This window comes from Prionailurus viverrinus, chromosome A2 (genome assembly GCF_022837055.1).
Source record: "Prionailurus viverrinus isolate Anna chromosome A2, UM_Priviv_1.0, whole genome shotgun sequence".
In the NCBI taxonomy this organism is placed as follows: domain Eukaryota; kingdom Metazoa; phylum Chordata; class Mammalia; order Carnivora; family Felidae; genus Prionailurus; species Prionailurus viverrinus.
Genome location: NC_062562.1, coordinates 74,561,361 through 74,705,539, shown reverse-complemented (window position 1 = coordinate 74,705,539; position 144,179 = coordinate 74,561,361). Strand labels below are relative to the sequence as shown.

Genomic DNA, 144,179 nt, shown 5'->3' with positions numbered 1-144,179 from the left:
ATCTGTATGCTTTAATGACATGTCATTTTCTGTCTTATATTAGGGTTTTCTGATGTTCATCATTTATTTTCCCTACTAAACTATAAACCCTTTGCTGACAAGAAGCTTGAAGTCAAGTCAGAGAGATATGTTGTGATCCATGGTTGAATTATCTTTGTATTCACAACTTGGCTTGGTGTTTGGCTCTTAGTATTCAGACAATGATTTCATGAATGAGTCAATCAATCTCAAAAGTGCTATATGAAACCTACCAGCTTCAAGAGAATAATTACTAAGTGAACATGTGGAAAATGTGAAGTAAAAGGTCTGTTCCTTTCTATACATGGGGCTTGTATTAGTCAGAGTTCTCCAGAGAAACAGAACCAATAAGAAACATATATAGAGAAAGAGATGTAAGAAGAGATTTATTGGGGGCGCCTGGGTGGCTCAGTCGGTTAAGCACCGACTTCATCACGGGTCATGATCTCACGGTTTGTGGGTTCGAGCCCCACATCAGGCTCTGTGCTGACAGCTTGGAGCCTGGAGCCTGCTTCTGATTCTGTGTCTCCCTCTCTCTGCCCCTCCCCTGCTCATGCTCTGTCTCTCTCTATCTCTCAAAAATAAATAAACATTAAAAAAAATTTTAAAGAAGAGATTTATTGTAGGAATTGGCTTCCTTGACCATGCAGACCAAGATGTCACATGACTAGGAGAGTGGGGAATGTAATTCAGTTCAGGCCCAAAGGGAGTATCAGGGGAACAATGGCATAAGTCACAGTCTGAGTTCAAAAGCTCAGGAGTACCAATATCTGAAGGAAGGAGAATGAAAATCTTAGCTCAAGCAGGAAGAAAATTTACCTTTGCTCTGCCTTTTCATTTTATTTAGGCCCTCAGTGGTTTGGGTGATGCTTATCCACAGTGATGAGGGGAATTCTCATTAATCAGTCTACTGATTCAAAATCTCATCTCTTCTTGGGGAGTCTGAGTGGCTCAGTCAGTTGAGCACCTGACTCTTGATTTCAGCTCAGGCCATGATCCCAGGGTTGTGGGATCAAGACCCATGTCAGGCTCTGCACTGACAGCACAGAGCCTGCTTGGGATTCTCTGTCTCCCCCAATCCCTCTGCCCCTCCTGTGCTCACTCTCTCTCCCAAAATAAATAAATAAACATTTTTTAAAAAATCTCATTTCTCCTGAGATACCCTCACAGACACATCCAAAAATAGTGTTTTACCAGCTACATGGTATCCCTTAGCCCAATCAAGTTGACAATAAAATTAATCATTACAGGACTCATGGGGAAATCAAACCTGTTTGTACTTACCACCCAATTCATTTTTGCCCGGAATCCTGGTTTACAGGATCAAAGAAACTGGAATCTGAATCAACCCACAAAGATTAAAAGAAATCACTGAGGCCTTTCCTCCTGGCAAGATGGCTATTGCTTTTCTGTCATTTGCTCCTAAACCTCAAAAGCTTCAGGCCATGCCAAATTCTAAGAGCAATTATGAAGTGCTTTTTTGAACCTGCAGACCACAAACCAATTTGTGTGGTTAAACATGTCCATCAGATAATGGACATCTCCAATGTCCATTATCTGATGATTTGGGAAGAAGTGAAAACTGTCTCACCAATCTTTGGTGATTCATGCTTTCCAAAAGAAGTGACAAAAAAAAAAATGTACACACTTTCAAACAATGAAATGTGGCAAATTCCACGACACCTATCATCCCTGAAGGCTGAACATGATCCCTTTCTCTCTCCATATGGAGAACTATCACAGCTACAGGGAAATGCTCTCCCTCTAGACTCAACAGCTGATGAGACGCCCTGAAGAAGAGAAACACTAAACAAACCAAAAGGAAGACCTAAACACCGATCTACATTAAGCTGACTCCACTAAATAAATGGTGAGACTTATCTGCTATACTTCACTAGGCAGGAAGATGCTTCCATTTTATTACTGTAGTAAATTCAAAGCAGAAAGCAACATATATTGACACTTCAATCAAGAAGGCTCAGATAAATATACACGCACACACATACAAGCACACACTCTTACATGCATGTTCCCTGCCCAGCCCACTCAGCTCTGTATGTTGAAAGCTTTATGAAAGAAAGCCTGGAGGATATCCAAGATTGCTAACAAGATTCAAAGGGATGGAATTTTACAAATCCTTATAAAAGAACGGGGAGCCCTTGTCAATGAGAATTTTTTTTTTTTTTAATTTTTTTTTCAACATTTATTTATTTTTGGGACAGAGAGACAGAGCACGAACGGGGGAGGGACAGAGAGAGAGGGAGACACAGAATCGGAAACAGGCTCCAGGCTCTGAGCCATCAGGCCAGAGCCCGACGCGGGGCTCGAACTCACGGACCGCGAGATCGTGACCTGGCTGAAGTCGGACGCTTAACCGACTGCGCCACCCAGGCGCCCCTCAATGAGAATTTGAAATATGTTCTTCTGCTCTTCTGGCTGTACAGAAGAAAAAGAGTCATAAACAACTTGCCAAGAATATACGTTCCCACAGAACACATCACCCTCAAACTAAGTGCTCGCTGTCCTTTCTTCTTTAAGCACTAGGAATCAGTGACGTTACTGGGATAATACAGACCTGCCTGGCACCTTCAATCACTTGGCAAATTATAAAACAGGACTATGTCACTTCAGCTACTGAAATAAGGAGGCAGACCGACATTACCAAATAAGCATGTGCAGTACAGGGGTGTAAGAAATGGGACAATATTTCAAGTGCTGGAAAGTGACAAATTTTATGTTGAGCCACATCCACTGCAGGGCCGCATACGGTATCTCTTCAAGGTGTAGGTATTGCATGAAGGTAAACTGTGCTGGGCATGTTTGTAAAGTATTTATATTCCATCAGCTTTCTTGCCAGAGGAAATAGTGGTTCTTTGTACATTATGCCAGATGAATTTTATAATAGAAGCCACAGCCTATTTCCAAGTAAATTATTAAATCATCAGCTTTTTAATGAAATGGAATTGTCTGCACTGATATTCCAGATAAAATTGTCTGTACTGGTTTTTGGGGGGCACCGAGGTGGCTCAGTCAGTTAAGCATCCCAATTTCGGCTCAGGTCAAGATCTCACAGTTCATGGGTTCAAGTCCCACATCAGGTTCTGTGCTGACAGTTCGGAGCCTGGAGCCTGCTTCTGATTCTGTGTCTCCCTCTCTCTCTGCCCTTCCCCTGCTCATGCTCTTTCTCTGTCTCTCAAAAATGAATTAAATAAATAAAATTAAAAATTAAAAAAAGATGTTCTTTTGTAGAACATGACTGTCACAGGACAGAAGAATTAACTCAACCATTTGCTGCAGAAGACTGTGGAAAGGTAGGCAAATCAGTATTTATTGAGCAAAATGCCAGGCACTAAGTAGGCACTTGCCATGTGACTTCACTAAATCCTAATATCAACCTATAAGAAAAGAACAATTATTCCCATATCAGAGATGAGAAAATTCAAAGAAGCTAGATAACTTGCCCAGAAACACAATGCTAAGTGGCAGAAATAAGATTTGAAAAATCTAGGTCTTACCAAAACCTAAGCTCATTCAAATGCAATGTGCTAAATCCCAACCTGGACAAAGTTGGCCTAGATAATCTTGCCCTGGCTTTTCAAGCCAAAATTAAATATAAGTAAGCCACCTGTAGTAAGCCACCTGTCAACCAATATATACTAATGCCCAAATATTTTGGGTAACTGGTGGCATGCACTGTACTACATTTCATGCATATAGACTAAATGTCCTAATATAATTGCTGTTAGCAAAACAGAAGACTCTCTAGTCACAAATATGGTCAAAACAATTTTTTAAAAGGAGTTGAGTAGAATGGGAAGCTAAGGGTCATCTAATCCATGCTTCCATTTATTGATTCAACAAAGATTCGTTGAGTCCCTAAGACCATGTACTTCTCTAGTCACTGGGGATACAGCAGTAAATAAACCACATAGCATTTCTATTCTCATAGATCTTACACGTTAATGGTGAATACAGGTAATAAATAATATTTTTACCATGGAGAAACCTGGAAAACACTACCTTAACCATATGCCAAAGGTTAACATCACCAATAATGTCATATGGATATCATTTATGCCCTGATATGATGTGATAAAAAAGGCATTTCACCCCTGTGGTACTCTTTCAAAAACAAAAACAAAAACACCTAACTGTAATCTAATTAAGAGAAAAACATTAAGCAAACTTGTATTGGGGACATTCTACTTGATTTCTAGCCAGTACTCCACAGGGCTATCGAGGTTATGAGAAACAAGTAGATTTACACACAAATGGAAACTAAACAACATACTCCTGAACGACCAGTGGGTCAAAGAAGAAATCAAAAAGGAAATTAAAACATATCTCTAAACTAATGAAAATGAAAACACAATATACCAAAACCTATGAGATGCTGCAAAAGCAGTTCTTAGAAGGAAGTCTATAGCAATAAATGCATATATTAAAAAAAGAAAGATCTCAAATAAGCAACCCAACTTTACACTCAAGGAGCTAGAAAAGGAAAAACCTAAGCCCACAGTTAGCAGAAGGAAGGAAATAACAAAAATCAGAGCAGAAACTCTCTGCTTAGAGATTAGAAAAATAGAAGAGATCAACAAAACTAAGAGATGGGGTTTTTTTGGAAAGGGTAAACAAAATTGACAAAACTTTAGCTAGCTAAGAAAAAAAGAGACAATACTTGAACAAATAAAACCGGAAATGGAAGAGATGTGCAACTGATGCCACAGAAATACATAGGATCATGAAAGACTACTATGAACAATTATATGCCAATAAATCTAATAAATGGGTAAGTTCCTACAAATACACACTTAATCAAGACTGAATCATGAAGAGAGGTGCCTGGGTGGCTCAGTCAGTTAAGCATCCAACTCTTGATTTCAGCTCAGGTCATGATCTCACTGTTCATGGGTTTGAGACCTGTGTCTACAGTGTAGAACCTGCTTGGGATTCTCTGTCTCCCTCTTTCTCTCTGCTTCTCTCTGGCTCGCTCTATCTCTCTCTCAAAAATAAGTAAATAAACATTTTTTAAAAGACTGAATCATGAAGAAATGAAAAATCTAAATAATTAATGAGTAAGGACATTGAATCAGTAATCAAAAACCTCCCAACACAGAAAAGCACAGGACCCAGTGGTTTCACGGGCGAATTCTACCAAACGGTTAAAGAAGAATTAATACCAATCCTTTTCAAAAAAATCCTTTTCCAAAAAATTGGAGAGGGGGTATCTCTCTCCAGATCATTTTACAAAGTCAGCATTATCCTAATACCAAAGCCAGATAAGGACGCTATGAGAAAAGAAAATTGTTGACCAATATCTTTGATGAATATATATGCAAAAACTCTCAAAAAATATTAACAAAACTGAATTCAACAGCACACTAAAAGGATTATAGGCCATGATCAAGTGAGATTTATCTCTGGATGCAAGGATGGATGATCATATGCAAATCAGTAAATGTGACACATTAATAGAATGAAAAATAAAGATCATATAATCATCTCAATAGATGCAGAGAAAGCATTTGACAAAATACAACAATTTTCATGATAAAAAAAAAAACCCTCCACAAATTAGATATAGAAGGAACACACTCAACACAATAAAGGCTGTATACAACAAACTCACAGCCAACATTATACTCAACAGTGAAAAGTACAAAGCTTTTCCTCTAAGATCAAGAAAAAGACAAGGGTGCCCACTATCACCACTCTTTTTCAACACAGTACTAGAAGTCCTAGCTACAACAATCAGGCAAAATAAAGAAATTAAAGGCATTCAAATTGTAAAGGAAGAAGTAAAACTGTCTTTATTTGCAGATGATATATTCTTGTATAGAGAAAATCCTAAAGATGCAACAAAAAAACTATTAGAAATAATTAACAAATTAAGTAAAGTTGCAGGATATAAAATCAACATACAGAAATCAGTTGCATTTCTATGCACCATGAAATACCTGAAAAAGAAATAAAGAAAACAATCCCATTCATAATATCATCAAAAACAATAAAATACTTAGGAATAAATTTAAATTCATTTATTTATAAATAAGTTTATAAATAAATTTAAATTAAATTTAAATAAATTATAAATAAATTTATAGATAAATAAATTTAAAGGTCTGTACAGTCAAAACTATAAGATTTTGATATGTGAAATTGAAGACAAACAAATAGAAAGACATCCCATGTTCATGTATCAGAAATTCATATTGTTAAAATGTCCATACTACCCAAAACCATCCATAGGTTCAAGGCAACCACTATCAAAATTCCAATGACACTTTTCACAAAAATTTTTAAAAATCCTGAAATTTCCACGGAACTACAAAAGTCCTCAAATAGTCAACAATCATGAGAAAGAACAAAGCTGGAGGCATTACACTTCTTGATTTCAAACTATATTACAAAACTATAGTAATCAAAATAGTATGTTACTGGCATAAAAATAGACAAATAGACCAGTGGAAGAGAATAGAGAGCCCAGAAATAAACTCCTGTATCTATGGTCAACTAATATTTGACAAGAGATCCAATAACACTGAACAGAAAAAGAATAATCTTTTCAATAAATGGTGTTGGAAAACCTAGATAACCACATGCAGAAAAATGAAATTGGACCCCTAGCTCACACCACTCACAAAAACTAATTTGAGTTGCAGGATTAAATACTGCAACATAAGATCTGAAACTATGAAGCTCCTAGGGGAAAGCATGAGGGAAAATCTCTACACTGGCCTTGGCAATGATTTTTTTAGATATAAAACTGAAAGCACAAGCAACAAAAGCAAAACAAATAGTAGGCCTACATCCAACTAAAAAGCTTCTACACTGGAAAAGAAACAACAAACAAAATGAAAAGGCAATTTATGGAATAGGAGAAAATACTTGCAACCCATATATCTGACAGGGGTTAATATCCAGAATATGTTAAAAAATGCATACAACTCTATAATAAAAACACAATCTGACTTTAAAAATGGACAGAGGAACTGAATAGACATTTTTCCAAAGATGACATACAGATGGCCAATATGTACATAAAAAGATACTCAACATCACTAACCATCAGAGAAATGCAAACCAAAACCATAATAAGGTTATCATCTCATTCCTGTTAGAATTGTTATCATCAAAAAGGCAAGAGATAACAAATGTTGGCTAGGATGTGGAGAGAAGGAAACCCTTGTGCACTGTCAGTGAGAATGAAAATTGGTTGGGGCGCCTGGGTGGCTCAGTCGGTTAGGCGTCTGACTTCTCAGGTCATGATCTCGCGGTCCGTGAGGTCAAGCCCCGCGTCAGGCTCTGTGCTGACCGCTCAGAGCCTGGAGCCTGTTTCAGATTCTGTGTCTCCCTCTCTCTCTGACCCTCCCCTGTTCATGCTCTGTCTCTCTCTGTCTCAAAAATAAATAAACGTTAAAAAAAAATAAAGAAGAAAAAGAAAATTGGTTCAGCCACTGTAGAAAACAGCATAGAGATTCCTCAAAAACTTAAAAATAGAACTACAAAAGAATCTGCAATCCCACCTCTAAGTATATATACAAATAAAAGGAAAGCAGGATATCAAATATATATCTACATTCCCATGTTTACTGTAGTATTATACACAATAGCCAAGATACGAAAACAACCTAAGTATCCATCAATGGATGAATGAATAAAGAAGATATGAATATACATATATATATTCACATATATATGTATATTTATATATGTGAACCTTAAGAGCATTATGCTAAGTGAAATAAGTCAGAGAAAGATAAATACTGTATGATATCATTTATATGTGGAATCTAAAAACTCTAAACTTGTAGAAACACAGAGTAGAGTGGTGGTTACCAGGGGTTGTGAGTGGGGGGAAGGGAGGGAGGAGATGTTGGCCGAAGGGTATAAAATTGCAGTTAAAAGATAAATAATTTCTGGAAATCTAACGCACAATATTAGCAAAGAGAATCAATAAAAATACTCCTAGAAGTACTATGCAATTATAGCACGGTTGCAGAATACACGGTTAATATACAAAAGTCAATCACTTTCTTATATACCAGCAATGAACAATTGTAAATTAAAATACAAATTATGGTAATGTAAATTACCATTTACATTAACACCCAAAAAATGAAATGCTTAGGTATAAATCTAACAAAATATGTATATGAAATATACAAAGAAAACTACAAAACTCTAATCAAAGATATCAAAGAACAAAATAAATGGAGAGATATTCCATTTATGAATTAATTAAAATGAGTAATTGAAACAGGATGGTACTGTCATAAAAGTAGATACATGGATCAATGGAATAGAACAGAAAACCCAGAAATAAACCCACAATTATATGGTCCATTAAGTTTGACAAAGGAGGAATGAATATACAATGGGAAAAAGACAGTCTCTTCAACAAATGGTGTTGGGAAAACTGGACAGCCATATGCAAAGAATGAAACTGGACCACTTTCTTATACCATACACAAAAATAAACTGAAAATGGGTTAAAGACCTAAATTTGACCTGAAACCATAAAAATGCTTGAAGATAGCATAGGCAGTAAGCAGTATCCTCTCTGACGTTGGCCATACCAACATTTTTCTGGATATGTCTCCTGAGGTAAGGGTAACAAAAGCAAAAATAAGTTATAGGAACTACATCAAAATAAAAAGTTTCTGCACAGCAAAGGAAACAATCAATAAAGCTAAAAAGCAACCTACAGAATGGGAGAAGATATTTGCAAAAGCATATATGTGCATATCCCATGAAGGGTTAGTATCCAAAATACATAAAGAACTGATACAACTCAATAACCTCCCCAAAATGAATAATCATTTACAAGTGGGCAGAAGACATGAATAGACATTTCTCTAAAGAAGACATACATATAGCCAACAGACACATGAAAAGATGTTCAACATCATTCATCATCAGGGACATGCAAATTAAAACTACAATGAGATATCACCTCACACTATCAGAATAGCTAGAATTAACAAAACAAAACAAAACAAGTGTTGGCAAGGATGTGGAGGAAAAGTAACCCTCTAGTTCTGTGGGTGGGAATACAGATTGGTGCAGCCACTGTGGAAAACTTTCTCAAAAAGTTAAAAATAGAAATACCCTATGATCCAGTAATCACACTACTAGGTATTTACCCCCAAAATAAAAAAAAAAAAATTCAAATGGGTACATGCACCTCTAGGTTTATTAAGTCATTATTTACAATAGCAAAACGACATAAGCAGCCCAAGTGTCCATCAACAGAAGAATGGATAAAGAGGTGAGATAGATAAATATAGATATATAGATACACATATACATATACATATAACATATGTGTATATGTTATATATATATATGTATGTATGTATTATATGTATTCATTATACATATAATGAAATATTATTGAGCCATAAAAAGGAATGAAATCTTGCCATTTGCAACAATACAGATAGAGCTAGAGACCATAATGCTCTGTCAGTCAGAGAAAGACAAATACTATATGATCTCATTCATATGTGGACTTTAAGAAACAAAACAAATGAGCAAAGGAATAAAAAGACAGACAAACCAAGAAACAAGACTTTTAACTACAGAGAACAAACTGATGATTACCAGAGGAGAGATGGGTGGGGGGATGAAGGAAATAGGGGATGGGGAATAAAGAGTACATTTATCATGATGAAAAAGAAAAAGAAAAAGAAAATAGAAAAAAAGAAAATTCTGTTTCAAAGTTACAATCTGATAATATATTTGATTAGTATTGTGAATGATAGTTAATAAATTTGGATTAAATGTAACAAATATCTGAATCAAAAAAGGAAGAAACAAGGAAAATTGTCATATAATTCATGTAACTATTCCTTAAAATCAAACTTTCCAACTCAATGACCTCTTAATAGAGTTATTATTAAATGTTTTCCTTAATTTTGCACTAAAAAAAAAAAAAGACTTACCATAAAGGTACAGTAATCAAGACAGTGTAGTATTGGTAAAAGAATAGACAAATAGGTCAATGGAACAAAATATAGAGCCCAAAAATAGACCCATAGAAATATTGTCAGGGCACCTGGGTGGCTCAGTTAAGCATCTGACTTTGGCTCATGTCATGATCTCACAGTTCATGGGTTCAAGCCCCATGTCAGGCTCTGTGCTGACAGCTCAGAGCCTGGAGCCTGCTTCAGATTCTGTGTCCCCTTCTCTCTCTGCCCCTCCCCTGCTAGTGCTTGGTCTCTCTCTGTCTCTCAAAAATAAATTAACATTTAAAAAAAAAGAAATACAGTCAACTGATCTTAGACAAAGGAGCAAAAGCTATATAATAAAAAAATATAGTCTTTTCAACAAATGGTGCTGAAACAACTGGACATCCACATGGGGAAAAAAAAGGAATCTAAAAACAAATCTTAGGCCCTTTACTAAAATTAACTTAAAATACATTGCAGACATAAATATAAAATGCAAAACTATAAGAAGACAACATGCAGGAAAGACTATATGACCCTGGGAACAGTGATGACTTCTTAGAAATAACACAAAAGCATGACCCCATAAACAAAATAGTTGACAAGCTAGATTTTATTAAAATTAAAAACTTCTGCTCTATGAAAGAGAAATTAAGAAAATAATCTCATTTACAATTACACCAAAAATAATAAGCTACCTGAGAATAAACCTAACCAAAGAGACAAAAGACCTGTACTGTAAATATAAAACACTGATCAAAGAAATCGAAGATGACACAAAGAAATGGAAAGACATTCCATGCTCGTGGATTGGAAGAATAAATATTGTTACAATGTCTGTACTACCCAAAGCAATCTACACATTTAATGTTATCCCTATCAAAATGCCAACAGCGTTTTTCACAGAACTAGGACAAACAATCCTAAAGTTTGTATAGAACCACAAAGGACCCTGAATAGCTAAACCAATCTTGAAAAGGAAAGCTGGAGGCATCTCAATTCTAAAGCTGCAGTAATCAAAACAGTATGGTACTGGCACAAAAATAGACAGTTAGATCAACAGAGCAATATTGGAAACCCAGAAATAAACCCACAGTTACATGGACAATTAATCTTCAACAAAGCAGGAAACAATATCCAATGGAAAAAAGATAGTCTCTTCAACAAACGATGTTGGGAAAACTGGACAGTGACATGCAAAAGAATGAATCTGGACCACTTACTTACACAAAAATAAATTCAAACCATAAAAATCCTTGAAGAGAACACAGGCAGTAATTTCTCTGACTTGGCCATAGCAATTTCATTCTAGATATGTCTCCTGAGGCAAGGATAACAAAAGCAAAAGTAAACTGTTGGGACTACATCAAAATAAAAAGCTTCTGCATACTTAAGGAAAGAATCAACAAAACTAAAAGGCAACCTACAGAATGGGAGAAGATATTTGCTAATGACATATCTGATAAAAGGTTAGTATCCAAAATATATGAAGAACTTATAAAACTCAACACCCAAAAAACAAATAATCCAATTAAAAATGGGCAGAAGACATAAATAGACATTTCTTCAAAGAAGACACCTAACAGACACATGAAAAGATGCTCATCATCACTTATCATCAGGGAAATACAAGTCAAAACTACAATGAGATACCACCTCACACCTGTCAGAATGGCTAAAATCAACAACCACCCGTCTTGGTGAGGATGTGGAGGAAAAGGAACACTTGTGCACTGTTGGTGGAGGTGCAAACTAGTGCGGCCATTCTAGAAAACAGTATGGAGTTTCCTCAAAAAGTTAAAAATAGAACTACCTTATGATCCAGCAATCACACTACTGGGTATTTACCCAAAGAATAAAAGAACACTAATTCATGCACCCCTATGTACATTGCAGCATTATTTATAATAGCCAAGATACGGAAGCAGCCCAAATGTCCATCAATTGATGAACAAAAGAAGTATATATATACTCGGTCATAAAAAAGAATGAAATCTTGCCATTCGCAACGAGACGGATGGAGTTACAGAGTATAACGCTAAGCGAAATGAGTCAGTCAGAGGAAGACAAATACCATATGATCTCACTCCTATGTGGAATTCGAGAAACAAAACAAGCAAAGGGGAAAAATAAGACTCTTAATTATAGAGAACAAACTGATAGTTACCAGAGGGGAGGGAGTAAGGGGTTAGGTTAAATAGGTGACAGGGATTAAGGAGTGCACTTGTGATGAGCACAGGGTGCAGTATGGAAGTGTTGAATCACTGTATTATATATCTGAAACTAACACTGAATGTTAACTAACTGGAATTAAAATTAAAACATAAAAAAATTATACATTAAAAAAAACTTCTACTCTGAGAAAGATACTGTCAAGACAATGAGAAGATAAGCCACAGACTGGGAGAGAATATTTGCAAAAGACACATCTGTTAAAGGACTGTTATTCAAAATATACAAAGAACTCTTAAACCCAACAGTAAGAAAACATATTACCTGATTTTTAAAATGGGCGAAGACCTGAATAGACACCATACCAAAGAAGAAATATACAAATGGCAAATATGCATGCAAAAAGACGTTCCACATTGTCATCAAAGAAGTGCAAATTGAAACAACAATGAGAAATCACTGTACATCTATTAGAATGACAAAAATCCAAAGCACTGACAACACCAAATGCTGGCAAGGATATGGAGCAACAGGAACTCTCATTCATTGCTGGTGGGAATTCAAAATGATTCAGCCACTTTGGAAGACTGACGGCTTCTCATGAAATTAAATATACTCTTTCCATATGATCCGGCTATCATGCTCCTTGATTTGCCCAAATGATTAAAAACCTATTTCTACACAAAACCTGCATGCAGGTGTTTATAGCAGCTTTATTCATAATAGTCAAAAACTGGAAGCAACCAAGATGTCTTTCAGCAAGTGAATGAGTAAATAAACCCTGGTACATCCAGGCAATGGAATATTGTTCAGTGCTCAAAAGAAATGAACCACAAAGCCATGAAAGGACATGGAGGAAACTAAGTGAAAGAGGCCACTCTGAAAAGGCTATATATATAGATTCCAATTTTATGACATTCTGGAAAAGACTCACATACAGAGATAGTAAACAGACCAGTAGAGAGAGAGGAAGGGATGAACAGGTAGAACACAGATAAATTGTATGAAACTACCCTGTATGTTATTGTATCATAGTGGATGCTCGTCATACATTTGTCCAAATTCATATAATGTGCAACACCAAGAGTGAACCCCAAAGTAAAATATGGATTCTGGGTGATAATGCATTCATGTAGATTCATCAGTTATAACAAACATACCACTACAGCTCAGAAGGTTGATAGTGGAGGTGCTGGGGGGGGGGGGGTGGTGTGCAGGAGCTATACAGGAATTTTCTGTACCTCTGCTCAATTTTGGTGTGAACTTAAAACTACTCTAAGAAATAAAGCTTATTGGGGCACCTTGGTGGCTCAGTCAATTCAATGTCGAACTTCGGTTCAGGTCACGATCTTAGTGTTCCTGAAATGGAGCCTGCATCTGGCTCTGCGCTAACAGTGCAGAGGCTCCTTCAGATTCTCCCTCTCCCTTTCTCTCTGCCCCTCCCCTGCTTGTACACATGCTCTCTCTCTCCCTCAAAATAAATAAACTTAAAAAAAAAAAAACCCTGCTATTACCATTCATCTATAAGTGTTTGTGTAGACATATGCTTTAATTTCTATTGCATAAGCATCTAGGAGTGAAATGCCTGGGTTATGTGATAGTTTTTTAAAAGCTGCCAAACTGTTTCACTAAGTGGCTGTAAAATTTTATAGCACTTCACATCATTCAGGAACATTCAAGACTTCCAGTTCCTTCACAGTCTCACCAGCACTTTGTATGTTAAGTGTTGTAAATATTAGCCATTCTAATAAGGTGGTGTCTTACTGTGATTTTTATTTGCATTTCCCAAGTGACTAATGATGCTGAGCATCTTTTCATTTGTATATCTTCTTTGGTTAAGTGTTTGTTCTAATCTTCTGTACTGCATGTTTTCATAATGGCCAGCAAAAGTTGAGGCACAAGGTCATATCAAAAGGAAAAGTTTTCACCTCTTTTCTCTCCCCTCCCATGCTCTTAAAAATTAAATCTTTTTGTAAGAAGCTGCTCGGGCTTTTTTAATAATATTTTATTTTTAGAGTAGTTTTAGGTTCACACCAAAATTGAGCAGCAGGTACACAGATTTCCAATATGGCTCCTGCCAGCCCCCACCTCTACTACTGTCAACATCCTGAATTACAGTGGTCCATTTTTTTATTTTAATTCCAGTTAGTTAACATACAGTGTTATATCAGTTTCAGGTGTACCATATAGTGATTCAACAATTCCATGCATCACCCTGTGCTCATCACAACATGTGCATTCCTTAAACCCCCATCACCTATTTAACCCATCCCCCCAATTCCCTCCCCTCTGGTAACCATCATTTGTTCTCTTAAATTAAGAGTCTGGGGGCACCTGGGTGGCTCAGTCAATTAAACATCTGACTCTTGATTTTGGTTCAGGTCATGATGTCACCGGACGCTCATCCGACTCTGCTCCCAGTTACTTTTTTATCATAGTCATCTAGTGGGTATTTTGTGGTATCTCACTGTGGTTTGGATCACAGCATTTGTTTTTTAGTGGTATCTAAGAATGGCACATTTTACAATTTTATGGATGAGAAAAATACAGCATAAGAAAGTGAAGTCCAAGGCCATATAGTTAAAAAGTGTAAGAGCTGATCTTTCCTGGCCCTAGGCACCATAACACCAGAACCCATACTTTTTTTAACCAACTGGACTTTAATTATATAATAAATAACTGTACAAGTGAATATAACTTTAAATGACATTCCACAAAATATTTTTGATGTCCTAACTTGTATGAAGCAGTTTGTAATCTTACATTTGTACATGCTTCGACTTAACACACTTTTAAAACTTTTCTCCCTGTCTCCATTTTCATTCTGCTAGTCATCTGGAAATGATATTGTTTAGTATAAACTTTATGGCTGAACTTGGTTGCAAGGTATAAACACTAATGTTATATCATTATTGGAGACACCATGCTCTCCAAACACTGATGATGTGTTTTATTCTTTAAGTGAAATGTATGCAATAAAAGACTGTCTTCAAAACTGACCTTTAATCTCCTGTTTTATTTAGAAGTGTTATCTATTTTTTTTAGTTTCATTCTTCCCCATTGTTAATCTTTTTAACTGAAATATAATTATCATGGCATAAAACTCACCCCTAAATCTTAGCGGTTTAACAAATTAAAGTTCACTTCCCCTATACACGGAGTCTACTATAGGTCCAACGGTTCTCTAGGGAAGCTCCCTCCCTCTCCACCACCTTGATCCATCAGCACGAATGATTGCTGCATCAGGGGAAGAAAGAGCTGCAGCTCAGGCAGGAGCTTACACAGCTTAAGTTGGGGGGTGAAGAGTATCATTGCCACTTACTAGTTATGTTTGGCTCCCACCTGTGTGCCAACAATTTAGGAAGTGTAGTATTGTGGGTAACCAGAAATGGAAGAAAAAGCAAGCAATAGTGAGTATTAGCAGTATCTTTGGTATTTCCTATGGGGAGCAGTTTCTAATTCATTCCAAATGCAGTCTTTCCACTCACATCAAAGGGGATGGAAAGTGAGAATCCTCTAGGCAAACCCACTGAACAGAGGCAGAGCCTTCACATAATTGTTCACTCCCAGGTGTACGCACAGGGAACTGGCTCAAGAGATCACCCCTAGGGAATGTGATCCCACTGAGACCGGGGTCTTAATAGGCTATGTGGCCCCCACAGGCCAGGTGTCGCTTAGGTACAGGGCGATGCAGCCTCACTCGCCCAGTAGCCATATCTGATGGAAAACTGGAATCACGGATGCTGCCTCTGCTAGGCCCCTCCAAAAAAGAAAGGAAACCACAAGTAAGGAAGAGAAGACCAAGGTGGGATGAAGGCAAGAAGGTGAACCCCATCTGTCTCTGTCCCAGTACCTATCACAGTGCCTACCACGCTAATTGCCTCAGTAATTATTGCATTAAATGTGTGGCACAGCGTGGAGAAAACAATTATTAATAACCAAACCTGACTGGAATCACTGCCAATCTTTCCCTGCTGAACTTTTTCTGTATTTCTGTGCCTAAAAATCCCCAGAGATGTTTATTTGGATCCAAAAAGGTCAGACCTAGTTGCTTTTACCTCTTGCGAACACCCCTTGAAGCCAGAGGTCCCTGCTACCACCACCACCCTGTCTTCCTCTGATGCTTCTCCTTAAAATCAGAAACTGTTTGACAGCCTATAGAATCTCCTCAATCCTATTGTTTCCAAGGAGTTGCTCCCTCATCCTCTGAACCCCATTACCCTCAACTCTGCCTCTCATGAAAGGAGAAAATAAAGCTCTCTTCCATATGGCTTAGACTTCTACTACATAGCCTAAGTGAATAAATGTTTATGGGCTAAATATCACTGTTAAAACTCAGATCATATCACAACATATATACATACATATATAGGACATGTGTATCTCAGATCATATCAAAACACACACACACACACACACACAGGGTATGCGTCAGTATGTTGCACATATACAAGACATATCTATTCAGGGGACAAGCTTATAATAAAGTGATCCAAAAGTTAAAACTAACAGGTAATGAAATACACACAAATACAATTAAAAAGGAAACAGGGATGACAATGTTATCATCAGATATATAAGACTCAGAAAATATATCACTCAAAAGTCATCACTGGGATGAAAAAGACAAATGTCAGAGAAAGACAAATATACGATTTCATTCATATGTGGAATTTAAGATACAAAACAGATGAACATAAGGGAAGGGGAGCAAAAATAATATAAAAACACAGAGGGAGACAAACCATAAGAGATTCTTAAATACAGAGAACAAACTAAGGGTTGCTGGTACGGTGTTGAGTGGGGGGAAGGGCTAAAGGGGTGAGGGGCATTAAGGAGGAAATGTGTTGGGATGGGCGCTGGGTGTTACATATAAGTGATGAATCACTAAATTCTATTCCTGAAATTATTATTATACTATATATTAACTAACTTGGATTTAAATTGAAATAAAAGGAAGAAAGAAAGAAAGAAAGAAAGAAAGAAAGAAAGAAAAACATTTATTAATGAAAGACACATTGCAAAGGGAAAAAAAAGTCATCACTGGGAAACCTGAAGACCTCAAAACCTGAAGACCTCAAAGAGGTAAGTTAAAACTAGAAACACAAGTATGGACAAGACTAAGAAGCATAAAGTTCACTGTGCATGCTCAAATCAATTAGATATATAGACTTTAGAATAAATGACTGTTAAAAACATGGTTATAAAATTGAAAGTAAAACCGGGGCACCTGGGTGGCTCAGTTGGTTAAGCATCCGACTTTGGCTCAGGTCATGATCTCATAGTCCGTGAGCTTGAGCCCCGCATCAGGCTCTGTGCTGACAGCTCAGAGCCTGGAGCCTGCTTCAGATTCCGTGTCTCCCTCTCTATCTGCTCCTCCCTTGCTCATGCTCTGTCTCTCTCAAAAATAAATAAACATTAAAAAAAAATTTTTTTAATTGAAAGTAAAACTTTAAAAATCCATGAAAAGTGATTTTTTTTATCATAACTTTCTGTATCTCCCCTAGCCTGCTCTACCTGTAACAACCCAATCTCAGTAAATTCTTGTTTAATCTGGATTTACAGACAAGTTTATTACTACCTAATTACAACTGGAACATGTAATTTCTTAGAGTAAAATATTTGAAGAATTTTTAATGAAATTTCATTCATTCATTTAATAAATATTTATTAAGGATTATGCTAGGCAGTAGGATAAACTAGTTAACTAGGACACACAGTCCCTGACTCAAATAGCTGACAGTTTAGTAGGGAATGCAGACAATTAGGCATTTATAAGGCCGTAAAGACTATAACACACGCAAGAGGGACAACTAACCCAGACTTAGAAGATCAGAGAAAACTTCCAAATGGAAGTGACATCTAAATGAAGTCGCCTTTGACAGAGGTATAGACTACATACCTAGGCAGAGGACAAATTATTTGGCAAAGGCCTGAAAACTGGGTGGCAAGAAATGAGACCAGGCAGGGAAGTAGGAGCCCCACTACATGAAGGCATTTGGCATTTCTCTAAAGAGCAATCAGAAAGTATTGCAGGGAATTAAGTGAGGGGCAGCCCTACCAGATTTTGCTTTAGGAAGAATGCTGTAACTAGGGAGAACAGATTGGAAGAGGGATACGACATGAGGCAGGAGGACCAGTTAGACGCTGTCAGATTATCCATGTAGGATGGGATAGTAGCTTGAACCAGGGAAGTGGCAGTGAGAATGAAGAATGGGCAAATATTTATGACACGGTGAATGAGCAGAAGTGGTGGCCATTCAACGAGCTGCAATGCCTCTCAAGCTTGACTCCTCGTGTGAATCACCTGAGAATGCAGATTCTAGCTCAACAGGTCTGGAATGGGACTAGGAACTCCACACTTCTAGTAGTTCCCAGGTGATGCTGATGCCACAAGTGCCTGCAGCACAGTTTGAGCATCAAGGAGCCGGAAAACACAAGGAGAGGAAGAACGCTGAAAGAAAAAAATAATAATAATAAATTCAGATGTAATGCACTGAAATGAATACAGTAAATTTAAGTGGAGGTAGCCTCCTGCAGGCAGCTGAAGACATGGGTCTGACGTGTAGAGAACAGCTGGGCTGGAAGGAGAGATTTGGGTCACGAGTAAAAATATTGTGGAAGTTGCCCCTACCCACCTACTCCCATTTTAAATGGAACACTGGGGTTGGAAGCCACATTGCAGTGGGTTCACAAGTGGAAGGTGCAGAGGTGGAGACACCGACTCAAGAAATTTAGTTCAAAGGGAAAAGGAAGCATAGAGCAGTAGCTAGAGGACCGTATGGAGTTGAGAAAGGATCTTTTTTTAAAGATAAGACTGACTTGAACATGTTTAAATGCTATTAGACATAGCTGTCCACCAACAGGCCATTTGAAAGATCAATCAGTTTTCCTGTCTGACATCTCCACTTCATCCTTTGTAATATTCAGCAAACATTCTATATCGGACAAATTATTTTCCTCTTAGCTTTAACAGCTATATTATAACTGGGGTCTTCTATAGACACAATACTTTAAAATAAAGGAGGAGCGCTTGGGTGGCTCAGTTGGTTGGGGGTCCGACTTTGGCTCAGGTCATGATCTCATGGTTCATGGGTTCAAGCCCCGTGTCGGGCTCTGTGCTGACAGCTCAGAGCCTGGAGCCTGCTTCTGATCCTGTGTGTCCCTCTGTCTTTGCCCCTCCCCTGCTTGCTCTCGCTCGCTCTCTCTCTCTCTCTCTCTCTCAAAATAAACATTAAAAAAAATAAAATAAAGTAAATGAAATAAAGAAGGCAACTCTGCCCAGATCTACCTACTACCCTACTATCCTTATTCAAGGCTCTCTCTTTAGGAGCCATATATTGAATGCTCTCCTATCATTTTCACCACTAACAACAACTTGATTTTGCATATTACTATTAAATATATTATTTCATATTATACACCTTAGAGCAAACCTGACATAAGCAATTAAAAGACGGCACCCAAGGACTTAATACCACTGAGAATAGCAGAACATATGAAACGTTTAGAAAGGACAAGAAAAAGCGGAAAACTACTTCACTAGGCATATGGAAATTAGGAGTTCTGCTGGCTGGCTGCTAGAGACTTCATGATGAAAGCCAGCATGCTAGAAACTTGGAAGAGAAACTAAGAAAAGGTCTGTGCCCTCTTACAAGTTTATTACACTAACTACAAAGTAGCAGTTTGCAAAGGCACAAATAAAGTGTCGGAGACTGAGATAAAGAATGAAACTTAGCAAGAGATGAGAAATAGAAGGACATAAAAAAGAATTGTTGAAGGCTTTGAAAGAAAAGACAAGGATGAACGATAAGCAGAAAGAACAGGAAAAGAATAGAGTGAATCCTAGAGGTTGACCTCATCACAGAGTATTTATATAAGAGATATGGACTGCAAGATAAGTTTGCTAAATACTTTGAGTAAGTTCACATCGTGACACCAAAATTTATGCAGGAGGTGTCATTGTTATTTACAGTTCATTAAAAAAAAAAGAAAGAAAGAAAGAAAGAAAAGGAATAGCTATTTTTGAAAAAAATTGAATCACACACTTGAAAGGACCTTGAAAGATCATCTGGTTCTTGACAAAGGAGTACAGCTGTCACCATCCACCTGTTAGTAAGCACCTACAGCATATGTCTCAGACTTCCAGCCAAGGTCACACTCTTCCAGGGCATCCCCCAGCCAATAACTGAGCATGGCAGGTATATCAAAGCCTGGTCCTATGCACCGAACAAAAGACTCCTCTTTGCCCTCTGCTCCTGACTCCCTTTTATGTTGTCCAGACCTCTGTGAGATCTACCTAGGGACCCTCCTATCACAGGGATCAGATCAGCCTCCCCTTGCATCGGCTTTCTCTGCCTAATCATGGCTCCTCCACTTTTTACCTTTCATGGGCAGTGTGTTCCCTATCCCCCAGTACATTTCATGAACTCCTAACTCTATCTCCACAGCTGTCTCCTGGTGGATGTAACTAATGCCAAGAACATATTCGCCATTCACGTATCTGACAAAGGATGGAACAATCTTTGAAACACAGTAAGACAAGCCAATTGTTTTTTAGATGGACAAAGACTTCATTTAAACAGATATGCAAATGGAAAACAAGCACATGAAGAGATGTTCAATATCATAAGGCATCTGAAAAATAAGAAGTAAAAGCACAGTAAGATACCACTCACTACACACCTATTAGAAGAGCTAAAAAGACTGACAAATCCAAGTGAGGAAGAGGATGTGAAGTAACTGACATTTGCATACATTGCTGGTAGGAGTATAAAATAGAAGAATCACTTTGGAAAACAGTTTGGTTGTTTCTTATAAAGTTAAATTTGTATTTGCTATATGACTCAACAATTACACTTCTACACACTCACTCTGGAGAAATGAAAACTTGTACACAAAAGAGCTTGTACAAGAATGTTCATAGCAGGTTTATTCACAATAGCCAAGAACTGGAAACAATCCAAACAATACGTGAAGGAACAAATTCTGGTATATCCATACAATGAAAAGAGTACTTGGCAATAAAATGAAAACAACCTACCGGTACATGTAACCACGTGAATGAATCTCAAAAACACTATGTTGAGTCAAAGAGCCAAATACTTAAAAGGACATATATGATTCCATTTCTATCGAGTTCCAAAACTAGCAAAACTAATTTGGAGTGATAGAAATTTAATCAGAGGTTGCCTCAAGGAGTGAGGGGCTGACTGCAAAGAAGTATGAGGAAATTTCCTAGGGTGATGGAAATTTCTGTATCTTGATTCAGTGGTAGTTACACAGGGGTATACATCTGTCAAAACTCATCAAACTCTACATTCAAAATGTATGCATATTACTGCATGTAAATTATACCTCATATAAAGTTGATTTCGCAAAATGTATTCCTAGCATGTATAAATACTAAATAAATACTAAATACTAAGCAAACATATAAATACTATATCTAACAGTATTTGTTAGTATTGCAAGTGCAGTATTTATCTCATTTACATTTAGATGGTTATTGCCAGAAAATTAAGAGGCTGTTGGTCTGTTTATTTTTCTTATAGCCAGAGGCCTTATCAAATTCCCTTATTCTGTCGTTTTTAATGGAATTCCTTTGGGTTTTGTGAGTATACAATTATATAAACAGCAAAAAGAAATAACTTCATCTCTTATTATCCAACATTTTTAAGTTACTTTATTTACCTCTCTTATTGCATTTACTAGTCTTCAAAAGAATGTTAAGTAATAAAAAAAAGAATTAATAATAATGGGGATCACCAGATGGCCTTTCTTTTCTCTGCTTTAAAGGAAATATCTGAGTGTTTAGACTAGCAGTTGGATTTCTCATAAACTGTCAATATGTAATTTCTTTCCATTTTATTTTGTTAAATTTCTTCAAATGATTTTTTTCAGCTTAGATAGCATATGGCTTTTCTCCATTAAACTACTGATATAATGAAATATGCTTATAGATTTCCTAATATTGCAAGTTTGCTTCCCTTGAATAAAACATCTTGAATTATTCTTTTGATGAGGCAATGGATTCCCTTTTGAATATTCATAAGCTAACTTGAACTTTAGTTTTTTTGTTTTATACTATCTTTATCAGGTTACTATAAGGCTGGCTTCATAAAATGATTCAGGGCATTTCTTTTTCTTTGCCCTAGGAGAGTAAAAAATATTTAATTATCCATTGTCCTTTAAAGATTAAAAAGGATTTAAGGCATTTGCCTGTGTGTCAAGTCTTCATGCTATTTTTTATAGCGGATATTTAATGTCCAATTTTTCTAGGGTAATTAGTCTCTTCCTGTTTTCTACTTACTGGGTCACTTTTATTAAAAGTCATTCAACATCTCCTAGGTTTTCAAATGTGTGGCTCTTGAACTTCAGTTAGTAATGTATACCACTGGAATTTCTTTCTGCATCATTGCCTCTTTTCTCTTTTGTATAATTTTGGTGTTGCTGTTTTTTTTTCCTTAAATCAAGTCAGAAGAGGATTACTGAGGGTGGGTGGCTGGCTCAGTCCCTGGAGCATTCAACTCTTGACCTCAAAGTAGTGAGTTCAAGCCCCACATTGGGTGTAAAGCTTACTTTAAAAAAAAAAAAAAAAAAAAAAAAAAAGGTTATCTGTCTTATTGGTGTCTTTAAAGACACCTACTGGTGTCTTTAAAGAACCAGCTTTAGGATTTATTTATGTAAGTTTGGGGATTTTCTCTTTTATTAATTCCAATTGATATCTTTATTGCTTTTCTTACTAGTTTTGTTGCTAATTAAGATATATAACAAAATTTATGTATTTTTTCTTTCTTCTTTAATAATAAAGACATTTAAGCCTATAGAATTGCTTCAGTATAGCTTTCATTTGGTCGTTTTCTGGTAGGAAGTGTTCAGATTTTAATTGCTTACTGTATGTCATTTTAATTTTTATTTCCCCTTGATCTAAATGTTATTTACAAAGGTGTTTCTAATGCCCACTATTATAATTCTTGGAATCTTTTTATTATTTATTACTAATTTTGTTGGATTATAATCAGATAATATGATCAGATAATATGACCCAGATAAAATGTCTGGGATTTTAAGTTTATTAAGGTATTTTATGTAGCCAAGTATAGAATGTTTTTACACATTCTATATTTATACATGGACCTACCAAGTAAGTTATATAAATTAGTATATATATTATTATATAGTATATATTATTATATATGTATGCATATATATAAAATGCAAAATTCTGAGCATTTAAAAATTATAACCTAAACCACCACCCACTCTCAGACACATGCTCATGGTTCCCCTTACTTTGCTTATTTTTTTAATTCCTTTTCGTAACAGGTACCCTTTATGATCTTATAACAAACTACGTAATTTACTTATACAGTGCTTACTGTTTATCCTGTCCATTCTACATGAATGTAAGGCGGACGAGAGCTGGAAAGTTTTGTCTATCGTTCACTGATGTATCCCAAAAGGTACAACGGTGCCTGGCGCACATACACACACAAAATACGTTAAATAAATAAATGATCGTGCCACATCACCACGCAAAAAAAGCAAAACTACTGGTGTCCATTCATTCACTAACATCTTAAAGGCTTCACCATCTACCACGTGTCAGAACCTTGCCAGTGCTGGGTTTACGTAAACAAGTCTCCGTCCTCACCCAGCCAATAGGGCACGCGAGACGGAACGCGAGCCAGTGAAGGATACCGTGAATCCATGAGAGATGTATTCGTCTCATAAATGTACTCTTTATGTGTAATGATCCCAAAATGGCCGCACTAGCTAACTTTTCGGCCCTTATTGTCCTTTGCTTCTAACAAAAACCGTCGGGCTGTCAAATCCCTACAACGTACTGAGGAGGCTTCTAAAAGTGAGAGAGTCCTTGGCCAGTAATCGCCAATCCGCCTAACTACCTCCAAGGGTTTTACCGACGCGCGGGGCTCCAAAACCCACAACGCCGTCGGGACCGCAGTGGGAACGCAGTGTTTCACTGAGCGTCCTGGCTGTCCTCCGCACAGGCCAAGGGCGGACGGGTCCCGCGAGGCAAGAATCTGCCCCGCCCACAACAGGCGCTCGCCGACACTCTGGGTCCACTGAAGGAGTCCCCAGCTCCCAAGCGCAAAACGCACAAGCGGCAACCGGGACTCACCCGACATCACCCAACACCACACACGCATGCGCAGCAGCTGACGGACGAACGCAGCCTTCGCCGGGTCCCTCGGACCGGAAGGAGTTGCTGGCGCTTCCGGCGGTGGTTGCCTCGGTGATGTCGTGGGTTCAAAGTACTCCCTTGGTCCAGGGTCCCGGAGAAGAGGGGGACGTGTTTGACGAGGAAGCGGACGAGTCGCTCCTGGTGCAGCGGGAATGGCAGAGCCACATGCTGAGACGAGTCAAAGTAAAGCTGCGTGGCGGGAGCGGGGAAGCTATGCCGGGTTGTGGGGGAGACGGGCGCAGAGTTGTCAGGAGTAAGGGTCTCGAGAGTAGAGGCACAGTGGTCGCAGCCTGGCCCGGCGCTGCCCTCCCCACCCCCTTGCCTTCCACTCCGGCCCGCGTCCTGCTAGGATTTTCCAGTGGGGTTACTTGAAGCCGTGTGAAACCACCGGGCGCGTTAGACGCTGGAAACAGACCAAAATAAACTTGGTCTGGACTTTGATGAGGATCACAGAGAAGGTGGGGGAGAAACGTATACACTGACTATTGCTAATTATGGTTGTCAAAGGACATTTTTTACCTGGGTTGCTTCAAGGGGTGAAGAGCGTAAAGTTAGGAGTGGTATTAATCAAGACATATGGAAAAAGTGAACTTAAGAATAACGAAGAGCGATGAAGGGAAACTACTGGTGGCTAGGTGAGGGAATACTGAAGTTGGTTTCTTTCTTATTTGTTAGGTGTGAATTACCCGTATCTCATTTGCCTCATTATTCACTGAAACTAAGCCTAATAGCACATCCCCATTTTACAGTTGGAGCACTCAGAGCTTAGTTCACATGGCGAGTTTGATTTACACCTAATATCATTGCCAACCATTAAATCACCCCTGATCTGCCCTTAATGTATCAGGAAAATGTTTGCTTAGCCCAACAACCTTGTTACCGGTTTCAGAAATGCTTTATGTGAGGCGTGGGCTGGACCAGTAAGTAGTGATCATCTTTTGAGCGCTGTGGCACCATTGAAGATGCTGGACAGAATCCCTGCCCACAGAGAGTTTGCAGTTTATTTGAATTTAGGTATCAAGAAAAATTTCTAAAATCACACTTTTCATTTTTTTTGCGAACCCAGTTGAGTTCATTGTTGAAGACCTTTGATAACCTCTTTACCGCCCTGCCTTGTCTCATCAGTCAAGGCTGCCTAGGGGTCAGACATGTAACTCTCTCAGTTTCCTTTCTGTGAAGCCATTTTTTTTCTTAAATTTTTTTTTAACGTTTATTTATTTTTGAGACAGAGAGAGACAGAGCATGAACGGGGGAGGGTCAGAGAGAGGGAGACACAGAATCTGAAACAGGCTCTAGGCTCTGAGCTGTCAGCACAGAGCCCGACGCGGGGCTCGAACTCACAGACCGCGAGATCATGACCTGGGCCGAAGTCGGCCGCTTAACCGACTGAGCCACCCAAGCGCCCCTGTGAAGCCGTTTTTAATAGGGTTTTTGTTTTTTTTTAACTGTGTAGGAATCATTATTTTTAAATGTGCCAAGTGAGTCTAGACTTCAGCAGTGAGATAGGCCAATAATAAACTTTTATGAGAAGCATTGTCTGCTTTGGTTGTGTGACTGTCATTTGTTGTGGAACCATTATGTTAAATAGTAAATAGTGAAGGCCTGTTTCATCAGTTTTCCAAATTGGTCCTATGACTTTCTAGAGAAACCTATAGTGGTTCACGTGGTGTTAATCACAGCCACAGTTCTTCGTTACTTATTTTTAGGAAGGTTACAGAGATGGAATAGATGCGGGCAAAGCAGTTACTCTTCAACAAGGCTTCAATCAAGGTTATAAGGAAGGTGCAGAAGTGATTATAAACTACGGGCAACTCAGAGGAACATTGAGGTAATTTTGTAACTTAAATGCTGAGAGTCAGTTTAGCCTCAATACTACTGGAGGACTTTTGAAAAGTCGTAGGTAAAAATAAAGTATTTGAACTGAAGTGTTTTTCCTAGTGTTAAATCCACAAAAGAGTACTGCAGAGTATAGAATAATATTGCCTTCAAAAAGTCAAAATCATCACTTCATCCACTTTAGTATGTGAGTCAGGTGTGGTCCTTTATTGCAAGGAAATGATAGGAAGGTGGATATTTTTTGCTACTGAACTACCACTAAACTGTATCTCAATTTAAAAGATCTTCACATGTGGCAGAACACAATATGACAGACTTCTAGACTAGAATTACATGATGAGAATTATAACTGGTATTAGAGAGGGAAATAATTCCATTTATCTTAGTGCTGAACATTGGATACCTGTCACGATTCCATAGTAATAATGGCGTATGTCAGGGCCAGGTAGTCAGATGGCACATGGAGCTAGGAGCATGATAGGCTTGTCTTCTCTGACGTTGTATACCTTTTAAATTGTCCTCTATAGAAAAAAAAAAAAAATTTTTTTTCAAAGAATCACTAATTTTTAAAAGAGCAGAAAATGGGGCACCTGGGTGGCTCAGTCGGTTAAGCAGCCAACTCTTGATTTGGGCTCAGGTCAAGATCTCTCATGAGATCTAGCTCCACGTCAAGTTCAGGAGTGAGCATGGAGCCTGCTGAAGATTCTCTGTCTCCCTCTGCCCCTCCCCCGTCTTTCTCTTAAAAAAAAAAAAATTAAAAAGAGTAGAAAATAAGTCATCAAAACAAAAATTTCACTTTTTGAGCTTTTAGAAAATTCAACTATCAGATATCAGAATTTAGAGTCTACTACGGTGGGAAAATGATCAAGTACTCATTTTACATCAAGTTAAATCTTCTATAATCTCAGAAAACTTATTGCTAAATCTTTTGCATCAATTGATTACATTTTTTTTAATTTTTTTTTTCAACGTTTATTTATTTTTGGGACAGAGAGAGACAGAGCATGAACGGGGGAGGGGCAGAGAGAGAGGGAGACATAGAATCAGAAACAGGCTCCAGGCTCTGAGCCATCAGCCCAGAGCCTGACGCGGGGCTCGAACTCACGGACCGCGAGATCGTGACCTGGCTGAAGTGGACGCTTAACCGACTGCGCCACCCAGGCGCCCCTCAATTGATTACATTTTTAAAACATGACCACTTTTCACAACAACCATTATTTTATGTCATGATTACCTGAATGATCTGAAATGGCAGAAAACAAAAAGTACTGTCTGTACTAGAAAAATAAAGAAACATGTTTGTTAGGACTAGAAGAATTCTTAACCTTCTTCGAGAAAGTTGTTAGCTCAACAAACAGGGTCTATTCTATAACAAAGTTGGGAAAGAGAAGTTGCCTCAGAACTTTTTTCCTGCCCCGCAGTGTTTTGATGGGAAGCACCTATATGGTTGGAACAATTGTTTTCAACCTTGGCTGCACCTTGATATCAGTTGGGAAGCTTGAGACTCTGATTTCATTCGTCTTGGATGTGACCTAGACCTTGACAGTTTTAAGAGCTCCCCAGGTGATTCTAATGGATATCCAAGTCTGAGAATCACTAGTCCAGAAACTGTTGGATGTCCTTAAAGGAGAAACTGAGTTTTGTGATCTCTTCTCTGAGTTGCATCCCTTTTAAGTGGAAGCTACACAGTCACAAAGAGAAAACCTAAAATCAAGAAAAGTGGATGGAATTGTGAAAGAGGTCTTAGGAATTATAAGCAGTCTAAATGGTTACTTCCAGTTGTTTAATTTTTATCAAAAGATAATATCTTTATATATTTGAAAATCCATTTTACCATTACTTTCCTGATTCCGACTTGCATCATTATTGATTTCTTTTTGCATGGTGTTATGTGGAAAAGAAGCATGTAGGGTTTAGTATCAGAAATTCAAAAAGCCTCTGATTGGTTCATTTTTTTCCTGTTTAACTCTTGTTTATATTTTCATTCAGTGCTTTGCTCTCCTGGTGTCACCTTCATGATAATGGTTCGGCTCTGATCAGTAAAATAAATAGTCTTCTGGATGCAGTTGGCCAGTGTGAAGAGTATGTGCTCAAACATCTGAAATCAATCACGTCTCAGCCCCATGTGGTAGATTTATTGGACTGTATTCAGGATATGGACCTTGGTCATGTAGCTCCAGCTGAGAAAAAGATGGATGAAGGTAAAGATGAAAGACTCTGTGAAAATAATGCTGAGCTTCACAAAAACTGTGGCAAGAGTCTTAGTGAGGCAGATTGTTCATCTCTAGAATGTTGTAGAATACAAGAGCAGCCACATTCTGAAAACCCAAGCCTCACATGGATTTTAGAACAGACAGCCAGTTTGGTCAAACAGCTGGGAGTATCACTTGACGTACTACAGCACCTCAAACAATTATAAAAATTCTCTTCATGTTTCTAATGAAAGTAATGTTGAGAACATTTGTTGGAACACTTTGTTTCTTAACAAACTAACCAAAATTTGTAGTGGTTTCTACATGGAACACATCACTTATAGGTTATCCTTCATGGAAGTTTGAAATGTCTTCAAAATTAACACTATTAAATGTAATAAGAGCTTTTTTTCTTTGTCACTGGTAATTTTTATGTACTTTAAGGTACACTCAGAAACTCTAGTTGCGACAAGTTTCTGATCAAAATCAGGCATTTTCAGACTCATTAGCAAAAGTGAACAGCAATCAAATGCATTTTGTAAGGACCTAGCTCTGCTTTCTCCTTTTGTCACTATCAGGTGATTAGGACATTATCACCAATTAATCAGACCAAAGCTACCATTAAATAACCTGGTGGATAACACTGTAAATAGCCACACATAGGTGTATAGAAATATATATATTGAAATTAAGAGGCTATAAGTATAAGAAACTGAAGAAATGTTTATACTGCTGATTTAAGAACTACTAAAATTCATTTTAGTTTTGTGTTAAAGGCAAGGACATACAATACTATGGAAAATACAAAATACATTTCATGTTCAAAGTACCTACTTAGTTTTTCCAAATATTAATGGGTTAGGAGTTGTGTTATCCATCAATGTGCCAGATTATTTCTAAACTGCAGTTTGTCTCACATATTCACATAGTAGTAAAACACTGAAACCACTGACTTCTGTATTACCTCGTAGCAATATTCTTTGTCTAGCATAGACAAAATTAGATCAAGCTTTTGCTCTAGGACCTAAGCATATAAAATCAGGAAACGAATTTTCAGCACTTCCTTGGCCTAAAACACAAAGTTGTGTGAGGTGCCTGCCGTCAAAGGCATCCAAATAATTGCCCTTTGTCAATGGCCTCAATTGCTTTTTCACCAGTATTTATATCTAGTATCTACTCTAAAAGACAGGCATACTAAGATGGAGAATCCAACATCTTTCAAGAGATTAATAAAATATTCTATTGTGATCTTACCACCTCCTGAAAGTTCATAGAACATGAGAAATTAAAGCAACAAATTTGAAGTCAGAAGACCATATACTGGGGTGCCTGGCTGGCTCAGAGGAGCATGTGATTCTTGACCTAGGGATGGTGAGTTCAAGCCCCACACTGGGTGTAGAGATTACTTAAAATCTTTAAAAAATAATAATAGTAAGTTAAAAATAAAAAGACCGTATACTGTTTTAGGATTTCTAAAACATGCTAAAGATAACCAAGTGCCATTTGACATCACCTTAAAAAAAAAATGCTTATATCTCTCTAGATTAAACACTATTTCAGAGATTTACTAATTTGTCTTGTTACATATTTTTTTCTGTGTTTATGGATACAGCCAAAATCTCAAATCCACATGGAATATTATAAGCAGTCTCTAAGTCTGAAAGTGTTGTTCTGCCCTGCATATTAGATATGAAATGTCCATCCCTAATGATGCCTCTCAAGAAAGTCACCCTGAGTGAAAATTTCACAAGTGCAATAAACCTTGAGATTTTATCTGGGCTCACCCTGCTAAGGTTCTCTGAAGATAACACCCCTTGCCACCATTGATAATATGGTGTTTTTGTGCAGATGTTCATAAAGAAGGAAATCAAGAGAATTAGCTGAGTGGATGGGGCTGTTGGTCAAAAACATCTCTTAAAATTGCTTTGCCTTTTTTTTTTTTTAATTTTTTTTCAACATTTATTTATTTTTGGGACAGAGAGAGACAGAGCATGAACGGGGGAGGGGCAGAGAGAGAGGGAGACACAGAATCGGAAACAGGCTCCAGGCTCTGAGCCATCAGCCCAGAGCCTGACGCGGGGCTCGAACTCACAGACCACGAGATCATGACCTGGCTGAAGTCGGACGCTTAACCGACTGCGCCACCCAGGCGCCCCTGCTTTGCCTTTTAAAGACAAGTTTGTGGACTGCAGAGGAGTATTAATGGTATGCTTATTATACCTGTGTTCAATGAATGTGAGTGAGGGAAAGAAACCTTGCTTGCATTATGTGTTTTGCTTTGACACCTCTGCTATAGGCCTGCCAGTTCTTGTCATGAAGGAATGGTAAAGCAAGACTGCCCCAGAGTGGGCACAGCCCGACACTCAAGGCCCAAAACCCATACATTAGGCCTGAGTGACGTGGCTTCCTTACAAACAGGATTTTCACCTTAAATAATTTCTAGATGCTGAAATACCCAGAGCTTTTTTGTTTGTTTTAATGGGAGGGAGAGTCCACAATACTCTGCTTTTTGGACATTTCAGTTGCTAGAGCTGCTGAGGCCACCAAAATGTTTGTGATACACAAGCAGGAAGTGGGCAGCTGAAGTTACCTACCTGCATCCTTATCTCAGTTATATCCTTAGCACTGCTTGTTAACTGCTTCTGTGGTACATCAAAACAAAAGCTTTGAAACAAATCCAAGTTGGGATTCTCCCCCATCTCCAAATTAAAGTTAAAGCTTTACGTTCCCGTCTAAGAGGGACATGCAGATATATATAGGAATAGTCCTTAACGTGTTTTAATAATCTTGTTAATTTCAGACCAATGGATGTAGTAAATGTCCTATGCTCTGTTAATAAACTATCAGGCCTTTTGCTCTACAGAAATTCTCAAATCTTAGCCATGACGATACTTCACCCGCATAGTTTGCCCTTCTTGCATCTGCTGTCCCACACTTCTCCCAGCAAACCCCTGGAAGAGGAGTCTGCTGTTGCTCCCTGATTGCTTTCTCCCCATTCACTCCTCAGCTTCAAACTGCTTTTTTGCTAGGGTCACCTATAGTTGAAGTCACAGAACTGCCCCTCAATGAGTTGTCTCCTCCATCACTGGACATGATGACCATCCCTCCACGGCCTTCTGCAGCAGCACTGTTTCTTCTGTTCTCTCACTGTTGCCTATCATTTTGCTAAGTCCCCTTCTCTACCTGCCTGAGGATTCCACAGAATTTCATTCTTGGACCTTTTTTTGTCTTTGTACTCTAACCAGATCATCTCCTTTGTTCCCACGGTTTCGATTGTAATCCTAAAGCTAATATTACAACCCCTGTTTCTCTCCCAAGCCCTAGACCTGTATTTCCAACTGCAGTCTCTCTTGCCCGTCTCAGTGGCTTAGCCATACATGTCTAAAACACCTCCTTTCAATCTTCTCTCCTCCCTCCCATCCCAAACTGCTTTGCCTTTCATATTTTCAGTCTTTTAATGTCATCTCTGTTTACTCAAAGCTAGGAACCTTTTTTTTTAATTGAGATATAATTGATATAAAATATAGTATATTAGTTTCAGGTGAACACTACAATGATTCAATATTTGTATATATTGCAAAGTGGTCACCACAATAAGCCTAATTAACATCCATCACCATACATAGTTACAGTTTTTTTTCTTGTAAAGAGAACTTTTAAGATCCACTCTCTTAGCAGCTTTCACATATATATCACAGTGTTAATTACAGTCACCACACTTTACATTACATCCCCATGACATTGATTTTATGACTGGATGTTTGTAAAAGCTAGAAATGTTTAAGTCTTTCTCTTTCCTTTGCTGTCATACCCTACTTCCAATTGGGAGTTTTTGCATCTTTAGAACATACCTTGAATCTGGCCACCTTTCTATTCACTGGATTTTAATTAACCTTTGCACCGGCCTCATCACTAATGTCAGTACCTCCAATCTAGTGCTCTTCCTGTTCGTGCTCCACTGCCACCATTATCTACCTGAACAGTTTCCTTCCAGAGTTTAGAGCCTATACCTCTTCCCTTTTTTTCTATTGGATAAGTTATAAACTTGAGTTTCATTTCTGGACCTAAGCTGCATTGTCAGTCTGATTTCCCATCATGCCTCCCGCTCCACCATGCACATTATGCTTCTTTATGAACAATACTCTCTGCTTTATGGACAATTCCCAACTTCTAAACTTACTCACTGCTGACTCTTCTTCCCAGAATACATTATTCCACATCCTTCCTTCCCAGAAAATTCCTATATATCCTTCAGTACCAGCTCAGATTTCAACTTTCTCAGGCAGAGTTGGTTGCTCTTCCCAGTGTGCCTTCATCATTTTGAGTATCTCAGACTTCAAATTTATTCAGGAAATTGCCTTATTCATTGTTACATCCCCAGTACTTAGCATCATACCCTATACTTAGATGCATAGGTGGTGCTTGATGAGAAAGAGAGAGAGAGAAAAAAAAAATGACTCTACTAGCCAAAATGAAAATAAAACCAGAAATTTAGGATTCAAAAATATGTCCTGTTCTTTTGTTTTGGGAAAGGAAAAGGAACGTTTGTATTTCGTTAAAAAAAAAAAAAAACATGTTTCTTTCATTTGTATGTTAATAAAATCCATATACCCAAATTGTGTATCATCTTATACAAGGCTAAATAGTAGCATTAAGACAATACTACTTACCACTCATTTAAAATTGCACTAACAAAGGGGCACCTGGGTGGCTCAGTTGGTTAAGCGTCCGACTTTGGCTCAGATCATGATCTCGCAGTTGGTGAGTTTGAGCCCCGCATCAGGCTCTGTGCTGACAGCTCAGAGCAGCTGGAGCCTGCTTCGGATTCCATGTCTCTCTCTCTGTGCCCCTCCCCCACCCGTGCACTGTGTCTTTCTCTCTTAAAAATAAACAAACATTAAAAAAAATAAAATTGCACTAACCAAATTGTGATGTCACATTTAAAGATACAAAATTACATTTGGAGTACAGTTTCAGCTATTAAGAAATGGCAGAAAGAAACCATGAGAGGTGAAAACCGGAAGGAAACACAAAAATACTTGTTTTTAGCAGGATGTCTGGTGCATAATATCTGATAGCAGGAAGGAGTTGAAGGGAATGGAGGAGTGGGAAAGAAATCGCTAACAAATACAGTGTTTACAAGATGCAGGCACTGTTCTGAAAACTTTGCATATATTAATTTGCTTCGTTCTCATAACAACCCCATGCAGCAGAGCTATTAATTATCCCCATCCTAGCGATGAGGAAACTGGGGCACTGAGAAGATGAAGCCGCTTTTCCAATTCACAGTTATTAAATGGCCCAGTTGAGATTGAAAGCAAGGCAAATCTAGTTCCACAGTTTGTGCTCAGGGTAGATGTGTGCTGAATAATAACCCAGTAGCAGGGGCCATGTTTAGTAGAGGGACTATGGACTATATTTTCCCCTCACTGTTAATTTCTACTTTTCTGCAGTTTTCAAATGTCCAGTCAGCAAGTATTATTTTTATAATAAAATGTCATGTGATAATCAGCAGCTACAAAGAATGAAAAATTTACCAGAAATCTGTTTGCTATATATCTAGAAAAAGAAAAATACCATTTCCCTACTGGGAGAAGAGAACCTTTAGGAAGTGGTATAGAAAGTTGTGTTTAGCATATTCAGAAATTGAATTCTCCTTAGACTCCTTAGACTTTCTACACTTCTCATAGAGAGGATAATTTGTGCCACCTATTTTCTGATAATGTTTCTTGAGCTTTCTAAATTCCTACTTAACTTTCAAAAACAGTTAGCTCACTGCATTGCTAGAGATCTGCCAAAAAGAGCCAAGTGTCCTTAACATACGCCAAACTTTATTTCCTTGCCCAATAAATAGTGTGATCTCTCCAGAAGGAATGTTAACAAAGTATGACAAGACCCACCTGTGATGGATTCAATTCTGCGGAAGTTGAATCCTCCTTGTTCTTTCATGCTTGGGTAGGCAATTCACCTCTGAGAGAGAGAGAGGCCCTCCTGTCTGGATCCTGTTTATTTCCAAGGAGCTGCTGAATTGGTTGGCCACTGGGTGGTGCTGTGCATCGTGCTATGTGATGTCCTCTTTGCTTAGTCTTTGCGGTCCCAAGGACAAGACAATGATTATTATCCCTAAAGCCAGGCCAAACAGATTGAGTCATTTCTAACACTGGGTGAGTAGGGAGAGTTTTCTGAAGAATGTCAAGAAACAAAAAATGAGGATGCCCCCACCTTTTTAATTCTAGGTTGAGAATTTTTCTAAATCAAAATAACCAATCATAAGGAACCCTGTTCCCAAGAAAAAGCACCTTTTATTCTCCAAATCCCTGAGGCCTAAAATTAAATATCTAGACCGCAATATATATGGCTTTTATCAGAATTGATATAAAATTATAATTTCACATGCTTGAAGTATCTATTTTGTCAGGCAGGACTGTGCCTAAAGTGTTTCAAACAATCTCTCCCTCCTTCTCCACCTCTCTCTTTAGCTCTCTCTCTTCCTCTACCTCTCTCTCTGTGTGTCTCTACCTCTCTCCCTCTGTCTCTATTCTGTATCTCTATCTCTCTATCTCTCTCTTTCTCTCATACACAAACACAACTTCTCAGGGAAAGACAACTTACTTTGTTAACCTATCAAATATATAACAGCCCTTTTTTTAGTCAACAAATCTACGGCCACATAGGTTTTCCTCACATCAAATGCAACTCTTTCCAGCTACTATTAAGCCTGTTTTCTTAGGACGTGCCTAGTCACCATTATGTAATATTGCTTTGTTACTTATAAAATAAGTATGTAAGTTCTATAAGAATTTTTTTTGGCATAAAATATAAATAACTTGTCAAATCCTTTGTAATAATAAAATAAGAGTGATTTGACAACAATAGTACTGACAGTCCTTGCCAATAAAGCAAAACTGAGCTGAAATGGGGATATAATATAAATAACCTGAAAATAAAAGATGTTTCTTTTTCTTCTTTGGAAACATTGAAAACATTTCTTTTCAAATCAGACCCTAAAATAACCAGGGACTCTTATTTGTGATTATAAACTTTATGGTAAAACATCAAATGATACTTGGGGCGCCTGGGTGCCTCAGTTGGTTGAGCATCCGACTTCGGCTCAGGTCATGATCTCACGGTTCATGTGCTCGAGCCCCGCATCAGGCTCTGTGCTCACAGCTCAGAGCCTGGAGGCTGCTTCTGATTCTGTGCCTCCCTCTCTCTCTGCCCCTCCCCTGCTTGCGCTGTCTCTGTCTCTCAAAAATAAATAAATGTAAAAACAAATTAAAAAGAAAACATCAAATGATACTTTAGGAATCCTCAATGAGGAAGTCACTTACTTATTAAAAACTAACCATAAATTTTTGATTTGTAGTAGATATTCCTGTTATGGAGTTGATTGTGGAAAGAAAACCCATTTAATGCATTTAGACATTTAAATCCCAAGTGGGAGCCAATTAAACTCTTGTCATTTGAAATCATTTTGTTTTGCTATTCAAGATGCCAAATAATTTATAATCAGTCTGTGTTTTAATCTTCTTCTAGAACTGTATCAGGTTCATATGAAGTCTGCATTCTGGCAGTGTTCATTATGATTATGACCCCATTTGTCAGCTCAGAGGCCATTTTTACTTCTGTCCATGTGCTAGGACAAAGGACTGCCTTCATGAAGGTAGCAGCAGCACCGAGATCAGAGATGTGACCCATGTTCATTCAGCTGCTCACAGGCTCTACCTCTTTAGTGTGAACATGAGACTCCTGACCTCATCACAGGTTACTGCTGTCGCCAAGCAAGTAACCAAGGGATGACTGGAGAAAGGTCAGGCAGAGTAAGTAGCCATTAACATACTGTTCCGTTGATGGAAAGAATGAGTGGAAAGGCTGACAAGCACACTGAAGATCAGTACAGCTTTTGGTTTGATACAGTGGGGTATGTATCAAATCAAAGATGCCCTACCTCTAGGATTTGATCTAAGGAAATAATCAAACAGGTAATAAAAACTCAGCACAAAGATACTCATGGCCACATTCCATCTCGAGGAGAGAAAAAAACAACCTAAGTGAACAACCCTAAAAGAATAGCTAAGGAAATTATAATCCATGTATTCGCAGAAGTGTTACCCATTTTAAGTTATAATGAGAAAAAAGGAAGATACTTATGGGGTATTTGTAAGTGAAAGCCACTGTAAAAATGTCACATACCTATGTGGACAAATTACATTCAAAAATTTGCACTTTACAGATAAAAACTGCAAGATTATTCTCAGATATAGTGATGTATTAATGTGGTAGGATTAGAGGAGGCTTTTTTTTCTTCTTCAGAATTTTCTTTTATGTTGTGCTGTTTTACGATAAGAAAAGAAAAATATTTGGAAAACTCCTCATTTTTAAGAACCATGTAAGCCTTATCCTGAAAATCAAAATCTGGAAAAAAAAAAAGAAGCAAATGTATTTAATTCAAATCAGAAAAAGATCCCCAGACTACTATCTGGTGAGGGGGCATATAACAATAAATCAGAAAAATTTATTAAGTTTATAATTTTTTCGATTATATCAAAATCTTAAATTTATTTCTTGAAGTATACATAATCAACCTTCAACCCTAATGGAAGAGAAAGGGGGTATGAAATGCTAGAAGCCATTTCTATTTGCCTTTAGTGCATTTTCTTTTTTTTTTTTTTTTTAATGTTTATTTTTGAGGGAGAGAGAAAGAGAGAGAGAATGGGGAAGGGTAGAGAGGACAGAGAGAGAGGGGGACAGAGGATCTGAAGAGGCCCTGTGCTGACAGCAGAGAGCCCAATGCGGGGCTGGAACCCACAAACCGTGAGATCATGACCTGAGCCGAAGTCGGATGCTCAATGGAATGAGCCACCCAAGTGCCCCAGTGCAGTTTCTAACAGCTCTTGTAAGGTTGTATTTCAGCTGATGCTAACAATTATACGAACCGGATAGTGCCCCAAGAATGTAGGTACATTCTCAGTAGCATGAGTACTGGCTTTAAAAAATCTCTGGGACTGTCTTCTCGTAACAAAACAAAACGAAACAAAAAATTAAAAAAGTGTTTTATTGGATTGTCACACTATCGCTTCTGTTTTAAAAGAAAAAGATCAGTCCACAAAATTGGAATTCCTGTTAGCCCAATTGAGTTATTTTTTTTATTACCTTCTGGGGAAAACCAATACCGTAAGTATGAATCACTTCTACATGATACATCTTACCCAATAATAAGATACTCAAAACCTCAAGAAATCCAACAAGAAGTGACTGACTGCTAACTTAAATAGATTTGGAAGAAAATATATATATTCATATCATTTCTTTGATTCTCCAAATTGATTGCATTGTGGCAACAACTGATTAAATTTGCCATTATTTTGTGCGTGTTAATAAACCGTATGCATACATGCTGTCTACTTCGGCAAACAGACTTGAGCCTCTTGATTTCCAAATCTGTAAAACGGAAGTAATGGTAGCAATTTCATTGTTTCCCTGAGAATCACGTGCCTTAATGTATGTAAATGAAGTGCTTCCTCGGTGTTGGATATCCAGCAAACAGTAAGGAGAGCCATCCTGGTGGCTCCAGGCGGCAGCCCTGAAACCAGATTGTCACTTCACCGTCCTGTGCCTGATTCCTCACTGTCAAATAATAGTGCTACCTTATAGGGTCGATGAAGACAATGAGTGGAACTGTATGTGCAGGACACTTGGGACAATGCCTGGCACATCTGGAGTGCTCACTACACGTTTGCTACTGATTTTATTTTCTCCTGAGCATCGTGCCTGCCATGTGGGTAAACTGTGGCAAGGGGGTTAACCGTCTTTAGACAACTTTAGCTGTCATGAAATTCTGCCAGGATTCGGACACAGCCGAGCTTCCCACTGGCATGGCTAAAGGTAATTAGCATGATTTCTTCCTCTGTTTATTTATTTATTTATTTATTTATTTATTTATTTTTAAGCAAGGGTTGGGGGAGGAGAGGGATGGTTACATAGAGGAAAAAAAGAAAATTCTTTAAAGATTTACAACTATTAACCTAAAAGTATACTTTAAAGTGGTGATGATCAATAGGAAAGTTTTGGGAAACTGTGGGAACGTTTTCTGATTGTCAGAGTGATGGAGGAGGGGCGCTACTGGCAAGAGTTGTGCAGAGAGGATGCCTTACCTCCTGCAATGCCCGGGTTGATCCTTCACAACAAAGAATTATCCTGTATCCCTCAGGACTTTCAAATGTCCCAGCAGACATGCATGTAAATGAAAAACCTTAGATTAGAATCTAACTAATACTGGGTGTTACATGTAAGAGGTGAATCACTAAATTCTCCTCCTGAAACCAGTATTCCACTCTGTGTTAACCAACTAGAATTTATAAATTTTTTTTCTTAACATTTATTTATTTTTGAGACAGAGAGAGACAGAGCATGAACAGGGGAGGATCAGAGAGAGAGAGGGAGACACAGAATGTGAAACAGGCTCCAGGCCCTGAGCTGTCAGCACAGAGCCCGACGCAGGGCTCGAACCCACAGACCGTGAGATCATGACCTGAGCCAAAGTCGGATGCTCAACTGACTGAGCCACCCAGGCGCCCCAAACCAACTAGAATTTAAATTAAATATCAGAAGGAAAAAATAGAATATAACTATTTATTAAATATGCACACACAAATGGGTGGGTGTTCAATGTTATTGTTTTTCCAAATTATAAAGTAATTACGTTCCTTGTAAAGTATTTAAACATTACAGAAACAATGTAGAACATAGTATTTAGGAAAAGTAAAGCTTCCACCTTGCTACCTGTTATGGACTGAATTGTGTCCCCCCCAAAAGTCACTTTGAAACCTTAGCCCCTAGTACCTCACTCAGAAGGTGACTGTGTTTGGAGTCACGTCCTTTAGAGAGGTAATTAATTTAAAATGAGGCTGGTAGGGTGGGCCATAATCTAATCTGACTAGTATTCTTATAAGAAGAGGAAATTTGGATACACAAAGAGACACAGAGGGAAGACTATGTAAGGACACTGGAGAAGGCTATCGTCTGCAAGCCAAGGAGAGAGGCTCCAGAAGGAACCGTACCTGCTGACATCCTGATCTTGATCCAGAACTAAGAGAAAATAAGTCTCTGTTGTTTAAGCCATCCAGTCTGTAGGATCTTGTTATGGCCACCCAAGCAAACTGATTAGCCTTCCGGATTCCTCCAGAATCTTTCTAGGTACATACTAGCAAATGGCACAACTGTATTTTATAGAAATTCATCGCTTCAACAGATACGTTTTGAATATATAGTATTTTCAGAGAGGGTACCTTGGTGTGCAAAACAAAATCCCTACTAAAATGAAATCATACCAAATACACAAAAGGCAGCTTTATCTGTTCACTTTAAATGTATCTTAGATATCAGTCTATGTCTGTAGTAGTGATAACAATCATTTATTGAGGGCTTTGTATGTTCCAGACACTGGAATAAACACTTGGCTTGCAATGTCTTACTCCCCATGCCTCCAAGCCAGATGAGATAATAGACTTGAGAACCCTTTGGAAACTCTAAAGCTCTAACTACATGTAAAGGATCTTCCCCCCACAGTGGCCTTCGTTGATTCACTGACTGGAAGCCATCAAGCTTGGACGGAGCTTTTATTCACCATACATGTGAGGAAACTGAGGCTGTTAATTATCTTCCTCTCACTTTTTCTTTATATTACAATTACAGCCATATCACAATTTTTAAAATTATATCTGTAGGCAAGTTATTATACTTTTACTTCGAGGTAGTCAAAGATGCATGACAACACATTACTTATGGAAAAGTGCTGTATCTAAAAACCATGGCTTTAGGGGCGCCTGGGTGGCTCAGCTGGTTACGCATCAGACTTCAGCCAGGCCGTGATGTCATAGTTTCTGAGTTCCAGCCCCAAATCCTCAGAGCCCACTGGGATCCTGTCTCCCTCTCTTTGCCCCTCCCCCACACTCTCATGTGTACATGTGCTCATTCTCTCCCTCTCTCAAATAAATAAATACATACATACATACATACCACTGCTTTAAAGGTAGCAACTTAGATAAAATCTGGAAAACAAAAACTTTTGTATGTATCTTCTTCATTACTCTTTTTTTTTTTTTTAATTGCTATTTATTTCTTTTTCTTGGCTAACTGGCTCCAATTTATTCTTAGTCTCTGCTGGTTTCCAGGGCTTTTTTAAAAGCTCCAAAACTCTTCTATACTTGTCTCTTAGACATGTTAAATTTTCTTTCGTCTTTCTTTTGCTCCAGCCTAGGTTTAATTAACATGTTACTGTGGACTTTCTGGTTTTGAAAAGCTAGTGATACTTAGTCCTTTGTGCACGTAGGGAGCTTGTAAACTTGGCAAAGCTTGGGAGAAGGAAAAATCACAGCTGCCCCACTTAATGCACAGCACTGGCGGGAATCTCCAGTATTTCTTTTCTAGCAGTGTGTCTCCTCTCAAAAAAAAAAAAAAAGTCTTCCCCACTTATACCAGGTATGTGGCCGTTTGGTTAGAAGTTGTTTGGTTAATTACATCCACTTGCTTGTTCTTACTAACAAACAAGTTTTCCTGTTTATTCCCTCCCTTGCTTCTGCTCTTGAAAAAACCCACATTCTGTTTTTAGAATTTTCTTTAAAAACTAAAACACTGTCCAATTTTAGTTTCAGTTTAATTTAGCATAAAATGAAAAACTTATAAAATAAGTCACTTGTGGTCATCTTAGAAGCAGTAGAAAGTAATTTACCTTATAAATTGGTGGATTTTTGCAAAGTGATAGCAGTAGATAAAAATCCCTAGTGTATAACTTTCTATATAGCTAGTTCAGTGGTCTGAAGAGCACATGTATTTTCGGATCTGAAATCGAAGCTATTTGTTGATTGTTTAGGAAGAGCATTCTTGTTCCAAATCTGAAATGTGTCCTTCTGGTGGGACATCAACTTTGCAGTATCTGAATTGCTTAATTAGAATACAATAGTGTTCGGACTTATTGATGTGTATAAAAATACTTAATAGATAAATTATCTTTTCCTATATCATTGGGGACCCCAAATCCTGTTGGGTTTTACTAAAAGTCCCCCTATTCTTTTTGATGGAGTATAAAATAGCTCAAACTTGGTCTTGGCTGTTCAAGAAACCCTGTTTTCTTCAAGCTGGTGTTTAACCAGCATAGTCTAAATCCGATCCACCCTTCCCACCCCTAACCCCCAAAAGGCAGTATTCCCTTTGACTCCCAAACACCTGAGGAATCCTGGTGTACCAAAAGGCCATTTCCCACCTATCTGGTGAGGCAACTGTTAGACTTCCATACATAATAAGCTATTCTCTCTTAAAATCTTGTCAGTGATTTAGATTTTTCTCCTGGATTCCATAGGGAGACAGAAGTCTAATAAGAGATACACATATCGAGTTAAGTGTTTGTGGATTATTTGGATAGATTTGAGAAAAAAAGAGAATCAATGCAAAAATATGGTTGGTATGTATCCAATACTGTCCTAGAAAAAAAAAAACAACACAAAGTTTTCTTTAGCTGAGCATACAGTCATGCTCAGGGACAGATGTTAAATGCATTGACTTTAACTTCCACTGCTTTACCATTTTTGCCTGTGCTATAGGAATACCTCGTTGCTTCCCTCCTTGCTTCCCATACGTCCCTGTCCTGCAAATATTGCCAGAAGGATCTTTCTAAAACCCGAGTTCGATCATATTGTTCTCTTCCATGCATCTCCATGACTGAAACAATAGGTCCCCGCCTTCCTTTCCAATGTCATCTCCTGTTAGTATGACAAAGCCTCACCCACCAGCGATAGTAACACATGGTGTTCCCTAAGTACTCCGCATTCTTCTATTTATTGCTGTGCCTGGAATACATTTTTACCACTGTCTCCTCCTTTACATTCAACTGAAGTACCTTCTCTAGGAGGCATTACTCATTCTCCCAGGGCTAAAGGAACAATAACTTTCTCCTCTGTGCTTCCCCTGGTTCCTCCTACACGCCACCTCACGTGTTATAATTAGTCCTCAGGGTTGCCCCATTAGTTTTGTGAGATCTTACAGGGATTGAACAGATTTTCTTAAAATCTGGATCCTCAGCATTTAGTACAGTGCTAGACATACAGTAAGTGCTCCATATACTTGTATGGGACAAATAACATTCAGCAGGATGATTCTTTTCTCTCCCACAGTCTAGATGAGACTTCCTTAAACTCATCCAAGTCCGTTTATTTTCTGGGGAATGGTGTCTTGAATGTCTATGAGGATTTTGTCCACTGGAAAGGTATTAATGAATTAAGTGACATAATTGGTCTGGTTTGTGTAGGTCTCTTGAATTTTGTTTATATGACTCAATTTGACAGAACTTGATTGCTCTGATTGAACAGAAGAAATAGAATCCCCAAACACATAGTAAGAGCCTATTAAGCAACCAAGGGAACCCACGGACACAGACCTTGTGGGAACATTCAGATGACTGTTATATTTTCCTCTTTTATTGTATTCTCTCCCTAGAATTTTGTCTTATTGGATCTGATGGACATAAAGATCTGTTTGCGATTGCTTGTTGGAGCATGGCTTTAAGTTTTAAATGGCCAACATCCCTTGACAGTTCTGTGCAGTTATTGCCTTACCCATTTTCATGGTGGTTTCTTTGGTTATCTGTAATGTGTGATTGTTTTTATTTCTGTTTTTCTTTTGTTTTTGGTCAATCACTTCCAAATTGGAAATAATTTGGCCATCCCTGACACATCATCTGGGATTTGACTATTTCTTTTACATTGACTGAAACTAAGGAGTTGTTTTTGTTTATTATTCTTTCATAATTTATTCCATTTTGTTTATTGAAATAATTCTTTCAAATGTGAAAGTAGTAACATTTTTTAGTATACAGTTGACCCTCAAACAATGCAGGCATTAGGGCAGCCAACCTCCCGCACAGTTGAAAATCAAAATGTAGAACTTTGACTCCCCCAAAACTTAACTACTAAATAGCCTGCTTAAACAAAAAAATGTTTTAACATTTATTTTTGAGAGACAGAGAGACAGAGAGACAGAGAGACAGAATGTGAGTGGGAGAGGGGCAGAGGGAGAGAGAGACACAGAATCTGAAGCAGGCTCTGTGCTGACAGCTCAGAGCCTGACACAGGGCTTGAACTCATGAACAGCGACATCATGACCTGAGCAAAGTTGGATGCTTAACTGACTGAGCCACCCAGGCACCCCTAAACAGCCTGCTTTTGACTGGAAGCCTTACCAATAACACAGTCAGTTAACACGTAGTTTTTACATTATGTGTTTTATATACTGTATCCTCACAATAAAGTAAGCTAGAGAAAAGAAAATGTTATTAAGAAAATCATAAGGAAGAGAAAATACAGTTGTAGTAGTTTACGATTAAAAAACCAAACAAACCCGTGCATAAGTGGACCCATGCAGTTCAAACCTGTATTGTTCAAGAAACAATTGTATTCTATTCACAGCTGTGACTACAGCACCTAGACTAGTGTTTGGTAATATTCATTAAATATCTCAAATGAAGGTGTGAACATTTCAAGTCAAAACCTTTTTTTAAAAATCCTTTTTTTTAACGTTTGTTCATTTTTGAGAGAAAGAGACAGAGCATGAGAGGGGAAGGGGCAGAGAGAGGGAGACACAGAATCTGAAACAGGCTCCAAGCTCTGAGCTGTCAGCACAGAGCCCGATGCGGGGCTCAAACTCACAAACTGCAAGATCCTGACTTGAGCCAAAGTCGGACGCTCAACCAACTGAGCCATCCAGGCGCCCCTCAAATCCTTTTTTTAAGCCCCCCAATTCCTGGCACTGGTTATAATAATACATACACAAATTGATTTTTTTCTGTCATAGAAACCAGCAAAATGTTTATCATGATTTTAATAGAAACAAAACTATGAAAAATGTGTTCTTAACATTCTCTTAAGGGCGCCTGGGTGGCTCAGTTGGTTAAGCATCCGACTTTAGCTCAGGTTGTGGTCTCACAGTTCATGGGTTCAAGCCCCACATCAGGCTCTGTGCTGACAGCTCAGAGCCTGGAGCCTACTTTGGATTCTGTGTCTCCTTCTCTGTCTCAGTCTCTCCCCCACTCATGCTCTCTCTCTCTCTCTGTCTCTCTCTCTCTCTCTCTCTCTGTCTCTCAAGAATAAATAAACATTAAAAATATTTTTTAAAAACATTCTCTTAAAGAATTTTTTTTAATTTTTTTAACGTTTATTCATTTTTGAGAGACAGAGAGAGACAGAGCATGAGTGGGGAAGGAGCAGAGAGAGGGAGACACAGAATCCGAAGTAGGCTCCAGGCTCTGAGCTGTCAGCACAGAGCCCAATGTGGGGCTCGAACTCACAAACTGTGAGATCATGACCTGAGCCGAAGTCAGATGCTTAACCGACTGAGCCACCCAGGCGCCCCAAGAAGAATTTTTTTAAAGTAAATTGGATCTTTCCATTTCTACTATAGGATCCAAAAATTGTTTTTTAAAACATGAAAACAGAACTTCTGTATTTAAATTTTTATTCCTCCCAGCTACTCCTTATATAGGGCTAATCCATTTTGATCACTAATGCTGTTATCAGCCTTTGGGTTTTCCAGAACTAAAGGTAATTTGCTTCAGTAGCTGATACCCCTGTTATAAAGTACTCTTGTGTTTGCCAGGATGGACCATGACGCCAAGGGCAATTCCAGGAACTCGGCCCCAGTGTCTAGAGCAGTAAAAAAGCCCCTGCCAACACTCAGCATTTAGGGAACTGCAGCCTTATTTCAGGAAGCCATGCTTGGAGGCAGCCAGCAGATGGTAAGGTCACACATCATAAGACACCAAAACAATGACTCACTAAAAGTCCCTTTCCAAACCTAGGGAGTTGGAGGAAGTAAACACCTGACCTGTGTCACTAATATAATATGTAAGTGTCATACTTTACAGTTTGTGATTGTAAAAGCAGGAAATTCAGAGAACAAGGCAATGTAATTTCAGTACAGCCCTGCCCCATCTGCATGAAAATCCCATGTGTATATAAATGAATTATTACTGAATATATACTATATATTTTAGTATATTAAGTATTTACCAAGATGCTATGCTACACAACAAAAGCCACAATAATAGAGTTAAGATTCCCAACACAACTTAAATAGTAATCATTTTATGGGGCGCCTGGGTGGCTCAGTCTGTTGAGCATGGGACTTCGGCTCAGGTGATCTCACAGTTCATGAGTTGGAGCCCTGCAACAAGCTCTCTGCTGTCAGTGGGGAGCCTGCTTTGGATCCTCTGTGCACCCCTCTCTCTGCCCCTCCCCCACTTGCACTTTCTCTTACTCTCAAAAATAAATAAGCTTTAAAAAGATGGGTTTAGGGGCGCCTGGGTGGCTCAGTTGGTTAAGCATCCGACTTCGGCTCAGGTCATGATCTCGCGGTCGGTCCGTGAGTTCGAGCCCCACGTCGGGCTCTGTGCTGACAGCTCAGAGCCTGGAGCCTGTTTCGGATTCTGTGTCTCCCTCTCTCTGACCCTCCCCCGTTCATGCTCTGTCTCTCTCTGTCTCAAAAATAAATAAATGTTAAAAAAAAATTAAAAAAAAAAGATGTGTTTAATCATTTTAATTTGTGGAGATATTTGAGATGTAATTATCATCACTTACACAAATCTCACAGAGTTGTCATGAAATTAAATGATAAAATCATGATGCTTATTGAGCAGTTAGATTATGTCAAATATTGGCTAAAGGTTTTACATGGAAACTGTGTTATTTTATTCTCATTGAGTAGTAATGTTGTCCCTGTTTTACAGATACCTTAAGAGGCAGGAAGATTGAACCTTCTACCTGGCTCCAACCCCGCTCCTCTTAATTACTGTGATCTTTAGTGATACCCCTCAGGCCTCCTCACTGGACACACATTGGTGGCTGCCCACAGAGCTTAGTCATACACTTTTCACTGGCTGCCTTTCTTTCTCCACTTTTCCACCGCGTTTCCTGGGGCCCCCTATTGCAGTAGTTTGCTGGGGCTGCCATAACAAAATACTACTGTCTGGGTGGTGTAAACAACAGAAATTCATTTCCTCACAGTTCTGGCAACTAGAAATCTGAGATCAAGGTGTCAGCAGGCTTTGTTCCTTCTGAGGCCTCTGCCCGTGGCTCGCAGACGGCTGCCTTCTCCATCTGTCCTGATTCGGTCATCTCTTCATGCACTCATGCCCCTGGTTTCTCTCCATTGTCCATACCTCGTCTACTTATAAAAACATCAGTCATGTTGGATTAGGGCCTACCCTGAAGACCTAATTTTAGCTTAATCACCTTTTCAAAGTCTCTAAATATGGTCACGTTCTGAGATACTGGGGATTAGGACTTCAACATATAAACTTGGGAGGGACACAATTCAGCCCATAACCTCTACTATATAAACTACTTCAACTGAAACCTTGTTCCAGGCATGGCTTCTTGGGAACACAAAACATGAAGGACACTGTTTGACACACAGTACTAAATATTTCTTTAGCATTTTTTTTGTAAAGTGTTGTTGTACTGGCAATGGATTCTCTCAGTTTTCATTTATACTAAAATGCCTTTATTTCCTTTTTATTCTTTTTGTTTATAATTTTTTAAATTTAATTTATTTATTTGGAGATGGCACAAGTGGGGAGGGGCAGAGAGAGAGGGAGAGAAATCCCAAGCAGGCTCCTCCCTGTCAGCACAGAGCCCAATTCAGGGCTTGAACTCACGAATCATGAGATTATGACCTGAGTTGAAATCAAGAGTTGTATGTTTAACTGATTGAGCCAACCAGGCACCCCTCATTTTTATTCTTGAGTTTGGAGCCTGAGTTCTGCTCCAGATGTAAAATTCTAGATACTTTTACCAGATATAAAACCGATATAAAATTCCAGGTTTTTTTTTTTTCTTTTCAGCACATTAAATAGGCTGTCATTATGTATCATTGATGCCCTGTTTATAATGTGCTGTTTTTCTCTGGATACTTTAAAGATTTTAATTGTGGATTTCAGTAGTTTCATGAGGATGTGCCTAGGTGTGGTTCTCTTGGTACTTAATGCCAAGCACCTTGGAGATTTCACCAAATTTGAAAACACTTTGGCCATTGATTCTTCAAATTTTTAGTCATTCTCCCCCCCCCCCCCCCCCTCCTTATAGGACTCCATTTACACACAATGTTAGACCTCTTGATATTGTTCAACAAGTCACTAGGGCTCTGCTTATTTTTCCCCAGACTTCCTTCCGGTTTTGTGTTTTTTTTTTTTTCAGATTGGATCATTTTATTGTCTATGGTATTAATTCTTTCTTCTGTTATCTCCAATCTGAAGTTAAGGCTATCTAGTGAATTTGTAATATTGGGTATTTTAACACCTAGTTCTAGAATTTCCATTTGGCTAATTCTTTTTAGTTTCTGTTTCTCTACTGAGATGTCCTATATGTTTGTTCATTAAAATTATATTTTCTTTTATATCCTTAAGTATGTTATAGTAACTGTCTTTAAAATTTTGTCTGCTAATTATAATCTGAAACCTCCTAGGGTCTCTATTGATTATCTTTTCTTTTGAGTATTGATCTCATCTTCATGTTTCTTCTTTTCTCTAGTAATTTTGGGTTGTGTGCTGGACATGGTGAGTGACACAGTGTAGAGACTGAACTTCATTATGTTCTCAAGAATATCCCTTTTTATTACAGAAGACAGTTAACTTGGCAGAACTCAGGCTCCAAACTGATTGTTCTGTGTTAGGCAGCACCTGAAATCTCTATTCAGTTCTCTTAGCCTTAGAGCAGCTTGGTTTCTACCCTGCATGCACATAGCACAGGGATCAACCAGATGTTCATGCAGAGTTTATTTTTTATTTTTTTATTTTCGGGGGGGGGGGATTTTAATATAATTTTTTTATTAACTTGTTTTATTTTTTATTTTTTTAATTTAAATCCAAATTAGTTAGCATATAGTGCAACAACGATTTTAGGAGTAGTGCCCCTCACCCATTTAGCCCATCCCCCCTCCCACAACCCCTCCCGTAACCCTCAGTTTGTTCTCCATATTTATGAGTCTCTTCTGTTTTGTCCCCCTCCCTGTTTTTATATTATTATTTTTCCCTTCCCTTATGTTCATCTGTTTTGTCTCTTAAAGTCCTCCTATGAGTGAAGTCATATGATTCTTGTCTTTCTCTGACTGAGTCATTTCACTTAGCTTAATACCCTCCAGTTCCATCCACATAGTTGCAAATGGCAAGATTTCATTCTTTTGGATTGCCGAGTAATACGCCATTGTATATATATACCACATCTTCTTTATCCATTCATCCATCGAGGGACATTTGGGCTGTTTCCATACTTTGGCTATTGTCAATAGTGCTGCTATAAACATGGGGGTGCATGTGTCCCTTTGAAACAGCACACCTGTATCCCTTGGATAAATACCTAGTAGTGCAATTGCTGGGTCGTAGGGTGGTTCTATTTTTAGTTTTTTGGGGAACCTCCATACTGCTTTCCAGAGTGGCTGCACCAGCTCGCATTCCCATCATGCAGAGTTTATACTCATAAACTGGAGACCCCTCTATGGCTCTCTCCTTTCTGGATTATTCTCCTTCACATTGTAGTTACTTCAAGCACCGACTCTGAATATTTAACCTGTAAGATTACGAGTTTCTAAACCTTAGCCACACCACATGATGCTGACGGAAGCCAACCCTTAGGTAGAGTCATAAAAAATGGAAAATTCATCTCATGTCCTTCCCTTCTTCCAAGTGTCGACTCCTTCCACATTCTGCCTGCTTTGGTCACTTTTCAATGCTTTCATACAGTTGTTTTCTTCTATTTTGCACAGAGCTTATAAACATTACCTATGGAATGGTTGATCTGATACAAGCTACTCAACCATTAATAGAAGTGGAACCTCACATTTTTCTTTAACCAAGAAAAATCTGCTCCATATCTAGACTTCTGTATTGTATTTATTTATATGATCCCTGTTACTCCCTACCAGAATGTGCTTTTTTATTCACCTCTTAGAGATAAAATATTTGGAAAGAAGACAGCCTCTCCCCTCATCTTCTGGTGCTGCTATCCATTTCTCTGCTTGAAAAGAAGCTGTCAGGCTACTTTTTCTCCAGAACCTCCCTACTAATATGACTTTGAATTGTCCTGATTTATTCTTCCAATTCTATTCCTGTGGATTAATGAATAGAAACATTATAGACGGGATTTTTTTCCAAGTTGGAGGAACTGCTTGGGAACATTTCCAAGCTTTCCATTCAATTATTTTCTTTTTATTGATAAAAATATTTCTATAAATTTTTCCTAGAGGACTGTATAGTTAAATTCTGAATAAAGGGGATTCGAGTTCATATGCAATGGCATAACCATGAAAGGAGAAAGGATTGTCATGTGTGCCAAAGAAGATGGAGAGCCCTGTAGAGGGACACAACCAGGCCACACAGTCTACTCAATTCAAGAAACCTAGAAGGAGAAGGAGAAGGAGGAGAAGAAGAAGAAGAAGAAGAAGAAGAGAAAGACTACAATGGAGGAGGAGGAAGAGAAGGAGGAAGAGAAGAAGAAGAAGAAGAAGAAGAAGAAGAAGAAGAAGAAAGAAAGGAAAGAAGAAAGGAAGGAAGAAAGAAAGAAAGAAGAAAGAAAGAAAGAAAGAAAGAAAGAAAGAAAGATTTATGTGCCAAACTATGCTACTGGTCTGTTCTTACTGGGGCTGAAGGGAGGGGAAGATGACATTGGAGCACACCATAAATGTATAATAATAATTATTATTATTATAATTATTATTATTATTTTATTCTAGAGAGAAAAAGCATGAGTCGGGGAAGGGGGCAGAGGGAGAGAGAGAGAATACCAAGCAGATTCTCTGTGCTCAGCACAGAGGCCGACTCGGGACTCAATCCCATGACCATGACCTGAGCTGAAATCAAGAATCAGACACTCAACCAACTGAGCCACCCAGGAGCCCCAAGGATGAATAATATCTGAATAAATGACCAAAAAGTCCCTAAACAACTTTTTCAGTAACTGCTGTATTACAGATGGAGGGGAAAATGAGGCCCTCACTTCCAACTCCCAAGTACAATTATTGTTGATATCATCACACTTATTCAAAGCTGTGTGTGGTAGCAGGTAGACAGATACATGGCTGACTTTCAAGCCTGGAATGATTGGGCTTAAAGATGGAAAAAACAGAGCTTTGGTATCCAAGGAACACACTTGGAAACTGTGTTGCATCAAGCCCTCCTGAGATGAGAAGGAATCATACCTACTTCTTTCTGGCAAAGTCTGTGTGCAGCATATTTCTTTCTCTAACTCAAGCACTTAAGTTCCTGCCCAATTGTTAACTTTTCTCCATTGACGACATCTTTTTCTTCATGTCTCTGGTGTTAACAATCGAGTTAGAAAAGACAAAGGCAGTCACACGTGGCTGAATTCTCCATTATCAAAAGAATATATTTTTTTTAGAGTTTGCAAAAGAAAGGCACTTATTATTTGGAACATTTGGGCACTGACAGAATAGAGTGTTACCAGATCTAGCGATCTGTTAAGTAACCTCTGACAATAGATCTTACTCATGAGGTAGCTAAAACGGTTCCTTCTCCTGCACCACGTTCCTGACCCCGCTCACCCCACAGCCTGGCTTGGGCTCTGGCTTCTGGGTTCCCTGTGTATTCTGTATCCTATTACTCACCACATTGCCCTGAAATGCCCTATTTACCTCTGTGTCTCCCCTATTAGACAATCTGCTCCTTGAAGATATGCTCCTACCTCTCACTTCACTTTGAATCGTTGGCTTTTCCATCAGTACCTGGAATGAAGTACACCCTCAATACGTGTTTGTTGAAGACATGAATGACTGTGCCCAGGACACAAGTAATGTGGGGAAGTTAATTGACATTATGATAAGTAAACAGGTCGTGTCTGTTAAAATTTCAAGGGAGAGATTTTAGAAACAAATATGATTCTACAGCTCTGGAATTGACCTTCTTTCTATTTGTGCTTCCAGTGATCATTTGTACCTAGACTTTTAAAAGACATTTCTGGAATAGGTCACGGTAACTGTGGGGTTTGCCATCATTTGATAGATTGGAAATGCAAGGCTTGTCCCTGAAATGGGGTTATTTTTGAACTATGCTTTCTTCACAAAAGAAAGGGTTCTATTAAAGTCTTTACAAATGTAAAAAATGTATACAGTTAATCTAGATATTCTTCATGTAATTATTCACCATGTGCTACATAATCAAACAGAATAGTTTCACCCTCAGTGACGTGTGACTTATTAGAAAAAAGACAGTGGAATATATGGCTGGGCACCTGTTTAATTTATTATGACTTTAATTTTGAGGACTTATCAGCACTGAGAACTAGCTGGCCTCAGTTTATTACATTTTGTTTTTCTTCACAAAGGCGCCATTGCTGAGTTATGTTTTTGCCTTAAATCCTGGAGAAGTATACCTCTGATTGGCCAGTTAACCCTTATCTGTTGTCTCCAGGTCATTAAGAAACCAACATCAGCAGTAGCACCAAGGTGCTGGGCTTTTGATAGGGGACGGGGTGGAGTCAAGAGAGACAGCCTGAAAACAGGATTGTTTTCTGTTCTGGAAAGAACTTAATCCCACCCCTCCACTTTCCAAAAGGTTTATCTCTAAAAGGTAAGATGCTTTTTGTTCTTTGTCCTAGAAGAGTATTCCAACTACCTCCCCACAACACTTCCCAGTAGAGAACCTGGGTTTAGTATACTCTGTGGCTCTGCAGTGCAAAGTTACTTTCTGGGTAGAAAGGGAAGCCCTCGGGGCGCCTGGGTGGCTCAGTCGGTTGGGCGGCCGACTTCGGCTCAGGTCATGATCTCGCGGTCCGGGAGTTCGAGCCCCGCGTCGGGCTCTGTGCTGACAGCTCGGAGCCTGAAGCCTGTTTCAGATTCTGTGTCTCCCTCTCTCTCTGCCCCTCCCCCGTTCATGCTCTGTCTCTCTCTGTCTCAAAAATAAATAATCGTTAACAAATAAAAAAAAAAAAAAGAAAGAAAGAAAAGAAAAGGAAGCCCTCTAAGGAAAGGGGAAAGAAAAGCAAAGTGAGATACATAGGAAGAAATGCTGACAAAGAAACAAGTGGATTTGTGAATGTTGGCAAGTTAAAAAGAAAGGAACAAAGAGAAAGGGAAAAAATTACAACTCCACCCTGGACTACCCCTGGGTATTACTTTACATACTGTTCAAAGATGAAAGGAAAGACATTGTTTCAGTTCTTCCCACCACTACAAGATGCGTGTTGCTCAGCCAGTTAAGCATCTGACTCTTGATCTTGGCTCAGGTCAAGATCTCACGGTTTGTAAGTTGGAGCCCATGTATCCGGCTCTGTGCTGACAGTGCAGAGCCTGCTTGGGATTCTCTCTTTCTCTCTCTGCCCCTTCCCTACTTTCTCACTCGCTCTCTCTCTCAAAATGAATAAATAAACTCTAAAACACACACACACACACACACACACACACACAAACACACACAAGATGTGTGTAAATGTACTGATTATGTAGCAGGGGAATCTAGCTCAAGTGCCAGACCATCTTAGGTTAAAAAAATTTTTTTTAATGTTTACTTATTTTTGACAGAGAGAGAGAGAGAGAGAGAGTATGAGTGGAGTATGAGTGAGGGAAGGGCAGAGAGAGAGGGAGACACAGAATTCGAAGAAGTCTCCAGGCTCTTAGCTGTCAGCAAGAGCCCGATGCGGGGCCTGAACTCAGGAACTGCGAGATCATGACCTGAGCCAAAGTCAGACGCTCAACCAACTGAGCCACCCAGGCACCCTGGACCATCTTAGGTTTAAATCCTCACACTGCCATTTGCTAGACTTCTCAGAGCCTCAGTTTCCTCATTTATAAATAGAAGTGATTATATAGTTCCTACTTTGTAGTGTTTTTTGTTCTTGTTTTTGTTTTTGAGAGAGCAAGCACATGTGCAAGTAGAGGAGAGGCAGAGAGAGAGAGGGACAGAGGATCCAAAGTGGGCTCTGTGCTGACAGCACAGGGCTCAAACTCATGAACTGTGAGCTCGTGACCTGAGCCAACGTTGGATGCCTAACCAACTGAGCCACGCAGGTGCTCCTGTAGTGTTGTTTTAAGAGTTAAATGAGGTAATTTACATGACGACACTGCATAGACTTCAACAAATACTGGTTATTATTATTGTTTCTAGCTATCTTGCCACATGTTTTATGATCATTTATAGTCCCTTTGTGTTTTATTTCACTCCCTCAGAAGTGAAGAAGGGCACAAATCCATGAACTAAAAGTTTTTGAGGGCAAGGAGTGTATCTGATTTATTATGGTATTTCCCGTATCTAGCACAGTGCTTGGCACACAAATGGTCAATATTTGTTGAAGGAATGGAAGAACAATTATTACAAAACATCATTTCAATTAAAGATGTTATGGGTTGAATTGTGTTCCCCAAGATTCTTAGGGGGAAGCCCTAATCCCCAGTACCTCAGGATGTAACTTCATTTGGAAATAGGGTTGTTGCAGATATAATTAAAATGAGGTCATACAGGAGAAGGGTAAGGCTCTAATCCAGTATTACTGGTATCCTTAACTGAAAGGGTAGATTTAGGGTGGGGGTTTGCCTGGGTGGCCCAGCCGGTTAAGGGTCCGACTCATGATTTTGGCTCAGGTCACGATCTCACAGTTCATGAGTTCGAGCTCTGTATCGGATTCTGTGCTGACAGTGCAGAGCCGGTTTGAGATTCTCTCTCTCTCTCCATCTCTCTGCCCCTCTCCCACTTCCCCTCCCCCCAATAAACAAATAAATAAACTTTAAATAAAATTTGGGGACAGACACATACACCAGGGAGAACACCACGTGAAGATGAAGACAGGTATGGGGTGATGCATCTGGAAGCCAAGGATCACCCACGATTGTCAACAGACCACCAGAGAAGCCAGAGGGGAGGTGTGGAACATTCTCCCTTCCAACCCTGTCCTAGCAGAAGGAACCAACCCTGTCCATACCTTGAACTTAAAACTTCTAGCCTCCAGAACCTTGAAACACAAATTCCTTTTGTTTAAGCCACCCAGTTTGTGATACTTTGTTACGGCAGCCTCAGGAAATGAATTCAATAGGTCAGTTGCAACATCATCTTCAAACTGACGTGTGTGTTGATTTGTAAGTATAGTGTTCGGTGGTTTGAACCTATTCTGAAAGAGAGGCTCTAATACTATTTTGCATAAGCAAACTTTATTCAAACCAAACATAATCAAGTGCAAAATGAAATTGCTTCTTGGGTAGGCACAATTCTAAAAAGTTGTCTAAGCTTTTTGCAACCAGCAGCATATTACTAAGCTCTATGCATACTCGGTATCTGACATGACAGCTGACGTTACGCACAGAAAGCAGACTGAGATCAGCAACAGAACAAATCTCATTGTTTAATTATACTCAAGTTGAAGCTCTGTAATCACCTCTACTACTTTTATGAAAATATTTGGTGCGCCTGGGTGGCGCAGTCGGTTAAGCGTCCAACTTCAGCCAGGTCACGATCCAGTCGGGTAAGCGTCGGACTTCAGCCAGGTCACGATCTCGCGGTCCGTGGGTTCGGGCCCCGCGTCGGGCTCTGGGCTGATGGCTCAGAGCCTGGAGCCAGTTTCCGATTCTGTGTCTCCCTCTCTCTCTGCCCCTCCCCCGTTCATGCTCTGTCTCTCTCTGTCCCAAAAATAAATAAACGTTGAAAAAAAAATTTTTTTTTAATAAATAAATAAATAAATAAATAAATAAATAAAAAGAAAATATCATAAAAGGTTTATGGAGCCAAGGAACACTAGTAAACAAATCTGCTTATGGCATATTTCTTTTGAATTTTCAAGAATAACTGACAGTAAGTGTAACAATAAACTATAAAGAACAGCCCAACTTCCTTGACCTAACTGGTCTTTGTTGCATTGAATCCCATTGAAATTAAGCAGACACTTAGGTGGAACATTATATAGATTTGACACTGACATGAAATAACAGGAGTTTGAAGTATATTCATGAATATTAGAACTTCAAGGAGACTAATGATGAAACATACTCAGCAAGTATCAACACACAGAAATACTCAATAAGTATTAAATTCAAGAATGAATGAAAAAAAAAAAAAGGAATGGATTAAGAGAGCAGATTATTTTTGAAAACCGGAACCACCAAAGTGTAATTAATGGGATTTTTTGTGGAGTAGTCATTGTCCTGGGATCATGTCTGCTACCTTCATCCTTTCTAGAAGCAGACTAGAGGTACTCAAAAAGATAGCCAATCAGAAAGGATGTAAGAGCCCTAGGAGAATGCTTGGTTAGAGAGACATGGTTGAATTTAGCACCGACTAAGCCAACACAGCCTCTCCCTGAAAATTCACCAGTCTGCTACTGCCGGAAAGATAACACATTCCAGCCCAATCCAGCCAATACCCCACTGAAGCGAAAACAGTGACACAGCTTGGCTTCGCTGATGCCTAAGAGACTTGCTGAGACGTAGGTAGACAATACATGTCTAAGATGTTTTAAAGGCCAAGTTTTATTTTATTCAAAGTTTTACCACGAATAGAAACTGGTGATAAAATGAGGAATGCCCGTGCTGTAGAGGTCTGTGGCAGCACAAAAAGATTCAAAATTTCTGAGAAGATTCACACTGCAAATATTCCAGCACACTCATTGTATTAACATTCTTGTACATCACAGTGGTGGGGAGTGGGGGGAGGCGGAGGAGGGAAATGTCATTTAAAACTCATAGTGACCATAGCTGTTTCTTTCTTCTAAGATGAACTGGCAGAATTCATATCAGCAGGAACATTACTCTCTGTTGCTTCCTTCCTTTGGCAGATACTGGTCGAAGAGGAATAACAGAGGGACTGAAATTTCCAAGTATCTGCCCCACTTTTCTATGCCCCCAACAGATAAGATCCAAAGTAGATGACTCTTAATTTGGCAGTACCGTAATGAGTTTTGATATGCAAAAATAAACCCGAGTCCCTGAGTAAGTGAAAAACTAAATTAATTTGAAAACAAGGCCTGAGAATTGTGATGAAGTGCTTCTTCCTGAAGAGATTAGCTTGAAGAATGAAACCAGAGACTACTGACTATGGAAGGTGACCAGTAAAAATTTCCAATAGACAGAATTCCCTAGGATGTTTAAAAACAAGAATTCCTAATCATCCATTTTTAAGGTGTTTTACTGGAGTAAAGTAAACTCTATTTCCTCATTCTGAACCTTCAATAAAGTTTGGTGTGTGCACACACACACATACACACATACACATACCTCTGTGTGTCTGATCTGAATAGATTTTATACTGAGGAAAAGAAGCCATGTTCCATGAATGGGTGAACACAGTACATAAGGAGACATTTTGCCACAGGAGAGGAGATGAGCAATCAAGAATTAAATAGAATCAAGAAGTTGGACTTGAAGAATGTTAGCCTGAGGAACCTCAAAGAAATGTTGGGAGGATTTTGAATTTCCCACCAATTGCAAGATGAGGGTTAACTCAGTTTTTGAAATGTTCAAGGACAGATTTTATCAATTAAGATGACTTTGGCTTGCAAGTAACAGAAAACCCTGGCTCAGTTTGACTTAAATAATAAGGTAGCTAATTATGTCATATTACTGCAAGGATAAAAGAAGAAGGGCAGAGAATATGGAGGAGGGTTGGTTGACATTAAGGACTTAGGTCCTTCCAATATCTTCACTCTGACATTTCCAGCTGACAGCAAAGTGGCTAGAAGTTCTTGGCAATACATCAAGATATAATATCCAGAGTCAGGAAAGAGACCATTTATTGGAATCTTCCTTTTATGAATGAGGAAATCTTTCCAAGAAGCAATTCCAACAGACTTTCCTACACATCTAATTGGCCAGAACTGTATCACACGCCTGCTGTGAAACCAACCTGCTGACAAGGGGGGTTGTTCCCATCCAGAAACACCCTAAATGGCTTAGGCCAGTCAGGATTGACTCCTGAGTTGGGGATGAGTCATCTTCACCTAAGTCATAGGCAGATATAAGTAGATATCTAAAAAATTAGGATTGTTGGGTATATAGTGTGAGCTCCACTGGTGTTTGTGTCTCGAGGAAAATGACACATTGCATATATACAGTTTAGAGAATCATTTATGTAAAGTGCTTGAACAACTTGTACTAAGGCTAGTTTATTAGTCGTATAGTCATAAATAATGGTTTCGGTGGTTCTGTCAACAAGAAGTTCCTTTTGTTTTGTGGGAAGAACAGAAACAGAGACTCAAAGTTGATTTTTTTTTTTCCAGCATAAAGGAAGTAGGACACATTTAGAAAAATGTGCTCAGTTCAAGGCATCATGTTTAAAGAAAACTGACAGAACCAGAGTACATGAAGAAATCCTATATTAGGAGGATGAGAAGGGATATTTGGGGAAAAAAGCCACTTGGGAGACTATAACTAAAGTCTCAATTTACTTGAAAAGTTAGTATGTGGAATGCAGCATAGACCTATTCTGAGTACTTCCACAGGTTAGAGGTAGGAAAATTGGCTGTAATTACAGACAGACACCCTTCAGGTCAAACTAACATGGCCAGCCAGTAGCAGTGTTGTTGAGAGATTCTTAATTTGGTGGGAAACCAGATCAGGTCAACGTGACTTTGAAACCTACTGTAAGCTGACACCCTACCTCATGTGTAGGCTGTGATGGACATCTGGGTACCCAGATATCTGGTCAAAATTATTCTCAGTGTGTCTGTGAGAATGTTGTTAGATGGGATTAACCTTTCAATTGGTAGACTAAGTAAAGCAGACTGTCCTCCCAGATGCGTGTGGCCTCATCCAATCAGTTGAAGGCCTGAAAAGAACAAAACGGCTGACCCTCCTGAAAGGAGGAGGGAACTCCTCCTCCCTAACTGCCTTTAACCTGGGACATCAGCTTTTTTTCTTCCTTCAGAGTCAAATGGAAACATTAACTCTTTTTGAGTCTCTGGCCTCCTGGCTTTTGGACTAGAACTTACATCATTGGCTCTCCTGTGTCCCCAGCTTACTGACCACAGATCTTGAAGCTTCTCAGCCTCCATGTTATGTGAGCCAATTCTATAGAGAGAGATGGATAGTAGTCTCCTGTTGGTTCTGTTTCTCTAAAGAACCCTGACATACATGGACTGAGAACTTTTCACAAAGCAAATCTTTTCTTCAGTTCTTACAGGTGAGTAATTCATGCTCTGTAAATTAACTTTTTGCTTATTGCTGGTTTGAGGAAGACTAGAACTATAGTTCTACTTTAATTTTTATTGATCCATTCATCATCAGTGAGTTCTTTTCATTAGAAAATGGAAACGGGGTGCCTGGTTGGCTCAGTCGGTGGAGCATGTGACTCTTGATGTTGGGTTTGTGAGTTCAAGCCCCACATTGGGTGTGAAGATTACTTAAAGATAAGATCTTAAAGAAAAAACTGTTAACAGGTGGGCTACAGGATCTTTTGCCTTCCTCCAGAGGTCATGGTAAAATAATTTTTAAAAAAAAATTTTTTTTTCAACGTTTATTTATTTTTGGGACAGAGAGAGACAGAGCATGAACGGGGGAGGGGCAGAGAGAGAGGGAGACACAGAATCGGAAACAGGCTCCAGGCTCTGAGCCATCAGCCCAGAGCCTGACGCGGGGCTCGAACTCACGGACTGCGAAATCGTGACCTGGCTGAAGTCGGACGCTTAACCGACTGCGCCACCCAGGCGCCCCCATGGTAAAGTAATTTTTGAGAAATTCTCTGGTCTAGACCACTGCAAAAGTCTCCTAGAACTTCAAAATCCTATTATTATATTAATTTATTGGTTCCATAATTTTTTTCTTTGCGACTTCACGCTTTACTTTTCTCTGCTCAGAAAAAAGAAAATTTAAACACAATGAGTCAGAAGTGGAATAGAGAAAACTATAGGTTGTATTTTAAAATGGTCATTTCAAAAATATAGAGGGGTGCCTGGGTGGCTCAGTTACCTTCAGATAATGCCATCTTTGTACAGCAGTATTTGTGCCATTATTTGAATATTTTACCACGTTTGAGCTTTATATTTTATAAAAGTTAATGACAAAAATGGAAAATGTTGCCATTAATACTACAGTTGAGACAAAGTCCAAAAAAAAAAAAAAATTAGGTTTTCCTAATGTTGTGAATCGTTAGCCCAAATCAGATTCTTTGTTGAACTTGGAGTTGATTTCCTGTGAATTCAAATATGAAAGGAAAGAACTATATGAGAGCACATTTAGAAAACACTGGAAATTTATCCTTGACAACTGTGTCTAAAAACATAAAATACAGTGACAAAGGAAATGGAGAGATTGTTAAAGTTATGGATTGAAAATTAACATCCTTAAGTATTCCAGAGATTCAAACACAGAAAGAACATGATATAAACAGAATAAGGATGCAACTCACTAATGAACCCATTATCAAGAGAAAACTGGAATTCAAATTTTTCTCAGTAATTTTCTGAAGTTTATAAAACATTAACAGTAATGGTCAGTACTCTACAAAATACACCTCAACTTCTTTCCAACATGAAAATAAATTTCATCTACTAAATGTCGCCATAAATGGGAGAAATGGAATGTGAGTTAAGAAATTTATCATTTTTAATGTTTAACCCAGGTTTTAAATATATTAGGTATACATATGGCAGGGGTTAAAAAATAAAGCCGTTGTACAATAATTAGAATATTCTAGTATTTATATTATTGAGTTACAAGCCTGGTCTAATAGGTCTTAACTTTTGCTCATTTAACTTTCGTACATTTTGGGGGACCACAGTATGTACAAAAGCAGACAATTACTTGTATTCTTGGAGCTAGATCCCTCTCTCGGGGAGTTGAGGGAAACGTGACCGCAGATGAGAATACAAAGATAAGCTGATGTTGGATTGTGTAAGGCTGTAAAAGACACACAGAAGAGTTCAGACTATCCTGAGATTAATGAAGTATTGAAAGGGTTGAGGCAGAGGAGTTCTATGAACCTATTTGCTCCAGAAGATCATGATAGTTGCAGTATGAAGAGTGGATATGTGGGGGGAATACACTGAACTCACGGGATCTGCTCTGCAGTGATAGTAAGCAGGTAATAATGGTCAGGATTAGGAAAGTGGCAGTCGAAACAGAGTGGAGTGGATGACTGTGACATACTGAAAAGGAAGGTTTAACAGATTGTGGTGATAGAATGGATGTTGACGAAGATGGAAAATTCAAAGTACACATTTAGATTTCTGGTTTGGGGCATTTGGGTGGGTGATGGCATCAGTTCAGTTTGGACACTTTGTGTTTGAGCTGGGTACGTATGAAACACCCAAGAGATACCAAGTAGGGAATTGAATATCAGTTTCAAGCTTAGGAGTGTGATCCTGGCTAGGAGTCATCAACATATGGATAGTAAAGCCACCAGCATAGATGAGATCATCCAAGAAGAATGTGTAGACTAGATTAAGTGATAAGAGCCTTACCATTCCTCGAATGGCAATATTTAAACAAAGACATAAGGTCCAAAGGTCAAGAAGGCGGGCCAGAAAGGAAACTCTGAAGTGTGGCATTACAGAAGCTAAGAAAACAGATTGTTTTGAAAAAAGGCGCAGTGGGGGAGGATGGTCAACAAATTCAAATGCAGTTGAAACATTAAGAAGTGAGAGATATTATACCATAAGGATGATATTGGTGACTTTATCAGAGTAGTTTCAAAGCAGTGTTGGGAACAAAAGCCTGATTACAACTGGTTGAGGAGTAACTTGGAGGTGAGGAAGGAGAGATAGCAAGCACAGAAAATTCTCTGAAAATTTTTCTTTAGTGAAAGGAAGGAGAATCTGGGTAGAAGCTAGAGGGAGGGAAGATATGAGGGAGATACTTTCAACAAGGTAACAGTAGAGTGAGAGGTTGAATACACAATAAAAAGAGAATAATTGACTGAGTGTGGCCCTTCAGTAGATGGGAGGAGTTGAGGTCCAAAATACAGACAGAATGATGTGGAAAGAATGAAGGACTGGGGGCTTCATCAAAATCAAAAGCCCCCAGAATCAAAAGCTGGGGGCTGGGTTATAAAAACTAACATGCACTATCTCATGTAATTTTTAATTCTTATAATAAACTATTCAGGGTATTTTTAAAAGATTTTAAGTAATTTCTACACCCAATGTGGGGCTCAAACTCACAGCCCCGAGATCATGAGTTACATGCTCTACCAAACTAAGCCAGCCAGGTACCCCCAGTATAAGTATTTTAAAAGGCAGAGAATGATAGAATTTGTTCAAGTGTCCTGCTTATTAATAATATTTTCTCTTTCAAGACTCAAACCACCTAGATTTAAGGGACCTAGCCAAACATTCCTTCCTTTGTAAGGTCCGTGGTACAAAGTCTGAAATACAGTAAATATTGAATAAATGCTAATTAAATTCCCTTGGCTGACTCTGGACTCCAATAATCAGCTGCTTCACCACTGACAGCATCTAATTCTCCCTTCTGGCTTCTCAGATCTGTACCTTTTGGTCTAATCCTCTGTACCTACTGGATCCTTCCTGACTTTGTAAATACCTTCTGTTCTGGTCTATCCCCACCTCTACCCTTTTCCAGGACAAACTGATTTATGATAGTATAATTCATTTTTATGAAGTATATTAACCACTAAATTCATATTCTGCATGAAGATATGAAAGTATTCTGTGCATGTGTATATGCCCCTACGCCACCCCCCCCCACCCCCCCCACCACCCCCCCGCCAAATATAAGAATTCAGGAGCCATTAGAAATTGCTGCTGGGCATGTGATGATTCCTCTGAAAAGTAACACAACTTATGAAATTGAACAAAAACTAAGATGGGTATCAATTTTAACAGATGCTAACCAAAGGCTTATTTTTACAGGCTTTGTCAAAATACATGAAAGAGCCCTTAAGATTGGGTTCTTCATATACTAGTGATGAAAATGTACAATCTTATTTATAGTTAACAAGTATAAAAGTTTGCTCAAGGTTGAAAGATGACAAAGAAACCTGTAGAGAAGTAGAGAGATTAAAATAGAATCAAGTTTATCTATTACCTCATTCCAGGGAAGTATTTTATTTGAAAGATCAATATGAGCAGCCAATGGCTTCTAAACAATGAATACTTGATTACAGAACAAGAAGAATTAATTTTGGAGCTAGAATAGTGACAAGAGGACAAGGTAAAATACAGTCCATCATCTCACGTACCTTAGCTATAACTGTATCTTAAATAAAATCATATGAGAATACTACACAGCTACAAGTCCGAAACTTTAGTACGTATGTTATTAACATTTCTTTTAATAGATCAGAAAAGATGAAAAGAATCAATATAGAAATATTTTCAGCTATACAAATTCCAGAGCTTTCCTGATTTAAAAAAAAAAAAAAAAGGCTGAGGATTCCACCATTATTTACACACGTTTTTTCTACCCAGAAAATGTTTATTATCTAAAACAATCTTACCCATGTTAACCCTAGGCAAAGTGAATGCTGTCATTAGGCAACAGACTTGTTATTTGACACTTACATGTACTTGCCACATGCCAGGTACTGTTCTAAGTACTCTACAGGTATTCACTCATTTAATCTTAAAACCATGTAACAGAATATGGCAAATAATAATTTAAAAAACTAAAATTGCTATTTTTCTCTCCTACCCCATCATATGTAGTCAGTAAAAATACAGAAAAGTCCAGTGAAAAGATATTTAACTTAGACTTGTAAGATTTGAATTTGTTTCTGGCTCTATTTATGGTTCTGGTGACCTCGGATAAGTTACTGAAACCAGAGCTTCCCCAACCTGACTGATGATCAGAATTCAAAGGAGGGTGTAATAGTTTATATTTGCTAGATAGATAGATAGATAGATATAGATAGATAGATAGATAGATAGATAGATGAAATAAACTTTACTTTGAGAGACAAAGACAGTGCAAGCAGGGGAGAGGCAGATAGAGAATACCCGAGCAGGCTTCACGCTGCCAGCTGTGGATCCTAATGTAGGGCTTGAACCCATGAACCATGAGATCATGACCTGAGGTGAAACCAAGAGCCAGATGCTTAACAGACTATGCTACCCAGTTATATTTTTATTTATGTAACTATATACATAAGGGATCACCCAAGACTTTCTAACTGACTTTGTTTGGAGTGGGATTTCCCTTTAAAGCTGTACAGGTGACTCTGAGGAGTAGTGACACTTGGGGACCACTGATTTCAGTCTTATTCTCTAATTTCCTGACAGAAGTATGGAAATATGTGGTCCACAAGGGTGGACATGAAGAATTATAATAAAGGCCTAAATTGTCAGACCTCTGTTCCTTATACATTCTCACCAGAGTGGCCACAAAAAAGGGGGGGGGGCTACTTTGAATATTTAAGCAAAAATATTAGAAACGGTATCACACAAGTGACTGTCATCTATGGTACCTGTATAAGCCTACCCCTCCAAGGCCTGATGCCAATAAAAGTGAAGGAGGAAACTGAGGCAATGGCCTCACTAAGTTAAATTATAAAGCAAACCGAAACAAATGATCTTTTCCTCAATGTGTGGAAAACGTGCACACACACACACACACACACACACACACACACACACACACAAATACACCCCTAAAAGTTTCCGAGGTGATTATAAATATGGGTTTTTTTCTTTAAGTATTCAACGGATCATCACAAGATACTTTTTATTTTCATCCCTAAAATGCTTTTGAGTATTTATGCCTGACATCATAAAGAAGACAAAGATGAATAAAACAAAGTTCCTGCCTTTTTGGTGAAGACACAGCCATAAACACAAGAATAGCAGTTTAAGTTTTAAAATTTTAAGTTTGGCTGAATTTTAGATTCTGCAGGCAAGCAATCTTAAGCCAGAAATGTCCCTATTCTAAATATATTCTGGCATAACTGTCATATCAAGCTGGTAACCATGGTATAAAGTCCTACAGGGAACAGTGCATTTGCAAATCTCAAAAATTTGACTTCGACTCTGCTACTTGACAATTTGTAGCAAGTCTTTAAGCCTCTGAGCCTATTTTTTTGAACAATGCGAGCCTCACAAAGTTGTTGTGAAAACAAAATGAAATAATATGTTATGGTGTCATGAGTACTATAGACAGCATTCATAACTCTACTAATGATAAACATGTATTCTGAGTTTCTTTCCCATCAATAGTGACAAATTGCTAATAACCAACTGCTTTCTTATCTGGCCAATACACCCTTCTAAGAAGCTTTTGTTGTTAACAGTTGTTCCTATACGTGTACCTATTGTACATTAGTATTTTCATGAATTGGCAGATAATGAGTGTGTGCATAAAATGTGCACATTATATTGCCATGAATATGTTTAAATGTGTTTATATATGCATATACCTTTCAAAAAAAATACCGAAGCCACTAATCTAATGGGCAAAATTTCATCTACTTTAAGGATAGACATTGGACAAAAGTTCACAGGCCTATACATTTTATTTTGTATTTCTGATTAAATAATGATGGAAATGACAGAAGATTCACAGGAATGTTTCATGTTTCAGACAACCATGGAATTGCATGTCAAATTCTTATTATTCTATAGGGACACGAGTAATGCTTTCATAGAAAATTCCAGTTAAATGACTGCAGTAAACTAATCATTTATTTCTAAACAAGATTCTGACAAAAGCATACCTACCTATACATCCTCCCAAAGCATATATTAGCTATAACAGCAGTGAATCTAGGACTGTAGTTACTAAAATTTCTTTTACTTTTTACTCATACTATATTTAACACATAAGGTTTGATCATAAATAATAAAAATTAAACTCATAAGTCAAAAAGAAATCTAACCCTATTTTTTTTTTTTAATCGAAACCCATTTCAAAAACAGAATCCTTCATGTTGAGTTGCTCAGGCAACAAATTTAGGAATGCTCATGAGTTCTTCAGGATATTAGTGCTAATTATTAATAATATGTAGTTACAATTATACCCTTTCATCCAAGTACCTCAAAGAGCTTTTAAAGTATTAATTTGTTATTTCTTATATCTCTGAGAGGCAGGCCAGTAGAAGGCTATTATTATTTCTATTTTACAGTCAAAAACTAGGGCAGGGAGAGGTTAAGTGACTTTGCTAGGGTCATATGGTGAGCAAAGAACAAAAAAGGGACTTGAGGTCATTGTTCTCATTTCCAGTTCACTATGGTATCCATTATACAGTTGTTTAAAACACCTACATGTATTTCTACTCTAGAAAGACTGAGAATAATGTATTTGAATAATCTAAGAACTAAAGGTGAGAGTTCCTCATTTTTTATGTTCAAAAATGCTGAGTAAAAACTAATAATTAGTCTCTGGTTTGCCGCTGTAGCTATTATTTATAGGGCTTTTGTTATTTGTAGCTTTCTGAAGCCTCGGCTCAAAATAATCCATTCTATTTCTGACTGCTTTCAGCTAGGTTAGCATGGCTATGAACAACCAAAAAGCAGCTGAGACAGGCTGACTAATGAACTTGTGGTTGTCTTTCATTGTGTTCCCACTGCTCACTCTTCTTGAAGTCATCCTTCTTCTAACTCTCCATTCAACAGATATTTGTGCAACCTATCATCCTCAGTCCTTAGTCTGTGGCCACTTTAAATAAGCTAATGTCAAAAGTAAATATATAAATAAACTATTGTCAATGATTAAATGTTAAAAAAATTGTGAAATCAATCATGATACTTCATCTCTTGAGTTTGTAACGCTATACTAGGTACCATCGTCATATTCAGTTTCTTGTAAGCCTGACCTTTCTGGTCCTTACAAGAACATTAAACATTTGAGTATTAGCATGGGGGATTTTTTTTTTTCAACGTTTATTTATTTTTGGGACAGAGAGAGACAGAGCATGAATGGGGGAGGGGCACAGAGAGAGGGAGACACAGAATCGGAAACAGGCTCCAGGCTCTGAGCCATCAGCCCAGAGCCCGACACGGGGCTCGAACTCCCGGACCGCGAGATGGTGACCTGGCCGAAGTCGGACGCCTAACCGACTGCGCCACCCAGGCGCCCCAGCATGGGGGATTTTAAAAATGTTCTATTTCAGCAATTTGCCCAAGAAAAGGTAGCATGAAAGAAGTGGTTTTGAAACTGTGCTCAATAAAGGGAGATTGCAGTGGGCTTGGATGTGGTGATACAAAGCCTGTGATGTTTTTAACTTCAGCCCAGAATCTCCCTCAGAGCTTCCAGACCCATGTAGCAACTGCCATTGGACTGCACCGCTGGTACTTCACTCACCAGGTCGCAAATGGCACCTTTCCACATCCCCTGCAGGAGTCCAGCCATTCACTATCTCCTTTTTACAACTTTACCCTCCCCCCCAAACCAAAACAAGGAATCATTATTGCTACTTCCGTTCCCTTACCCAGAATCTGCCCTCAGCAATTACATTTACATTCAGTTGATCTGGCATCCTGATATTTTAGGAATCCATGTTTTTTGGATGCCAACTACCATTCACATAATGGTCCTTATCCTTTCTCTGGATTTCTGTAACGTCCCTTGTCTACAAGCCCTCCTGCCCTACTCCTCCCCTCAACTAACATCCTCCACCAACAGCCTAAATTGTAAATCTATCCAGGCTCATTCCTCTATCCATGGCCTCACCAAGACATGAAACACAGTTCACGATTTGGTTCCTATCTGTTTCTCCGGACTCATCTTTTTTCAGTAACCCAGGCTTGAACTTTAAACCCTGTAATTACTACTCAGACTTCTAAACACGTATCATCTGTCCATGGGCTGCATGTCTTTTTTGTTAAGATCTGGATTTGCCATCCCATCTCTTGTTTGTGCTGGGAAATCCCTTATTTTGAAACTCTAACACAGTTAGTGGTCATCTATTCTTTCCTCTGTACACCTTGATATATACACTTCCAATCATAATTATTTGCTTTTATGTCTGCGCATCAGACTGGGCATTCCTTGAACGAGGTGTGCAAAACAGGGAGTGGGTACTCAATAGGGGTGGGGAGGGGGTGGAGAAAAGGTAATAAATAAATGGCAGGAGATAAGACTCTATTTGCTAACGGATGTTAGGCAAAAGATCTATTTCGAACCTGTGGAAGGATTCAAATAAAGCAACAGATTTAGTGGAACTACTTCTAACTTAAGCTACCAAATCACAACACGGGGCCGACGTTTGATCTCAGCGCCACACCAGACACCAGACCTGCGGTGTCCACGGGGTTCAAGTGCTCTCAGCAAAAGATTACAGACCATCCGCGGGGGGCGAGTTCTCCAGGGATCAGCAGTTAGATATGAGGCCCAGCGCAGGTAACGAAACCCTCCAGCCAGGCCAGGAGACTGACCAAACCATCTCCAAGGATTCGGCCCGCGACGAGCCACGTCGCCAGCTCCCCTTTGGGAAACCCCGGCCACAGGACAGAGCGGCCTCCACCCTGGGACAGCCAGGGAGAAGCGGCTGCCCCCCGGAAGCAAGATGGCGGCCTCTGCTTTCCCCCTCCTTCCCCGGGAACCCCCTCCCGGTCCCCAGAAGAGAGACAAGGACGTCGCGGCGCCGACGCTGAGATCCGGGAACCTCCGCGGGGCCCGCGGCCACTCCCGGGCCCCCGGGAGGCGACTCCACCTCGCCGGACGCGGGGAGTCGGGTGTGGGGCCGTCCAAAGGGCAGCGCAGCTCGCCCTCGGCAGGCAGAGGGTGGACGCCTGCTAGCCCGCGCCCTCCTGGCCATTGTTCTCCAGCTCCGGCCCCAACACCCCCTTCTCCGCTCGCGAACAGGAAGTTACTCCCCAGCCGGCCCCGCCCCGCTTCCCAGCGCCCCGGAAGTGATCTGCGGCGGCTGCTGCAGAGCGGCCAGGAGGAGGGTGGATCTCTGGAGAGCGGAGCGCCCCTAGTCCTCCTCCTCCTCCTGCCGCCCAGGCTCTGCCGCCGCCCGTCGGACTCGTCCTTCTGCCTCTCGCGGCGGGGAACCTCCCAGACGACCAGGGCTGAGCTCTCTCCGGCCGAAGCCAGCTCAGCCGCGGCTTCCGGAGCCCGCGGGGCGGCAGACCGGCTTGCGGTGCAGGTGAGCGATGCCTGCCCGGGCCGCCCCGGGAGAGGTTGGGGCCGCTGGGGCGGCGGCGGCGGGGGTGTGTCCGGGCGGCGGCGGGCCGAGGCCGAGGCTCAGGGCCCGGACGCGGAGATTGCAAGTGCCGCGTTCTGCCCGGGGACGAGCCCAGGCTGGAATCCGGGGCGCGGTGTTCGCTGCTGTGCGGGCGAGTGCACGCCCGAGAGCCGGCGGCTGCGGCGCGGTCCTCCGAGCCCAGCACCTCCTTGAGTTGGCCTCGTCGGAAGGTCACCCCGCATCTCTGGCCCGCCGCGCCGAGGTCCCCGCCTGGGCGGTGCCCGCGACCTGGGGGGACCCATCGCCACCGCCGCAGTCCCCGCGCCTCACTCCGCCCCTCTCCCCTCCTTCCCTTTCTTCCAGTCCTCGCCTGTACCAGAGCAGTTGCTTTTTAAGCATCTCCGCCAAGGTTTTGTGCCAGTCTAAGGAATGGCTTTTTCAGACTGAAGTCATTAGATGCTCCGCATTGAACTGCACTGGTTTACCCATATTAGGGTAATCCAGCCTCTAAAACGAAGAAGAGAATATAGATGTTGAGCGAGGGGGTGTTTCCTTCGTGGTTCGTTCCTTAAGGTTTTCCAGGAGTGGAAGATGTGATTTGTATGCTTTAGGCTGGGTATATATGTGTAAGTGGGCAGGGATGACAGCACAGAGAGGTGGCAGTGTTGTTTCAAGGTTGAAGGAGAATTAGGGAGTTAACTGGCCTTTGCTGGGAAACCTGAACGTCCAGACTTGTGAGAGCTTATCCAAGTGTCTTTAGGGTTGTGTGAGAACTCCAGTGCCACGCCCTACGTGTCAAGCTGAAAAGCACCCAATTTACAAATTGTGTTTGGTTGGGGGAGGGGGAGCTTTATAAAACGTGTGTCATAAGTTAATTCTTGTCGTGAAAGTACAGTACAACTTTAATCGTGTTCCCAAACTCGGATAAAATTTGTTAGTAAACTCGCAGAAGGCTTTTTTTGAGCTTTTTTTTTTTTAATGTATTTAAATGTATCTTACTCGTTTATGTGGGTCTGTCTCTATTAATACAATATTACTATAAAATGACTTGTGACTCTTCAGACATTATTTTTAGACTTTGAATTTTTTCAGGGCAGGAACCATGTCTTATGCATCCATGTGTTCCCATGCTATGTCCCTGGAACAAAGAAGTTATTCCCGTATTTCCACTGAATGAATGAATGTGTAGGTGATCCCACAGTTGTTGCCTCAGGAAACATTTATTTTGTTGGGGTTTTTGTTTGTGTTCCAGTTTCTTGGCACATACAGACTTTGCTTTGTCTTAGTGTTTTTTTAGCAGGGTTAAAGGACGATTCAAGAAGAATCCCTTTGCTGTCCTTCCAAAACTGTCCTCCCCTGAAAGGTTAAAATTATATTTGGGGTATTGTGATTAGGCATTATAATAACTTGTTGTATTCCAGTCTTAAATACTTACTACTTAAACATGTTTATCCAGAGTTATTAAGAGATTTTCTAGTGATAGTAAGTTTGTGTTTGGAGTTGATAACTGTTCCCTGTCTTAGAAAGAGGAAATTGGGAGTCACCACTGTTGGGAAAACATGGTACGTCACGGAATTGGTTACAGTGGCTTATTTCTCCCATGGGTACATGAAATCCTCTGACATCCTGGTATGACCTTGGCATGATTTACCAGTAGGCACTTCCACATTTCTTTTCAGAGATCCAGGTGTTCTCTACTGTGACTGCTGCATGTGCAGTCATCTGTATCACTTATTTTGAAGTAGTTCATACAACACTTCTTTGCAGGGCTCTCAGGGAGAAAGGGCCTACTTATAGGGAAGAATCTTGTCTACATTTGTTTATGGGGGGAGTTTTTGTCTCTAGAGGGTAGGGTTATTTTCACTTTAGGGAGGTCCAAAAAAAAAAAAAAAGTGCTGATATCTTCTTTCCCCTCCAATTGTCTGGTGGCAGTCCTGCACCGGTTTTCCAGCTCAGCTTCTGCAGAACATAAATAAACGTACCAGAATCACTTCTTGTATGTGTATCAGTGTTATACACACTTGTATTCCTTAGTGGATGGAGGGCAAGGACAGTCACTTTTAGAATACAATGATATTTTTAAGAAGGGAAAAGATTATGATTTGGAAGAAGTAGGGAGACAGTTTATGGTTTTTATTGTTTTAAATTTTTTTTTTTCAACGTTTATTTATTTTGGGGACAGAGAGAGACAGAGCATGAACGGGGGAGGGGCAGAGAGAGAGGGAGACACAGAATCGGAAACAGGCTCCAGGCTCTGAGCCATCAGCCCAGAGCCTGACGCGGGGCTCGAACTCACGGACCGCGAGATCGTGACCTGGCTGAAGTCGGACGCTTAACCGACTGCGCCACCCAGGCGCCCCAGGTTTTTATTGTTTTATAAAATGTTTTAACTCCCTCACCCTGCAGGTGAGGGAAGCCTGCAGTTTCTTATCTCTGAAACATCACCACTATACAGAGGTCAGATTTTTCTATTTTAATTCAACAACCCTCTTGGTAATAAATCCGTATACATTGATTGCCTGCCAAGCGCTATGATAAGAGCTTTAGTTATATTATTTTTAAATCTCCACAGTACCTCTGTAAGATAGGCAGTTTTGCCATACTTTACTAAGACTAAGTTATTATTGGCTGGAGGCTAGTAGCTAGTAATTATTAGAATCTGGATTTGAAAGTAATGAATTCTGAGAGCATTGCATATTGCAATTAATCCTAAAAGGCTGAGGAAAAACAAGATTCTGATTGAGCTGAGCTTCAGGAATGTGAAGATAATGGGCCCTTCAGCACTCTTGGCCATCCAGTGGGTCCTGGGGTTACCACTGTTTATTTCCAGCGTGCCTACAAATACAGTGTTCTCATCTGCTGTGTATGCCATGATGAAAAAATGGTTGGATATTGTTCGGATAGGTGCCCTGGAGGAGTAGAGTATTAGGAACTCAACAGTGGTGTTGATACCGCTTTTTTACCTCTGAAGTACCTGAATAATTCCTACTTGAGAGGACTATGGAAAACCTATTTTGTAGTGCCCTTTCCTGAAATCTTGTTTTTCAGTTCTTTCATTAGAGGTGGTGGGGGTGGGGGAGGTTGTAGGGGAATTGGGAAGAATGGTAAAAGAGGCAGGGTTGTCTTGGGTCTGTTTTTACCATTTCGGACCATATATCGTTTTCTCTTTGGGTTTAGTGTAGAGGCTTAAAGGTGGCAGAACTTGTAAGGGTCTAATTGCTATTCACCCTTTCCCAGCCTGTGCATTTTTTTTCCTTTCAAAAAATGCACTTTTTAAAAAAATTTTTTTTTTTTTTTTAACATTTATTTATTTTTGAGACAGAGAGAGAGAGAGCATGAACAGGGGAGGGTCAGAGAAAGAGGGAGAAACAGAATCTGAAACAGACTCCAGGCTCTGAGCTGTCAGGACAGAGCCCGACTCGGGGCTTGAACCCACAGACCGCAAGATCATGACCTGAGCCGAAGTCGGACGCTTAACCGACTGAGCCACCCAGGCGCCCCTCAAAAGATGCACTTTTAATGGGCTTGATTTCAAGGATGTGTTCATCTCTTGGTTTAAAAAAAAAAAAAAAGTATGTAGCTCTAAGTAAAATATGGCTCATTCTCCAGTCCCCATTAGTAATAGTTTTTCTTTTTTTCTTTACATCTAAGACACCTTTTTTACTACCTTATGACACTCATAAGGATTTGGCTACCATATAGGAAAAAATGAAATTAAAGCTCCATGAGTTTTAAGAGTCATGGGAATACACTTTAGAAGAGAATTTAAATCTCTGATGTAATTATACCCAAAGGTATAGTTGCTCAACATCAAGATTGTAGTCTGTGCAAGCCAAAATCAACAAGCTGACATAAAATATTGTGATATTATTCTTAAAAGCCTTCACAGTTAGAATTGTGACACACACACTCTCTTTGAAATCTGAGGTCCAGTTGGGTTGCCGAATTCACTTATTGAAACTAAAGGTCAGAGTTTGACAATGTCGTGTTGGAGAATAAGACATAGTAAGATTATGAAATGATTTCTACTCCCAGATGCATTGTGAAGGGTGGGCAAAGATCCCCGGTTTCGACAAAGGTCACGATTGTAGTCATCTAAGCCACAGGATCCCTGCTTTCTAATGTAGTTGAGTAGCTGGCATAGTAACTGATTGAAAATGGAGGTTGCCCACTACTGATTGCAAATGCTTTAGTTCAGCTGCCCTGTCTAGGTCCGTTCTGGATTACTGCAGCAGCCTGTTAGCCTCTTGGTGCCACCCCACCTCCATCTTTTCTCCACACTTGGTTAGAGCAGTTATGACACTCCCCTACTTTAAGCCCTTTCGCAGCTCTTTCTTGCCCATTAACAAAATCCAAACTCCTTTTATCCCTAAATCTCATATAAAAAATTCTCAAGACCTACTCCTTACCTAACTCTCTAGCCTCATCTCTTCTCTTGCAGGGTATTCTGTTCCAGCAATACCAGGCTTCTAGAATGCTAGTGTTTTCCTAGTCCTCCATTTCCTCTTCCGTAGTTAGTTCTAGCCATTCCTCCTTATTCCAATTTAGTAATGCCTACTTATCTTCCAGCACTCAGTTTAGTATCTTGATTAGATTCTTTCTCTTGATCTCATCCCTCAAACAACAAGAAACCAACCAACCAACCAACCAATCAAATAAGAACCCCAGGAACTTTCAAGACTGGGCTGGTTCCTCCTATTATGTGCTGCCGTAAAATCTAACATAGCACTTACCACTATGGACAGTGCCTTCATTAGTCTATTGTAAATTTTGTTGATCACAGTCCATAGTAACCTCATAGGTACATACATAAATACACTCTTAAAAGCCTTCACAAGGGGCACCTGGGTGGCTCAGTAGGTTAAGCATCTGACTTTGGCTCAGGTCATCATCTCACAGCTCATGAGTCCAAGCCCCACATCAGGCTCTGTGCTGACAGCTCAAAGCCTGGAGCCTGCTTCGGAGACTGTCTCTCCCTCTCTCTCTGCCCCTCCCCTGCTCACACTCTGTCTCTGTCTCTCTCTGTCTCTTTCAAAAATAAACATTAACAACAACAACAAAAAGCCTTCACAGGCCTTTATCAGAAGCTTTAGTTCATGACATCCTTGTCATATCAATACTTTTTTCACAGCATCCCTAGGTCAAAAGAAACACCTAACAGTTTATTAAATAGACCCAGACAATTTAATAATTATTTATGTCCTAAAGATTTAGTAGCTATTTGAAAAAAATAATACACATAAATTAAAACAAATTACTTTTTTTTTCTTAACTGCAGAATATTCCATGGCGTATTCAACCTATGTCCTGTACTTGGACATTTAAGTAATTTCCAATATTTTTCAATTATAAATGATGTTATAATGAAAATCTTTACATATGTGTGTCTTTGTATTGTTGGAGGTAAATATTCAGGATAAATGCATATATAAGATTTGTTAGATATTGACAAATTCCTCTTCTTAATGGAACTCTACTATTTTGAATACCTTCCAGCAATGTGTAAGTTCCACAGCCTCAATGGACTACATTGTCAAGTTTTTGAATTTCTGCCAATCTAATAGGTGAGAAATGGTATCTCAGTATAGTTTTAATTTGTAAATTGAACATTTTTTGTACATTAAAGGTCATTTTTTTTTACATTTAAAAATTAAATGTTCATGTTATTTACTTTTTAAATAATTTTTGGTCTTTTTCCCTCAGGTTTTAAAAGTTCTCTTTATTTAAGAATGGTAACCACTTAGGGGCACCTGGGTGGCTCAGTCGGTTAATTGTCGACTTTGGCTTAGGTCATGATCTCGTGGTTCATGGGTTCAAGCCCATGTTGGGCTCGTGCTGACAGCTAAAAGCCTGGAGCTCGCTTCACATTCTGTATCTCCTTCTCCCTCTGCCCCTCCCCTGCTCACTCGTGCTCGCACTCTCTCTTAAAAATAAATATTAAAAAAATTAAAAGCAAAAAAAGATTGTTAACCATGTAACTTTGATGTATGTTGCAGATACTTTGCCCACTCATCTTTGGCATTGCTTACAGGGTTTTTTGGACGTGTGAAAGTCTGTTCTTGTGTAGTTAAATATATTAATCTTAAATTTTTTGCATCTGAGTTTTTCATCATCATTAGAGAGTCATTCCTTATCCTCAGGTTATAGAGGAATTCACCCATGCCGCCTTCCAGTATTCTTATAGTTTCATTTTCCGCATTTAGTTTCCTGACCCATTTGGAGTACATTTACGTTTATGGTGTGAGGAATGGGTATAATGTTATCATTTTCTACATGGCTCTCTAGTTGTCCCAGTGCCATTTAGTTTTTAAAAATCTTGGCTCCTTTTGTCATATACTAGAATTTTTATGGAGTTGGGTGTATTTTACTCTGTTGAACTGTTTATGCACCAGTACCATACTGGTTTAATCATGGGGGCGTTGTATATGATTTAATATCTGGTAGGTCTATGCCCCATTATAACTTGTCCTCTTCTGTGTCGTCCTTGCTATTCTTGCGTGTTTTATTTTTCCATATGCACTTCGGTGTCAATTTTTCTAAGTCCATTCATTAAAAAGATCATTGCTATTTTTATTGAGATTGCATTAAACTTATGATTTAACTTAGAACTGATTTCTTGATGGTGTTGGAGACATCTTAACCTAGAACAAGCAATGTTTTTTCACTTTCTTAAATCAACTTTTGTGTCTTTGGGGAGAGGTCTATAGTTTTCTTCGTAAAAGTTTTGAACATTTCTTGTAGAGTTTATTCCTAAGTGTTTTATCTTTTGTTGTTGTTGTTGCCATTTTAAATAGAATTTTCTTATACATTATATCTTCTAATTGGTTATTATTCATGTAAATGAGTAGTGCTGATTTCTGCATGTTTTCCTGCTACTTTGCTAAAGTCTTATTGTTTGAGTTACTTTTATCATTGCTTCCTTTAGGCTCAGATATACTATTGTGTCACCTGTAGAGATTTCAATCCTTTCTTTTCCAATGGTTATGCCTCTAAGTGTTTATCTTATCTAATTGCATTGATTAGTATCTCCAGAACAATGTTAAACAGAGGAATAACAGTGTCTTCAATAAGAAATGCTGATTGTTTTATTGTATTATTTTTTTCTGTGAATATACAAAAGTGTACATTTTACCAGATATTATCTTAGCTATGGACGTGTCTTTCAAAGCCTGCAGTCCTTCACTGTCTCTGTAAGAGACACTAAATGGAGATGCATGTGGTTAGAGTCAGGAAATACTGACTTTCCTAGTGGACAGAGCAAAGTACAAAGATAAGCAAGGTGAGGACTAATATAAGGTTTCCCAGTTCACACAACCAGTCCTAAGTTTTGTTCTTACCTTGCCACATAGTTCTTCTGAACTTCATTGCAGTCTTCTCTCAGCCAGTCATGCTTGCCATAGGGTAACCTCCTTTTCTCCTCTAGGCTAAAGCTGCCATGGGTCTGTGAAGATCTAAGGATTCCTTTCTAGGCTTTCGCAGTCTTTTTTTTTTTTTTTTTTTTTTTTAATGTTTATTTATTTTTGAGAGAGAGAGAAAGCCCACTCAAGCTGAGGAGGGGCAGGGAGGGGGGACCGAGGACCCAAAGCTGTACTGGCAGCAGAGAGCCTGATGTGGGGCTTGAACTCACAAACCACGAGATCGACCTGAGCTGAAGTTGGATATTTAACCAGCCTAGCCACTTAGGAATCCCTAGGCTTTCACAGTCTTTAGTGGTGTCCTTGTATTGTAGACAGATAAATTAGGCTTACCTTTTATTGATGTGGTCATGGCTTGGCTCCTTGGGTCTGTAGGTCATATGGCAAGTCAGGTTTATAATTAAATGAGCTTATCCCTGGGAGTGACCTAGAGTACACAGATGTAGGGTTGTTACAGAGAAGTTTGTAGGGCCTGGATCATGTTTTTTCTCCACAATTCGTTTTGGAAGACCCAGTCTTCTAGCTGGAAGTGATGTGTTTGTGTGGAATCAAGTGTTGGGTGGGCATCCAGCATATATGGTGTCCACATGCCGGTTATGGATACACACCAGTGTTGCCTCCCAAGTTCTAGAGGGTGCTTTCATTCGACTGCCATCTAATTCACCCAGAAAGTTCAAATAGCACATTTTCCGTAAATTCTTATAATTTCACAATTATCTAGGTCCATTGGTGAACTCTCAGTCCACATCCTGTTTCTGTGTTTGTCATTCTAAGCATTTCCTTTCCCAGGAGTGCAGGGAAGGATATTTATTAATTTCTTGCCCCCTGGGCTGACGTGCTCCTCCCCCAGAAATCCCTACAACTCTTAGTCCATGGTCTGTTGTCTGTCTTCATGGTCCCAGGAGCGCTGGTAGGTGGGGTGTTTAATAATCCCTTTTGGTCCCAACTTTGAGGAGCTCTCACTTACCAGGTCGTTTGTCCATTTCTGCTTTTCCCAGGACCCATGTTGCCTTTTTCTCTCTGGGTCACATTGCCTCACTGGCATGCAGTTCATCCTTGAGAGGTTTTGGGGATGCCTTGCTGTGAAGACCCTCAAGCCTCACCCTCTGGTAAATTGATGGCACCTTGATGGCAGAGCTTGGGCAGGAGGTTGGTTTTTTCCTGTTCCTCCCCCCCCCCCCCCCCCCCCCCGCTTACTTTATCTACCCTCACCTTTTAAGTCTGAGGACAGTCTGTCTCCCCTCATCCTTCTGCGTAAGACATTTGTCCGTGACAGAAAATCTCCCTTCCCTGAGGTCTTTGGCTGCTGTAGTCTTAATGCTTGGATTGTTGGAAACTTTCCCACTACCCTGTTAGTCTCCAAGGTCTTCATATGTCTCCATGGTACAACTAAGACAATTCTTCAACTCTTCTACAACTAAGAATAACTTCACTTATTCTTATTTGCTGCTTGTGGGTTTTAGTAGCTTTTTTGGTCCTTCAGAATAAAACAAAACTTGGTCATTTTCTCTGCTTATCTCCTTTTATCCTTTGCTTTGGCTTAGATCATAAAACCCATTCTTGTCTCTATATTTTGTTTTGTTTTTAAAGTTTATTTGGTCACAACTGTTTAAGTTCTTTGTACAGTAACTGGTCATTTATATTTTTTATTCTGTGAATTGTCTTTTTTTTTTTTAATTTTTTTTCAACGTTTTTTATTTATTTTGGGACAGAGAGAGACAGAGCGTGAACAGGGGAGGGGCAGAGAGAGAGGGAGACACAGAATCGGAAACAGGCTCCAGGCTCCGAGCCATCAGCCCAGAGCCCGACGCGGGGCTCGAACTCCCGGACCGCGAGATCGTGACCTGGCTGAAGTCGGACGCTTAACCGACTGCGCCACCCAGGCGCCCCTGTGAATTGTCTTTTTATGTCCTTCGCTTATTTGAAGGGTATGGGCACTAGATTTTTTTTTTTTTAAATAACAGATTTATTGAGATGAAATTCACATACTGCAAAAGTTACTCTTTTAAAGTATAATTTGGTGGTTTTTAATACAGTCACAGAATTGTGCAGCCACAGCCACTATCTGATCTGACCACATTTTCATGACCCCAAAAAGAAACCTCATGCTCATCAGCCTTCACTCCTGATTCCCTCCACCCGCAGCTCCAGGGAACTACTGATCCGCTTCCCATCTTTACAGATTTTCCCATTCTGGACATTTCTGGATTCCATGAACGGAATCATACAATATGTGATCTCTTGTGTTTGGTAATTTTCACTTAACATAATGTTTTCAAGGTTCGTCCATGTTGTAGCATGTATCACTACTTCCTTCGTTTTTATGGCTAAATAATGTTCCAGTGAGTAAATATACCACATTTTGTTTATCTGTTCATCCGTTGATGGACATTTGGGTGCGTCCACTTCTTGGCATATATTGGATAATGCTGCTATGAAAATAGATGTACATGTTTTTGCATGGACATGTGTTTTCATTTCTCCTGGGTGTGTGTGTGTGTGTGTGTATAGATAGGAATGGAATTACTCGGTCATATGGTAACTCTGCGTTTAACATTTTGAGAAACTGCCAAACTGTTTTCTAAAGCACCTGCACCATTTTACTTGCTCCCTATTGGTGTATAAGGCTTCCCAGTTTCTCTGCATCCTCACCAACATTTGTTATAGTCCACCTCTTATTAATTATAGCCATCCTAGTGGGTGTGATTATCTTTCATCTGCTAGAATACTTTGTCTAAGCTGCCCTGTGTGTGTGAAGTAATGTACATCTTGGCATATCCTGTCTTTTTCTTCTTAGACATTTTAGTTTGATGTCCAGTTCCAAGAATGTTCTCTTTGTTGTAAAAACTGTAAATGTGGCTTTTTGTTGGAACTTCTAAGTGAACTTTGCTTTTGATTCATAGCAAGGTTTTTGCCTTAGTGTGTCTGATGAGTTTCAAGCGGTTACAATTTTCAGTTGTTAAAAGCACACTGTTACAAATTGTTGCATAACAAGTACCTAGACAAAGTGCCTAATAGAGTGAAGGGGAATCATTCATAATCAACACTGACAGTGTTTCCAAGAATTGTTTGTGCAGTATTGACTACAAAATTGGGGAACACCAATTATAGACAAGAGTAACCAAAAATGGTGCCAGGTTTAATAAACTGAGCACTTTTGTGCGCATGATCTCATTTGATCTTTGTATCAGCCAAGAGATATAGGTGGGGTGGGAAAATTTATTGACCTTCAGTCAAAATGTTTTACTGAATGCACTTGTAACATAAAGATTTCCACACCAACCAATACCTGTGTTGCTTTGTCTTAAATTATTTAAAAAGTACTGGTTAGCATTAGCATTTTCATAAAGCTCTAACTTGCTCACAGTGTAGTTATTTTATTCTTTTAGTTCCCATTTGTTCCCTGTTATTATCTGTATCTGAACAGGTATGGAATAGAGATGATGGTCTCTGTACCTCAACTATGTGCCTCTTTCTGAAATGCATAGAAAACTGCACTGGTGATTCTTTTATACTTGGTTACCTTTTAAAATGAAAGCGCTCTTCCCTGTCCCCCAGCTTTGTATTTTGAAACATTTCCAACTTACCAAAAAAAAACGTTAAAAGAGTAGAATATTGAATGCCTGTATTTCCCAATCATCCTCTCTTCACCGATTACCGATTATTATTTTGCCCTGTTTACTTTATCTTTCTAAGTATAGATGCTTTTATTTTTCTCTACTTTGAAAGAAGTTGGAGACCTCATGAAACTTCACCTCTGTGTACTTCATCTTACGTCTTCTGAGAATAAAGACATTCTCCTGTATCATCATAATACTGTTGTTTAACACATAAGTAATAATTCCATAACATCATCTACTATGTAGCCCAGATTCAGATTTCTCTAGTTGCCACCAATTGTCTTTAAATAGCTGTTTTTCCTCTGATCTGTTGGCTTATTATGTCTTCCTTAGTCCCTATTTCATTTTTTCTAATTAACTTTTTTGAGATACAATTTACATATCATAAAATTCACCCATTTAAGTTACAGTCATTTTTGGTAACTGGTTGTGTAACCATCACCAATATCCAGTTTTTAAACATTTTTATCACTTCAATAAAATCCCTTTGCCCATTTGTAGTTAATCCCCATCCCTACCTCCAGCCCCAGGCAACCAGTAACTTACATTCTATCTCCACAGATTTGCCTTTTCTGGACATTACTGTAAGTGGAATCATACCATGAGTAATCTTTGGGTTTTTTTTACTTAGCATAATTTTTTTCTGGCTCATCATTTTGTGGCATGTGTCACTAATTCTTTTCTTTTTATTGGTGAATAGTAGGTAAGTATTCCATTCAATAGATTCACCACATTTTGCTATCCACTTACCAGTTGATGAACATTTGGATTGTTTCCCTTTTTTGGTTGTTACGAATAATTCTGCTATGAACATTCATGTACAAGCCTTTGTGTGGACATATGTTTTTATTTCTCCTTTATACACCTAGGAGTAGAAATGCTCAGTTGTATGGTACATTTATGTTTAACCTTTTAAGGAGGTGCTAAACTGTTTTCCAAAGTGGTCTCACATTATTTTGCATTCCCACCAGCAATGTTTGAGAGTTCCCATTTCTCTGCACTTTAAAAAGAAAATTTTTTTTAATGTTTATTTTTGAAAGAGAGAGAGAGAGAGAGAGAGAGAGAGAGAGAAAATGAATGGAGGAGGGGCAGACAGAGAGGGAGACACAGAATCTGAAGCAGGCTCCAGGCTCCGAGCTGTTCACACAGAGCCTGACGCGGGGCTCGAACTCAAGAACCGTGAGATCATGACCTGAGCTGAAATTGGACACTTAACCGACTGAGCCACCCAGGGGCCCCTCATTTTTCTACACTTTTAAGAATGGTTATTAGATTAGTCTTTTTAGAAATTATTATGGCCAGTCTAGTGGGTATAAAACTGTATCTCGTGAGGGGTTTTTTTGCATTTCCCTAATGACTAATGGTGTCGAGCACCTTTTCATGTATTAGCCATTCACAAATTTTCTTTGGTGGAATGTCCTCTCAAATCTTTTTCCTATTTTTTAAACAGGTTATCTTGTTATTGAATTGTGAGTTCTTTGTGTGTTCCAGATACAAATCCTTCATAGATTTTTGAATTGCAAAGACTTTCTGCCAGAGAATGCTAAGGGTTTTATTTTGGTAATGATGTTAACCATGAACCTTGCTTAATTTTTCTCATTTGCTGTGGGGCTTTTCTAGACAATTGGAATAAGAGCTAGATCTTTTCTTAATTCTTTCATGTGTCTAGCTAGTACAGAAGTAGAATAAACAGTTAAAGACAGTGATAGTCACTGTCATCTTCGTTCTGCAGTTAAGCAGTGAGAAACTTCCTTCTGAACCACGAGAAGCAAATAGACACACACTATGGGTATTAGGGCTCTTTCAGTTGTAAGAGTCAGAAATCCAGTTTAGACTCTTCAGCAAAACAGACTTTTAGTGCTTTTCTCTCGCTTCTTCAGCTCTGCTTCTTTTTTCATTCTTTTGGCTGACTCTTCACATGTGGCCACTTTCGTCTCCAGATTCAGTTCTTCCCAGCTCAGCAGAAAGAGCCAGTCTTTCCCCCTGGCCCAAGAATGGAGTACTCTGGCCAAGTTAGGTCGCTTGCCCTGCTTTTTGCTTTTGAGAGATGTGGAGCATCCAGATTCGCAGTCCTGTTGTAACGCGGGAAGGAGGGAGTAGTTCCCTCTAGAAAGAGGTGCTGGGCAGACAGACTCTATCTACGTCTGCTTCTTCAGGGGTGTTGGGGTCATTTTTTGCCCACTTTTATGAAATTAAACCAAAAGTAATGAGTAGAAAGTTGATACCTGGAGTTTTGGGAAAAAACCACATTTGTTATCTGATTAATTTTAACACTAAGTTAGCCTTTACTAGTAGTACTTTTTCTTACCTAAACAAACTCATGTGATGTTTGCTTTGCATTCTGCATACCCCTTTCCCCCTCCCACTGAGGTGAGAGGCAAGCGACGTTAGCAGTAATAACAACTTGGTAATTGTGGCTGATTTTTCTATACTTCTTTTGAGAGTTCTTTTATGTAGTTTTCTTTAGCTCTCTGAGGCGGGGTTATATCCAACTGTCTCAGAGTGCCTACATTCCTACAGATTGCTGAAATCAATTTTTTTTATAATTAGTTTCCTTCCTCTCTTTCATTTACTTGGATTCTCAAGCTCTGTCAGTGTCCATATGTTGAATGATTCATCTTTGAAGTGATTTTTTTTTTTTTTTTAAAGTCAGGATAGTTCCCAGTTCCTTTTCGTGACATTGGGTGTGTGATGTGCATGGTGATGGTGAAGACACTGTTGATGAAGTTGTGATTTTCCTGCTCTAAAAGGAAATAACTGTTATCACTGAAAGTGTTTCTTATCTAAAGTCTTTAATAGCTATAACTGCTATATAAATACCATCATGAAGTTGAACAAATAACTGGATACCGTGTCCCTGTTGTGTTGCTTCTGTGCTCTTCCAGTACTCCTTAGGATTTGTTTTCAGTATGAAAATTAAATGCAGAATTGAGAACTCGTGGTTTGAGGCTGTCTGTCTAAGACGTATCATTTCTCATAGAATTAAAAGAGCGTACCTTGAAAGGTTTTCTAATGTATTCTTCCACTATTTACAAAAATCCCCTCAAAACTACCCAGCCACTAGCCATTGCTTAAACACTTACTGTAGTGATCTTGTGGAGATCTGGGTTTTTTTAGATATGTTCATTTTTTAGATATGTTCATTTAAAAATTCATTCCTGGGGTGCCTGGGTTGCTCTTTCGGTTGGGCGTCCAACTTCAGCTCAGGTCATGATCTCACGGTCTGTGAGTTCAAGCTCCACATGTGGCTTTCTGCTGTCAGTGCAGATCCTCTGTCCTCCTCTCTCTTTGCCCCTCCGCTGCTTGTGCATTCTCTCTCTCTCTCTCTCTCTCTCAAATAAATAAATAAACATTAAAATAAAATTCATTCTTGTTTTGAACTGAAGTGTATTATCCTGTGACTTCTCTTTGTTCCTGATTTGCTCTCTGAAGAAGCACTTAGTACACAAACATATTTTTGAGACCTTGCTAAATAGTGCATTTGTTGACAGAATCAAGAACAGTCATTTTACAGATACTTTTCTTCAAATAATTGAAAATAGCAATGATACAACTGCTTTGCCGGCTTCCCAAGTGTCTGCCTGTTCAGGCCATACGTCCCTCATTTCTTGAGTTAGTTCCTAACTATCCTGATCACAGGCTTCCAGAAATCATACAGTAACATTCACTTCTTTTGAGGTCAATTTTTACAGCTTAAAATATGAAACACTTAAAAAAGAAGGAGGAAACTAGAATCTATACATTTCCTTCTTTGGCCAGTCCCTGACCCTAAACAATTTCAGATTCCTTATTTCCATTTAATCGTCCAGATTTAACCATATGAGGTGGAAGGTGAGGAAACTTAAAGGCTGCACTATTAAGAATCAGGAAGTAAAGTTTAAAAACAAATGAAAAAAACAACATACCTTTGAACATCCAAAGTAGAAATGCAGAGTCCTAGCACTGAAGGCTGGTACTCATCTGATGCTCACGGGAATAATTATGCCATCTTTCAGAACTCTTACTTTATATCTAACTACAATAAGTCTGGTAATTTGCGCCCAAACAGTTTTTAGGAGTGAAGGGTGCTGCTGAAGGGAAGTACAGGGGCAGTAGTGATCAGCGAGGGACAGCTCTGAAAGGAAGGGAAGGGGCGGAAAGACTTAGAAATGACAATAGGAGAATTCAGAGTTCCACATTCTAGGGCTATTAAATCCAGGGGAAAGTACCCCGGTTCATAATAGCCTCTAAGAATTTCAGAATAGCCTCGAGGAATTTGTGAGACATACAATTCAGAGTTTAAAATTTTTGTTGAATACACCTCAAAAATTAAAATACCATCCTGCCTGGACACTGCTTCTGGTGGGCCAAATTGCTTGTTTTCTCATCGATTATCATCTCTTCATTAAATTCCCATGATGATTATTTTTTTAATGTGTGTATGTTAAGCATTAAGTAAAATAAGGCACCCAGTAAATCGTGGCTATTCACTTGTTGATGATTGAGTGGGGGAGGTAGTCTATACAGTTAGAGTTTGTCATTTCTTACAACTTTGGCTGAACCACCACCGTTTTCCCACCTTGATGTTAAGGTTTATCACAACGTGACTTCCCTTTGCGTGGTAGCACATTCTGGTCCACTCCCCCTGCCATCAGTCATTAAATATTTAGAAAATGCTGTTATTAGACTAAGCAAAACATAGTTTAAATTTTCATATAAAAATGTATGTGAATATGTAAGAAATTATCTAGTTAACAGTTGCTTTCTTTTGGATTAGGAAATAAAAGTATTAGATTATATTGCTCCAGAATTACTGTAGGGTTTATCCTCCCTCTCCTCCTCTTCCAAACCCCAGCTGTTCATTTGGTTGCTGTTTTGCTATAACTAATCAAATAGCTACTGCCCTTTATTCTTATAAGCTTCGGCTGGATCTAATCTTATTACATCTTTAAATCTTTGATGAAAATATTGACAATTTGTTCTTCAATCAAAAAACATTAAGATATACGGTGCCCAGATATTTATGGGGTCTTCTTTTTGGTTGCTTAAAACCTAGTAGTAATCCTTTGTCAGAGCGTTGCTACCATTGAAGATTATAAAATAAAAGCTTATCTATACTTTTAGTGAAATTTTAGTGACTTCATATTAAGAATGGTTTGTCACGCAGTGTAGAATGCACCTGACACAGTAGTGAAAATGTAAGAAGCCCAACCCCCGCTTATAAATTACTTTGTGCTGTTTCTTGATGTTGACGGATTAAGAATAAGAAGTAGGATACATTCTGACTTTTCAATGGCTTTCCTTAAAAACTAGACTAATTGTAATATCATTTGGGTTCAGAACTCAGGACTCATTTTTTCAACTTGACTGTTGGTGTAAAATATTTTTACTTATATTAAAATGCTTGGGCCAAGGATAAACAGCAGCAGGTTTCCTTTTTGTAGTTTATTTTTGCTATATCTATTAGTCAATCAACCTATGTTTCAAGTTTCTGTTACAGTGTGGAAGGTGGGGCAGGAGGGTTTGAAAGAAGAATTCCCTTTTAAGGCAGTCATATGAAAGTAATTTTGAGATGAAAGTTGCTACCAATGTGTGTTTTCTTCATTCCAAAACTGGGACATGTTGGCAGTAATGTTTCATAAATGAAGTGAAAAAGGGAAGATTGATAGTATTTGAGAAGGTTTTTTCCTTTAGAAATTATAGTCTGTTTTTTTCATTCTTTAATATTTGAAGCTGATAGACATCCATTTGTCAGTAGAATGAAAAGTTTTTAAGAGAAGCATAGAACATTTCGGGGGAGACAGTATGGTGTGGTGACATGAACATAGGTTTTGCTTAACAAAATGTTTGTTGAATGAATAAGCACCTGTTGTGTGTCAGGTACTGTGCTGGACACATAAAAGGACAGGCACTCAGCCTAGGCTTAAGTAACAAGGAGAGTTTTCCCCAAGTGATCACCAGGAGGACCAGCAGGACTTTGGTAAAAGAAATGGATCAGGACAATCAGGTAATCAAATTCATGCCGTCAAATTTAGAGTGAGTGTGGTGGTGTATTCCTGCAGGGTGAGAAGGGGAAAGCAAAAAGACCCTGAGGGAGAGGGAGAGGGTTGGGAGGGTTGTAGAGAGATCATAAGGCTCCTCGTCACAGGCCCTTGGGGCCCATCAAAAGAATTTAGGAAGCATTATGATCAGATTTGCATTTTGATTATTCTCTATGGCAGTGCTTCTGAAATTATCTTTGGTGAAGAACCGTTATAAAAATTTTCAATATGTATCACACATATTTACATATGTATGTTTATAAAATACAATACAGATGAATTACTAGGAAAATGAAAATTTCAAAACAGAAAGCAAGCCCATTTTAAAAGTTAGATTGACAGGGTGCCTGGATAGCTCAGTCAGTTGAGTGTGAGACTCTTGATTTTGGCTCAGGTCATCATCCCAGGGTTATGGATTGAGCCCTGCGTCCGGGCCTGCACTGAATGTGGAACCTGCTTAAGATTCTCTCTCTCTCTCTCTCTCTCTCTCTCTCTCTCTCTCTCTCCCCCTCTCCCTCTCCCTCTCCCTCTCCCTCTTTCTCTCTTTCTCTCCCTCCCTCCCTCCCTCCCTCCCTCCCTCTCCCTCTCCCTCTCCCTCTCCCTCTCCCTCTCCCTCTCCCTCTCCCTCTCCCCCCTCCACTTCTACACTGCTTGCATGTATGCTCTCTCAGAAAAAACAACCAAATGAACTCATTAAAAAATAAAAGTTAGATTGAATTACTCTTAAGTTCTCTAGACATAAAATTACTCTTAAGTTCTCTAGAAGTTTCCAAATGTATACTCTCAAATTTGTTCTTTCCTAGTCATTAACTAGTTAGGTTTTGAGTACCTCTGCCACGGGGGAATTATCTCTTTTTGATCACGTGCCCCATCACTACAGAATTCTAGAAGCTCCCATGTGTATATTTACTTTTAAATCACATACATGTACTGCTGTGCAGTTATACAATATACATTATAAATCATAAAATATAAGTTAGAAAATAACGTTAGAAAATAAGTTATATAAGCTATTTTAAATTTAAAATTTTATTAATAGAATAAAAATTTTTGTTGGCACAAAAGCATTGTTTAGTGAAAGCAGTGTAATCAACTGTGCTTTATTATAACTTTTGCAGGTCTTGTATCATTCACATGCCAGATAAATAGTATATTAAATCATCATGTTGTATAAAATTTCTATTTGTCAATTTTACCTAAATGAAGCTGGAAAAAATAAGTAAAAAAACAACTACTATTTGGCCCTCTTACAGGTGCTGGGAGATATAGTAGACCATAATATATACAAAAAAAAAAAAAAATCTCTGTTCACATGATCTTCATTCTAGTGAAAGTTAACACTTTGTAAAATGGTGATTCAAAGGCTTGGTTTTAGGTGCAGTCTGTTTTATATTCATTTTAATGCTTGTCACATTTGAAATAGATGCCTCATAAAGATACAGATAAAAAATGGGAGAATGATGTTGTTAGTTGTGTTGACTTAATGATAGTCCTAAGTTAATTTTATCTAACAATTAAGGACAGATGTTTAATGAAATATCTTGCTAATTTCCATTTTCTCTGATGTCAGTCCTTACAGACTCATCAATGTGTTTCCTTTTTTGTGTGTATTTGTAATACATGTTTTCAAAATCTAATGAAACTATAGATTTAAACAGGTTAGAAATTAATTTTCAAGTTGGTGTTCAGGTGAGGTTATCTTTTAAAGTGGGCACATTTACATTCATGACAGTAAAAGCTTGCCAACTCCTGGTGTATCCATTCACTAATATCACACTGTCTTAATTACTGTAGCTTTCTAAGAAGTCTTGACAGTTAGTAGAGTAGGAGTCAGCAAAGGTTTTCTCATAGGGCCAAAATATTAAATATAGGCTTTGCAGGCCATGTGGTCTCTGTTACACCCACTCACCTCAGCTGTTGTAATAGACAGCAGCCATCGTCCATACGTAAACAGATGGGGATGACTAGATCCCAATAAAACTTTATTTACAAAAATAAGTTATTTTGTCATAAACCTAAAACTGCCCTAAAAAATAGTCTGTTGGGGTGCCTGGCAGGCTCAGTCGGAAGAGCAAGTGACTGTTGATCTTGAGGTCATGAGTTCGAGCCCCACGTTAGGTGTAGAGATTACTTAAATAAATATTTTTAAAAAATAAATAGAGTCTTTTAAAAAGAAATGCAGACAGAAGAAACAGCATCACTTTTGTGTTGTTCTTGTGGAAGATGCATAACTTGAATCTAAGCATCAGACAAAAATCAGTTTTAAGAGACGTTCTATAAAATAATTGGTTAGTAATCTTCAAAATTGTCAAGTTCATGAAAGTCACAGTATGAGAAATCATGCCAGACCGAAGGAGGCCAACGAGATGCAGCAACCAAAGGCAACAAATGATTCTAAGCCAGTGCAGAATCGTGGATGGGGTCTGAGGATTCCAAGATAGGACTGTGTTAATGTTCATATCCCTATGGTAATGACTGTATTGTGATTTTCGGGGATTGTCCTTGTTTGTTGGAAATAAGCTCAGAGTGTTCAGGTGAGATGAAGCAGCATACCAGCAACTTATTCTTAAATGGTTCAGGGAAACATCTTTCTGTATTGTACTCATACCTTTTCTATAAATTTTAGATTGTTTCAACATTTAAGAAATACATATCATTAAAAGTAAGTAAAATAAGTTTATTACAGAAGAACACCCAAACAGCCTAGCTTGCCAATCACTGCATACTTTGGTGGTTGTTCTTCACAGTCATCTTGGATGTTGTTGGTGTTATTGTTTCCATACAAATTTTAAAAGCAACTGCCAATTTTCACCAAAAAACCTGCTGTGATTTTTATTGGGATTGCATTAAATCTATAAATAAATTTGAGGAGGAGTGGCTTTTTTTTTTTTTTTTTTTACAATGAGTGTTCTAATCCATAAACCTGAACTAAAGCATTCTTTAGGTCTTCTTCAAATTTTCTCATCAGTGTTTTATAGTTTCCCATACAAAGTTCCTTGTGGTCGCCATTCTCCAAATTGTGCACCACAATTTTGCCTCTTGGTATATGGTTCCCTTTCACACTGAATAGGGCTGACCAAATGACATTGTGTGACTTCCAAGACTAGGTCATGAGAGATATTTTGGCTTCTGCCTTGCTTGCTTTCTCTCATCTGGAGAAAGCAGAAGTCATGTTAAGAGAACATTTAAGTAGCCCAATGGAGAGGCCCAGGTAGTGAAGAACTCAGAGGCTTTCTGCCACAACAGTGATGTGAATGAGCTATCTTAGAAGCAGCTCCTCCAATGTTTAAGCCTTTAGATGACTACAGCTTAACATCATCTTGATTGTAGCCTCATGAGAGCCCAAGCTGGAACCAACTACCTAGGCTGCTCAAACTGTAGGATAATAAATGTTTGTTATTTTAAGTCACTAAGTTTTAGGGTAGTTTGTGCAGTAACAGGCAACTAACACAGTCAGATATATTTTTAAGTTTTTATTCTCATTCTATTGTTTCCTTTTTTGTGGCAAAATACATATGCCATTTATTACCATCTTAAACGTTTTAATTGTATAGTTTAGCAGTGTTAAACACATTCACATTGTTTTTATTTATTTATTTTTAAATTTTTTTTTTAACGTTTTATTTTTGAGACAGAGAGAGACAGAGCATGAAGGGGGGAGGGTCAGAGAGAGGGAGACACAGAATCCGAAACAGGCTCCAGGCTCTGAGCTGTCAGCACAGAGCCCGACGCGGGGCCTGAACTCACGGACCGCGAGATCATGACCTGAGCTGAAGTCGGCCGCTTAACCGACTGAGCCACCCAGGCGCCCCAAACACATTCACATTGTTATACAACCATCACCACCATTCATCCCCATAACTCTTTTCATCTTGTGAACTGAAACTCTGTATTGAATAAATAATAACTTCACGTTCTTCTCTCCCCATAGTCCCTAGTAACCACCAGTATACTTTCCATCTTGTTGTATTGACTACTCTAAGTACCTCATATAAGTGGCATCTTACAGTATTTGCCTTCTTGTGTTAGCTTACTTGGCTTTGCACAGTGTCCTCAAGGTTCACTGATGTTGTAGCATGTGTCAGAACTTATTTGCTGTTTCGGAAGCACCTGGGTGGTTCCGTCAGTTAAGCGAAATCCGACTCTTGATTTCAGATCAGGTCATGATCTCATGGTTCCTGGGTTCCTGACAGTGATTCCTGGGTCCCTGCTTGGAATTCTCTCTTCCCTTTCTGCCCCTTCCCTGCTTGTGCATGTGTGTGCTCTTTCTCTCTCAAAATAAATAAACTTAAAAATTTATTTGCTTTTTAAGCCTGAATAATAATATTCCATTGTGTGTGTGTATATATATATATATATATATATATGTGTGTATGTACACACACACACATATATATACACACACATATATATATGTATATATACACACATACATACATACCAAGTTTTGCTGATTCATCTACCCATGGATGCTTAGGTTGCTTCCATGCTTTAGCTGTTGTGAATAATGCTGCTATGAATATCTCAAGACCCTGCTTTCAATTCTTTTGGGTATAAACCAAGAAGTGGAATTGCTGGATTGTGTGATAAGTCTAGTTTTCATTTTGGGGGGAACTACCATACTGTTTTGTACAATGGCTGTGCCATTCTATATTCCCACCAGCAGTGCACAAGCGTTCTGATTTCTCCATATCTTTGTCAACACTTGTTTTCTGGTATTTTTGATAGTGGTCATCCTAATTGGTGTGAGATGGTATCTCACTGTAGTTTTGATTTGCATTTCCCTAATAATTAGTGATGTTGAGTATTTTTTTCATATGCTTGTCAGCCATTTGTTTATCTTCTGTGAAGAAATGTCTGTTCAAGTCCTTTGCCCATTTTTAAACTAGGTTGTTTTTTTGTTGTTGAGTTATAGGAGTTCTCTGTATATTCTAGGTATCAATCCCTTATCACATATATGATTTGCAAGTATTTTCTCCTTTTCAGTGGGTGGCCTTTTTACTCTGTTGATAGAATCTTTTGATGCACAAAATTTTCTAATTTTCATGATGTCCAGTGTGTCCATTTTTCTTTTGTTACCAGTGCCTTTGGTGTCAGATCCAAGAAACCATTACCAAATTCAGTATTGTGAAGTTTTTGTCCTGTGTTTCTTCCAAGAGTTTTATTATTTTAGGTCTTACATTAGGACTTTGATCCGTAATTACTTTTAAAATACAGAAATAGAATGTTCTAAGTTAGGATCAGATTTTCAACAGTTTTGCTAAATTCACTTGTTAATATTGATAATTTAATTCTTTTGCAATGTTGCCTGTGAGTAATCTGTTTTGCTTCTTCCTATCCAGTCCTTTGCCTTTTATTTCTGTGCTTGCTTTATTGTACTGACTAGAATTTCCAGGACTTTACTGACTGGAAGTGATGATAGGAAGCAGTTTTGTCTTATCCTTCAGCTCATGGGGAAGACATTTCCTATTTTACCTGTTAAGTTTTTGTAAAAATTATTTATCAGTATAAAGAGGTTTCCTCCTTTTTCTAATTTGCTAAGGCTTTTCTCGTGAATGAATGTTGCATTTTTGTCTGACTTTTTTGCATCTGTTGAGATAATAGTGTGATTTTTCTCCCCTTTTGTGAATTACATCAGTTTGTTAGTGGAACCTTGTATTCCTCAAATCCAGCTGGATCATGATTTTTTTTAAATGTACCATTGTATTTTTTTTTAATTTTTTTGACATTTATGTTTTGAGAGACATAGAGAGACAGAGCACAAGTTCAGGAGGGGCAGAGAGAGAAGGAGACACAGAATCTGAAGCAGGCTCCAGGCTCCAAGCTGTCAGCACAGAGCCTGATGCGGGACTCGAACTCACAAACCATGAGATCATGACCTGAGCTGAAGTCGGACGCTTAACCGACTAAGCCACCCAGGAGCCCCAACCATTGTATATTTTTAATATTTTCCCATTTGTGTTTATGAGAGATTGGCCTGTGTTTTTCTTTCTTTTCAGGTTTTCATATCAAGATTATGTTGATATTACAAAATGAGTGGGGATGTGGTCCCCATCCTTCTCTGTATGTTTAGGGTCTTATTTTTATAAAATGAACCATGTTAATAACATAGCATTTTGTGCATTTCCAGTTTCAGTTTTGTTATGTTAGCTGTAAATTATGCAGAGAATAAATTTCAGAGCAGTGCTACTTGTGTGTGCTTACCCTAGAATCTCTTATTCATCCACATAGCTCCGTCAGTGGTATATTTACATTGTTTTTCCATGTAACACACTGTTTTTATGAAAGAAGCAATTTACTTTTGGAGATAACCTTCTCTGAGACCCCTTGCTCTTTTAGCAAATAAAAAGCAGCTCTTGTGTGCTGCTATTTTAGAATCTAGAAAATACTTTAACTGACATGTTAGAAACATTTGCACCTTAATCTACCTGTCCAAGAATCTTATTCTTCTTGTTAGCCAAAAACCTGTATGTTTTCCAGTATTTGTTGCAAGTGCATTTTAATTTGACCTTTTGTTTTCTGTGTTATTTTAGACATTTTGGCATGACAGGAAGAACAAGTGTTAATAGAATATAATGTAGATTTCACTATTAATAGGAATGCCTTAATGGATGCTTGTGAACATTTATCGTTAAGTTCAGAGTAATTATATAAAGTTTTGCTGCAGTATAACATTAATTTAAAGAGGACTAAAAAACATGGAGGCTTTCTTGTTCCAGACACATAGTTTTGTTTGTGTGTTTTGTTTTTTAAAGTTTATTCATTTATTTTGAGAGAGAGAAAGCACACACAAGTGGGGGAGAGACAGAGAGGGAGAGAAAGAAAATCCCAAGCAGGCTCGGCACTGACAGTGTGGAGCTGATTGTGGGGCTTGAACTCACAAACTGCGAGATCGTGACCCGAGCCGAAGTTGGACACTTAACCAACTGAGCCACCCAGGTGCCCCTCACTTAGTTTCTAAATACCTTAATAATTCTAATTGTTTCATACTACCATTCCATAATTCTTTTATCTAAAATGAATGTGTTTTAGGCTTTAGAATTCTTAGAACTTAAGAAAGATAATTTTATGCATATACTAAGTATTTCATAATTTGGTGTAATACCCTTTAATGAAATACTATTTCTGCAGCAAAATGTACGACTATTCACACTAAGTAAATCAATAGTACAAATAGTCTCTAGTCTATTCAGTTCAGATTTTGCCTCACATCAGTTTGCACCATATTTACAGTGGATGGGGGGACTTCATTATTCATATCTTTTTTGTTTTTTGTATTTTGATACTGTGGCTAAATCTTGGTTAATGAGGAACAGCATGAGGTTTATCGTTTATACCAAGTGTTGGAGACAGCTTATCTCAGTGTTCCCCTTCTTTTGTAAATGAAACTCCCAGATAAAGACTACAAATGCCAGTCTCCCTTACAGTTAACTGTGTGGCCAGGTGACTAATTTCTGGCCAGTGAGATCAAGCAGAAATGATTTGTGAAACTCCAGGAAGGGCTCTTAAAGTAGAGAGGGTTGCATACCTTAAACTTATTTGTAATGACTGGGAATCCTCTGTACCATGGGTGCAGCTGCCCCCTAAAATACTGGAAGCATGCTGGTTGTTAGATAATTTTGGAGCAACGTTGTCAGTCCTGGATTGCCTGTCTCTGTATACTTCTATCATCATGGAAATTAAGGTTTATTTTTAACCGATGTTTTGGGTTTTCTGTCAGAGGCCAGACCTAAACCTAACAGAATTACATACATAAATGCATATTGCCATTTCAGTCCTCCATTTTAGTTTGGCCTTCTCAGATCTGATTTACTTTGCCATCGTTTTCTTCCATGAAACTGATGAAGAGCTTAGACTAGAAGTGAAAATGAGTTAAAGCCCTGCCGTTGTCTTCTTGTTCACCTGCACTTGCACGAATCTTTTCAATTCATTATTTCTTTTCAGGAAGCTTATTAAATTATCTGTCTTGTAAAGATGTTTTAGGTAAAACGTAGAGAATAATTTTTACACATACCTACCTGGGTCATGTAAACTAAAAAACACACTCTGATATCCCGACAGTGAACAGCTGTGAGAGCATTACTCTCCACCTCTCTTGGGTTGCTCAGTCTTCCCTCAGGGCCTACCTCTCAAACCCCACATAGACCTTCCCCACTTGACAGAGACCCAGCGAGGATGCCAGTGTCAGTCAGTATGCTGGCTATTAGTAAAGCTTAATTTCTCATTTTCTAACATTAGAAACACATGTAAATACAAGTTCTGATTTTTCCCATATTCCAGTGGTTCATTTTATATTCATCCTGGGGTGCTCTCAAGATCGATATTCTAGAGAATGCATTGGAAGGGGTCAGGCTATCAGGCGAGGATAATACGACTCTTAGAACAACTCAGGCCAATACGATAATGTCCTGAATTGGATCAGGGGAATTAAGAAAAGCAGATACATTTGAAATGCTGAGGAGGTAGAATGTGTAGGGCTTGAGTGATTAATTGCACATGAAAAGTTAAGGAGAGGCATCAAGAATAACGGAAGTTTCTACCTCCGGCCTTTTGTGTGAGGGAGAAATACCTTTCCTCTTGTTTAAGTCATGCTGTAATAGCCACATGTAATCCTATTTAATACATTATGTGTTTAGAAAACTGGAGAAAACGGTAAGGAAGTAGAATGGAAAATTCTTGAGACCTGTAATCTTGCAAAGAAACTCATCTGATGTGTGATGTAGTTCTACCTTAAGTTGAAGAGGATAATAAAGTCTTATATTCTGAAAAGAAAAAAAAAAAAAAGAAAAAAGAAAAAAGAATAACGGAAGTTTCTGGTGTGGGTTCCTGAGCCTGAGTGGATGAGGATACCATTCATTGAGAAGGGGAATATAGGAGGAAGAACATCATGATTTTGAGTTTGAGTTGTTGTGAATATCCAAGTAGATAGATCTGAGCAGTAGCACTTGGAAACAGATGGGCTCTGTTTACATCAGCTTGTTAATATCAAAGATTTGTACTATCTTCCACAGTCTTTTGAGTCTAGTATTTTGCATCTATTTGATGCCTGCCTTCCTTACAGGGTCATTATAATAAATACTACAAAATATTAGAACACGGTGGGCATTCATCCACAAATTTTAGCTTCCTTTCCTTGAAAAATAAGTAGGAGTATTTATTAGTTTTTATGAAGAAATATAACTGAGCATCCCTATTTGTTTAGGAGTGGATTCTTCCCAGTAGGAAGTCTACATAACCTCTGCCCTTATGGCACTTATTCTGGGAACTCTGGAATTATCCTTCATAGTGACCTATGACTCAGCTAGGAAGATAATTTTTGTAAATATGCTAGAGGTAGAGCCCAGTTAGTTGTCTCTCTGATCAAAACATTCCATCAGTTTCTGTTGCCATCCCAGATATGTGTCCTTGTAAACCAAAACTTTTGGTGTATGATACATTAGGAATAGTGTAGGTTGGGATTTCATAGACCTGTATTTGAATTTTAGCTTAGCCATTTATTAGTTGTGTGACCTTGGACATGCTACATAATTTTGGGGGCTCTTTTACACGGTCTATTACAAAAATCTAAACAAAGAAAATTCCTATCTACTTTCCAGTGTTAATTGTATCTAACATAAAGCCTTGGACATTTTCAGCCCTTTAATAAGTGTTTGTTTCACTTCTGTGTCACCAGCTTATCAGCTACTCTGACACTTCTGTATAGCAGGACATTTTTTTCCAGGAAGTTAGACTTCCCTGTCAACACACCTTTATAGAGGCTGTGGTCAAATGCCTGTGGGTTTGGAAAGTATCTGTCATTGTATAAGTCTCTGAAGTCAGATGCAAAATTTTGTATGTTTACTGGTTTTAAAGGGTCCAAGGCTCCTTGTGCAGTCATTAAAGAAAAACTGAAGTCTCTAAAGGCTAGTAGTATGTGGCACAACCTAGGACCGCTGACTCATTGCTAGTCTTCTTTCTGCCATAAGTTACCAGGGGCTTTGATTATGTTTAAATAATACTTTGAAAGTAGGAAGTGAGAAAAAAAATTAACATACAATTTATTTTACCAATAAGTTTTCTATTGCCTTAGAAAGTATTTTTTGCCTCTTCTCACAGTTAACTCATTTATTCAACAAATATTAGGTATCTACTATGTGTTGTGCACTATATAAAATAATGGAGATGTAACAAACAGGAAACAAAGAAAAATTCCCTGCCCCCATGAATCTTCTATTCTACCCAGGGGAGTCCTAAATAATGTGAAGGAATGAGCCGTGTGTTTCCCTTCTAGTAGTAGAAGGACTGGTAAGATAACTTAGGACCTTACATTTCATTGTAAGACTGTTATTGTTATTCAGAGTAACATGGAAATTCTTCTCAGGAGTAGATACATTTTGAGGGTAGAGCTTACAGATTTGCCAGGAGATCAGATGTGGGCTATGAAAGAGGAGGCAAAAATGACTCGTATGGCCTGAGCAACTCAAAGAATGGGTTTGCTGTTTACTAAGATAAAGGAAAAACTGAGAGAGAGGCAGGTTGAGGTAGGTGAAATTAGGAGTTTAGTTTTGGACGGTTTGGAATTGGGACAGTTAAATTTGGAATGCAACCAGCTGAAGCTGTCAGAGGCAGCTGAATGGGAGTCTGGCCTTCAGGAGAGAGATGAAATCTGGAGGTATAAAGTTGGGTGGCATCTCTTATCGAAGTATACTGAGTGAGGTTATGAAGGAATGAACGTAGACAGAAAAAAGAGGTTCAAGTTGAACCCTGAGGCCCACCACACTTAGAACAAAGGGGATCGAAAGGGAGTGCCATAGAGATTTGAGGAAAGCCAAGTGATTATGGGGTCCTGGAAATCAAACACAGTATTTTAAGAAAAAGGGAGTGATCATCTGGGTCATCTATAATGAAGGTTGAGAATTGACGATTTGACTTAACAGTGTGAAGATAATCCAGGATCTTAACAAAAGCCTGATTAAGAGGGGAGGAAGAGAGGACCAGATTTAGACACACTGAGCTGGAGAAATGGAAGCAGGATTGAGAGTTTTTGTTTTGTCTTTTTTTTTTTTTTCCAACGTTTATTTATTTTTGGAACAGAGAGAGACAGAGCATGAACGAGGGAGGGTCAGAGAGAGAGAGGGAGACACAGAATCTGAAACAGGCTCCAGGCTCCGAGCCATCAGCCCAGAGCCTGACGCGGGGCTCGAACTCACGGACCGCGAGATCGTGACCTGGCTGAAGTCGGACGCTTAACCGACTGCGCCACCCAGGCGCCCCTGTTTTGTCTTTTAAGATAGTTGAAATAACGTGTATATTCAGTAAAGAGGAACAAAATTGATGCATTGGTTGGGGGGCCAGGGCTTTGTGGAGCAACATATGGAGTCGGCTAGAGGGAAAGGAATCTGCTGCCTGAGTTGGAAACATTGGTCTTACTAGTTTTCATTTATAGCAGGTTGGCAAGCCACAGCTCTGGAGCCAAATTCAGCTTACCGACTGTTTTTTTAAAATAAAGTTTTGTTGGAATGCAGCTGTGCCCATTTATTTAGATGTTGTCTATGGCTGCTTTCAAGCTGTAGCCGTAGGATTGCATGGTTGCTGCAGAGAAGCCTAAGATATTTGCTATCTGGCTGTTTGCAGAAGGGGTTTGTCAACCCTAGACTTATAGTAACTGAAAGAGGAGATGAAATATGAGTGGGAGAAGGGAAGTAGAAGGCAAATCTAAGGAACTGAATATTTTGTAAAAGGTATTCAGATGCCTTTTCTGGTTTAGGTCAGACCGGATAGGAAATCAGAACTTTGAATTTAGAGCAAAATGGGTTATAGCCTAGGTGCTTTTTCCTAAGGTGGGTTCTTAGAAGGACTCTGCTCTCCAAAGGTATAAGCTAACTATATAGCCTGATATTGCTGTGTTAGAAATTGTCACGATCTTATTGGCTTAAAACAACAAACATTTATTATCTCACAGTTTCTGTGGGTCAGGAATCAGAAGCAGCTTAGCTGTGTGGTTCTGACTCAGTCTCTCATGAAGCTACAATCAAGGTGTCAGCCAGAACTCCTGTCATCTGAGACTGGGCTAGGTCTAGAAGGCTGGCTTCCTGTCTCACTCATGTGGTTGTTAGCAGGAGGCTTCGGTTCCTTGCCACATGGACTTATGTCCACAGGACTACTCACAACATGGTTCCCCCCAAAGGGAGTGATGAGAGAGAGTGTCCAGGATAGAAACCTTAGTCTTTTATAACCTAATCCTAGAAGTGACATGCCGTCACTTCCACTGTATTGTAATGGTCAAACAGGTCAGCCCTGGTACATCACAGGAAGACACTACAGAAGGGTGTGAATACCAGGAGGTGGAGATTGTTGGGAGACATCTTGGAGGCTAACTACACAGACTCACTTGAATGTCTACAAAATTGTGTGTTATGTTGTGTACTTCCAGCTTTGCCGGGAGGTGACCAATGTTTTTGTAACTGTCCACGGCAGCAATTAGTGACAGTTTGATTATATTAAAGGCCCACCACAAAAACACTGTTTAAATATATTTTTCTTTTTTCCTAAGCTTTTTCTTTTCTGATCACAAAAGTAACATGGCAGAACACTGGAATTCAGATAAGTAAAAAGTCCTGGAAATTACACATTTCTCATGTGCCGCCCCTGTTTAGAGTTCTCTTTCTGAAATTTTATTTTGCAGTCTGATGTTTTTCCTGTTTCTACTAATACATAATCTGTTTCAAGAGTTCATACACGAGGGACGCCTGGGTGGGTCAGTCGGTTAAGCGTCTGACTTCAGCTCAGTTCATGACCTTGCAGTTTGTGAGTTCGAGCCCCGCGTCAGGCTTTGTGCTGACAGCTCAGAGCCTGGAGCCTGCTTCAGATTCTGTGTCTCCCCCTCTCTCTGCCCTGCCCATGCTCATGCTCTGTCTCTCTCTGTCCCTCAATAATAAATAAATGTTAAATAAATAAATAAAATAAAAGTTCATACATGAATATTATTTGTAAGCTGCTTTCACAGATTTTGTGAACATATTCCAGGACCTTTCAGTACTCAGCATCATTTTTATGATTGTTTTATAATCCCATTTTGTGGCTATCCATAATTTAATTCTTCACTTAATTATTATGGATGTTACAGTAAATATCCTTGTCATTAATTTCTCTGTGCACAACCATGATTATTATGATAGCCTTTTTTTTTCAAGTATCAGTTCTTACTAATGATTCACATACAAATTCAAGAAAAGTAATAACTGCAGGTATAAAGTGTATTCTATTTGTATTTGTTTTTAAATAGGGCCATGGTGAGGCTTCTGTGTTGAGGATCTGTAGAACCTTATTAGGTTCTCAAAAAGGACTGGGATATTCACGTCCTTGGTTAATTTGCAAAAATAGGTCAGTGACCATAAACTTATCTTACATAAACCTCTTGGGTTGGATATATGAACATAACACATCTACTGCCCCCCAAACTCCTAAATCTTATAATACATGTATAAGGTAAGAAACAAAAAATGTTTGCAGAAATTTGCCACTTGCTGTAGTGATCTTAGTAAGTGACCTTATTATCAGAAGATTGAATTGCTTTAGGTCAGATGTTATGTAACATTGACATGATTGTATTAATCTATTAAGAAAATTGCATGACGTGTCTGCTAAATTTAGAATTATTTCTGACTATTCCATTTTATTTTTTTTCGGAGGCTTTTTTTGAACATTAGTCTTGGGGAAACTAACTTAGCTTCAGAGACCAGGGTTTAATTTGTCCATAATGCATAACACATTGCAATTACAAGTAATACAATATAGCATTATCAGATGTGGGAGCAGCGCGACTCTGTTGCCTGTGCCGACTCTCCTTTAGCAGTTCTTCCATAGCCGTTCTGTCCATAGCAGTTCTTTACTGGAGTTCCTGTTCTTCTTGGGGGAATGTCTCAGGATTTTACCACTACCAATTACTTTGTTCTCCAAAGTCATTTTCTAGAGTTTAGTTTCTTTTTTGAAAGTGTATGTACCAGTTATTTGTTGTTAGATACTGGGATTACAGACCTGGTGGGGGGTGGGGGGGTAGCTCTTTGCTGTTGAAAAGCTCCTAATAGTTAGTGTGGTGAGATGCATTGATAGACCTTTTGTCCAGAATGCTCTGGAACCACCAAGGAAGTAGCCACTCAGGCCCAGAGAGCAGTTGGAAGGCTGGAAATGCTGCACAGAAGAGGTTCTGTGTAAACAGCTTTCTTTACCCTTATGCACACATTTCACATCACCCTGTTAGGCCACAATGTTTTCATTGAAAATGTTTTGATCAAGTTGTATGGATCAAGAACTTTTCTCACCACTGATTTAATATGGTATCAGGTATGCATTAAATTGGTCATCTCAGAAATAGCTGAAAAGTACATTTATAGAGTAAGAAGCAATTTAAATTTAATTATCTCAATCTCTACCACCTTTTTTCCTGATCTGTTTGATTCTTTTTCCTGGGAGCTTATAGACAGTTTGTTTGTTTGTTTAAGAGAGAGAAAGCATGGAGGACAGGACAGAGAGAGAGAGAGAGAGAGAGAGAGAGAGAGAGAGAGAGAGAGAATTTTAAGCAGGCTCCACAGTCAGCTCAGAGCCCAGTGCGGGGCTTAGTCCCATGACCCTGGGATCATGACCTGAACCAAAATCAAGAGTTGGACATTCAGTTGACTGAGCCACCCAGGCACCTCCATTCACTTTTTACCAGAAAAAATCATTAGAACCTGCCAGTGAGCCAGAATTTGCCTTTGTCTTTTCCTCAGTATTTTGTTTTAAATTTGAAACATTTTCTCCCATCTTTCCTTCTTTCTTTCTTTTCCTTTTCCTTTTCCTTTTCCTTTTCCTTTTCCTTTTCCTTTTCCTTTTCCTTTTCCTTTCCTTTTCTTTCTGATTATAAGTACTCTCTATACCCAACATGAGACTTGATCTTACAACCCTGAGATCAAGAGTCGCATGCTCTACCCACTGAGCCAGCCAGGCGCCTCTCATTTTCTTTTTGAAAGGGGAAGAATATTTTTTAAAATTATAAACTCAATCCATTAGACATATCTCAAAGGATGTAATACTTTTCTTCATTTATCAGTGAAAGAAGTTAGAAATTAGCTTAAAAAAAAAAAAAAGCTCAGCAAATGGCAGACAAATCTCCTTGGAAGTCACAGTCCCATGTAAAGTGCATCCCAGAAAAGAGGAGGGGCAGATCAGGTAGCTCCTGCTTTTATGGGTTTCATCAAATACTGGACCTACTCAAGGGGAGGCAGAAGAGTCACCTCTCAAAAAGGAGTGTGTTACCTGATGAGGCCATTACTACACACCTCCTAAGAGCACCAGTGGGGTGGTGGGGGCTGGGGTTGGGGGCGTGTTTTCTAAACTAGATCTAGGAAGTGGAATGTGGAATCAGTTTTGTCCTGTTCCCCTTAAGGGCTGTCCACTAGTTAATGACACTTTTTTTTAAAGACTAAATAAAACAAAGCAAGCACACACCCTAAAAATGGAAAATAAAAAATACCACCAAGATGTCCCCAATTACTCTCCAGAGTGGAACCGGGGAGAAGCTTCAGCAACCCGAATTGGTTGCTACAGAGTCATCACAAGCGGGCCTCTCTCTTAAACAACAATGAAAACTTTTTTTTTTTTTTTTTTGGAAACAACAGAACAAAAACTAGTACTGATCACTTTTCTGGCAATACAGAATCACTCAGAATTAACTAGTATCAGGGGAGGCAAGGGGGCCATACCTATGGGCCTTGTCTCACACCAGCGCATGTGGGTTAAGTGCAGGGCATTTGTCATTATTGGAAAGACAAATTTTAATTTTTCATCTTTAGTTTGATTTAAACATTGCTTTTAGTACGATGCTGACACCAGCTGCGCAGAAAGGGCTCTGGAGAGAGGTTCATAGCAGCATACACCTGCGGGTTTTCTGGTTCTGGCTGTGGGCCCTCCAGTATTGCTTCCTCAAACACGTTCATTCCATAGGCATTGCTGTATGAGTTCGGAGCACTCCATATACTCGATAGCCTGCGAGCAGTCTCTGCAGTGATAGGCCTCTCTGATTCTTAAAGTTCCTCAGTAGTGGAGGGGTCATCTCTGAGATCAGTTTGGATCCCAGCAAGCAAGAAAGGAGTCTTTGCACAGTGGTGAATTATCTCAGGCACCCACTTTTCTTTCATGTTTTGAGTGAGGACAGAGAAAAGAGTGAGAAACAGACTAGAGATACATGTGTTTGTGGATAACTCAATGGTCATAATCTGTTACAGTCCTCTTGCCCTGCTATATCAAAAAGTCCAAGAATATATGGCTCTCCACCAACCATAACTATGACTGCATAGTTGTCAAAAACAGTTGGTACATGTTCAGATGGAAGTGTGTCCGGTAGGGTATCAGGAGACACATTTTACCAGTGGCACCATCACCCACAACAGTGCACTTACTTGTCTGCCATGCTGAGACAGTTTTGCATCTATTTTGAATATTCAGATTCCATGTTGACTTCAGCTTCTCCACTGGGACCTTTCTATCCTTTCATTTTCTTAACTTTTATCTTTTGAAGGCAGAAAATATGTTTTTAAAAACTGATTTTATTTGAATATAGTTGGCACAATGTTACATTAGTTACAGGTATAATATAGTGATTCAATAAGTCTATATATTATGCTGTGCTCACCACAAATATAGTTGCCATCTGTCACCATTATGGAATGAATAAATCATAGGAATAAAAGGCACATTGTAGGGAATGTAGTCGATGATTGTAATTGTTTATTTAACTGTCTTTTAAAGAACACAAATTTTTAACTTTGAGGTAGTCCAGTTTATCAGTTTGTTCTTATGTGGATTTTGCTTTTGGCATTCTAGCTAAGAAATCATTACTTAACTCAAGGTCATATGCCTAATCCAAGGTCATATGCCTAACTCTGCTTTCTTCTAGAAGTTTTGCAATATGGATCTCAGTTCATTTTTTTGCATATGGATATCTTAATTGTTCCAATATCATTGTTGAAAAGACTATCCTAGGGCACCTGGATGGCTCAGTTAAGCATCCAACTCTTGATCTCAGCTCAGGTCTTGATCTCAGGGTTGTGAGTTCAAGCCCCACATTGGGCTCCAAGCTGGGCATGGAGCATACTTAAAAAAAAAAAAACCACAAAACTGTCGTTTCTTTATTGCATTGCCTTTTACACCTTTGTCAACAGGTGTCAAAAACTGTAAACAACCCAGATGTCCACCAATAGATGAATGGATAAATGAATTGTAGTAACGCTGTATACTGGACTACTGTGCAGCAGTAAAAGGAAAAGAGCTACTGATACAGGCAACAACAGGGATGTATCTCAAAATTACATGGAGTGAAAGAAGCCTGATGGAGTTCATACAGCATAATTCTAGAAACTATAGAAAATGCTAATTAATTTATATAGAAATCAGAGCAATGTATTAAGGGGTGTGGCAGTGCTACGGGGGATTACGGTGGGTCATATTTAAATATGTGCAGTTTATTATATGTTATACCTCAATAAAGCTGTTACACATAAAATTCTAAAAATTTTATAGAATAACAGTAGTTAAACTTGATCACTAAAATTTTTCTTTTCCTACTTGTTAATCTTTTCTTCATACTATAATCCCTGTTTTATTGTTTTATTTAAAAAATGATAAGTAGATCTGGACATAGTATTCAGAACATGTGATCATTGTAAACTCGCTTCAGGTATATCTTTTGCTTCAAGTCCTGTGTCATGCCAGTTCCTACAGGGCCTATTACTCTTTCCTCGGTATCATTGTTCAACTACCTACGACCTACTTTGTTATTGTTTAATCCATACTCCCTCCTCACCCAAACTCTCCCAAATGTCCACACATAGTAGAAATTGGAAAATGCATAGGATTAAGATATATAAAGTTTGAGGGGAGAAGCATAAAAAAGGGATCAGGGGCACATGGTATAAGGAGACAATGTTATAGAATTTAGATTTCAACCTAAGAGCACTTACGGAGTCTTTGAAGAATTTTAGCTAAGCCATGTCAAACTAATTTCACTTTTTATTGTGATAGGTTATAGTTACATAAAAAGGCAGACATTATTAACAATAAGGGGTGTTGAGTCCCTTTGGTATTTTAGTTAATACATAATTTTTGGGGTGGCAGGGTCAAAACTCTTATTCCAAGATCTTAAATTTATTCCCAAGCTTTATACATTATAATTGCATCCTTTCAACTGAAATAGAACTAGTAATTCAAAGTTCAGAACTACCTGAACTTTCCTGTTTCTGCTTCTTGGGTTTATGTGAATGACAACTATATTTAGGCTTAAGAATTTAGTCTACTGGAGCTAAATACAGGCTTCATCTATTCATCCTTGCTGGTTTTCAGTAGGAAATCTTGTAAAATGGCCTGTAAGAGGTTTTACTATTTTATTTTTCTTCCTTTCAAACCTTTTGAGTCAAGGTTCACTAATTTGGAATTAGTTATGACTCTCTGTAAGGCACTATTGATTCTTGATATCATCTCCTGATAGCAAGAGATGGCAAGAACCCAGAAAAGAAGAAATGTGATTTCTGAGCAGCAGCCAGTTATCTGGAAACAGGATCCTTTGTTGTTAAAGAGGGTTTACTGGAACAAGTTTCTGTGTCGTCATACAGCACCGGCCACTGCCTAACCCAGACCATGTTTTTCAACACCTGGCATAACATGAAATTTCTAGATCACGTGAGACCAGTCCTTCAGGAGGTTACTTGAACTCAGTCATCCAGTATGATGGATTGGTGACTGTGGAAGCCTGTAAGTGGGTACCAGTTACTAATAAACATGCTCAGCCCATCCCTTGAGTTGAACTCCGGGTTTTGGGATAGAGCAAAAGAATGAGGATATGGGATACTGGCTTCTAAAGTCGTTTGTGAGTACACAGTGATTGCACGCCTGCTCTAACTGCACTGGCACAGATACGTAGATTCTGCGGGATCATACCGTGCTGGGTCAGTTCCTAGTTTTAACTCTACCACAACTTTCTGTGGAATTTCTTGCAAGTGACTTAACTCTTCTCTAGCCCTTATTTCCTTTTATGAAAAATGAGAGGATTAAGAATATTTTAAGACTTCCTTCTGTGGTTCTTCAGTTGCATTATGTTTATTTGATTTAAAAAACATCGGGGCGCCTGGGTGGCGCAGTCGGTTAAGCGTCCGACTTCACCCAGGTCACGATCTCGCGGTCCGTGAGTTCGAGCCCCGCGTCGGGCTCTGCACTGATGGCTCAGAGCCTGGAGCCTGTTTCCGATTCTGTGTCTCCCTCTCTCTCTCTGCCCCCCCCCCCCCGCCCCATTCATGCTCTGTCTCTCTCTGTCCCAAAAATAAATAAATGTTGAAAAAAAAATAATAAAAAATAAAAAACATCTTGCAGTGAAACTTGTAGGTAAAAATGAAAATAATTTGTTAAAATCCTATCACGTGTAAAATTGGAAGAAAGAGGCTAGTATACTGAAGGGGATATTTTACTGAATGAGATCCCTGGGTAAATCTCACTTTCTGTGGGGCCTGGACCTTCCGAATGTTATCTCTTTGAGCATCAAATTGTCATCTGTGCTGAAGCCTGTAACCTTAAGTGATAATGAGCTGCAACACCTTTGCTTCTAACCCCTATTTTGCATTTAGGTGCACATGTTTAATGTTTTAATTTTAAATGTATGGTTGGCTTTTGGTGATACAGTTTGAAGAGATTGAAAGCTTACCTGTGTGTGGGTCTACTTCCCAGCCTATGATTCCCAACCGTTCCTGATGAGCCATGACTATCCCCAATGAGCTCCTGATACCCACTGTCATTCACCGTCCACCCACTCCTGCTTAGAGTAATTTGACATACACTCTGTTCCATGTTCTGCCTGTTAGACGAATTGGAAATGACCAAGGAGTCTTGTCCCTTTCCTTGGCCACATAGGCAGTTGCTGTATGTGGGACTTGTTTTATTTATTTAATTTAATTTCTTAACTTTAGAGAGAGAGTATGAGCTCAAGAGAGGGGCAGAGGGAGAAAGAGAATCTTAAGAAGGCTCCATGCTCAGCACGGAGCCTGACGTAGGGCTCGATCCCATAACACTGGGATCGTGACCTGCGCCAGATCAAGAGTTGGATGCTCAACCAACTGAGCCACCCAGGTGTCCCAGGGACTTGTTTTAAATTACTGTTGTCTGGTCTTTTCTGCCTCCATCGATCCATTGAGAACCCCAGTGGTCTTTATTCCAAATACAATGATGATTTGCCCTGTGGTATCATCCCTGACTCACCTCCTCCCCTTCTCAACTGCCTCTCTTTCCCCCTCACTTCCCCACACAAAGTCTGGGGATGTCTTTGCCCACTTCTTGGCTAGTGTTATAAAACTGGCAACAACAGGTGCACAAAACTTACTGCCTGGTACAAAGTAGTATGTTCAGTAAATGTTAGCTGTTTTTAGTCTTAGGCCACTGTCTATTGAATGAGTCATGAGGTGCCTGCCTGGCTCAGTCAGTTAAGCGTCCGACTTTGGCTTGGCTCATGATCTCGCGGTTCGTGAGTTCGAGCCTCACGTTGGGCTCTGTGCTGACAGCTCAGAGCCTGGAGCCAGCTTTGGATTCTGTGTCTCCCTCTCTCTCTGCCCTTCCCCACTCGCATTCTGTCTCAAAAATAAATAAACATTAAAAAAATTTTTAAATAAAGTTTATTTTAAAAAATAATAAATGAATCATGAAATTGCTGATTTCTAAGTAAAAGAAGAAATCTAATGTTGGCAGTTTTATATAGTTCAACTTTATGATAATATGGAGTGATGATTCTTAACCAAGATACAAATTAGAATGATCAGGTCAGCCTTTTACAATATATACTGTCCGCATCCTAGCTCGTTCAGTGAGGATCTTCATGCATGGGTCCTGGGTAAGTGCATTTTTCAAAAGTTCCCCAGATGACTCTAGCGCATACACCTACTAAAACACCTGTGAGAGAATCTTCCCTTCAGGTTGTTTTTCTTTTAATGTACAAGTTCTTTTATACAGACCGGTATGTTTTTCATGTAGTCAATTATATAGTCATGAACTGAAACTTTATTTTCATGACTCAACAAATTAGTCATTTTTAACTGTAAGATATGATCAAATCTCAAATTAAGATTTATCAGTACTCAATCTTTGGAAGGAAAATCTAGGTGCTAAAGGATGTTTTCATGATTTTCAAGGAATTTCCAAGTCTTTTTTTCTTTCTTTTCTTTCTTTTTTTTTTAAATTATGGTTCTTTGTTTTTGAGAGGCAGAGAGAGAGCATGAGTTGGGGAGGGGCAGAGAGAGACGGAGACACCTGAAGCAGGCTCCAGGCTCTGAGCTGTCAGCCCAGAGCCCGACACGGGGCTCGAACTCACGAACCGTGAGATCATGACCTGAGCCGAAGTCGGATGCTTAACCACCTGAGCCACCCAGGCGCCCCAACTAAGTAGAATTTAAATAAAAATAAAAATAAATAAAGCCTTGAGTAACATACACAAAGAAAGAAATAAACATAAGCTTAGTCTATTTTCTATATTCGTTGTTAGAGTTTTTTTTTTTTAATTTTTTTTTAAATTTTTTTTAATGTTTATTTAATCTTGAGAGAGAGAGAGACAGAGCATGAGCAAGGGAGGGGCAGAGAGAGAGGGAGACACAGAATCTGAAACAGGCTCCAGGCTCTGAGCTGTCAGCACAGAGCCCGACGTGGGGCTCGAACTCACAAACCGTGAGATCATGACCCAAGCCGAAATTGGACACTCAACCTACTGAGCCATTCAGGTGCCCCACGTTGTTAGTTTTTAATTAAAAACCGTGATATTTCCTGTCATTTTGCTGTGCCATACGTCTACAGTAAACCACACAGAGTACGTACCAAATGCTTAATGTGAATGGATGGATGTGTGATGCCGCACACAAGAGCAAGTCAGAATTTCAAAGGTTACTAGTTCGTGTTTTCTTTCTTTCTCTGTTTTGAATGGCTCTGTGTTGCTATTTAAAAAGAACTGGCAGCTGGCCCTCCACTCTGCCTTGCAGTTACCCACTGCCTTCTTGCCACCTGCCCTGGCCCTGCTGTTCTCTGGCTGTGTCCTGTCCAGGGTCACTACCGCCTTCCACCCAGGCCTCACCGCTGCAGCCTCTGGCAGAGCCAGCTCCTGGTGGACCCGTATGGAGATGGGGCTCCCGGATGCCATCCTGGGAGTCACAGGAGCCTTTAAGAGAAACACCAACAGCAAACAGATCATTCTGGGAGTTGGTGCCTACTGAGATGATAATGGAAAGCCTTCTGTGCTCCCTAGTGTCTGGAAGGCAGAGGCCCAGATTGCTGCAAAGTATTTGACAAAGAATACCTTCCCATTGCGAGACTTGCTGAATTTTGTGAGGCATCTGCAGAACTAGCCCTGGGTGAGAACAACAAAACGTTGAAAAGTAACTGGTATGTCACTATGCAGACCGTTTCTGAAACTGGGGCCTTGAAGATTGGAGCCAGTTTTCTGCAAAGATTTTTTTTAAGTTCAGCTGAGCTGCCTTTCTGCCCAAATGCTTCTGAAGAAATCACACGCCCATCTTCAGGGACGCTGGCCTGCGGCTACATGGTTAATCAATACTCTAACCCCAAGACGTGCAGCTTTGACTTCACAGGCGCTAAAGAGGACGTTTCGAAAATGCCACAGCAAAGCGTCCTTCTCCTGCATACCCGTGCCCACAGCCCCACGGGAGAGGACCCTTGCCCCAAGCATTGGAAGGATAGAGCAACAGTGGTGAAGAAAAACAATCTCTTTGCATTCCTCGACATGGCCTATTTACCAGGGCTTTGCCAGGGTTGATGGCAACAAGGATGCCTGGGCTGTATGCCACTTCACTGAACAGGGCATTCATGTTTGTCTCTGCTAATCCTATGCCAAGAACATGGCTTATTTGGTGAGTGTGTGGGAGCGTTCACTGTAGTCGGGAAAGATGCTGATGAAGCCTACAGGGTGGGGTCACGGTTGAAGATTTTGATCTGTCTGGTGCATTCCAACCTTCCAATCAGTGGAGCACGGATTGCCTCGACCATCCTGACCAGCCCTGACCTGCAGAAACCATGGTTGCAGGAAGTAAAAGGCATGGCCAACCACGTCATTAGCGTGCAGACTCAGCTGGTCTCCCTCCTCACGAAGGAGGGCTCCTGCCACAACTGGTAGCACATCACTGACCAGATGGGCATGTTTGGTTTCACAGGACTAAAGCTCGAGCAGGTGGAGAGGCTGACCAAGGAGTTCTCCATCTCCCGGACAAATGATCACCTCAGGCAACGTGGACTACCTTGTCCATGCCACTTACTAGGTCACCAAGTAATTTCCCTGGTTAGAGGGAACAAAGACCACCTTCCTGTCTACAGCCTCTGTGGTTGTGAGATTCACACAGAGGAAGAAGGAGGGTGGATGGTGGTGAGCAAGTCATTTCTTTCAACCACAGTACTTAACACTCAACCACTGAATGTGTTTTCAGAAAAGAACATGTAGTGAAATGGGGCAGAGGCATCTGTGGCTGGTGTCTGAAACTTTGTGGCTCAAAGACAAACTCCTGCTCATCCTTTAATTCCAGTGTTCCAAAAGAGTGTACATGTGCAAGATAGAGCCCCCAAAAAACCTGTCGATCACGCCAGTGCAATAGATCAGGAGCTTTAACAGAAGCACCTTTTGGTGTTGGGGACACCTCTGTAGTTCTAGAATGCGAAGAGCACCTACAAGAGGCATTGTGGGAAGACCTAGTTCTAACATGAGCAGTAGCCCTGTGTTTGTCCTCTGGTGATGGGGCAAGCTTATCAACAGACCTCGTTCCAGAAACCGTGTTTCATGAAAACCAGCGAGTCTGCTGCCGCTGCAGTGAGGAAAATAAAAGATGTTGTTTCCTGTCTTATTTAAGAAAAATAAGGGGCGCCTGGGTGGCTCAGTCAGTTAAGCGTCCGACTTCGACTCAGGTCGTGATCTCATGGGTCGTGGGTTTGAGCCCAGCATCGGGCTCTGTGCTGACAGCTCGGAGCCAGGAGCCTGCTTCTGATTCTGTGTGTCCCTCCCTCTCTGCCCCTCCCCTGCTCATGCTGTCTCTCTCTGTCTCTCAAAAATAAATAAATGTAAAAAAAAAAAAAAAAAAGTAAAGAAAAAGAAAAAAGGCCTTTCTTTTTAATACTTTCAGACATTTTAATGTTGCTCTCTTCTCCCTTATTATTGCTGTTCTTTTCCTGAGGCACAGAGATCTATAACTAGCCTAGATTTTCATCCTATTCTGCTGCTTGATGGACTGTCAGCCCCATCCTATAGGATTGACTTATTTGAAGAAGTGTATAATTTACTTCTCATCCCATACCCTCACTTTCCTTATCAAAGAATAGCATGGAAGAGGTAACTGCACTGGATTTCAGCATCCTCTTTAGTGATTGATTGTCTCCTGACGGGATGTTGCCTCTGCCCAGTTGGACCCCTTACTTCATTCAGTGCAGTTGTGCAGTGTCTCATCTCACGTCACGAGTGGGCAATGCAGGGCAGAGTCAGGAAAGAGGGTATCTGGGCTCTGGTTTTAACCTTTTGTGTGCCGCCAGCTGGGCTCAGGCTTCACCCTTTGGAAAGATAACCACTATCTGCTCCAATCATGTAGACTTATTGAACCCTGGTTTCTCTCTTAAAATAAAGTTACTGCAGACCCCCCCTCCAAATAAAAATAAATGAAAAGAATTGGCTACCGTATTTCCACAAAATAGAAACTCAGCAAGTGGTCTGTTATAGAGCTGTTGTGGAGATTAGTTGGTACAAAGGGAATTTCTCTTTATTGCTGTAGAGTTCATCTTTAGCTTTAAGTTACTGATTTATAAAAATAGTTTCAGTACTTAATTTGCAGAGTATGACGGATCAATATGTCCCTTTATAAATTCTTAGTTTTAGCTAAGCTGTCCCAGTGCTATAAAGAAAACATTAGAAAAAAAAATCATATCAACACTTTTCTATAGCAGTGAAGACCACTGGCTGACCTCTTTTTTTTCTTTCTGTGTGATTACTTGCTCACTTATATCAGGAAACCTATTTATTCTTAAAATTGATACTGAAAATTGATAATTGATACTGAATACTTAAAATTGATTGTATTCTTTAAAACTGAGGTTTATCTTAACTAGACTCTTTAGTTGAGATTTTCGAAGTTCCTGAATTTGAAATTTTTGGGATTCCAAATAAGTCAACTGAAGATTTTAACTCGTTTGTACTGAAAGCCAATAGACTGACTCCTCTGTGTCTCCAACTTCCTGTGACATGACAGAGGAAAATAAAATTTATAAACAGAAATTTGTAAACTCACAAGCACTGAGAGTAGGAGCAGATGGAGTGGCCATGAGCAAAGCAGAGACTTTCCAGGTTTTAGAAGGCAGGAAACAGATGGCACTGATGGGTGGGCCAGGGTGGAGGAAGCCCCGGTCCAGCATACCCATGAGGAGAGGCTGCGAGGGGAATCTATGCTTTCAGGAGGAACCGAGCAGAAGAGATGATAGGACATGATATTATGATTGTACGCATTAAGAGCCAACTAGACAGCCTACCCATACACCCTACCCATACAAATGCTTCAACAACATTGGTTCCCATGCTAATTTTGGAAATCTGCTTTCGAAAAAAGTTTCTTTTTAAACTCTCAGCCTGAGGAGGATTAGGAGTCGCAGTGAAAGTGTTAGTGACACATGGTAAACTCTCCTTGTTTTGATATTTGAAGAAGAATCCAACCTGTCAACCTGTTCCTTGCCCACGAACGTTGAAGGAAACACACCATTAAAATGACAGTGAACATGGAGTCTTTGACTTCTCCAGATCTGTAATGGGAAGTAGATCTCTCCACCACTGGAGGAAACCTGCTGTGGTGGACTGGGGAAGCTAGAGGAAAGAAAGCCTAGTCAGTGGTGACTTGGAATTATAAATGAATTAACAATTATGAATTAACAATTCACAAAATAACCAAATACATAGAAAAAAATTCACCCTCCTCATGTAATCAAAGATGGAATTAGAAATAACAATGAGATCTTTTTCCTAATATGTAATTAGCAGATTTTTTTAAAGAATACCAATTGCCTAATAGGAATGTTGTGAACAATTATACAGAACTTTTGAAAAGCAGTTGGACATTATGCCTGATAAACCTTAATCCATTCATTCAATTTCTGTTTCTTATGGAAACAGCATGAAAAGCATTTTAAACATAGAAATAGATAGATGGTCATTAATTGTTATACTGAATAATTCTGAATGGCTGTCATGTCTTACAGGACTCAGTAAGTGAACTGCTGTACATGCACAAAATGACATACTAAATAGCCATTAAGAATTACAGCCATGAGGTCAACAAAACAACACAGAAAAACAAGTATGACTTAAGTGGAAAGGGATGCAGAAGGCAAACTTGTGTTATAACTTAACCTCCTCCCCCCATGTCTCTGTACTTGATGGTAAAATCCTTGAAGTTGGGGATCCTGACTTATCTATGTGCCCATCCACTCCTATGTGTACATAGCATAGAGCCTGCTTGGGATTCTCTCTCTCCCTCTCTCTACCCCTAGCTGCTTGCACACATGCATGTACTCTCTCTCTCTCTCTCTCTGTCTCTCAAAATAAATATTTAAAAAATATATTTTATGTGCTTATGACTGTTTACTGTTAAACTTTTTGTCAATATTTCTTCTAATGTCTTAAGTTTGATCTAAGCCTTACTTAGTTGAATAATTTTTAAGCTGGATAATTCAGACAGGATTAGTTCAATTATTTTTTCTGGTTGCATTTTTTTTAATTAGCAAAGCTTTCATAGACAATATGAAGTTCCTAAATATATCAAGAAGAAAATGAGAGTGTATATACACTAATTTATAACTCATACACAGTAGAACCTAAAGCAGGTATAACTTATCCAAATTATACTTTTTTTTTTAGATCACTAAGCATCCAGACTCTGAGTATTATTTCTTCATGCAGTTTTGTACCTGGTAAATTGAGTAAAAGCATTTAATTTATTTAATTTTCAATTAAGGAACATATTCACGTTTCACAATTCAAATGGTTACTGTTATTTATCCTCCCAGAGTTAGCATAGGAATATAGGAATATACAAAATGTATATTCTTTATAAGTATTAACAATTTAATGTTTTTCTAAAGTACATAATCTTATTTTAAAAGCACACTTAGGGGTTAAAATCGCCATCGATAGTAGTTTATAGGTTTTTTTACTCTTTTACCTTTCGGGTTTCACCCTGTTACTTATTTCTCGGCATTACTGAAATCAAGTCATAATGTGCTAACAAAACTACTGGGGCCAGAGTGAGAAAACCTCTTATATTTCAGCTATACAATCTTAGATTCAATTTTTAAATTATTTTGAACTATTAAAGTGATTTTCATCATTTCCTTGCATGAACTCTTCTCACTACCTACCCTTACCCCACAAAAGGCTGTTGCTGCTTCTTTTCCTTACCCATGTCCATCCACTCTAGTCAGAGAGTTAAGTAATTTGGCTTGAACTTCCCCTCTCCTTCACCCCACACATCTAATAGGTCCCCATATTGGTTGAGTCTTTTCCCTTAGTGTCTCTTGAATTCATCAACACCTCCCAGTCCACACTCAAGTCACCATGGCCCTGTAGGCTTCTAGCTGTTCTCCCTTCTGAGTCATAGTCTCTCACTTAAAAACTCCTGGTGGTTCTCCACTGCTTTGAGGACAAAAATCATTACATTCCTGGTACATAACGTTCTGTTTCTGGCCCTTTTTACTTCTTACAACTTTATCTCCAACCATGGCTCCCAGGTTCACCTGGTCTACTATTGCTTTGTCTTTCAAGTCTTTGCTTAGCCATCACTTCCTCATTTGTTCTGGAAAATTTTTGTTAGTTTTAACTGTGGCAAGGGTTTTACCTTTGTGCTGCTGTTAGTAATTTTGCCCTGAATGGGGGCTGAATATATGCTGCATTAAAGGTACTATCTTCTAAAAAGATGCATAGGGGCAGCTCAGGTGATGATATCGTGGTTCAGGCTGTCTGCTTTTAGCACAGCGCCTGCTTCGGATCCTCTGTCCCCATCTCTCTCTGCCTCTCCCTTGCTCAAGTTTGCACTTTCTCTCTGTTTCTCTGTCTCAAAAGTAAACATTTAAAAATAAATAAAAAGATGCTTATCATATATACGCTGTTTTATTCATGTTAACATTGGCTTTACAAACAAGCTGACGCCCAAGGAGATAAAGTAATTCAAGCCTTTGTGATTTTAGGTCTGTGCTTTGATATCTGACAACGTGTCTGGCAAGTCATGTAAATAACTTTTACTATTCAGACAAGGCAAAATGTTAAGCCATCTTTAAGCAGTTTCCAGCTACTGTAACCTTAAAATAGTATTACTTTCCTTAGTTCAGTCTTTATTATAATTTTGTGTTCTTGTTATTCAGTGCAGCTTGAATAGTTGGAAAATATTATGTTGTTCCATCTCAAAAATAAAACAGTGTTGCAGTGACTTTCTAACTTTGAATGCTGCTCATATAGAGCTTAATTGTATTCTTCAAAATGAAGGAAGACTTAAGGGTGTCAGTTGCTATTAACGTTGTTTCACCTGGACTTCCTTCCACCTTCTCTTTTTAATAATGACTAATTAATAAAGTTTTGTTTATAAATATTAAAAACAATAGTTTTTTTGTCACTTAAAATTTGTCAAAGACTTATTGGGATTCCAAAAGCATGAAACAAAACTATGATAAATTGGACTTCGCCAAAATAAAAGCTTCTCTTCAAAAAACATGTAAAGAAAATGAAAAGATAAGCCACAGACTAGGAGAAAATATTTCCTGGTAAAAAAAATTTTTTTGTTCCAGAAAATATAAAGAACTCTTACAACTCACACACACAAAAAAATTTTTTTTAATGGGCAAAAGATTTGAACACCAAAGACCTATATAGATGGCAGATAACCACATGAAAGGATGCTTAACATGGTTAGTTATTAGGAAAGTGCAAATTACAACCACAATGAAATACTAATGCTGATGTCCTAGACTGCCTAGATGATGACAGTACCCTATGTAAAGCAACTGGAAATCGCCTACTTGTTAGTGGAAATGCAGAAAGGTACACCACTTGGAAAACATATTTAAACAAACTTACCATGCAGTTTAGCAATCCCACTCTTAGGTATTTACCCAAAAGAAGTGCACGGTGGGGGGGGTGGGGATACACACACACACACACACACACACACACACAGACTTGTATATGAATGTGTATAGCTTCTTCATCTTTAACATTTTTTAAATGAAATAACCCAAATAAATGTGAATAGGTAACCAAATTGTGCTATTTCCAGACAGTCGAATACCATCCAATGTTAAAAAAAAAAGATATACGCACTTCTGGTACATGTAACAATATGGATGTATCTCAGAAGCCATAGCTGAGTAAAAGAAACCAGGTACAAAAAGCTACATACAATATGATCAATTTATATAACATTCTGGAAAAGGCAATAGGAACTGAAATTGGATCAATGGCTGCCAAGGGATGGGGTCATGGGGGGATATTGACCGCAGGGGGGTCAGAAGAACCTTTTAGGGGTGATGGAAACGTTAGGGATCTTGACTGTGGTAGTGATCACGTGACTACATTTATCAAAACTCATTGAAAAGATGATTTTATTGTATGTATACCAAACTGCCTTTAAAAAAAAGTTAAAGCCAGTTTTCAACATCAGAAATTACCTTCACAGGGACATCTGGGTGGCTCAATGAGATAATAAGCGTCCAACTCTTGGTTTTGGCTCAGGTCACGATCTCATGGTTCCTGAGTTCAAGCCCTGTGTTGGGCTCTATGCTGACAGCTTGGGATCCTGTCTCTGCCCCTCCCCTGCTTGCACTCTCTCTGCTCTCGCTCTCTCTCTCTCAAAATAAATAAACTTAAAAAAAGTTACTTTCACAAATTTAAGGGTAAAGGAAACTCTAGAAGATAGATCATATGACTCCTAAATCAGGTCCTTAGTCTTTTGATTCAGTGGTGGTGTTTTTTTTATTGTGAATACATTTTCGTATATTAAAAGTTAATAGTCTTTTATTATCAAAATTTTGTTAACCAGTGTACAATCTTCTTGCCCCAAAACAAGATCTATCTTCATTTATTTGAGTCACCCTTTATAAAGTTACCCAAGTACATTATTAAATTGTCTTCATGTATATTTTACACAGTTTGTGTTCATTTCATTCTCTGTTATGTACTCTTTGTGAGTGCTCTTGTAAATCGAGTCTTTTCTTCCACTCTCTGTATATATTGTTGTTGTTTTTAGATATTTGGTTTCCACTTTTTGGCTACTGTGAAGAAAACTGAACATTCTTGTACAAGTATTTTTGTGGACAGATGTTTTCATATCACTTGAGTAAAATGTAGGAGTAGAACTTTGGGTTATAGGGTATGTGTTATGTTTGTTTACCTTTTTGAGAAATTGCCATTTTTCAGAATGATTGTACCATTTTTATACTCCCACCAGCAAGGCATGAGAGTTCTGAAAGTTCAACATCCTTTCCTACATTCAGTGTGGACTCTTTAATTTTAGCTATTGTAGTGGGCATAAAGTAGGGTATCCTTGTGACTTTAATTTGAATGTCCTTCTGATATTGAGCAACTTTTTATGAACTTTTTGGATAAAGAAATAATCTTTTATGAAGTGTTTATGAAGCTCAAGTATTTTGCCCAGTTTTTATTGGGTTGTTTATATATATATATTTTTTAATGTTTATTTATTTTTGAGAGAGAGAGACAGAGCACAAGTAGGGGAGGGGCAGAGAGAGAGGGAGACACAGAATCTGAAGCAGGCTCCAGGCTCTGAGCTGTCAGCATAGAGCCCGATGCAGGGCTCGAACCCACGAATGGCGAGATCATGACCTGAGCCAAAGTCGGAGGCTTAACCAACTGAGCCACTCAGGTACCCCTGGGTTGCTTATATTTTTATTATTAATTTGTTAGAGTTATTTATATATTTTGGATGCAAGTCCTTTGACAATATTTTCTCCCAGCCTGTGGCTTACCTTTTAATTTTCTCATCAGTCCCTTTTGATGAGTAGAGGATTTTAGTTTTGATAGTCCAGTTTTTCAGTTTTTTCTTTTGTACTTCATATTTTTTGTGTCCTCTCTAAAAAATCTTTTTTTCCCTCAGAGTCTCAAAGATATTTTTCTGTTTTTTGAAGACTATATGTTAGCTTTACATTTGAGTCTATCATACATATCAAATTAATTTTTTGGCACAGGGTGAGAAATGAGTAGAGGTTCTTTTCCTCCTAAGGTTTATGCAATTTTTCCAGGACTATTTGTTGAAAAGATTGTCATTTCCCCCATTTAATTGCTTTGGCCCCTTCTTCCACTATACATTCTAGCCATTTATTTGAAAAGAAATTCATTCTTTATACAACATATTTGGTATAGAACCATTTACCCTTTGAAATCTCTTTTTGATAGCAATTTTTCAGTTGATTCCTTTGGGCTAAGTATGAAATCGTATTATCAGTTAATAATGGTCATTTGCTCCTTATTTCTCTTTCTGATGTCATCAGATGCCACTATCAGAACAATGCTAAAGAGTGGTGATAGTGGACATTCTTATTCCTGAAAAAAGCATTAATGGAAATGTTTTATTTTATCATGAAGCACAGTGATACTTTTAGGGTGTGGGCTTTAAGGTAGCCAGTTTCTATATTAAGTGAGTACCAATAAATTTCTACTTTATTAAGGTTTTTATGAGCAGCAGACTTTGGATTTTACAAATAGTGTAGGCTTTATACAGATAATAATATGATTATTTTCTTCTATTAATTTGAGGAATTCTATTGACTTCTTAAAATATAAAGCTATTCTTACAATATCTGGTTGAATTCTACTTGGTCACTTTGGTTTATTCTTTTAATATGCTGGATTCTATATGGTAACATTTTTTATTTAGAATTTTTGCACTGTATTCACATGATAGATCAGTTAATCTACATTTCCTTTATTATCTCTTTGTTAGAACTTTATCAATGTTAAGCTAGCTTTCTGAGGAGGATTTGGAAGCTTTTTCCATACTCTGGAGCATTAAACACTATTGATAATACCTGTGCTTTATTTAAATGGCTGGAAAAATTGGGGTGCCTGGGTGGCTCAGTCGGTTGAGCTTCCGACTGTGGCTTAGGTCATGATCTCACTGTCTGTGAGTTAGAGCCCCGTGTCAGGCTCTGTGCTGACAGCTCAGAGCCTGGAGCCTGCTTCGGATTCTGTGTCTCCCTCTCTGTCTCTGACCCTCCCCTGTTCATGTTCTCTCTCTGTCTCAAAAATAAATAAACATTAAGAAAAAAAATTTTGGGGGGGCGCCTGGGTGGTTCAGTCGGTTAAGCGGCCGACTTCGGCTCAAGTCATGATCTTGTGGTCCGTGAGTTTGATCCCCGCGTCGGGCTCTGTGCCTACAACTCAGAGCCTGGAGCCTGTTTCAGATTCTGTGTCTCCCTCTCTCTGACCCTCCCCCATTCATGCTGTGTGTCTCTCTCTGTCTCAAAAATAAATAAACGTTAAAAAATAAAAATAAAAAAAAGATGTTAAAAAAGAAAAAAAAATTTTAATTAAAAAAAATAAAAATAAAATAAATGGCTGGAAAAATATACCAATATTGTTATTTGTGCCTGGTAATAAACCTAAATAGTCTTAAAAAAAAAAAAAACTCTTTCAAAAAGGAATAGTGTATCTTGTTTCCTTGGTCAGGTATATTCTAATTCTTCTGAAATTGTTAATTTTATAATAAATTCCTGGGAATTTTTTATTGAGCAGATATTCTTAATGCAGATAGGGAGTGCCATGGGTGAGTTGTTGTATGAAATACTTTATATTCTGAGAGTGAGTCACTAATTTGGCCTCTACCTACATGTGATTAGTAATGGTTTGATAGGAACTGAACTTCTGGTGATCATAAACTTTTAATGCACTATTGAAATAGGAGGGGAAGCAAATAATTCATTTAATCTCTTTATTGACAAAGAATCTCTCATTAAGAACTTGTACCAGTCAGAGGGGCACCTGGGTAGCTCTGTTGGTTAAGCAACTGACTTCAGCTCAGGTCATGATCCCACAGCTCCTGGGTTCGAGCCCAGCGTCCAGCTCTGTGCTGACAGCTCAGAGCCTGGAGCCTGCTTCGGATTCTGTGTCTCCCTCTCTCTCTGCCCCTCCCCTGCTCATGCTGTCTCTCTCTATGAAAAGAATAAATAAACATTAAAAAAAATTTTTTTTAAAGAATTTACCAGCTAATATTTTTGCTAGACTAATAATAAGTACCTTTATTAGGAAAGTCTAAAGATAATGAGCTCTGGAAATATGAAGATCGTTGGGTTTTTCACTTTTGGTGGCCAGAGAATATTTGATATCTTACTTGATAAGAGTATTCCTTATTCAGTATTGGAGAACTAGGTTGATCGTTTCTAGAAAACTTCTTAAAGTTTAAAATAGAGAGTTTAGAATTTGGATTGAAGGTTTGTGGTCTGAAGCACCTTGACCCACTTTATGTGGTAGGCTGAATAATGGCCCGAGATACTCATATCCTAATCTCTGGAATCTGTGAATCTTACTTTCTATGGCAAAAGGGACTTTGTGATTAAATCAAGGATCTTGAGATATTATTTTGGAAAATTCTGGTGGGCCTTAAATGTAATCACAAGTCTCCTTTTAAGAGGGAAGTGGAAGGAGGTTTGACTACCGTAGAAGAGAAGGCAATATGACCACAGAAGCAGAGATTGTTGTGATGTAGCCAAGAGATGTAATTCTTTTTTCAAAGAGATTTAAGACTGTTTAAGAGCCAAGGAGTGCCAGTCTCTAAAAACTGGAAAAAGCAAGGAATACATTCTCCTCTGGAGCTTCCAGAAAGAATCTGTCCAACTGATACCTTGATTGAGCCTTAAGACTCATTTTGGATTTCTGGCAACCAGAACTGTAATACAATAAATTTGTATTATTTTAAGCCACTATAAGTTTGTAGTAATTTGTTACAGCAGCAACAGGAAACTCATACAGTATGCATACACCTCAGCTAAACATGAGGCAAGACCCTAGACCTGTGGAGTTCAACTCCATAGGCTCAGCACCAAAAGCGGTGCCTTTGTTGATGGAGGAAGGAAGAGAAGGAGGGGGAAAAATCAGGTAATTCATATTTAAATGAATATTTTGAGCATGGTGTAGGTATCTAATTTCTGAACGAAGCAGAGAAAAACAGCTTGAAAACTCAAAACCCACCTCTAACCAAATAGGTTCTATAGTATTATTCTAGCACATCACTTTAAAAAATTGAACAGTAGGGGTGCCTGGGTGGCCCAGTCAGTTAAGCATCTGACTGTTAATTTTGGCTCAAGTCTTGATCTCATGGTTCTGAGATCGAGCCCAGAGTTCTGAGCTCTGGTGCTGGATGTGGAGCCTGCTTACGATTCTCTCTCTCCCTCTCCCTCTGCCCCTCCCCTTCACCAGGTATCGTACTATTTTTGGTGCAGTTGTAAATGAGAGTGTTTTCTTAATTTCTCTTTCTGCTGCTTCTTTATTTGTGTGTAAAAATGCAACAGATTTCTGTATATTAATTTTATATGCGATTTTACTGAATTCATTTATCAGTTCTAGTAGTTTTATGGTGGTCTGCAGGGTTTTCTATGTAGAGCATCATGTCATCTGCAAATAGTGAATGTTTTACTTCTTCTTTATCAATTGGGATGCCTTTTACTTCTTTTTCTTGTCTGACTGCTGTGACTAGGACTTCCAATACTGTGTTGAATGAAAGTGGTGAGTGGACATCCTTATCTTGTTCCTGAATGATGGTAGCTGTATTTTTTCCATATATATATATATATATATATAATAAAAATTATGTTGAAATGTGTTCCTCTAACCTATTTTGTTGAGAGTTGTTTTCATGAATGGATATTGTACTTTGTCAAATACTTTTTCCGCATCTAATGAGATGACGATACGGTTTTTATCCTTTCTGGTGTTAATGTGTTTCTGCCTCTTTTGGATGATTATCATATGAACATCCATTAATAACGTTTTAAAAGCAACCAAACAAAAACTCTGTCCATCTATGGCCACATTTCTTCATCTTCAGAGTAAAAAAGTGCATTTTTATACCTCCTGTTTTCTCTTCAACACACCCCATTCAGGCTGTGATTCCTACCTCACTGGTGAAATGACTTTCCCCAAGGTTATTAGCAATCTCCATCTTGCCAAAATCTAGTAATCAATTCTCTGTAAGTCTCTTATCTTCTTATATCTCAGCTCAGCCTCCCAGCAGGATTTGACAGTCAACCAGTTTCTATGTACAATTACTGGATTTCCTCCTGAGTGGCCACTTTTCCTCCTGAACAAGTCTGTTGAGCTGTCTCAGGGATATCTCTTCTGCTGCCTTCTCTTACCCATCTTCATCTTATCCCAAAGTGAGTTCATTCAGTTTTGTGACTTTAAATACATCTGTAGGAGCTCCTGAGTGGCTCAGTTGGCTAAGCGACTGATGCTTGATTTCATGATCTCACGGGTTCATGAGTTCAAGCCCTGCATTGGGCTCTGTGCTGACAGCACGGAGCCTGCTTGGGATTCATTCTCTCTCTCTCTCTCTCTCTCTCTCTCTCTCTCTCTCTCTGTCTCTCTCTCACTTTCTGTCCCTTCCCAGCTCATGCATGCACACACACTCTAGATAGATAGATAGATAGATAGATAGATAGATAGATAGATAGATAAAAATCGGTAGCTACATAGTCATGAAATGATTATAGCTGCCAGCAAGTAAGGATCATAATAGTGAGGATCATTTCCTGATTTATATAGGAACACCAGCAAGAGCATGTTCCATAAGCTACTGAGGCTTAGTATACTTAAGGCTTTTAAGTTATTTGAATAAGGCTATCAGTTATCTGAAATACACTGGTATTTTTCACTGTTTCTGAGCAGTGATAGTCATTCACAATCATGTCCTTGGTACCCAGGAAAAAGGGGGGACTCAGCTCTTGTTTGTTGAGTTGATGAAACTGCTAGCCTCCAAGTGTAGAGTCTTTACAATACAATTCACAGTGCAAACTGCTTCTGCTAAAATGTTACAGAAATAAGAACGGGATCAGAAATTGCACAGATAGGGGCGCCTGGGTGGCGCAGTCGGTTAAGCTTCCGACTTCAGCCAGGTCACGATCTCGCGGTCCGTGAGTTCGAGCCCCGCGTCAGGCTCTGGGCTGATGGCTCAGAGCCTGGAGCCTGTTTCCGATTCTGTGTGTCTCCCCCTCTCTCTGCCCCTCCCCCGTTCATGCTCTGTCTCTCTCTGTCCCAAAAATAAATTAAAAACGTTGGGAAAAAAAAATTTTTTTTTAAAAGAAATTGCACAGATAGTGTCAGAGTTACACTCCACGTAGATTGAAAGCAGTCTCAAAGTATAACATGTTCATATTAAATGGATAGTAAGATTATGAGTTGTTTCTTTCTTTAAGACTTTTCTGTTTGGGCAAATAGTCATATGGGCGTGATTTCTGGGCAGAGCCTGAGAAGGGCCCAGCTCTTGGGTTATAGCCAGTGTGTGAGGCACAGACCCACAGTAGACTGTCCTTGCCCAGGCTTGTGATTGAATGTCTAGTAGCAATGGCTACTTTATACCGGTACAGTCTAAATTACTCCCCAAGGTTGTCAGACTGAGAACATTTGTTTATTCATTCAGCACATGCGTACTGAGTGGCTGACTTTACCCAGCCATGTTAGTCACATTAAGCATAAAGTAAACCAACTAGACTATGGCCCCTGCACTCAACCCGCTTCTGGTATGTTCGGGAAGAAGACCCATATTAAGCAACTAACACATTTCAAGCAATTTCAGCTCGTGATAATGGTCATGAGGGAAAGTATCAGATGCTATATGAGCGCACAGGGCAGAGGAGAGCATAATTTAGGTCGAGTTTCAGGTAAGACTGAGATCCAGAAACAGAGAGGTCTTAGCCAACTTGCATAAGAATATGCCAAATACAGGATACTGCATGGCAAGGGCCAAGAGGCACAGAAGAGCATCTGAAGAACTGAAGGAGGCCGGCTTGGGACTGATGCAGCCGAGTGGGGAGATGGGCACAGGACGGAGAGGCAGGCAGGATCAGGTGTGGTCCCATGAGCTGCAATTTGGGAAAGCTGTCCCAGGACCAAAACAAGTCAAAAGACGCTGAGAAGGAAGGGTGTTGCAGCCACCTGCAACCCCTCGAGCCTCTAGTAACAGAAAAGCTCCTCACTTGGGCTCCACCCAAACCCCGTGTTTGCCGTGACCTCCCGGCCAAGGGACCTGCTTTGGAGCCAGAGTGACGGGGTGCCGTTAGTGTACAGCAGCACCCCAGCCTCTGGAGGATCCGGTCTCCACACACTAAGCACGTGAGGGCAATAAACAAATGCACTTTCTGAAGAAACTGAGGGTGCACTGGGTCCAGGGATTTAAGTTAGATCGGCCATCTCCTCCACAATGTCCCTTGGGAGCTCTGATCTACAGTATTGGATTCTGTCTAATTCTGCTACCAAGTTACTGGCATGAGGTTTCTTCTTTTATAAACTGACAGTGAGTAAGCCTTTCGATCAGCAACCTTGGTTTTTGTGTTTTTTTTTGGTCAGTTGTTTCTTCCTAGACTTAGAAGAAACATCTCTTTAATTATTGCCAATAAAGGTTAATATGAAGACGAAGTGATTGGTAAGCCTGTTTTCCTAATCTGTGTGATGATATTCTAATACATCTAATACTTCGTTATTGTCAGCATGTGGTTGTGCTGCAAAATTTTCACCTTTGGTCATAGCTCATTACTGAAAACTAGCTATTGTAGGAGCAATGCCCTTGAGTCACATACTTGTATTGTCATGGTGTTCTCTCATAAGTGATTCTTGAGCGTGCTTCGTTTGCTGTTTGTTGAAAATCACCGCAGAATGAAAACTAGTATCTTGAAGCCCAAGGACACCTTATCTCTTTCCTACACTTGGAATTCTGAGGAAGACTGTACTGAGCATTACTTATTTTTTTATTCTTCTAGATTCTTCTTAAGCCTTTGCTGAAAACTCTTTGACACAAGATGGCTGCAAATAAGCCCAAGGGTCAGAATTCTTTGGCCTTACACAAAGTCATCATGGTGGGCAGTGGTGGTGTGGGCAAGTCTGCTCTGACTCTACAGTTCATGTATGATGAGGTAAGTGCCGATTTTTTAATGGATATCGAAGTTTGGGCTTTCAGAGAGTATTTGTGTGCTTAGTTTTGGTGCTGTTTTAGGTGTATTCCTTAAGTCCTTGAAAGCTAGTAATCATTTTTTCCTGTTTTTAAATTCAGAGCTATTTGTACACATGTTGATTTAACGAGTCAATAATTCAAGATCCTTAAAAACCTTTACTTTAAAAACAAAACAGAACTGGAAACAGTACCTATTTTGAAGCAATCTAACTTTGGCTTTTTCATTTGAAGTGTTTTAATGGAGATTCCCACCTTGAATTAATAGAACTAGTAGGTAAAGTACCTAATTGAGACTTAAAGTTAACATACATAGGTGTCCTGTGATAACTTTAACAATAGTAATGATAATAATTTTTTTTAAAGTTTTATTTACTACTCTCTACACCCAACTGGGGCTTGAACTCATGACCCAGAGATCAAGAGTCACATGCACCTCCAACTCAGCCAGCCAGATGCCCCAATAATAAAATAATTTTAATAATCATGGAGAAATCAATTGTAGTATTTGGCTTAGCATATACTCATCATTAAACAAGTAAAGGCTATGGCCCTAAAATATAATCACTAGAAGGTACAGATTTGTGTTCCTGTATTTATGTTGAACTTTATTTCCCTAGAGTTTCCTTATCAAGCCTAAATGATTTAAGAGTTGATAATCCATTTTAAGCATTTATCCTCAATTCTTCCAATAGAAGCAGGGTTTTATGATTATTCTTTCTTACTTAATCTTCATAACAATCCTGCATGGTATGGTAGTATCCCCATTTTACGGATGAGAAAACAGAACCCCAGGGAGATTACCCAACCCAAGAAGAGTGATCTCTGATGAGTGACCAAGCTCTAAGCCTGGTCTCCTGACAACAAATCCTGCAGATCCTTACCACCCGATGTCTCCTATTTCCTGCTCATCAGCATTCTGTCACACACAAAATGCTTCCATCAATTATCTTGTTCGCTGGGGACTATAATAAAAAATTTGGAAAGAGAGGAGATTGAAATGGTACTTTAAATGAAATTGCTGATTTATCTGTTCAATCTGTTTTCCCTACTACTCATTTTAATAACTAGTCTTTCAAACTAATTGCTAATTTCAGGCCCCTTCTTGACAATATGGAGGAGGTCAAAAGTAAGACTGTTCACAGGGTGCCTGAGTGGCTCAGTTGGTTAAGCATCCAACTCTTGATTTCGTCTCAGGTCATGATCTCATGTTTGTGGGTTTAAGCCCCTCAGCTGGCTCTGCACTGACAGTGTAGTAGTGCCTGCTTGGGATTCTCTCTCACCCTCTCTCTCTGCCCCTCACCCACATGTGTGCATGTTCTCTCTCTTCTCTCTCTCTCTCTCTCTCTCCCTCTCTCTCTCTCTCTCAAAATAAATAAATAAAAAAAATTTTTAAAAAGGTAAGACTGTTCACATACCTTACATTTGATGAATGCTTAACTTTTCATTTAGTATTGATAAATACTAATATTCACCATAGTATCTGATGTGCTATCTGAATATTTGTATTTGATATTCATAAATATGCAAATAAAAATTAGCATGTAAATATGGTAGAATTTTCCATAGCCTTTATAGTTACAAATACACTGTGTTCGTATTTTTAATAATTATTTAGTGAGCGTCTATGTGTTTCAGACATGTTCTAAGCTCTGGGAGATGGAGTGATGAGTAGAATAGTCAAGTCCCTACTCCCAAGGGTTAAATTCTCGTAGAGGGATATAGACATTGAGCCAATATATAAGAACATATCAGATAATGAAAATACTTATAGGACCTAATAAAAAAAACCCTACAAAAGTGTGTATGTATACATTCTTACATGCTAACAATGATACAGTGATCAAAAATATCAAGGGGAGATTTACAGAGTTGAAGATGGATGTGGGAATGTAAAGTTGTTTAGTTGTACTGTTATTTTAAAAATCAGATGTTTAGAGAGAGATCTAAAAGTTCATGATTTGCCACTCTACTGAGTAGTATAAGTCACTTTTTTGATTTGGTTCATTTTAGAAAAGAGATTTCACAACTCTCAATGCTTACCTAAATATTGACTTACTTTCAAGTTATTTCCACAATTCTGGCATGAAAATTTATATTTAGTGTCACATTGAAAGGAATTTTTATGTATTTGATTAAATATATGTGTAATAGCTTTTGTAGTTATGGTGTTTTAAGGAAGAAAACAGCACCGTTTTCAAGCTGTAAACAGTCTAGACTTAATCATTTAACCCTGGCTTTTTACAAATGTCGAAGCCACCAAATTACCTAAAATGAAAATTTAAATTAATGAGTTTTTACCATCGGGGAAACCTGAATGAAGAGTACATGGGACCTCTCTGTACTATTTCAGCAGCTTCACGTGAATCTCTATTTCATCTTCTGTAGTTTGTGGAGGACTACGAGCCTACCAAAGCAGACAGCTATCGGAAGAAGGTCGTGCTGGATGGGGAGGAAGTGCAGATCGATATCTTGGATACAGCTGGGCAGGAGGATTACGCTGCAATTAGAGACAACTACTTTCGGAGCGGGGAGGGTTTCCTCTGTGTCTTCTCGATTACAGAAATGGAATCCTTTGCAGCCACAGCCGACTTCAGGTGTGTCAGGGACGAGTGCCGTTGTACAGGTGTCCTCCCCAGAAACAAGTGGACAACCAGAGGTGGTTACTTGTTAGTCTTTCCCTCTGTGTGCAGTTGTGTTTATTCCCTCTTTGATGGTAGTGCGTGACTCCATCCACAGTGCATGTACACTCGGGTGTTCCATGTACGTCGTGTAATCTTCCAGCCATCCCCGTGCCCTCTGTATTGCCACATGAGATGGTGGCAGCCTCAGTCCCCAAAGTCTGTTAGGCGTTACTGGAGTATTTCTCTTCAGAGTACAGTACTAATGCTGCTGGAATAGTTGATGCTTGGATCACATAATGGAGCTCTGACCCAGATTTCAGATCTTTCTGCGTTAGTCACTGGCTTTACAGCACCCGTGTGATGCTGAGCGGGCACATCGCCATCCTCCTCACCACACAGATGCCCCGACAGTGCACACCGATTATCTTAATAGAAGTAGGGGCGCCTGGGTGGCTCAGTCGGTGAAGCGTCCAACTTCAGCTCAGGTCATGATCTCGCGGTTTGTGAATCTGAGCCTCACATCGGGCTCTGTGCTGACAGCTTGGAGCCTCGGGCCTGCTTCAGATTGTGTCTCCCTCTCTCTTTGCCTCTCCCCCACTTGTGCTCTCTCTCTGTCTATCAAAAATAAATAAACGTAAAAATAAAATTAATAGAAGTAATAATACCGTAGAGTGGTACACTGGGTTGTGTGATACAATAGTTTTTATATCTCACTTACTATTTGCCTAATCAAATTCTGTCATCCCTTTGGTTTGCAGGGAGGCGGTTGGTGAAGGGGAGAGGGGTTCTAAGAGAAATAGGCCACGAATAAGTTCTTGAATAGCCTCAGTTACTACATGCGTAATCAAAAGTAGTCTTTTTTTTTTTATTTTTTTTAATGTATATTTATTTTTGTTAGAGACAGAGCACAAGTGGGGGAGGGGCAGAGAGAGGGAGACACAGGATCCAAAGCAGGCTCCAGGCTCTGGGCTGTCAGCACAGAGCCTGACACGGGGCTCGAACTCGCAAACCGTGAGATCATGACCTGAGCCGAAGTCGGACGCTTAACCGACTGAGCCACCCAGGCGCCCCAAAAGTAGTCTTTAATTATATATTTTTTATTTCTGTTTAAGTGTTTGCCTTGGTATAAGGGACACAAAAGAAGCATGTGGTGAACCCTCTGTTTTCAAGATTCACACAGCCTAGATGATGAAGGCCTGAAACCAAGAACAAGGTAGTGACAGAGTAGGAGACGTGGGCAGTGATGATTACAGGGACCACCAGGAGAGGAGAGGAGCTCAGAGGCCTTCTTGAGATAGATGAGCATGAAGGATGACAAGGATTTCCACAGATAAGGAAAGAAGTTTTCCAGCACTTGAGCAAAAACTGAACCTGGGCTTACACAAAGCCTCCTTTCCGTGTGCATTCGAAAGTGTCAAGAACTCAGGGAATCTCAAGGACAAGACACGTCATTGAGAAACTTTTAAAATGCACATATATTTGTAAAATTAACTTTGTTGTCTCTAAAGAAGGAGTTATGTATGGGATAAAGTGCACACAGTGGCAGGCCCTGCTAACTTACAGTCCTGGGAGACGTGTTGAAAGTTAGAGAACTGTCAGTGCTTATTCACTCATTCAGCACATATTTGAGCGCTTATTATGGAGCAAGTCCTGTTCTAGGTGATGGGATAAATGTGTCACCGTAGTTGCCAAAGCCAAAGTGGTGTCTCAAGGGAATAAAGAGAGTAAGAATCTTGGGTTGTGGCTTTTACAGAAAATAAGTGAATCATTCATTACTCTTCTGTTGTCCCTCCAGTGTGTTGCCCTTCCCATAACAGTCCCAGTGACTCAGTGGCGACACAGGAAAGGCATTTTTGAGACAGTCCGAGTGGTTGCGCTCCACCTGGTTTGACCCGCAGAGTGTGGCACCAGCGGCGGCTCCTCTCTTCAGCCTTCCTGGGCCTCCTGTCCCCAGGGCAGAACCCACCACTGCTTGCTCCTCTGTGTGCAGAGTGCCTGGCCCCGCTCTGAGAGCACACTCGCTGCACTTGTAGCATCAGCTTGATTTGCATGTGTTTTTCCTGACCAGGAGAAAACTCTTAAGAGCAGGACCCATTTCCTATCCACCTGAGGATCCCCAGGACCCATATTTGGTACCGTTCCTGGCATATATCATACAGGGCATGTTTAGTAAACGTTTGATAGAAATGTTAGAAAATGTTCTTTTTTTTTTTTTCTGGTTCTCACTTTTCTTATGTCAAAAATGAAAAAGTTGGACCAGTTTATAAAAGTACTTTCCTATTCTAAAATTCTGTAATAGCCTCTAAAACTCCGCTTAAAGGGAGCATCACATTAAGTAAAATGCGTAGGAAGGTTGTAGATATAGCAGTGCCTTTCTCTGACATCCAGGAAAGTAGCTAATTAAAACCAGCTAATTAACTCTCATGAATATTGTCTTCTCACCTCTGAACCCAGAAGGTCCAGGCTTTCCAACGCCACATTTCTGATAGCATTAATCACACTGTATTTTCAGTATTGGTCTTCCTGGAGCATTGGACTCGTAACTTATGAGGTATTTATTAAGAAATAAGTTAATGACTATATCTACATGTGACCAGAAGTACTAGTCACAAATGCCAGAGTCAGTCTCTGGTGGTTAGTGAGATTAAGTAGTAAGTCAGGTGTTGTTAACATCTTAGTGTGAGGCTGTTGATCACAAAGGAAACTGGTTAAGGAGGTAACAGCAAATTTGTTGTCACCAGCAGTAGAAAAAGATTTGGACTGGCTAATATCCCCTTCACAAATACGTCATAAATTTAATAGTAGTGATGGTGAGTGTTGACGTGCTCTTTGCAAGAGATCACGTGGATGGTAGACAACATCACAGCCCTGTAGTACAGCTTAGCATGTGTCACCAAGTCCCTGTGCCTGGCTGACATTGTAACTTCCTACAAGGATGGGTAATAGGCTAAGTACCAGTCAGTGAAAGATGGAGGTGACTATATGGTCTACAATCTGTTCACGGTAGAAAAACTAGGAATTTAAAAAAAAAAAAAAAATTAGGGGGACCTGGGTGGCCCAGTCAGTTAGCATCTGATTCTTGATTTTGGCTCAGGTCATGATGTCACAGTTCATGGGATTGAGCCCTGTGTCGGGATCAGGAACTAGGTGCGGAGCCTGCTTAAGATTCTCTCTCTCTCCCTTTGTCTCTGCCACTCCCTCTCTCTCTGTCTCTCTTTTTCTCTCTCTCTCTCAAGAAAAGAAAGAAAAACTAGGAATTCAGGTCCAAAGAGCTGCCTACAAACACTGAGTCTGTTAGAATATTTACAACATCGGAAATCAGGTGAATGAAGTGATAGGAAAGGTAGTAACACTGCCTAATACTCATAACAGTGCTCACCACACACCAGACACTTCGAAGCATTAACAAGACAAGCCAGATACTAGCGAATTTCATGGATTCTAAGGCACGCATTTTTTACATCTTATCTCTTAAAATCAGAAGCACAAAATCTAAGAAGCACAAAATGGACAAATCTGAGATCAAGGCTTGATGAAGATTCATACTCAGTCTCTCAAATCTATCTTATCATGATAGATCCTCGCAAAACCAGGTATACTCTGCTGACCTGTCATCCCAATAATCCCTTTAATTTTCTTGTTTTTCTCTTAGTCTGAACTATTTGTGTTCCTGTAGTTCCAACGTCTTTTAATAATTTCAGAGGGGAGGCACCGGTAAGTTAGCAAGAAAGTGTTGATTTTATAAGAAAACCACTTTCCCCAACACAGTAATAATAATGATTAAGAACAGCTAACATTTACTGAATATTTACTACGTGCTGGGCACAACTCTAAGTACTTTGTGTTTCATCCTCATAGCAACCTTATAAGGAAGGTATTATTGTTAGCCCCATGTTACACATGGGAAACTGAGGCAAAGAAGTACTTTGCTCACAGTTGCCTAAGAAGGACAGAGAGCCATGATACCTTTGGAACTGGTGACAGCATATAACTTCTCTGTGAATACAAAAGCTGTACTCCAGAGCAGACTTGCAGAGATTTCTGGCATGTGTGGGGTTTTTTAAAACATTTGGTAGGACCATTGATATGATGTAATAGGAATGGCACTCTCTCCCTCTGTGGTCTTCCTCCCCAAATCCCATGACCCCAATTTAATCATGAGAAAAACATCAGACAAATACCAGTTGAGAGATTTTCTACAAATTAGCTGACCAGCACGTCTAAAAACTGTCAAGGTCATCAAAACCAAGGCAAGTCTGAGAACTGTCAGAGTCACATGGAATCTAAGGCAATATGACAGCTAAATGTCATGTGGTGTCCTGGATGGGATCTTAGGACAGGAGGGAAAAACTGAAAACATCTGAATAAAATTTGGACTTCAGCTAATAATGATGTATCAAGATTGGTCCCTTCGCTATGATAAATGTACCATGCTGACGTAAGGTGTTAACAGTAGGGGAAACAGGGTGTGGAGAATACGGGAACTCTCTGCACTGTCTTCACTACTTTTTGCAAATCTAAAACCATCCTTACGTTGAAAGCTTATTTTCAAAAACACTTGGAGGAAGTAGCCTTTGACACTTTGATTTTGTGCCTCCACTACCATATTGCTACTCTCTTCAGTGTATTTTCCCTTCAACAGTGAAGTGTGTAATTCAAGTGGTTGGTGGTAGAATGCAGCACACGCCCTACCGTACCATGATTGAGTTAATTGTTGTTATGTAGACACACACACGTAAAGGCTAATGGCAGATGGTGTTAGTTATTTTGTTAGCTTAACCTGTGGGGGTGATATTAATATTTCTTTCTCATTTTCTTTTATCCAGGGAGCAGATCTTAAGAGTAAAAGAAGATGAGAATGTTCCATTTCTGCTGGTTGGTAACAAATCAGATTTAGAAGATAAAAGGCAGGTTTCTGTAGAAGAGGCGAAAACCAGAGCCGACCAGTGGAATGTCAACTATGTGGAAACATCTGCTAAAACTCGAGCTAATGTTGACAAGGTAAAGGGTGGCTGTCCTTACTGCTACATCACGTTAATAAGCTGATTTGCTTTAACTCAGCTGCATTTTGTCCAGAGATTTGTGAAACTTTCAAATGGTGATTTAGTATGTGCTGATTATTATCTGCCCTAAATGCTCAAGTGCAACATGTTAGGCATTTCTCACTTCACCTTGTCCTCAGGCTCCCAAGAGACATTAAAACATGAGACACCACAGCTAAGTGGTTTTTTTTCTAGCACTAATAGGATTTCTGACCCGAATCGCTGCCTTTTCTTAATTTTTCTTTTTTCTTACCCTGAGCGGCTGCATAATTTAGAAGTGTCCTCTGAGCTGACACCTGCCCAGCCCTATTTAAGTTCTCGAAAGTAAAGGTACCTCCGAAGACAAAGGATCCCCAGATAAGAGGGCTTTGAAATCTGTTACTACACCTGTGCCCCTACCCTCACCTCTGTTTCCCCCTGAGCCCTCTTCTTTGTCCACATTGGCCCTTCGCCGAGTCCAGGCCAGGAACACCCTTGCCTTGTTCCTGGGAACCTGCCCACATACGTTATTTCATCCTGCTGCTGAGACCTGCGTCTTCAGTGTTTAGGAAGACTGAGGCACCGCCCCCTTGAGCCCTCCACACACGGCCTCTTTTTAGCCTCCAAGCATCTAAGCTCTACTGAGTGCCTCTCAAACTCTAACTGGCAGAAGTGTCTATGAAACTTAATACACATGGATTCCTGGGTCTTACCCCCAGAGATTTTGCTTCATTTGCTGTGGGGTGGGACCTGAGAATTTGCATTTCTAGGAAGCTCCAGGTGGTACAGACTGTGGCCTGGTGGACCACACTTTGAGTAACACTGCTCTGGGTGGCTTTAAGTTTTAGCGAATTGGTCTGCTTGTGCCTGTAGACTCGTAATACCAATACAGAAATCATTAGGTTAAAAAAAATTAGTCTTTCTTTTCATTTGCTGTGGGTTTTTTTTTTTTTAAGTTTATTTATTTAGTTTGAGAGAGTATGCATGGGCAAGTAGAGGAGGGACAGAGAGAGAGACAGACAGACAGACAGTCCCAAGCAGGGTCCGCAGTGTCGGCACAGAGCCCAACACGGGGCTCAAACTCACAAACCATGAGATCATGACACGAGCCAAAACCAAGAGTTGGACACTCGACCAACTGAGCCACCCAGGCACCCCCAATTACTGTAGGTCTTTAGGTAATGTCACTATACTGTCTTAAGCTGATTAGATTTCTTGTCACATGGTGAGATTCCTGTAGTTCCAAGAGATCTGTACAAAATGAGTGTTATAAGATTTCTACATAGTCTATACCAGTTTTCTCCAAAGTTATGGCAAATGTATTTAAAGTACTAATAAAAATAGGTTTTAAAGTTCAGTGTGTTTGGGGTTTTGAAAGGCAGCATTGAATATTAGTGTGTGTGTGTGTGTGTGTGTGTGTGTGTGTGTGTGTGTTTCGTTTCTTCCAAACTGATGAGCAATTGTAGAACACACTCTAAAACCTATTCAAACTAAGGACAGTGGGTCCAAGAGGTGAGCAGTAACCACAAAAGCTATGGAGCGGTCATTATAACAATCTCTGTGCTGTCATCTGCTGGCGTGAATTTTTTGCCATATGCATGTATTTTCAAAAGAGGAAAGTTGAAAGTATAGGGCTATTTTAGTTACTCTGGCTGTGTAACAAAATATACCTCCAAAACTTATGGGTGAAAGTAACCATTTATTATGCTCATGGAATCTCTGGGCCAAAGTTTTGGACAGATCAAGTGGAGTTGGCTTCTCTCTGTTCCACAGTGTCTCATGCCTCAGCTGAAAAGCTTGAAGTCTGGGAACTGGAAGCATCTTCAATTAGGTTCTGTTCTTTTCTTTCTTTTTTTTTTTTTTCAATTTTTTTTTTTAATGTTTGTTTATTTTTGAGAGAGAGAGAGACAGTGTGAACAGGGCAGGGGCAGAGAGAGTGAGACACAGAATCCGAAGCAGCCTCCAGGCTCCAAGCTGTCAGCACAGAGCCCGATACGGAGCTCGAACCCACGAACCATGAGATCATGACCTGAGCCAAAGTCAGAAACTTAACTGACTGAGGCATCCAGGCCCTCTGATTAAGTTCTAAAGACTGTCCACACATGCCTGATCCAGGCAGTTGACACTGGCTGTTGTCCAGGGATGGCTCGGTTCCTCGCCATGTAACCTTTTCTGTTGTGTCCTACTTTAGGCTTTCTTAGAGCAAGAGCCAGTGTCACAAGAGAATAAGAACCAGGCAGAAACCATGTCACCTTTTATGACCTAGGCAGGGAAGTTACTCAGCATTATTTCCACTTCATTCTGTTGGCTGGAGTAGTCGCAGGTCCTACCCAGGTTTGGGAGGAAGGGGAATGGACTCCACGTGCTGATGGAGAATGGTAAGATGCTGGAAGAGTGCGTAGGGAGTATTGCTGTGGCCGGTTTTGCAAAGTATCGTCTGTACTCAAGGGTCACCTCTCCAAAGCAAAATTACATTAAATGTGGACGCTTATAAACCAAGGTATGGGGGCAGAGCAGGGTGGGGGTGGGCGCCTGGGTGATTCAGTCGGTTGAGCGTCCAACTCTTGATTTTGGCTCAGGTAATGATCTCGCAGTTCGTGGGATCGAGCCCCACGTTGGGATCCACATTAAGTGTAGAGCCTGCTTAAGATTCTGTTTTCCTTTGCCTGCCCCCCCACTTGCACGGATGCACACTCAGATAGATAGATAGATAGATAGATAGATAGATAGATAGGAAGGAAGGAAGGAAGGAAGGAAGGAAGGAAGGTAGGTACAAGTTCATATGGAATACTGTAACTTGATGTACTACTCACCCTGAGGAGTGACTGCCAGATAAAATACCTCAGTGGCTAAATAAAAGTAACTTGCAGCAACTATTCAGTTTCTAGAATCAGGTTATATTTGGTTTCTTGCTGAGGAAATAATGTTAATAGGTAAAGGAGCTAATATTCAATGGTGTCTGTAAGACCCAGGCACTGTGGCCAGCACAGACCATTTGTCTTTAACTCTGTAAGGCATACTCTTCTCGTGCTCACTGTTTAGATGCGGAAAAGAAGTGGAAAGATTATACACCTGATTCAACTTCAAAAGGACTGTGATGGCATCTGCTGGCTCTGGGTGCAGCCAACCCTGGTGCCCGTGTCATTTCCGCACTGTTTTACTCGACACAATGGTGTCTCCTGTGGTGTCTCCCAGGCTGTATGTCGCCCGCTACTGGAAGCCTGGCACAGATTGTCGGGGGGTGGCAAGTGTTAATACTGGCTCCTATTAAACTGGCATGTATCTTGTTTGTCACAAAAAACAAATACTAGCTCCCTACAAGAGTAAGGTCTCATGTCTTGTCCTCATCTGGATTCCAAATAGACCGTTGGGTTGAAGTTTCAAAGAGGCAGATTTTGAATCCTCCCTGTGAAAAGCTTCAGGACCATCAGAGTGGTTGAGCCGGCTCGAGAGGGAGAGAGAGGGGGGAGTGGGGGAGGGAAGAGGGAGAGGGAGACGGGGCCTCGCCTGTCGCAGAGGCCATGCCTGTCACAGAGGAGTCACCCAGAGGCAGAGGACCACATGGAAAACCTGCTTGTGGACTCACTGGGTGCCAGGTTCATCTGACGACCTTGTTAGTAGCCTTCTAGCTAAACGCTCCAGCTCTTTAAATCATGGCTCCAAGGTTGCTCTTAATTTTTTTTTTTTTTAAGGTTGCTCTTAATTTTTAAGGAACATCTTGGAGTAATGGAAACAGATTGAGCAAGTAGATGTCAAAAAGGAGAGTGTGATTTATTACGTCAGGAGAGCCAATTTAGGTTGGGGAAAGAGTTATAGGAGAAATGTAGTCTGTTTATTTTTAAGTGTTTTCATTAAAAACATGAACACATGCTTATTATATAAAGAAAAATCTGTAATAAGGAGAAAAAGTGAGTCACTCCCCTCCCCTTCCTGTAAGGTAACCAACCACTGCTGATCAGGTGTGTCTTTCCAGACATTTATCTACACTTACAGACCGGCGTGTAGAATCTGAGGGAAAGCTTGTGTTTGCTTGTTTTCCCCCCATATAAATAGGACTTTTGTAGTGTATGTAGCACATTTATATACATATGGTGTATATACAACATATATATAGTATTTCTGTGTATGTAGATCATGTATTTCTGTAGTTTGCTTTGTAAATTTCATAACAGATGTAGTTCTTTCCATGCCGTTACATGTAGACATACCACATTCTTGTAAACATCTAGGAAGTGTTTCATAGTTGGGCTTTTTCGTAATTCAGCCATTTTCCCGTGAGTGACGTGCCGATTGCCCGCTGTGTCTTCTCTCACAGCAGTGCTGCGGTGAGCTTTCTGTGCACCCATGCAAGGTGCATTGTGAATTTTAATAACAGGGTGCCCTCCAGAAAGCGTCCTTACTTGCATCAAAACCCTCTCCCCACTGTCTTCCCAGCACCAGGTAAAGCAACCTTTCAAAGTCACTGGGGAGGTGGCTAAACCATTGTTTCTTGATAATTAATGAGACATGTTGTAGTTGATTCATGGGCCATTCCATTTGTACATTTTCTGTGAACTCTGAAATTACTTTCTTTTCTGCCCATTGATCTTACGGCTTTATTATTTTGATTCCTAAAGCGTACTTTATAGTAAAGACATTAACCGTTTGTCCATTTATATCTGTTGTGGATATTGTCTCCTAATCCATACTACATCTTCTAACTTGGCTGATTCTTGTCTTTTGCCATGGAAAAACACTAGGGATTATGTTGTGAAATCTTTCAGTGTTTTCCTTTCTGACTCGTGGGTTCTGTGGCTTTCTTAGAAAAGCTGTCTCCCATCCTAAACTTAAAAACAATTAAAAAGTTAAAAAAAACTTACCTATAATTTTTTCCCTTCTTTTTTGTTGGCTTTTATGGTAGATCCTTAATCTGTTTGAAAATTTAATATTGTCTAAGTGCTTAAAACAAACAAGGCAGAGGTTTAGATTTAAGCTAATGTCTGTTGATGCTTTTCAAAAGAGAGGTGTTTGTCGTTTCTAGTAACTTTTGTTTTTTCAGCTGTATTGTAAGCCTAGCATTCTGAGCCTGTTTGTATGTTTATCTAGTTTTGTCTTATTTTGACTTGTGTGAGAAGGATATCCTGTGATCTCTACTCTGGATTTAGAAGAGCCAAATTTTGTGTATACCAGGTTGCCCTAAAATGGGAATGGGAAAACAAAGGAGACAGGAGAAGAAGAGGTGGGAGCAAACAGAGAAAAGTAATTTTGAAAAGTGTCTATATTAAAAAAAGTCAAAGGCAGCCCTGCGCTTTGGGGATGATCATGTGCCTGAGGTTGTCGAAGCCAACCCTTTATTCTTTTTTATTTTTATTTTTTGAGAGAGAGAGAGAGAGAGAGAACACGCAAGTGGGGGAGAGGGACAGAGAGAGAGAGAGAGAGATTGAATCCCAAGCAGGCATCACACTCAGCACAGAACCTAACACAAGGCTTGATCCCACGACCCTGAGATCATGACCTGATCCGAAATCAAGAGTTGGACACTCAGCCACCTGAGCCACCCAGGCACCCCCACAACCCTTTATTCTTATCCCTAGTTATGCGTGTCCTTCCATGTGGCCGTTGGAACAGAGCTTCCATTAGCTTTACCTCATTATAGTAGCTGATGCAGACTTTACAAGTTCCCCATGGCGTTTGCTAGTCAAGATGACCTTGGCGATTTCTAATAGGGATTCATTTGAAGTTCACTGCGGATACTTATCTAAAATTAGAAATTAAACCTTCTTCTGATGTCTATTCCATAGTGATAAGTCCACATCTGAAAGCTGCAGGGGAGTCCTCGGATATTACACGTAGCTAGTTTGGAAGCTCCCTGCCCCGATGGCCAACTGTGGACTCGAAGCACAGGGTTCTGAAATCTCCATCCTGGGGAAGCCGAGCCCGTGGGCCCATGGGGTCTGTGTCACCTGTGTGTTTTGGTCTCCTACATCCTCTGTGGATGTTCTTTGCTCACTTTTTCCCTGTTTTAACCATTCCCCTCACCTTGTGTGTTGGTCCTGTGTCCATTTGACTTAACCCACTAGTCTCTGATTGTTCCTTGCCTTATTATTTTTTTTTAATAGCCTCCTTGCTTTCTGACTTTTTGTTTTTCACTCCAGATCAGGAATCGTCCACTTTGTCTAGGAAACGCTGGTTCCCTTGGCAGGAATGGTATTTAGCAGCCAAAGCCTGGGGACTAATTTGCTTATTGCTGTTGGGCTGTCGTTGCTTCGTGTCCCTTCAGTGAAGTGCTGGCACATATGTATTCTTACAAGGAAGCAAATCCTGAGAGCCCACCGTTACTTCTGATTCAGGTTTAGCACTCGGGATTTTGACCCCTCTTCTCTTACACTGGAAGTCTTGGTTCCTAACCCACATCAACATAATTGCTCCCTTACACTGTCCTGTAGCATCTGTATAAAACTGTTCAAAAGGACGATACCATTGCTACTAGTAACAGCCAAGTTACAAAGTGATGTCAGAGATCCGTCTTTTTTATTTGTTGAGCTTTTGTTTTTGTTTTTCTCTTCGGCTTCTCTTCTGAGACGTACATTCTGTATACTGTGTTTTAAAGTCCCTCGAAATAATCCTGTCCCCCGTAGGATTATGTCACCAACTCTACGTATAGTCTTATTTGTTTTAGTTTGATTCTCAGTTTTTGTGTCCAGTTTCATTTTTTAAGACGTAAGACGTGTCCATTTCCAAAATAGAAGTTGTATAACGAGATATATTCAGAGATGCCTCACTGTTCCCTGTACCCTGTTCCCTTCATCCTCAAAATAATACTAGTGTTTGGTTTCATTGTTTCTACTTCACATGCAGGCGGATCCACGTAACCCATATTCTACACACGCACAGGCTCACTCTCTACCTGTGCTTTTCGGCGCCTTGCTTTTCCAGTCGGTCTCCTTTAGAGAGCTGGAGGCATGTTTGAAAAGGCACACTGGCCGTTACGTAACCCACATTTGTTGACTTAACAGCATTCAGAATGCACAAGCTAACCAGAATTTTTAAATGTTTGTTTTTAATCGGTGTGGTGTCACTTCTTATTTCATGCTCTTGAGAAAAATAAAAAAATAAAATAGAAGTAATAACTGAATTTTTTAATTCAGAATTTGGGTATAAACCATAAAAGTTATTCATCCATTCATCATACACGTACATAACTATTCGTGTACAGTGTGAGCCCTTATCCTTCTAGGCTCTTGTCTGTCTGCACTCAGACATTTGCTATTGATATTTAACTTTTGAGTTGTTACATTAATAATTTTTAAATTATTATACTAATATCTCTCCTTTGCCAGTTTCTAGACATCAAGACAGACTTGATAAACTCTTAGCCTCTGGTATCAAAATGACAAAGGAAGCACTCACTTTCCTTAGCTTTGTTTCTAAAAATGGACCTGAGGAAAAACCAGTTATTAAATATAAATGTTGTTAAACATGAATTAATTACTTTTAAAGATGAACTGGTAAGATACATTTATTAATTGTAAATTGCTCAAAGACGGTCCATTGAATTTTGTCTTTGGAGCTATCATCACTTGTCTTGAAAGTTGGGATGGGAAGATCAGGTTATATTTTGTGAACATTTCTACCAAAAAGCATAACTCAGAACATTTCCCGATTTTCCCAGTGTACTTGAAGAAGACTCTAGTTTTGTGCTTTCCTGTCCCTACACGCCTCAAACAGGAGCTCTTTTTTTTTTTAATGTTTATTTATTTTGAGAGAAAGAGAGCACGCATGGGTGGGGGAGGGGCAGAGATGGGGAGAGAGAATCCCAAGCTGGCTTCACACTCAGTGCAGAACCCAGAGCCCAACACGGGGCTCGATCCCACGACCACAAGGTCACGACCTGAACTGATATCAGGAGTCAGACTCTCAACCAACAGAGCCACCCAGGTGGCCCCCAGACAAAAGCTCTTAAGTAGTTACTCCTACTTATTCCCAAGGTTTACTGCTCCGGTTCCAAGAAGTACCAAGGTCATACTATCTGGTGGCTTTATTTACCCTATTTTCTTCTTTCTAGGTATTTTTTGACTTAATGAGGGAAATTCGAGCCAGAAAAATGGAAGACAGCAAAGAAAAGAATGGAAAAAAGAAGAGGAAAAGTTTAGCCAAGAGAATCAGAGAAAGATGCTGCATTTTATAATCGAAGTCCAAACTCCTTTCTTATCTTGACCATACTAATAAATATAATTTATAAGCATTGCCATTGAAGGCTCAATTGACTGAAATTACTTTAACGATTTGGAAATTGTTATGTATCACTAAAAGCATGAATTGGAACTGCACTGAGAGTCAAATTCACTTAAAAAAGAAATTAATGTGGCTTCACCAAGAAGCAGAGTTCAACTTCTCTCATAATTGCCTACATTTATCGCGGTCCTGAATGTAGCGTATGGGCTTGTGTGTCGCGGGCAGTCTTTCTGGAACTGTTAGAGCCGAGACGGGGTGGGAGGAATGAGAGGAAAGGCTACTTCCTCTGGTTTATTACAAAGCTTAAATTTTATATCATTTTAAAATGTCTTGGTCTTCTACTGCCTTGAAAAATGACAATTGTGAACATGGTAGTTAAACTGTACCACTTTTTTTTAACCATTGTTATGCAAAATATAGAAGAAAAGTTATTGGCATGATTGTTGCATATAGTTAAATTGAGAGTAATTCATCTGTGAACCTGCATTAATTACCTGGTGATTAACGTAGAAAAGTGATGTAAACTTGTACATGGAAATTTTTGAATATGCCTTAATTTAGAAACTGAAAAGTACCCGGTTGTGTCATTCTGGATGTGTCCCCGCTGGTGCCGTGGGCCCATTGCCCCACGTGTCCTGGTGAGAGTATTTGCCTGGTATGGAGTACAACTTTTGTATAGACGATTCTTGCAAAATAACTGTCTGCTAGGAGTCTGTCCAAACTTAAAATGTGTGCCATATTCTGGTTCTCGAAAGTAAGGGTCCAGAGCTCCTTGATCGCTTTTCATTAACCGTAAGGTAGTTTGACATGAAGGGCCAGCCCATACTTGTAAGATAATTGTAGACTGTGGGGATTCAGTACAGTTGTTTCGGTGAACCCTCGGTCCCTGGAACTCCCTTTTTACAAGTGGTGAGCGTGTGTTAAGTTGTTGGTCTCTCGGGAGCATGGCACAGGAAAGGTGTCGTTAATGCTAATGCATTTTGCACTAGAACATTCGGGAAGGTGTGCGTGCTTGCGGCTGGTTCATTTCTACATTTGCACTTAGGAGGTGACAGTTTGGCTGCAGGAGAGTTACCGGGAGTCCCTGTAGTCCGTGTTCATAATGGAGAACACCGGAGCCACGCTTTCCTAACGCTAACATCACTCAGTGAACCCCAAGTATGGTGCAGAAGGCATGTTTGGCATCTGCAGACCGAACACCAGCCTGTGTCGCCCTGGCGTGCCGTGCCCACTGGAGGAATTCTAGCATGCTGTTTGGGAACATAATTTCAATGGGAAATATACCACTGTCCAGATTTTTGTTATCTTCTTCAGAATGGGGCTAAGACGGCTAATTCAATAAACTTTGTCTTTCTTTTTGCTCAGTCCTGATTTCAACAAGTGAAAAATGCATTCAGGCGTTCCAGGTAACAGGTGTGTATGTGAAGTTAACAAAAATAGGCTTTTTAGGAACTCAGCTCTTTAGATATTACATCTGACTTGTCATGTTAAATATTTGTCCTTAAAGGGTTTGAGATGTACATCTTCCGTTTCGTATTTTTCATAGGCTATGCCGTGTGCAGAATTCAAGTTACCAATGTAACCCTGGCCCCGCGGGCCCGGCGGTCTCCGTGTGTACTCATCACAGTCTTATTTAACCAGGGGTCCTAACCACTAACATTGTGACTTTGCTTTGAGACCTTTCCTCTCCTGGGTACTGAGGTGCTATGAAGCCAACTGACAAAGACGCATCACATGTCTTAGGCTGATGCCACTACCCGATTGGTTTATTTGCAATTTGAGCCATTTAAAGACCAATAAACTTCCTTTTTTTAAATGCTTGTGGTGTTACTTGATGTTTACGATATATGTAACATGTAAAATTCAGACGACCCGACCTGGGCCTCTTCATCAGAGATTGTAAAGCCGCTGAGTGTCTTGAACTCTCAGTTTAGGGCTTTCTTTTGAGTGATGCCAGATTTCCTGGATCATAGAGTCATTGCTCAGGCTCAGGGAGGGCTCAGAAATGGGAGGACCCCATGTGCACGATTACGTGGAAGATACCGTTATGCAGTCACAACTGCGCATTACTTTTAGAAGACTGCCAAACTAAAATGGCTGGGGGCCAGCTTTATATCATGTTCTAATCGGAATGATCCCCAGAGACCATATAATTCCCAAATTGTGGCAGGAGTAACCATGCTGTTACCTACCATTCCTTTCTTTTCTTTCTTTTTCCTTCCTTCCTTCCTTCCTTCCTTCCTTCCTTCCTTCATTTCTCCCTTTTTCTTTCTTGTTGATAAAGTAAAAATTTGGGTTATTCATCTGTTCATGACACAGTACACAAGAGGCAAAGTGTTTCACATAGATGTCCAACTCCCTGGAATGTTAATTTCTTTCACTAAAAAGACTAGACATGAGAGGCAGACGGTGCTTAGGCAACTGAAATAAAGATGGTGAGGGGACATTGCTAAGGTCATCCTCACGGGGACGGGCACAAGGGGACTGTCAGTCACCAGCTATTTTCTAAAACTTAGCTGGAAACAAAGGAACACCACTCCTGGCCGCTCCTGCTGTCGTGGGCCTCAGTCACCCCCATCACACAGGTATGGCAACGCTTTCTGATGGTTGCCCTTCCTGTCTTGCTGGATGCTGTACTATGGGGGCTTGCTGTACTTTCTCATGAATTCAGACCTCATTTTCACCAGGTCCGCTGCACTGTGAGAGACCATGATTCTAGTCAGGATTTTATCGTGAGTGATCTTGCCCTTCATGGAGTCGTACAGTCAGCAGAATACTGGGGCTTGTCCTGAATGCACTGGACTGGGTTCAGGAAAACCTCTTCCAGGTGTCCTTTGACTCCTTGATGCTCTCCAGCATGTCATAGCTCAGTAGCTTTTTATCCCTGGAAGTAGCCAGACACTTTCTGGAGGTGACACACTCTTCACTCATGATGCGGATCCACTTGAACACATCAGTTCCTTTCCTCTTCACTCCAGCATCCTAGAGATCCTGGGCATCTTGGTCAGTCGGTTTATGATCGATGACAGAGTCGTCTTCCGTTCTATCCTTTTTGAGGGCAACCGTCGGCTTGCAGAAGTCGCCAGATGTGTCAGAAACGATGTCCTCCAGATCAGTCTTGTACATTTCCTTGTAGATTCTGTTAATTTCTTGAAGCTCCTGGTTGGTCCTTGAGCAGATGATCTCAATGAGAGAGTCCCCATCAGCCCCTTCATGGAGGTTTTCAGCTCAGAAGCATCACACGGAGCAGGTGGCTGGACAAGGCTAACTTCAGAGCTGATGCAAGTTTCTTTTTGGTCCTTCACTGGTAGGCAAAGGCAATATCCTCTGTTCTTGCTGCAGTTGGTCAAAATGTTGACAATGGTGACCTCATCCACACCTTTGGTCTTGGTCATTTCAGTGTTCAGAGGATCACTCTCAGGCTGATCAAGATTGGTGTGCTCTTGGACAGACCCGTATGCACTTGGGAATGTGGAGTGATCACCCTCCAAACTGAGCTTGGAGAGAATTTCATGAACAGCAGTCTTTTTTTTTTTTTTTTTAAGTTTTATTTACTTATTTTGAGAGAGAGCGCCAGTGGGGGCGAGGCAGAGAGAGGAGAGAGAGAATCCCAAGCAGGCTCTGCACTGTCAGCGCAGATCCCAACTCGGGGCTCGATCTCAAAAACCGTGAGATCATGACCTGAGCCAAAATCAAGAAGAGTCGGACATTTAACCGACTGAGCGGCCCAGGTGCCCCACTTTTCATAGTTAATTCACAAGCAGTGCCAGAATGAGCACATATAAGTTATAACTGGCATAGTTTTAACCTCACTGGACCCATGTTTAACACCAGTATGGGGTATGATGTTACATATATACCAAACAGAGGTTAGATTAAATTCTGGTCTTAAACTAAATCAGAGTTTCATGTCTCACCATTCTGTGACAAGGACATAAAACTTAATATTTGGCAACCATCAAAGCATTTACCAAAAGTTCCTATAAAGATTTCAAAGTAATGCTTTTGATTTAACCCCGTGTTAGAAGTCTCCTTTAGCAAATTAGGAAGTCAAGAGTGGCAGGTCAGTAGAGGTCTTCATTCATGCCTTTCGTTTTCTTTAGATTTGTATATCCCCCACCGTGGGCGCTGCTGGGAATATAGCAGATGAAGGACAAACATGAGTCAGAGACAATTACAGAGATTCACACGGAAGAAACTACTCCGGTGTCCCATGCCGATGGAGAGGAAGTTAAAAAACAACAAAGATTAGGTATTCGGCCTCCTTACTCTGGGCTAGACCACCTATTTCTTATGATTGTCAACATGAAAAATAATTATAACAAACTGTGCATCCTATATGCAAGATACTGTATATATGTATTTAAATTTAGTGTTAATCCTATGAGGTAGGTGCTATCATTTACGCCTATTTTGCAGATGAAGAAACTGAGGCCAAAGAACAGAAAAATTTGCCCGGGGCCACAAAGCTAGCAACTGTTACCTGGCACTGGAAGCATAGTGGTCTGGCTCCGTGCACAATGCAGAGTGGAGATGAGAATTCATGGTGGGATACGCCCCACACGTCCCCAAGGCTGCAGCCGAGAACGAGAGGCGGAGGCGAAGGGGCCTCC

General features: G+C 39.5%; 2 protein-coding genes and 3 pseudogenes across 3 annotated transcripts; 3 read left to right on the top strand and 2 right to left on the bottom strand.

The window, feature by feature from the left end:
* The first annotated feature begins 24,303 nt into the window (after positions 1–24,303).
* YAE1 (YAE1 maturation factor of ABCE1) lies at positions 24,304–28,788 on the top strand. Its single transcript, XM_047850323.1, has 3 exons — positions 24,304–24,534; positions 26,058–26,179; positions 28,177–28,788. The coding sequence occupies exons 1-3, from the start codon at positions 24,406–24,408 to the stop codon at positions 28,604–28,606; spliced, it is 681 nt and encodes a 226-aa protein (XP_047706279.1). The 5' UTR covers positions 24,304–24,405; the 3' UTR covers positions 28,607–28,788.
* Positions 28,789–68,138: 39,350 nt separating this feature from the next.
* On the top strand, positions 68,139–141,382 carry RALA (RAS like proto-oncogene A). 2 transcript variants are annotated; one of them, XM_047849334.1, is made up of 6 exons: positions 68,139–68,385; positions 76,838–76,988; positions 123,520–123,672; positions 126,096–126,304; positions 131,158–131,332; positions 139,397–141,382. In XM_047849334.1, exons 3-6 carry the CDS (start codon positions 123,559–123,561, stop codon positions 139,517–139,519), a joined length of 621 nt encoding a protein of 206 aa, XP_047705290.1. In that variant the 5' UTR covers positions 68,139–68,385; positions 76,838–76,988; positions 123,520–123,558; the 3' UTR covers positions 139,520–141,382. The 2 variants fall into 2 exon arrangements, with proteins under 2 accessions (XP_047705290.1, XP_047705289.1); XM_047849333.1 differs by lacking the exon at positions 76,838–76,988 and having other exon boundaries at positions 68,140–68,385.
* Positions 101,357–105,239, bottom strand: LOC125153484 (cell division control protein 42 homolog; annotated as a pseudogene).
* LOC125153481 (aspartate aminotransferase, mitochondrial-like) lies at positions 105,238–108,964 on the top strand (annotated as a pseudogene).
* Positions 141,383–142,130: 748 nt separating the features above from the next.
* Positions 142,131–142,961, bottom strand: LOC125153473 (annexin A2-like; annotated as a pseudogene).
* Between the last annotated feature and the right edge of the window lie 1,218 nt (positions 142,962–144,179).

What these genes read in the sequence shown, in the direction of transcription:
- RALA (XM_047849334.1), top strand. Translation starts at nt 123,559, where the DNA reads ATGGCTGCAAATAAGCCCAAGGGTCAGAATTCTTTGGCCTTACACAAA. An exon ending in TACAGTTCATGTATGATGAG is followed by an intron (nt 123,673 to 126,095) that starts GTAAGTGCCGAT and finishes CATCTTCTGTAG; the next exon opens with TTTGTGGAGGACTACGAGCC. An exon ending in GCAGCCACAGCCGACTTCAG is followed by an intron (nt 126,305 to 131,157) that starts GTGTGTCAGGGA and finishes TCTTTTATCCAG; the next exon opens with GGAGCAGATCTTAAGAGTAA.
- YAE1 (XM_047850323.1), top strand. Translation starts at nt 24,406, where the DNA reads ATGTCGTGGGTTCAAAGTACTCCCTTGGTCCAGGGTCCCGGAGAAGAG. An exon ending in ACATGCTGAGACGAGTCAAA is followed by an intron (nt 24,535 to 26,057) that starts GTAAAGCTGCGT and finishes ACTTATTTTTAG; the next exon opens with GAAGGTTACAGAGATGGAAT. An exon ending in CAACTCAGAGGAACATTGAG is followed by an intron (nt 26,180 to 28,176) that starts GTAATTTTGTAA and finishes ATTTTCATTCAG; the next exon opens with TGCTTTGCTCTCCTGGTGTC.